We start from the raw sequence: 130,750 nt of genomic DNA on the forward strand, positions 1-130,750 counted from the left end.
CCCATCCACTTTGTAACACCCAATGAGAAGTTCAACATTCCCTCCCAGAGCAAGAGTTCTAATCTAGGACCTCACATGGGTGTTATGAGCAGTCCCTAAAAAGCTGAACTATTTTGACTTGGCTTGGCATGGTCCCTGTGTAGTCTGGGGGGAGTAGGATGTATCATGTCCTTAAGACCTAAATGCCCCAGGGAGGCTGGATCCAATTTAATTGAGTTGAATGTAGCCCATCCCTTGACCTGCCTTAGGCTTGACCAGAATTACCTATATTCTATTAAGCCGTTGAGTCATCCAGGTTTCTTTTGCCTTCTTTTTTGACTCATAAATAGATAGAGATTAGGAGGCTGACCAAAGATTACCTAGGATGAGGCAGTGATTAAAATTCTCATGCTCTGGAATTTTCTTTGACTCAGTATACTCCTATTGACCCAAAAGGAGGGGGTGAAATAGTCTCTTATCAGGCATTCCTTATTCGTCTCATCATCCATCTGACAAACTCCTCAAAGTCATTAAACGTGTACTTTATCTCTGCAGTCCTAGCACCTAGCACAACGCCTGGCAAATAAACTGTAAACACTCAGCTAATGTTGAATGAAAACTTGAGAATACTCCAGGGATTTTTTGCATTTAGGGCTAAACCTGACTCCATGGCTGCTGCAGTCATCCAGGATCTCTCTCTCTAGGTAGCTTAGCACAGTGGTTAAGAGCATAGATTTGATAAGCAAGACTCCCTGAGTTCAAATCCTGATCCTGCCACTTAATAATACACTGTTCCATGGTCAGGTTACTTCAGTTTCCCCTTCTGTAAATTGGGATATCCCATAAGGCTGATAAGAGGACTACATGAATTAATATTTGTAAATAATTTAGCATAGAGGCTGGCACAAAGTTCAGAGCTATGTAAGTGTTGATAAGTAAATAAGACAGTTTCCTTAGTCTCACTAACATTTCCAATGATGGCAAACTGTGTGGGATATCTAGAATAACTCATGATGGTTCTACAGTACTTTAAGCCAGACAACCTTCCTGCCATTATCTTTTTAAAAATTCTTATGTCAATCCTACTGGAAGAAAGATATTGTTAAATGAAATTTATGGGAGGCCATTGTTTTGGACTGAGCTCCTGCACTAGGCTGAAGAGACCAGGCCAAACCAGAATGGAGTCACTCATGCTAGATTCTCCATAACAGACTGAACTTTAAAACAGGCCAGTTTTCAGAAAGCAGGAGATTCACAGCAACCAATCAGAAGGGGCCCAGTTTACCTGCCGTTTTAATCCTATTAAAAAAAGTGACTTTGAGATGACCAATTCGCTTTTTGTTTGCTGTTTCTTCTTCATCCCTTTTCTGCTTGTCAAGTCAACAGCTTCTGCTCAGCTCGTCAGAGTGCCTATTATCATAAGTGAGATGCTGCCCAATTCATGAATCACTAATAAGGCCAATTGGATCTGTAAACTAAATTTGCTGTAATTTTGTCTTTTGGCAATATTATTGTCCCCATCGTAGAGGAGAAACTGGAGTTCAAACTGTAGAACTGGCAGCTGATTCCTGTCGTACTGTGCTGGTATGACCCGAACTACATGAAACCCAACGGGAAAGGGTGGATGTGGGGGCTGGACCAAGGAGGGGAGAATTCTGAGTTTGGATGAACTGACTGTGTTCTGTGAAAGAAATTTCTTAGACATAGTTTACTTGTAAATTTTACATGCTGAAAAACAGGCTGCCCAGCAAACTCCAAAGATAGTGCAGATAACTTGGAATTTCACATAATTTACTTGGTGCAACTTGAAATTATTCCCCTCTCCAAAAAGACTCCATAGTTGATATCCATGATTTGAAGAGACATTTACACCAAGGCCTGCAACGTAAAGTGGATGAGCCCATTGCTTACATGTTCACAAGCCTCCATTGATGACTTCATGAGTTTTAATAAGAAATTTATGAACAGAACCCATAGCAAATCATTTAAAATTTTCCATTGGTAACTTTAAGTATATACATGTATTAGTGCGGTCCTGAGTCTAGCCCGTCTTTCTTTTTCATGAGCTCACTGAATAAACCAAAACACTGTTTTGGTGCAACTCTTTCAACCTTTCAGTTCTGCTCTATGCTTGAGGATGTATGAGGGGATGGGTTGGGATGGGGAGAGAACATGGATAAATCAGGTTCCAATTTAGTATGACTTTGTATTTATAGTAGAAATTCAAATAAAATATAAAGAATATTTGAGTGGAGAGAATATCAGAGAGATATGCCCTGAATGTTTATATTAAATTACTTACATATTTTATAACAAAATTTTTTTGAAAAAAAATTTTTCAGAAGGCTACCAAGTTAATCGATAGGGAGAAAGTAAAATAGAAAATTGGAATCTGTCCATTAAATTCAGATTTTTAATATTTAAATCATTTAATTTTTGCATCAGCCTGGGTTGGGGTAAAGCAGTGATGAGTAAGACCACAGGTGATATGCACACGCCAGACAAATCTGAGTTGCTTATCATTGCAAGTTTTGAAAGTTCATAGCACAGGATGGGGGTCATGGGGGACAAGCAGGAAGTCGGGAAGGCGGGTCACGACTGTGCAGGAGCACAGTGAGGTTTTGGTGTACAGGCTGCCTCCACCACTCACCTCAGTGTTAATGCAACTCATTCTTACACATACAGAAACTCTCAACAGAAGCCATTTGCAAATATGATTTCTCAGTCCATTCCACCTGATTCTGCATCAGCAACAATGGCTCTGGAGGCAATCGTTCAGAACAGACACAGTAGCATTGGCCGGAAACAGGGATCTATTATTTCTACAGGGTGCTTTTTTTTTTTTTTTTTTTTTTTTTTTTTTAAAAAGATGACCGGTAAGGGGATCTTAACCCTTGACTTGGTGTTGTCAGCACCACGCTCAGCCAGTGAGCGAACCGGCCATCCGTATATGGGATCCGAACCCAGGGCCTTGGTGTTATCAGCACCGCACTCTCCCGAGTGAGCCACGGGCCGGCCCTACAGGGTGCTTTTGACTACATTACATTTTAAGGTTTTGAGCAGAATCACCAGTTATTTTTGTAAGCTTTGAAAATTAGCAAGGGCTTTGGAGAACTTGAAAGTCAAGTTAAATACTATTAATGAACAGAGGATATGGAAATATAATAAGTCCACTTAGAATACTGTTAGGTAATACTGGATGTAGACATTTTACAGAATATTGTTTTGTCTCCTTCCTGGCATCTCCTCTGCACCATCTTCTGTCTGCAGATCGGGATCACTTCCACCATCTTCCACATGGATTCCTCCTTCCTCTGTCCTTTGCCTTCACCAAGATGCTTCTACTCTGGCCTGTTCTTTCCTGCTACTAAAAATAATCACTGTATACACTGCCTACAGGTACAGAGATGAGTTCTTAGTTACAGGGCTTTGATATATATCTGTGGTATAATAAAACGTACGTTTGGCCTTTGTTCTGGTTTCTGACACAGAACTTCTAAAACTTGGAATTTCCTGAGCGATAGGAGTGACTTCTTATTCATAACAGGCCCCTTTAAATTGCACCAGCTTATGCTAATAAGGTGATGGTGGGGGCAGGGGAGCAAGCACGGAGGCACCAGACAATCTCAGGATGCGGCTGGTCACCAGAAAGACCAAATGATTAGAAAGCTGGAACTTTCCACCTCACCCCCAGTCCCCCAGGATGAGACGGGAGCTGGAGCTCTATGAAAACATCTGAACAACCAGACTCAGAGAACTTCCAGGTTGGTGAACACATCAAAGTGTTGGGAGGTTGGTGCACTTGGAGAGAGCACGGAAGGTCTGCACCCGTTCCGTATACCTGCTTTATGCATCTCTGCCATTCTGCAGTTCCTTCGTTGTGTTATTTATAACAAATCGGTAAATGTAAGCAAAGTGTGGTCCTGAGTTCCATGAGGGGTCGTGGTTTGCAGATGATTTCTAGCCGGTTGGTCAGATTTCTATATGGGTGGACAGAACTTGCAACTGGCATCTGAAGTGGGGGTGGCCTTATGAAAATGAGCCCTTAACCTGGGGGGTCTGTGCTAACTCCAGGTAGATAATGTCAGAATTGAGTTGAATTGTAGGACACCCAGTTGGTGTCTGGTGAATCAGAGAGCTGGTTGTTGGTATTGAAAAATGCCACTTTTTTCTCATTTGGTTCATAGGTTAAGACTGAAAGGACCATTAAACAGATGTCCAACAGTGCTTCTCCAGGTGTGATCCTAGGAACAATGACATGGGGATCACTTGAAGTGCTTGTTAAACACTGACAAAGATTCTCTCTCTGACCAATCTCTAGTCAGGCTCCTCTGAACTCTCTTCTCAACTGGGCCCTGACTTTTGGACTGTGTTCACCTGTGCACGGTTCAATTTTAGTAAGAATCCTGCTAAGCTGGTACAGCCAGAATCCCCCACCCTCAATATGTGATCACCCTACATGTCTAATTGGGTTCCTCACCCTCCGTCTCCCCCAGGTGGTGTCTGATCACCCCGGCTTGCCTTCAGCAAGAATCCTGTCGGGTAGATTTGGCCAAAATACCCCTTACCCCTGATGCTACCTCTTAGTAATTTTTCATCTGCTGGTGCCCCCCCCTCCTCCCCCAACTCCTTGGCTTGTGAATTCTCACTTTTGCTTGTATTTGGAGTGGAGCCCAACCTCTCCCCACTACTGCAAAACCCCACTGTGGTGGTACAAAAATGGTCTCTTTCATGCTAGTCCCAAAATGGTTTCTTTCACGCTACTTCATTCTTTGACTGAGTCCCATCTTTTTCATGATCAAATCGGCCAAATCCAATTCAGATGATCTGTTTCTGATCACAATCTCCCATCATTTGTCTTATTGTTCCACCACTCCCACTACAATGGATCTGCAAATTCATTAGGACCACAAGGCCATGGGCCTCTCCTTATTCCCGATAATCAGCCCCCTCGTTTTCATTTCCTTATCTGTCTAGCTTACATTCCACAGTTCATCAAAGCAGTAAGTCGTTTTGCACTACCCTGAAATCTGTGGCTCCTGTGTCTTTTTTAAATACATGTGGATAAAAGCTCAACACATGCAATATCCATGCCAATACCCAAGCAACTAAGTATTGCTAAATAAAGTCACACAAGGCAGGCTGGTACCACTTCACATTCATAATTGTTGGTTTGAACTGGGGCCCTAAACATTGCCCAGTGATTTTATTAATCTCTTCCACTCCTGACAATGATTGCTTCAAACCTTCCTTACTCTTCTAGCCCTCGATTCACTATCACCCCCCTCAAAGAAAATACAGAAGCTACGGGAACTTCCTACCACAAAAACTACAAATCTAGCCTCATCCACAGCTGTTCGTATTTTCCCCATTAAAAAAGAAACAAAAAAGGTTCTTCTCCTCTCCCCATGGCCCTCCCCACCCCAACTGTGCTCAGATTTACCCTTCTTAAGGTTCTTGGGAACCCTACACTGTCAGTTACTTTTCTTTTCTGTATTTTCAATCTTTCTCTTAACCGGATCCCAGCAGTTAATCATGCTTAAATCTCTCCCACTTAAAAACGAAAAAACAAAACAATTTCAACTCACTTTCCCCTCTAACTACTTTTCCCTGTTCTCCTGTGTGGATGTACCAGTGTATTTTAACCTGTCTTCCCTATAGCTGGGTTGCTGCCATTTTTTTTTTTACCATTAAAAGTGTTGTGATGAAAAGCTTGTATATAATTTTGTACATGTACAGTTTTATAAGTAGGCTGGATTTCAAGAAATGAGATTGCTACTTCAAAGAGTAAATAATTTGATATTTACTCTTGTCAGATTCCCCTCCAAAGGGAATTATACCACCATTTTGCACTCCTATTAATGGGAGATAATTTCCCCATAGTCTTGCCAATGGAATATATTATAAAACTTTGGGATTTCTGCCAATCTGAGAGATGACAGATAACACCTTAGTTTAATTACATCTCTCATTATGATGGAGATTAAGCTCTTTATCTGAGTTGAAGAGACATTTGGTCTTTTTCTGTGAAGTGTTCATGCCCCTGGCCCATTTTTCTGTTGGGTTGCTTGTCTTTTCTTTTTAATATCTGAGACCTCTTTATACAGGAGGAAGATGAGATGGGCTAGATTTTTCTCAATGCAGTATAGAACCACACCTTTAAAAGAGGTTTGGAGAAGTCATTCGTGCCACCCTCTGCTCCTTGGAAACAGGAGTCTCTAATACCTAATTAGGACAATTTTATTTTGTTTCTAATTTAAAGAAATATATGTTCATTATAGAAATATTGGAAGAAATTTAAAACCACCTAGTCCCACTTTGCTATATTCCTTTTCTAAGTATGTAAAGTAAAAAGAGCATCTTCCTCTGTCACAATCCTGTCTCCCAGAGGAAGCCAGGAGTAAATGTCAATGTATCCCCATTAGGTTTTTTCCCCCTGCAATGACCCAATTTAAAATTTATGTGGTGGAAAATGTTTAAAATTTTAAAATATGGCCATATTTAGGGACTAAGATCCTGAAGACCTAGTATCCTTTGTGGCATTATAGCCCTTTTAGGAACAGGACCTCCTGAGAGGACCTCAGCAGCCTAAGAGATCTGTTCCCTTTATTCAGTAATTTGCTACCACCTCAAAATATTAGATTACATTCTGTTGCATTCTCCTTGACTCTTCCTAATTAGGCTCTTAGTTAAAATATTTTAACTTCCGATTAGTAGCACAACATCAAAAACAACAATAACAAAGAACTTGAACCCGTTGGCAATTTTAAGTTTGAATTTTATTTTAAAATAAAAATGCAAAATAACAAATTTAAAAAAATTGTCACACAGGAGCACACCTTATGATACCATTACATGCTACATTTACTTAAGAAGAGTTACAAATCCAGTCAAAACAAATACCTGTCATCTGTAAATGTGAGTTCCTTTCCTTGAGTAAAAAGAAAGTTCATGTGAAATGTCACACTGAAAGCCAGTGACACGATGCTGCGGTGACAGCTCCACACCTCTGAGCGAGGAAGCCCGGAGCCTGACTTCCCTGAGTGCTGAGCTCTGGCCTTCAGTTTCCCCAGGTGCGGGGGAGAGGCTCTGACTCGATGACTTCTAAAGTCTGTGTGCCATGGTCCTTTTATTTCAGCAAGAGTATAAAAAGTTACCACTATTTTCCTTTGACTGTAAACAGAAAATGACATGCTTAAAAATTTTACTACAAAGAGTACTACGATTCTTATTGTGACTCTCACCACCTTGGGAAAATTCCCATTTCAGAAGCTTTAGACTTGGTTCACTCTTACTTGGCACTTCGTGCCTTGGGGGCATCTCCACGTGCACCAGTACCTATGAAGAAACCAGCTGGCAGTCCTTTTTTGAAGCCTTCATCGAACAGGCTGTGCCCTGTCTCTGCTCAGGCTCACACCATCTTCTCTCGAATGACAGAGTGCCCACCTGATTGATTTACAGTTCTTTCTTTCCATTCCACCTTTTCTAAGTTACATTTTAGTATGTTCCTATAGAATTTCTTCATATCATCTTGCTAATAATCAACAGTTTGAGGTTTTTACATAATAGCTCTTCAGATATTTTGCTGGTATGTAAAGCTCAACTGATTTGCATAGGAGCAAAGGAGAAGACACTTATGCTGGCAGCTCAGCTGCATTTCAGCCCCTTATGGTTTTAACTGTCCCTCTATGAATGCTGCAGCATTTCAGCCTTAAAAGAGTCAACTCCGTTTCTCACACTATCTCTTGAATAAAATATTTAGTTTCTTTTTCAATATTAAACATGATTTTTGACAACAAAGACATGCTTAGGACAAACATCATAAAACCATAAGCTCAGATAAATGAGTTAAAAATTCTGTGGACTCATTGTCCTATATCAGTTTTAAAATAAAGGTTATCAGGCCTTTGACCATGCCCACGGATTCCTGTTTTAGTATACATTATTCCATACCATCAGTCCTATAGTCTGGAAAAAAACTAGAATGCACAGTCTTAAAGGGTGGGGAGGAGATCATTAAAAGTCATTATTGCAATGTTTAACTTTTTCATAACGACTTGAAAATTCATAGCACAGCATCACTGAAACTTGCTAATTATGAAAGCTGTAAATTAACAATCAATTCTCTCATAACGATTCCACCATCATCCATTTCTATTTATTCCTAATTAAATTTAATTTTGACTACTAAATTCTGATTTTGAGTTTGAGGTAGATTCATGGTGGTTCTATTGCTAAGGAAATGGTATGTTTCAAAGTACCATCTGGAGCATTAAATTAGATTTAAATGAGAGAGGGGAATATAGTATCAATTATACTGTTTTCTTACTTGGCATACAAACTAAAAAACAAAACAAAACAACCATTTCCTTAGTGGTAAAAATACAGTTCTTTTGTGAGCATGGACACAATACAAGGAATTTGTTTTTTTGCATGATACTTAGAGCCCTCGCTAATGGACTGAAATTCTGTTGCTACCTTTCGGTTAACCCGGGTAAGAATGTGCACGAACTCAAGCTTGTGGGCATACATTTTCAGCAAAGCACAAAGTGCCTGGATGAACCAGGATCCATGTCTTGAATTTCGCCAGGAATAATAACCTACAAGGCAAAATATAACCAAAACACCATGGATATCTGATTTTAGCTGATTCTATAAATTATTATATAATCATAAAGGTAAAAATAAACATAAACTTCCACAGATCTTATTAGCCATAAAAAGAAAAAGACACCTTTGGTTTCAGGAGAAATGATGCTAGACGGGGAAAAAAAATGTGTGCTGTGCATACACTTCTGCTTTCAGCAAGGAAAGAGAATTGAGGTCTAATGTTACCAATGAGTTATTCAGAGTTTTACTTCCTGGGCTCCTTCCAATAGGGAAGAACAGGTAAACATGCAGAAGAAGACGTAAAAGCAAAGCTATTTATAAAAAGAATCATTAGAAGTAGCATGGTGTTTCCATCAGATTTCATCTTATTTTAATATTGGGTTAGCCAAGAAATAAATTGGTATGTATGCATATACATTTCAGTGTCCTTAGTTTGTTTACAGGACATTTAAATGAAGTATAATAAACACATTACAGAGTATTCAAAAGGTCTAAAAAGGAAAAATAGTGTATTGTATTTTCTTTCAGATTAACTATTGGACCCATTGTTTTTAATTTAGAAGTATTTTGCCTGGAAAGATGCCTGGAGGATAAAGGAAACCATATTGAGTAAATCTGAAAATTTAACACTATTTAAAAATACACTTCTCTCATGTGAGTTGTGTAAGTAAATAGCTGTACAATCAATAAATATTTTTAAGAAGACATGTGCAATACAACCACAAAAAAGTGGAGGTAATGCATATTCATATATATCATTTTTTATCTTCTTTATTTTCTCCCACTCTACATCTATCTTCTCTCCTATACTAATCATATTTATATTTTTAAATTCCTATCTTCCAAAGAATTCCTGGAAAACATACCTCTTCTGCTTTAAGAAGTGGGTGAAGTTCTGCCTTTGCCTCTGCTGCTGTGTAATATACTATCTAGTATTAAGTTCATGAATGGCATGGTGCTAGTCCACTCGCCTATATATATGTGTATGCATATTTTCTAGCCAAAACTTTGTCTAAAGACAACTTTTTGAGACTTCTCTGTGGTTAAGTTCCCCTAAAATACAGACAAATTAGCTATTCTTCAGGGATATCAAACACACTCTTCATTGTTTAATTCTACAGTTAGTCACAGTATAATTCATTTAAAATCTGCATATAACACTTATTTGTAACTTTCTTACCAGGTGCTGTGGAATATGCATACAAGAAGTCGGCCTCAACTGGTATTTTCTGACACATCATCTCATCATCAGTACCACTGTCTGTCTCGATGCCACAGTCCAGTTCTGTACCTCGGCAGGCCTGAATGTTAGAGAATAAATGTTTATTTAAAAAAAGCAGGGCTGGCTGGTTAGCTCAGTTGGTTAGAGCACGGTGCTGACCACACCAAGGTCCAGTGCTCAATCCCTATACTGGACCAGCTGCCAAAAAAAAAACAAACAAAAAAATAAAAATTAAAATTAAAAAAATGTGTGTATACACATAACATTTCTAAGAAATAGAAATGCTGTGTAAAAATTGACATTAAATATGCTGAGTCTTTTTGATGTGTCTAAAATTGAAATTTACTCCATATTTTCTAAGTGGTGGTTTAAATGAATAAAAAAGTAACATTAGTTCTGTAGCCTCAGGAAAAAAATAAATTCTTTGGATAATCCACTATTGAGTAAATTAATCTCTGATTAATCCTTAATGACCAAATTGTTCCGTTATACTTTACCTGGATAATGAAAAGTTTGGGTTTTCCAGTTAGACTTCTACAATAATCCCCTCTGAACAAAATTGTTAATTTTCTCAGGTCAATAGGTCCATTTGTTCCAAAAATTACTCCTTCTTCACCATGGCTTAGAATCACACAAATAAAACTGCTCCTTTTGCTATGATCTTCTTTAGAAACTGGAAAGACATTTACAAATAAAAGGAAAAAAACCCTGCAACTTTATTCAACAATCTCACATCTGCTGTATGGGAATAAGATAAAGAAATTGAGAACAGAACAAAGAGATCACCTTTGTGATCCCCCAATCTAGGGCAGAGCAACATACCTCAAAGCATTTTAGAGAGTTGGCATGAACAACTTTTTTTACTTCTTACTAAAATGTATAAGGTTAGGATTATGTACAGTATAATTCTGCTATTCTCATACTTCCTTATTTGTATAATTATAGATAGAACAATGAATGTCACTGTTGGACAAGGTCACAGCTTGGACAATGAAGGTCATCCTTCTAATTATTTCTTACCATTGCGCATCAATTCCAAAATTTCTTCACATGTAAGATCATTTTTATTCCTGACTTCATATTTCAAGTTCATGAATGTTTCCCTGAGGCTTGCTGCATCTACATCGGTCCCAATCCGAGGACTCATTCCTTGGAACAGAAAAAATTACTCTTAAATTCATTTTTAAAAAAAGAATAAGTGCTTTGAAATAAAATGAACTATACAACGATTCACAAAACCCACAATAAATGCTTCCTTTTAAATGCTAAGAAAATTCTAATTATTCTGATCATGGTAACACAAAGTCTCTTTAACTTCTTAGCATATAGGACTTATAATAGAAGCTGTATCAATATGATAGCCATAAGAATATCCTTCATAGCTGCTGAGCAGAAAAAAAAAAAACAGAAACAACTTTAAATACCTATCAGTAGGGGTTTGGCTAAATAAATTATGATTCATTTATATAATGGAATGCTATGCTGTCCTTTTTACAGACAAAATTTTGCCAAGGGAAAATTGTCATTGTTAAAAAAAAAAAAGACTAAAAAATCATATGATCCTACTTTTGTTTAAGAAAAAATTATATATACTTGCATATAACACACACTTAAAGGAACTGTATTTCTTTGATTCTAAGTTTCTAATATATATATATTAGAAATATATATATATTTGGCAGCTGCCCAATACAGGTATCTGAACCCTTGACCTTGGTATTACAAAGCTGTGCTCTAACCATCTGAGCTAACCAGACAGTCTCAGTTTCTAACAATTTTAAGATATATTACTAATTTCATAATTTTTTTTTAGAAAAAAAGAAAGAAAGGGCCGGCCCGTGGCTCACTCGGGAGAGTGCGGTGCTGAGAACACCAAGGCCCCGGGTTCGGATCCCATATACGGATGGCCGGTTCGCTCACTGGCTGAGCGTGGTGCTCACAACACCAAGTCAAGGGTTAAGATCCCCTTACCGGTCATCTTTAAAAAAAAAAAAAGAAAAAAAGAAAAAAAAAAAAAGAAAAAAAGAAAGAAAAACCACTACCACGTTAATACTGTTCATCGGGCTTTCTGCTATGGGCAATCTCTAACCCTTTCTAACACCATGAGATAGTATTACTAGCTTCATTTGTACAGATGTGGGGCATGTAGCACAGATGAGTTAAGAAACTTGTCTAAAGGGCCGAGCCTGTGGCGCACTCGGTAGAGTGCGGCGCTGGGAGCGCCGCAACGCTCCCGCCGCGGGTTCGGATCCTATATAGGAATGACCGGTGCACTCACTGGCTGAGTGCCTGTCACGAAAAACCAACACCAACAACAACAACAACAACAACAAAAAAAAAGAAACTTGTCTAAAGTGACAAAGCTAGTGCTAGCCTTTATCCAAAAGTCCTGGGCTTTTTTTTTTTTTTTTTTGATCAATAAGGGGATCACAACCCTCGGCACAGTGTGGTCCGCACCACGCTCAGCCAGTGAGCGCACCGGCCATCCCTATATAGGATCCGAACCCGTGGCCTCGGCGCTACCAGCGCTGCACTCTCCTGAGTAAGCCACGGGGCCAGCCCCAGAAGTCCTGGGCTTTTTACCACTTCTTTATAGTATTTTCCCCATAAATGTACAGATTCAAAATGTACAGACTGATTATACTTTGCTGTCAGATTTCAAAAATGCTAAAACACTGGGAGAAGCACACTCTTAGAACTGAATAAATTCAATATGCATGAAGACTAAATATAAAAAGTCTAAATATCTATATCTCTAAAATACTGTTGATTATCTCTGGGTAGTGTGATCAGGAGTGATTTATTTATTTCTTTTTGCTAATCTAAAATTTCTATTATGGGCATATATTATTTTCATAAAATTAAACTCATCAATATTTTGTCATCAGAAAGGGTGGGGACGCCATGCAGCCACTTAGCAGACAGAACAGAAAACACTGCCAGAGATCTTGTGTGAACCTGACCTTCAAATCTCAAGCCAGAAAAGGAGCTCACTCTAAGGCAAAAGCCAGACTACTGGTCTAAATTTTTGTGGGGGGAAAGAGTGGAATGACATGATTTAAAAAAAAAAAAAAAAAAAGAATAGGTTCAACAGTGTAAAAGTCTATCTACAGAAGAAGGCATCACAACCAGCAATATGAGACAAAATATCTGTAAAGTAAACTTTTAAAAATTCATAAAACAAAAAGAAACAAGATGTTTTGTCTTTTCTTTCTTTAATGGTTGAAGGTGGTATCTCGACTTACAGCCAAAAGCAAGAACACTGATGCCATTCAGGTTCAGGACCCATTTTCAACGATTCTCTCCTCACTACTTTTAACTAATCTAACATCAAATCCTGCTTATCTTTCCAATGTAGTCTGGCTTCCCTCCATTTTTTACCACCACTCTGGTACGTAGTCTCTTAAATTAGATCTACGGCATCTAGTGTCTCTAATTGAAAATTAATTCTAATTTGATTAATATGCCAATTCAAAGAATCAACACAGCACCAATTTAAAAATGAAAAATAAGGAAATAGACAAAAGGTTCATTCATATGGTAAATTATGCAAATTAAAGAAATGGTATGTTCAGGCAGTGCAGTATTATATAACCATTAAAATAACAGATATAAAAATTATGCAGCAACATGAAAAAATACATTAAATAGAAAAAGCAGGATACAATATTGCTTGCATGTTATTAACAGAATCAAGATTTTTAAAAAACTGTCAAAAAATATCAAGTAATAAACCAAAATATTAAATAGCCTTTTGGGATTGTGAGGATTTTATTCTCTATATTCTCTAAAAATATTCTAGAATGTTGTATTAGATTCAAACTATACACAGCACAGTGACTGAGAATGGGATTTGGTGATCAGGCCATGTGAATGGAAAGACAGCAGTTTCAGTAGCAGAGGCAGAAAACAGAAAACTAAGTTCCAGAAGGAATGGAAAGAAGTGAAGAGGACAAGCTTGAATAACACGTATTCAAAATCTAGGGAAGGAGATAAATAGAGGAATTACGAGGAAGCAGGGTAAAAGAAAGGCCTCCATGAGATGGGGCATCTCTGCCATCTTTGCAGGGCAAGAGTAAAAAGACAACAGAGCAGATGAAGACACAGGGAAGCAAAGCAGAACAGAAGATGGATTAAGAGCTCAGGCTTTGGAGTCAGACAGACCAAGGCCCAGATCCCAGCTCTGCTCCTATACTTGCTGTGTGGCTATGCAAGGATTTTAACCTTTCTGAATCTAACAATAGCTACTTTTCAGAGTTGTAAAAATTAAATGAGTCAGTACCTGTGATATGCCTTGCAGTTTCCAGAAAGGAAAAATACTACTACAGGTACTTACTATCTGTTGAGAAACTTCCATTGGTATAAAAGAGGCAGCAGGAGAATAAAGAAGCAAGGGTTACAGAGAAGTCAGGGCAGAAGATGCCAAGCACACAGATAGGAGGTTAGGTGATGGAAGAGGGAAGGGTTTTGAAGACAGGGAGAAGAGGTAGGAGTTCATATTGTATTGTAGAGGCTGTAGGGTCCTGCCTAGCTCTACTTCACAGCTATTCTGTGTCACAGTTACACATCAATACTGGCTTTTATATTACATCAAATATAAATGGCACAGATATTTGAAAGGGATTAAAAACTATGTAAGGTACCTACCAGTGCTTTGATCAAAGTTCTTATTATTAATTATTATACATAAACCCATTTCCGGATAATCCATTTTGTAGCTATCATCCAAGCATATTCCAGAGCCCATTGACTGGCTTCCATGTATGATCTCTCTGTTTGGAAATCAAACAACAGTTTACAAAGGTAGAAATGACCAATCCTTCTGTTTATACTAATTATGACTTTTATAACTGATAAGAACAGTTAACACTTATTGAGTGTTTTGTACCAAACTTTGTACTACAGGCCTTTCGTCATTTAAATTTCACAACAACCCATTTTTACAGATGAGAAAATGATGTGCCATGAGGATAAGTAATGTGCTGCAGGCTGTGTAGACACTGTGTCACAGCCACGGTGGAAGGAAAGCATCTGTTGGACTTTAGAGTTCAGGCTTTTAACTTCTATATTTTAATGTTTTCCTCTAAATCTAAGTAAAATCTCATCAAGTACATTTTGTAATTTAAAAATTTCTTATAACTTTGTGAAATATTTTATCCTTCAAGGTAAGAGTAAAATCTTAAAAATTACCCTGAAATAACAGGGAACCAACAAAATGCAAATATGACCCAAAGCACTGTATCAACCACAAGTCCTAAACTGCTCCTTAAACTCTATGAGTTGAATAAATTAAAAATTTATTAATACAAAGAAGCACCATTATAAATAATTGAAAATATCTTAGTTGGAAGTCACTTCTCCAAAAACCTCCACTACCTAGACTAGGGGACAGTAACCTTTTTCTTCAAGGGTCAAATATTAAGTATTTTAGGCCTGCAGGCTATCTAAATTCTGCTTGTAAAAACAGCCTGGGTTGATATGTAAATGATGTGTGTGGTTATGTTCCAATAAAATGTGACAAAAACAGCCCACAAGCATAACTCGTGATCTAGAACAAGAACGAGGAAATAATAGGTCTAGGAAAGTCAAACACCAATACCTAAAATTCATGTACTTAATCTTATGAGTACATGCACTTAACCTTACAGTATTTCACATAATACATAATTTCAAAAATATTGTTGGAAAAAATTAAAAGTAGTAAATTAAAGGAGTCAAGGTCAGAAAAGAACTATTATATTTAGCTAAAAGTGAAGAGTCACACGTTTTATGGAGAAAATTAAAACCCTGAAAGCTGACTTGAGCTTTGGGTCATACAGATAATGAATCATAGAACTGTAACTCCCATCTCCTGAAGTCTGTTCTCCCCTCTCTCCCTCTGCCTCCTTAGGAGGTAAGTAATCTACCAAGCAATATCATATCTAGACCAAGATGGGACACAGCTGAGAAAGAGCAGAGACTCAAAAGGTCTGGGAACGTGAGGGTTAATTTACCATAGCATCAAAACAATCCTAAACATGTTTGGGGGTCTCATGCAATTTGCTATTTAAATAATGCTCTGTATGATGTGAAAAGAAGGTAGGAAAACACGTAAATAACTTTAAAAGGCTTTAAACAACAATGATGACAATGAACAAAAACTCTCTAAAATAGGATATTTCAAAATTTTAATTTCTAGGAAAATTTCTTTGACAAAAAAATTGCTAAATCTTTATTGGTAACTTGTCAATAGCATTGCTGTAATGCTATTGTTTAGTAAAGGCTGAGCATCACTAACCCAAAAATCCTAAATCTGATATGCTCCAAAATCTGAAACTTTTTGAGTGCTGATATGAAACGGAAGAAATGTTCATTGGAGCATTTCAGATTTCAGATTTTCGAATTAGGGATGCTCAACCAGTATGTATTCTGCAAATATTCCAAAATCTGAAAAAATCCAACATATGAAACACTTCTGATCCCAAGCATTTCGGATAAGAGATACTCAACCTGTAATAAAATTAATTTGTAATTCCCAGGATGGTCCAGAATAGTAATACTACGTCTCAGAAATAAACTTTTAGAATTAAAAATATCATGAGATCCCAAACAGATAATAACAGACATGAGTTAAATGAAGAGTGTCTGAGTTTTATCTTTTGCCTTCTCCATCTGCTGGTTGTTGGAAGCATTAATAAGTAGAAAATTCCAAAAAGGAAGACAAGAGAAAAACAAAAAGTAAAAGATAATCCATACCTAGGCAATTCTTCCTCATACTGAAAACTGACACTGTATTTTAGTCTTAAAACTCAAACATCAGGTTAACCTTCTGCCCTCCCCAAACACAAAATCTCTAATCCTGCAGAGTTATCTGGGAAGGCACAGAGCACCCAGACTTGTGAGTGCTGCCTCTCCTGTGCTGTCCTTCTGATTTCAGGACTAGGTTCCCACTACGGGTCAGGCACCGTACTAGGTCTTTCTCCTCATCCTCTGTTCTGTGGAAGTTGTGTTACCTCCACTTTAAAGATGAGGTTCAGAGAGCATAAGAACTTATGCAAAGCCACACAGCTGTCCGAGGTAGGAAGTCAGCTTGGCCTCTCTGGTTGAAAGTCCACATTCTTTTCGCTTCCCCACTCCTCAGAGTCCGCTGTATTACGTGTACCCATCCTCCTCTGATTATACAGGATTCCATTAAAATACTCACGTTTCCAAATTTTTAATGGATTTTGAATCCACTGAGTTTTCAGTGTTCTCCATGGCTACTTTTATTAACTAGAATATAAAGAAAATAGAAGTTAATAAAAAAAAAAACAGTCATCACAAAACCACTGCTTTATATTAATTATCTCAGTGATTATTTCTCCAAATTAATATCCCAGTTTCACCTCAACTGTTAAAGGTTTCTGTGAGTCAGACCTGGGGACAACGTACCTTTGCAGTGGTACGTACAATGTGGCCCAACTCTCTCCCCCTTTTCTATCAATCACTTTAATTTTTAATCGACCTATGAATTACTTATGAGTGGTCTTCAAAATGTTCATGGAAAGATTTGTATTATCTTTTAATTCTATTTTTCCACCAACTTTTTGAAGTACCCTTGTACAGTGAGTAAGTTACCACAGACTACATAGATAGAATGCAACTTGATGAATTTTTACATTTGTAAACCCCCAACAGTTCAAGATAAGAGACTGCAGCTTGTTTCCTGTGTAGTACAACAGATCAGGTCATTTGTAGGAACTTGCCCTTCCAACTCGGCACAGTCAGAACAAAAAACAAAAACTTCCGACCACAATGGTATACCTCACATAATATTATTCTGCAGTGCTTAGATTTCCAAGAGATACAGTACCAAGAAGCTCCAAATCTCTCAGTCTTTATTCTGATCTGGGTTTGGAATCCCAACTTCTCATTTCAGGTGGTGGAATAGTCTAGGAAACCTAGAGGTAAAAACTAAAGTTTCTGCTTTCATTCCTCCATCAGTGAATTGTGTTATATCTCATACAGCGAACACATCCTCATAATCGAAGCAGCTACCCCTCACTGAGCACTTATCATATAACAGGTACTTTGCTAGGCACTCATCTTTAATCCTCCCAACAATTCTTAAAGTCAGGATACCCAGAGCTTCTAGTGATTAAGTGACTTTGTCCATAGTCACAGGCTAAGTGATAGGGGCCTTTCTCTGCCCACTCTGCTATGTCACTTCTGAAAAAGCCAGCTCCTTACTACTTGCTTTCTAGAATTCCATCTCGTATTCTCTGGCTTTCCAGAAGCAAAGGTACTTCCCATGGTAATCTACCTCCCTAAATAAAGAAGAGGGAGAAACAATGACAAAAACAAAACAAAAAACAATAAAAAACTTTTTTCTATTTTTTGGGGGCAGCTAGCCGGTGCACGGATCTGAACCCTTGACCTTGGTGTTATTAGCACTGTGAGAACAAAAAATCTTGAATGACTTTCTCCAGACTCTAGAAGCCCTGCCTGTGTCAAAAATTCCAATCAAAATAAAACTTTAATTTCATTCCTATGCTAAATCAGAACTACTAAAAGAATACAATCCCACCGAGAGGATGCACTCACCCACAGAAGCCTTTCTATAAAGTCCTAGTAAACACTCCCCCACAACTGCTTTTTAAATTTTAATCTTTAAAATTATGGTAAAATGTACAAAAATTTATCATTTTAACCATTTTTTTTTTTTTTTTTTACCGGTAAGGGGATTACAACCCTCGGCATGGTGTGGTCTGCACCAAGCTCAGCCAGTGAGCGCACAGGCCATCCCTATATAGGATCCAAACCCGCAGCCTCGGCACTACCCTATATAGGATCCAAACCCGCAGCCTCAGCACTACCAGCACCGCACTCTCCCGAGTGAGCCATGGAGCCGGCCCCCCATTTTAACCATTTTTAAGTGTACAGCTTAGTGGCATTATGTGCACACTGTTGCACAACCATCACTACCATCCAGCTCCAGAACTTTTAAAATTTTCCCAAGCTAAAACTCCATACCAAGTCCCCCTTTTCAAGTTCTTCTGGAAAACATTAATTTCCTCCCTTCTCCAAAGCTAAGTTCCTTCCTGCCCTCTCCCCCAGTTTTGTGTGCAACTATGGTAGGGAAAGGTGGAGAAAGAATACAGAGGAGAGGAAATGTCACCGTTTATATTTAACCACAGAAGAGGGTAGTGCTTCAATCTCTCCCACAGTGCAGTTTTCTTTCTTTTTTTTTAAAGATGACCAGTAAGTGATCTTAATCCTTGACTTGGTGTTGTCAGCACCATGCTCACCCACTGAGCTAACTGGCCATCCCTATATAGGGATCGAACCAGTGGCCTTGGTGTTATCAGCACCACACTCTCCTGAGTGAGCCATGGGCCGGCCCCATGTTTTGCATTTCTATGAAGTCTCTGCTTTTTTCTACCATCTTACTTCCTGAAGGCTTTCTAGAAAACCAAGGGAGGAAGTGAGCACAATTGGAGTTAGTAAATAAATTTGTGTGTGTGTGTGTGGCTGGCCAGTATGGGGATCCAACCAGTGACCTTGGTGTTATAAGGCTGTGCTCTAACCAACTGAACAAACCAGACAGCCCAATAAGCAAACATTGAACGAGCACAAACTTTGTGCCAGGTGTCATTCTAGGAACTAGGACAGAGTGGAAGACAAAACCAAGTTCCTACCATCAAGAAGTTTTCACTTGAGAGATGAAGAATAACTATACATCGATAATAAGATTTCCGATACTGGTAGGGGCTATGAAAAAAATAAAACAGGTAAAGTAATAAACTGGGAGTGTGAGCCACTTTAGCTAAGGTGATCAGGGACGTCATCTCTGAGGTGACATTTACACTGAGATCTAAATGACAAAGAGGCTGTCAACAGAGGCTATCTTTGCTGGGGGTAGGACCAGCAAGTACAGTGGCCTTGGAAGAGTTTGGCATATTCATGGCGCAGAAAGATGACCAGTTTGACCACGCATGGTAAAGGAACGAATGGACTGAAGGGAGATGACGTAGGAAAAGACAAGAACACGTAAGGCCTTAGGAGCCAAGAAGAACTTTGATTTTATTCGAATTACAAGGAGAAACCATTGGAGCATTTAAAGCAGAAGAGGGATAGCATGCTTTAAAAAGATCACTATGGCAGCTGAGTAGAGAATCAACTGCAGAAGGTCAGAGTGGAAGCATATAGGCCAGTGAGAAACTGGAATAGTCCAGGCAAGAGATGATGGTAGCTTGAACTAGACTGAACGGTGGACATGAGTAGATGAGAGTCTGGATCTCGGGGGAAGATCAGGGCTGAAGATACATACTGGGGCACCCTGATAATTAGAGGTTTATTAGAGGAAGCAAAGTCAGCAAGAGACTAAAGAGAAGTGGGTAAAACAGGAGAAATCAGGTGAACGTCGTGTACTAAAGTGTGTAAAAGTCTTTCAAGGAGAGTGTTCAACCTTTTCAAATCTTGCTAAGAGGTCAATTCAGATGAGGACGGAAGACCACGGGCTTTGTCAAGAATGTCATCGTTATAGTGGGACTGTCAGGAAAAATTGTCTAAGACCTGGAAATGGGCAAAAGTAATTACTGGATATCATTTCAGTGTGATGCTAGGCATTGTCTAGAGGGACTATCTTACTGAGTAGGCTACTTTACAACTCTGTAGGAAGTTAAGCCATAGGAAATGGATAGCTGTGCAAATGATTCTTGTCTACAGCAATGAAAATGAATTTTGTCTTGTAATGATGCAATTGGTTTCCACACTATAGAAAAGGTTGACCTTTCCAAATTACATTTATTGGCCTTAAGGATATTAACCACTTTTATATATATTAGCAAAATTCATTTCAGCATACCAATGTCTATATCCATGTTTGCTCCTCAAAATCTCCTTTGAAGTGGTCTTAACATCTTACTGGTCCCATTATTAATTAATTAATTGAATAAAATATTTGACACATGTTCATTTTATATTTGCACGATAGCCAAGTTTTTAACTTTTTGAAAATTATACTTTAAAAGGACCAATGGTGTTGCAGTGGGTTGAAGAGAGAATGGGAGAACAATAGTAAGTAAAGATTCTTCTTCCCAGTGAGCAGAAACTCTTTCCAGTTTTGCTGTGGAGAAAGAAGAAATAGGATAGTGGGTGTCAAAAGAAAAAATTACAACAGATTTAGTTTAAAGATCTAATTGGCTTTTATTTGAGATTCTAGAATTGGGCAACACCTCATTCTATAAAATAGAAAGTGTTCCCCATGAGCTGAGCAGAGGAACTTTACTTTATAGACAGAAAAGGGACAAAGAAAGCAGAAATAGAGAACAAAAAGCAGATTGGTCATTTCAAAGTTACTTCTTTTTAAAGGTTAAAGCAGAGAAGGACTTCCTTATGCCAGTTAAAGCTGGCCTTTTGGGGGATTTGGCTATTTTCTCTCTCTCCTGATTTTTTGGAAGGTAAGAGAAATAACTTAGTGTGGCTTGGTGGTGTGAAAATTCAGCACCAGTGACTTCATCTTGGTTTGGTCTGTTGGGCCTAGCACAGGATATCAGTCCAAACTAACAGTCTCCTATAACTTTTATTTAACATAGGAGACAAGGGGTACAGGACATTTCTTTTTCGTTTTGTTTTAAAGACAGGCCAGCTTTTGTGCTGATGAGAACGATCCAAGTGGAATGTAAGAAATTAATAAGGCAGGAGGAGAGAAAGAGTGAACTCCCTGAAGGGATGAAAGGGTTTGGGAATCCATCTTAGCTATGGAGAGGCATTCGCCTCCAATAAAAAAGGGACAGCTCCTCCACTGAAATGCGAAGGAAGACAAAGTATTCTGGCATAACATAGGAAGGCTGGTGAATTTGATGGAAGGAGGACGAGGTACTTCTCATATGATTGCACCTATCTCCCCTATATTTAGAACAAAAACTATGAGATAAGAATTCCAAAATGTCCTCTATCTACAGTTTCATGTGTACTTACCCATATATTTTACCAATACTCAAAAGTAATCATGTACAGTGCTAGCAAAGATGCATGAGATAGTCATTCTCATACACTATTGGAAGGAACATAAATTGGTAAGATGTCTTGAGAATATTTTAACAAGATGTCCTCCTACTCCCCGCAAAAAACCTTGAAGTCTGATGTAGTAAAATTACACTAATGCATCCTAAGGAAATAACTCCAGGGGTTGAGAGGTGTAAGGGTAGGGAGAGATGTGCATTATTCATAAAGAAATTGAGAATCTGAGAAGTTATGATAGCCATATGATGGTTACATACAGCTATAATGCAATGTAATGCAAATTAAAATGAGATACTACTTCACACCTACTAGATTAAGCCGGAATTCAGAACACCTGCAACACCAAATGCTGAGGAGTACGTGGAACAACAGGAACTCTCACTCATTGCTGGTGGAATGCAAGATGGTACAGCCACCTTGAAGACAGTTTGGCAGTTTCTTACAAAACCAAACATACTTTTACCAAAAGATCCAGCAATCCTGCTCTTTGGTTAAAACCCAAAGAAGCTCAAATTTATGTCCACACAAAAACGTGCACACAGATCTTTACAGTAGCTTTATTTGTAACTGTCAAAACTTAGAAGCAACCAAGATGTCCCTCAGTAGGTGAATGAATCTGGACAGTGGATTATCCAGCACTAAAAAGGAATGACCTTACTGGCCAGCCAATAATATAAACAAACAAACAAAAAACACCCCCAAAACTCCCAAAACAGAAAAAGAAATGAGCTATGAAGCCATGAAAAGATATGGAGGAAACTTAAAAGCATGACATTCTGGAAAAGGCAAAACCATGAAGGCAGTCAAAAGATTAGTGGCTGCCAGGGGTTAGGAGTGAAGGAGAGAGCACAGAGGATTTTTTAAAGCAGTGAAACTACTCTGAGTGATACTATAATAGTACATAGATGTCATCATAAATTTGTCCAAACCCATAGAATGTACAGCACCAAGAGAGAACTCTAACGTGAACTTCCAACTTTGGGTGATAATGACGTGTCAGCGTAGATTCATCAGCTGTAACAAATGTACCACTCTGGTGCAGGATGTTGACAATGGAGGAGGATATTCATATGCAGGGACAGGGGGGATATGAAATTGCGAATATATATTTGGTTTTGTCTCAGCCCCTTTCCTGGCATAGAACTCCTATAATCTGTAGAAATCTCCAAAGTGGTGTTTTTTTGTATGTATGCTCATGAGTTGACTGAGGGCTGGCAGTCCCTAGGCAGCTTCAGGTTGGGGACTGGTTGCCAGGGGAACCAACTTTGTGATTAGGGGGTTGGAACTTTCAGCCCCATCGACCAATGTCTGCAGAGGGGAAAGGGTTGAAGGTTAAGTTGATCACCAATAGCCAATGATTTAATCAATAGTGACTATGTAATAAAGCCTCCATAAAAACCGAAAGGGACTGGGTTCAAAGAACTTCTGGATAGCTGAACTCACAGAAGTTCCTGGCGGGTGGCACCTCTTCCCCCAATACCTTGTCCTATGTATCTATATTCATTTGTATCTTTTGTAGTACCTTTTATAATAAATGGGTAAATGTAAACTCCTGAGTTCTGCGAGCCACCCTAGCAAATCAACTGAACACAAGAGGAAGGGGTTGTGGGGACACTGATTTACAGCAGGTTGGTTAGAAGTTCCAGGAACCTGGACTCTGTGCTGGCATCTAAAGAGGGGACAGTCTTGGGGGCTGAGCCCTCAACCTGTGGCATATGATGCTACCTCCAGGCAGACAGTGTTAGAATAGATTTGAATTAGAGGACACCCAACTGGTGTTCACTGCAGATTGGTTGCTTGGTTGCTGGTGGGGAGAAATTCCCACACTTTTGGTCACAGAGGTCTTCTGTATTGTTGACAAATCAGAATATACGAAAAATACCTTCAGTTTGTTTATGAGAATATGGGATGTTTCTGTACTTTCTTCTCAATTTTGCTTTGAACTTAAAACTACTCTAAAAAAATAAGATCTATCAAAAAAACCCCAAAACATTGGGGGAGTGGCTGGTTAGCCCAGTTGGTTAGAGCACAGCCTTGGTAACACCAAGGTCAAGGGTTTGGATCCCCACACCAGCCAGTCTCAAAAAAACCCAAACAAACAAACAAACAAACAAACAAAAACAACACTGGAAATAAGACTCAACAAAGATAATTTCTGGAGTTGAACCTGGCACTCTTGACAGTGTCCTTTCTGGCCCCATGGTTTGCCTCAAATTGGTCCTTTGAGAGAATTTGCCAAAAACAAGGTTCTTAGTATGTGCTCAGGAACCCCCAAATGCAGATCAGTTCCCACCAACAATCGAGGCCCTAAAGATCTCTTTTCAAACATTGCAAACAGTGCTCTCCTCTTAGACTGAAATACTGACTTTGAATGCTGACTTTTGTCTCTTGCTAGCAATAAAACTGTGGGAAAAAACGATTTTCTCCTTCTAACTGATAATAGAAGTTTTAAACAGTGATCAGCTTTCCAGAGTTTTGCTTCTTGGCTCAGAGCAATGTAAGATTTCTTCTAAATATTAGGTGACTTTTAAATGGTCATTTCCTTTCCATTCCTAACCAATTATTAAAAGTTAAAAACAATTTCAGATAGATCAGTCTTAGTACAAATAATTATAATTCAATCATTTCTGAAAAGGCATGAGACAGATGATTTTGTTTTACTAAGGTAGTTGGTGGCCAAAAAGAAAAAAACATGAATTCTTTCAGAATAGGATTTAAAATAGTATCTTACTATTTGATAAGGATTTCTCAGGAAGGATTTCTCCTTCATTATTAGTATCTGATTAATATATATCACCACAGTTACCAGTTTATCTTGATATACTACTAAACATTTATATGATAGTAAATACAATCCTTCTAGCAACCAACATGAGCACATTTGTTGTCGACTTATCATCTGCTTTTCCACATAAAAGCACCATATCCACTCTTGGGAGCACAGCTTTACCAAGAGTGTGGATTACCTCACCTCCATTAGCTAATGCCTGGCTGAAATACAAATTATTCTGGGGATGGTGATCTCATCTTAGAAGGATGAAAAATTATCTCCTCAGGGAAAGATTTACTGCCCTAAATGATAACAGGAGTTTAGATTTTCAGACATTTTCATTTGGCAAAACATTAATAGGAAAAATAAACAATGAGGATTTAAAAACAATATTCTGGCACAGCAGTGGGACTAGCTGCTACTTGTTTCTTACTGTGCTGATGTGTGTTATTCTTTGCATCAATTCAGGATGCTGATTATAAGAAAGCAAACTTCTGAGCTTGTATTAGGTCATGGTGAAGTTCTAAGTATACCAATTGACAGTAGACAGACCTGGAACTCAGGTCTTCGAATCACTTTTCTAGTTCTTGGATCCCTGTAACACTTGTCTCCAAATTATAACACATCTTCAAAAGTTGAAAAATGTTGTCAGTACATATTTACTGTCACTCTGAAACAGATATTTAAACATTTCAAGCCGTGTTTTCCTAAAGAAGAGAAGAGTTAGAATGTTTTCCCTATTAACATGATGGTTAGGCAGTTATTCACTGCAATAATGAAGTAAAGCAGAATAAATTATCTACAAAATTAAGGCAGAGAAATTAATTTCTAAAATTGAAAATTTCTATACTAAGCTATAAAGGATTCACAAAAAAAAAAAAAAAACCTGTTATTAAAGAATGAATAGTTTGAAAGTGTGCCTATGGTAGAGATTTCAAAATGAGATATTAAATTAGTGTAACAAGTTTTAAAGATTCTTAATCAGCTAATCTGTCACCCATCATTAGGCTATTCTTGGTGCCTGTCCTGCAGGGAAACTCTTGAGGTAAGAAATAAAACCTGGTCTCTGCCCTAGGGTTTTTAAATTTCAAAATGCGACATAAGAACCAACACTTCATTTCTGAATCATCTCCACGAATATGATTAAAAACAACTTACAAGGTACATATGTATTTCAAGTTAGTCTTCCCAATGACACTTTGAAGCATAATGATCCCAATTTTACAGTTCAATTGAGTGAGACTTAGAGAAATAACTTTTAAGTGGCAGAGTCAGGATTCAAACAAGGATCTCTCTGAGTCAGGAGGGCAGAGTCTTACTATTCTATAGACCGCTTCATACCATATAGGAGTGATAATACTATAGTTAATTTCAAGAAAGGGAGCAAAAATCCATAGCCTCAGAAGCTCTTATTAAGATGAGACAAAGAGCATAAATAACATGATAGAAACTGACTGAAGAGACACCAAAATAATAATACCATTAAGTGGATTGAACTATGTCCCCCCAAAATTCCCTGAAGCTTGAATTGTGTCCCCCAAGTTTTATGTATTAGAAACTTAGCCCCCACTGTGACTGTTATGAGAGTGGGAAATCCTATTATGGTAATTGAAAGGTGAAGCCTTAAGAGGTGATTGGATTGTAGGATCATACAGTATTGAATGGATTAAAAATGGTGGTCAGGGGCATGGTTCTGAGGGCTTTAAAAAGAGGAGAGTCTGCCTCTCTCTGCTTCCACCAGCTTGTAATGTGAGACTCCTGGGTCACTGTCACCACCACCAGATGGACTTTGGACTTCCCAGCCTCAGAAACTGTAAGCAATAAATTTCATTTTCTTTGTAAGTCACCCAGTTCAGTGCACTTTGTTATACGCAACAAAAATGGACTAATACAACCATACAGTATACTTACTCTAATTAAAAAAAAAAAAAAAAAAGGAAATGATGATTATGGTGTTTCTGATGCCACTGGAAAATATACCTCTAAAAGTAAAATAACTGGTTTCATGTTAAGCATTCAGTGTAAGTCATTAAGACACATTTTCTATATCTCTATCTAAAGGAAAGGTGAAGGCTTTCGAGTATGACTTCTGCGGAGACTACACTTCCATCAAACAATTTGGAAAACACCAGGATAATATTACTTATCAGAGAGGATGAAGTCTCAAAAGCAGTCATATTTCCAGATATAGTACATGAAACAGAAAGAACTATTTCACAATAGTCTGGATAAGAAGAGCTGTAAAGTAAAAGAGGTTTTATCAAAATCTTTTCCCATCTGGTATCTGAACTCCTTTGGGGACGTGTAAGAATTACCAAACTGGCTACTGTCATTGGGCCTGGTGAAGTCAATCTTTTAGTATTTATTATGTAATTAATAAGATGAAAACAGGTGAAGGGAAAGTAAAATTAAATACAGAATAAACTAAAAATAAGTCAATCGCATCACATGTACAAATAAAACCATCCTTTTCTTTTCTCTGGCATGGGCCCCAAGACCAGGAAGACAGATTAGTGGTCCCCACTATTCAGAGCCTCTCAGTTTATGCCAAAGTCAGAAAGAACATGGTACTTACCAGATGAAAGGGCTCTCTTCCCCTCGCCCAAATGAAGTCCTAAGATGATATTTTTGGAGGAGCAAAAGGAGAAAATGGGAAAGTCCTTGCAGATCTAAATATTTTGTATGAAATAAATGTATAATGGAGGACCTTGGATGTCTTTTATAAAAATTACAGATAAGCTATAATGCCTCCCCACTCCCACTGCTTTGTAGAATCCGATTCAAGTTTAAAACCACTTGATTAAAGAAATCCTGCTTGCCAGAGGTTTGAAACGGATGAAAGTCAGTCAGTAGCATTTATTTATTCGATATCAACTGTGTGCAGAGTACTGTATTAAAACCTGAGTGTATGAAGTAGTGGAAGAGACAAAGGCCCTGTCCCTATGGGGGGTTTTATACCAATGTTCACTGGTATTCAAAAGTGGCTCAAAGCAGATGCCAGACAATGTTCAGTACATATCAGGTAACTTTATCTTACTCCACCCTAATGCAGAAGCTCTGTAGGTAATATTTGAAGGCAAGAAAAAACATGCAGAGAAATAACTAATATCATAGAGAACATTACATTTACAAAGCATTGTCACATACACTATTTCATTTCATCTTCACAACAACCCTGAGAGATAAGTATATTATGCCTAATTTACGGATGAGCTAGTAAGTGGGCCCTAGAGACATGGCTTCAGGTCTTCTGGTAAGAACACCCTTCTTCCTCCAATACATTTGTATTTGTTAAATGGGTACAAAACGATAATTAAGAATCTAAGAATTCCCACATCATTTTTTTTTTTTCAGGTCCAAAGATAGGAACCAGTGCTTCCTATCTTTGGGGCAGAGCTTAAAGAACTATCTAATACTAAACTCCAGAATCAATGTAATGTAATTCATGAAGATAAAGATTGCTTTGTAACATCAGAAGGGGGATGAAGCAATAGGAAACTCTGTTAAAGTAGGTTTGAAAGAAAACAGTAAAGAAGCATTGTAATTGTCTATATCAGATAAGATTCCAGTCTCTTAAAATGGCAGGAGGCAAGGCCTTTTTTCAGGATAGCAAAAGCAAATCTAACGTAACTAGTGCAATGTTTCATTTCTTTTACTTTGAAGAGGTTTTATCACCACAATCCAATAAATTGCTCATCCATTCTCACTTTCAAAAGTCTTCTTTTACAAAAGAGCAAAAGTAAAACTAAAGCTCAAACATCAGGTTGTCATAGGGATGATTTAAGCTTTACATTTCATTTTTAGAGATCATGTAACCCCAGCATATTCAGAGTGGCTGAGCACCTGCTTAGCACCTTCTGCTGTCCTGCATAGCCATATTGTCACAGTGACCCCATATTTCACCACACCATTCTTTTCTAAACCACATGTTTTAATTATAATTTGCTAAGTAATCCTACAACAGATTTACTTCTTCTTGATAGAACATACTTATTAAAAAGCATAATACTGTAATAAAAACACAAATGGATGGGCATTCATTTGTGCCAGGCCCTGGACTGGTGGAAAGAGAATAAAGAACACCATGGTAAAGTCAGTCCTTCAAGGAGTTTGCTTATGATCGATCTAGCAGCAAAGACAGTAAACAAGCAACTCCTCTCAGAAATGCCAGATGCAAAAGGAACAATAATAGGAAATGTAACGTCAGCTGTGCAGAAATGGTATTATGGCAAAACAAGGCAGGGGAGGGTACTCAGGACCCAACTTGTGCTTGGGACTGGGTTTACCCTAAAGGCAAAAGAACAGCTTTTTTTTTGTACACATCCCTCTACCTGTGCTGTAAAGAATGAACTGGAGACAGGTAGGGTAGGAGGGTCTCCAGTGAGGAGGCTGCTGTGGTCAGGTGAGAGCCTAGGGTGGCTGAAAACAGAGATGGAGAGACACGGACAGATCTGGCAGACATTTAGGAGGTCGACAAAGTTTGGTGACTAACTGGGGGATGAGTAAGGTGGGCGGGTTGTGGTTCCTGGTTTCCTGCTTGGGTGCCACTTAGTGAGAAGGGGGAAAGAGGCAGCTGCTCAAGTAAGGTTTGAGAGCAGACCCACCAAAATAAAAGTGGCAAGTGTGAGAAATACCTGAGGGCATTTCAAAGCAGCTGCCAAGGGACTTTGGCCATAGATACATAACCACAAGTATGAGCTGGAAGAATTCACCTAAGACTTCAGGTCTGAAAAGGAATCGGAGTTTAGTGCTTGGAATGAGCTCTCTGGAAGAGCTACATCGCACAGCCAACCCAAGAAAATCTAGGCCCCACATACAGAAAAGACCAGACCCTCACCCACTACTGGGAGAATCAGCCCCGAGGGCCAGCGCCACTCCGGCAGCGCCAGGCCCGCCTGCAGCCTCGGGGCACAGTTTCCCGGAGCCCTCCTCCCTTCCCAGTCCAGGACTCACTTCTCCACAGGCGTCACTTCTCCAGCATCCGGCTGCCTCCCGCCTCCCGGTCCAGTTTCCTGCGATCCCGCCTCGGAGGCCCCTGCCCGGCCGCCAGGTTTCCCACCCCGATCCCCCCGCTTCCGGCCCGACCTCCCGCCCCTCCATCGGTGCCTCCCGCCCGGCCTCCCGTCCCTCGCGGTCGGTGCCCCGGTCCCGGCCTCTACGTTCTCGGCCCGGCCTCCCGCCCTTTGAGCCGGCCTCCTGTTCCCCGGAATCGGTGCCCCACGCCAGGCCTCCCGCCCCTCGAACCGGCCTCCTGTTCCCCGGAGTCGGTGCCCCACGCCCGGCCTCCTGGTCCTCGCGGTCGGTGCCCCGGGCCCGGCCTCCCGCCGCCTGGCCTCCACTCTCTCGGTCCGGCCTCCCATCTCCCAGGTCTCGGCCTCCCGCCCAGCCTCCGACCCCCAGCCGGGTCCCTTGCTCCGCCGGCTTCAGTGCTCGTCCCTGCACCCGTCGTTTGGCAAAACAAAGGATCTGCTGCCCAGTCCATGCCCATCTCCTCCGGCTCCCGCAGCAGCTGCAGCCCGGGCAGGGTCCCAGGGCAGGCGCTGGGCTTGAGGAGAGGCAGGGAGCGGGCCCGGGGCTGCGGCACCTCGAGAAGGGACGGTGGTGGCACTCACCGTACGGCCTCCGCACACGGGGCACCAACCGCTCCACGCCACGCCGCGCCGCACCACCCCAGCTTCTGCGGGCCGCCTCCGGGAGAGGCAAGCTAGATAGCTGGGCTCGCCCCGCCCCCGGCCCGCCCTCCGCAGCGACCCGTCCCCCGCCCCAGCGCGCCCCGCCCCCGGCCCGCCCCAGCGCGCCCCGCCCCCGGCCCGCCCCAGAACGCCGCTCCGCCCTCTCCCGCTATCCGCTGAGGACCCGCCGCCTTTCGTCCCCCCGCGCGGGTTTCTGGAGGTAAATTGAGGGCAACGAGGAGGCCGCGCCTGGCACAAGGGGCACAAGAAGGGAGACAAGGCCGGGCCTGCCGCCCAGTCTGAGCTGCAGGAGGAAGGGGAGCAGGCCGGGGCCCGCGCTGGTAATCTCTGCTTCCTCTCTGATGACCCGAGGCCTTTCCTTACGTTACCGCCATTTCCTCCCCCTAAATCAAAAGCCTCCACTACCCTGCTGGTTCCCCGCCTATTTTGGGTTACAAACTTATTTCAGACCCTGATGCAAACTGTGAATCGTTTTCGCAGAAAAATATGCCACCACACACGAGCACGAGATTCTGCGTCAAATTTCAACAGATTCGTTACATTCTGCTCAAATCAGGGCTCCATGATAGAAACAGCATGTCCCCAACTCTTTTGCCCATTCAGGTATAAGTCAAGGACTACATTCTGAACATAAATATACATAGTTATACATATGGCTCCCATTTATTGAGTACTTACATCCTTTCAACAATCCCTCGAGGTTTCCTACCAGCCCGCGGCTTAAAGAGGTCAGATAGCTTTTGCTCTTGCTAAAAGGACAGTCACAGGAGTTAAACTCAGATCTCAGAAATAAGCTTAGGCCTTTCTTTATTCCTCTCAAATTGAGTAAGTACCAGTATTTGGAAGTCCTTATTCTGCTGCAATAAAACTGAGGAATAGGATGCCCCTAATAGTGGTTCGGCGAGGGGGTAATTTGCAAGGAGGGGACTAAGATGGTTGAACAAGTACTTCTTATCCCATTGTGATGCCCAGACCCCTTCCTGTGCTAAATAAACTTTCTTACCAAAATAATGCTTCAGATAATGCAGCAGCAGCAGCAGCAGCAGTTATCTGTTTTCCTGTAAGTTACACTCATTTACTTAGTCTAGAGAACTTTAGTTATAGTTAAATAGTAGGCTGGAGGCAATGTCTTCTGACTGAGCTTCGTAATTTCTCTTTACAGAGGAGTCCCAGAGGTGGCAGAACTTGAACTGGGCCTTGAAGGGAAAGGATTTGGGGAAAGGCGACACGGGGCATTCCGGAGGAGAGAATCATATGCCAGAGGGCTCCAGGAGTGGTCATTGTCGTTCACTTGGCGAACAATCAGAAATGAAATAGGTAAGTGATTCAATGTCGGATTCCGGAGGGGAGTTTAGACTTCATGAAGTAGACTATAGGGTGAATTGAGTGATGCTGTGGGTCACTAATGAGTATCCCTATGAGAAGTTATGGAAATGTTTTTAAGAGTGATTAGTCTGGCAGTTAACACTGTTTGGATGGGAGATCCTGGGGGGAGGATAGAAAGGAAGAAGTGGAAAAGAACAATATATTGCCATATTTTTCTTATCCCTTCCAGCAGGTTTTTGGGAAATTTAAATATGAGTTACTTCTGGTCAAGCATAGGCAGGCAAAGAGACTGAAGTAGGAAAAAAAAGCAATTCTCTCAGTTATTATATTTAATTTCTTAAGGTGTTGTGCATCTGGGAAGCAAACTTATATAATAACAGAGCTGTAAATGAATTTTAATCACATACTTTATGATGAATACTTTAGCAGTGGGAGAAGTTGTATTCATGTATTCCAAGAGACCAGAAAAGGGAATATATTAAGAAAAACATTACTAAATACTACAACTAGAATATTGCCAGAAAACACAAAATACTGATGCATTTAATCTTAGGGGAGAGGGAAGAGTTGGAGTTGGGGAATAATAATTGACGAGTGATTAGACAAAGAAAGGAAACTGGGAGAATTGGGCTAGGGAGAACCATGTCAAGGCGGGCTTCAGGTCTCTGGAAGCCAGTGAATATGAAGCAGGTTCCCCCAATCCAGCTGTTCCTGGGAAGCAAGCCATCAAGTGTCACAGCTGGGCAAGCCTGGGCATAAACCGAGGGAAATCAGGGCTACTTCAGTCTGAGTCATTTCTCTGCTTTCATCCCCGTTTTCCCTTCTGCCACAACAGTTGCTCTAAAAGAACTAACCCAACCTTTTTTCTAGTTCGATCACCTTTAGTTGTAAAATCAATATCAAACATGGTTAAATAAGCATTCTGGTGCAATGTTAAGAAATAAATAATAGAACTCTTTAAGCCTACTCTTTTAAAATACAATAAATGTGTGCTTTTTGGAACTTAGAAACTGTTACCAAAAATAGTTAGGTTCCCTGGGTGGAAAGGAGCTTTGATATATAATTACATAAAAGAAAGACAGCACTATTTCCTCACCAGGAATTAAAAGCATTTCTAATATGGTGACATTCTCCCAGACAGTAGGAGTGAGGAATATGATAGTCCCAGACCAGAATGCCACATGCTTCCTTTTGTTATTCAACCTTCCTTCTCAAATAGCCCAAGCCCCAGTTGTCTTCGGATCTCACCCAGGCTGTGAAATTTTCAAGCTGGGCAAAGAACATGAAGGCATGCTATATACTTAACTTCTTTTTTTGCCTCTGTTGACACTCATGGTTTCCCCAAATCCAGTGAATGTTAAGATGGTTTTCCATTGTGACTCTATGACTTCCATGTATGACACACTCCCATGATCCTACCAAAATTTTTACAAAATCAAAAACATTTTCCTTAATGAGGTTTCAGTGCCACTGTGTGAACATCCACATAGTCATTCCTAGTCAGTGATTGGTTAGATGCTAGCTGTGATTAAGATATGATTGCGTTCTGTGTTTATTTTCTTCATTAAGTAATCAGTGGACTGCTAAAAATTAATAAATTTCATAGAAGAAAGTCAGTGTCTTAATTAATTTTTTCTAAATATAGTGGATTTTTATCTGTATGTAAAGCAGATTAAAATAAACTGAATACTCAGAATCTACCAAGCAATAAGGAGCCCAATCAATCACTTTATACTGACAAGTTAAAGCAGTTTTTAGAAAAATTGCCCCATCTCTTAGTTCAATGAATTGATATTCCTTTCCCAGGCATATCAGTTATGAAATTTATATTGATACCTAGAATTATATTTCTGTTTCTTGGTTTATAATTTTCACGTGGGTTGAGCATAACTCTGAGAGAATAATCTTTCTTAAGTCTGTTATGGTTGATGTCAAATTTGAAATCTATGGAAAATATGCCTTTTTTTCTAAGAAGGTCTTGATATTTCTACCCTCTCTTAATCTTTTAGGGTGATTCTGTTTTTCCTTTCAGGGAATATATCATTTGCCAATGAATTTGTGTTGCCTCAAAAATTTCTGCTAAAATTCAAGACAATATTTATCAACTCAATAAGTGTACAGGCATTGCCTAAGGAAATTAGGAACTTACTGTTAAATGCTTTAGTATATATTATTATTTCACTTAAAAAAACTAATGTACATATCTGTTTTCCACATAGGTAAGTTATGGCATAGATAATATTAATGAAAAGGGAAACTTTATCAGTTATCTATTTCTGTGTAAAAAACCAGCTGAAAACTTACTGGTTAAAAAAAAAATTTTTTTTCTTACAGTTCTGTGGGTTGGTTGGGAATTCAGTGGGTCTGTCCTAAACTCACTTGGGCTTACTCATGTGCTGAATTCAGATAATGGTGGGATGACCCAAAATGGACCACCTCACACATGTGACCGTTAGAGCTGGTTCTTGGCTGGGATGCCTTAGTTCTCCACATGGCCTGTTAGCCTCTATGAGGCTAGAGTTATAGCATAACAATTTCAGGGCAGGACTCCAGATATGGTGCAAAACACTTATGAAACCTCTGTTTCCTTCACATTTGTGAATGCGGCATTGGTCTAAGCAAGTCAAATGGCCAAGCCCAGAGGCCATATGAGAGTGAGCTCAGATGGCACTCTTGATGGGAAAAATGGCAAGGAATTTGTGGCTGTTTTTAATCTACAGTGGAAATTTTCCCCCTCTTCTAAAAACCTACTCTTTTTCTTTTGTAAATAGCTCATAATCCCAAATTTTGAAAGTATTGACTGGCCCTCTTACCTTGTCACGGTTTACATGGAGGTATTGTATGGAAACAAAAATCACCCATTACCGTCACCATCCCAAACTAGCCAATATCATAACTCCCATTCATACACTGAGTTAACCTCTGAAATAAAAGTTGTGTTGGGAGAGAAGAGGAAAAATGGACAGAAGGAGAGGAAAAGGGAACTAAGAGCTGCACATTGGTGCCTAGAAATGAACTCTACACTAAAAAAAAAAAATCAACACAAGAATGGTGGCCAAGGTAGTAGCACCAGCTGGGCCAGGTAGGCAGCACTCGATGCAAAAGAATAGTTATAATAAAAACCATAATGATACAAAAAGCACTTATGTTTACATGAGGCTTTGTAATTTACAAAACATTTTTATGTATCTTATTATATTTATCTTCGAGGTAACTACATAAAGTTCTCAAGATGATATTGATCCCCATTTTGCAATTGATTAAACTAAGATTCAGGGAGCTTCATGAACCTGCCCAAGGTCATAACACTATTAGGTAGATGAGCCAAAATCTAAGGATTTCCCCTGACCAACCCTGCTCTTGTTCTATGGTAAAACTTCATGCAAAGAATAAAACATAAAGCAAACAAGGAATTAAGTGTCAGGAAATTCGTTTTGAAACTTTATCAAATAAAGTATATTCTAAACAAAAAAACTGATGGCCTTTTTGTTTGTTTTGGTAGTAATTGATAGAAATCTTATGTGGGATAGGATTTATTCTGCCCATACTGCTGAACCAATGAAGAGAAAATGGGAAGCAAAACTAAAGCAAATTGAAGAACGAGCATCTTATTATGAGAGGAAACCGTTGTCCTCACTTTATAAACCAAGATTGTCCAAGCCAGAAGAACCACCCTCCGTTTGGAAGCTATTTCATCGACAAACTCAAGCTTTTAATTTTGCTAAAAGCTGTAAAGAGGTAATTGCCTTGTCCTCTTTTTTTTTTTTTTTAAGAGCTACTATATTTGTCTTCATTTCAGGCCATGTACACTACCAAGACAATTCAATGGCAGTCTAAATATCACATGATTTAGGAAAAACATCCCTATGAATTATTAACCATTTAGTTAATATGAGTAATGAAAAAGAATGACATATCTAGTACCAATTAGTTTAAAAACTTTGTAAGCAAAAAATTTTTTAAAAAATTAAAAATTTGTAATGACATTAAAGTGAAGTTATGCTTAGATGAAGAGTGACGATATTTATTGGCAACACATTAAGTAAGTGGGAGAAAGAAGTGCTTGCTACATGCCAGCCTTGCAAAGAGCATGGTGCGCAAAAAAAAAAAAAAGCCAATCAATCAACAGATATGTACTGCACATCCTTTTTTGTTGTCACTGTGAGGAATATAAAGAAATATAAATGAAAAGATAAGATGCATATATGAAATCTAACATAAATGTGTTGTGATTCTGATTATTAATATGTAAAAGCTAAATGTGCTGTAAGTTTTAGGAGAGAGACTGCTCTTATAAAAGCCCACCTCAGTGAGTAGTTGTAAGATAATTAGCCTTGAAAGAGCTATCGAGTAAAGTGCAGCTTGGAGCAGAATGCTAGCTATAAAAAGTTTCTTTTTGTAACCTTAACGGACAACATACCTCATGAAAGATGCCGCAGACCTTTGTGCTTAGAAGGAAAAAGATAATAAAAAGTTAATCAGTAGCTTACAAAGCTAACCCTTAATCCCTTTGAAGTCAAGCTGTCTGGGAGCTAGATAACACCTATCCAGCTTGTGGGAGCCAGACAACACTTACACTCAAGGATGGATGAAAGAATTCAAACCAAAGAGTTATAAAACCAGCCCCCAAGAGAAAGAAAACCCAGAATCAGCAAGATCTCATGTAGCTGCTTTCTGTTGGGACTAAACTCCCCCTTTTGTTTCCCACACTATTCCCTTTAAAAACCCTTGCTGAGACTGTCTGAGCAGGAGCCAAAGTGAGCATCCTGTGCTGCACCACTGGGGGTCCAGTCTGAAGACCTGGGCAGGCCCTCCCACCACCTCAGCAGGAGCCAAAGTGAGCATCACATGTGAGTGTCACAAACATTGTTTCTGTACAGGTGATCCACCATAGCCACTGCCACACCTACTGCCACTGCAAGGATGGCTCACCACCACAGTAGTAGCAAGAGCCTCCCTACAGGCAGCCCACTGCACACTCAACTGTATTGATGCAAGAAGAATCACCAGTGGAGCCTGCAATTAGAGGAGGAAGTCTTTCACCTCATGGCCCACTCCAGAGTAGTATAAGAAAAAAGTGTTCTACCAGATGTCCAGACATCAATGAAAAGATACTAGAACTACAAATAAACAAAAAGATATGACACCACCAAAGGAATACAGTAATTCTCAAGTACCAGACCACACAGAGCAGGAAATGCTTGAAATGTCTGAAAAGGAATTCGGAGCAATGATCTTAAGAAACTTCAAAGAGATAAGAGAAGACTGAATTGGAGAACACAATGAAACGAGAAAAAATATCCAGGACATGAAGGAGGAAATTTTCAGAGATTAATACCTTATAAAAGAATGTAGCAGAACTCCTGGAATGAAGGATTCACTCAGTGAAATAAAAAACACAACAGAGAGCTTGAGCAGCAGGCTAGAGCAGCAGAAGAAATAACTTCAGACCTCAAAGATGGTCTTTTCAAAATAACCCAGGTGGACTGAAAAAAGGAAAAAAGAATTTTAAAAAATGAAGAAAATCTAAGAGAGCTAGCAGACAGCCTTAAGCACTTAAACATCTGAATCATGGGTATTCCAGAGGGGGAAGTGAAAGGAAAAGGCATCAAAAACCTATTCAAGGAAATAACAGGAAACTTCCCAGGCATAGGGAGAGACACAGACCTTCAGATCCTGGAAGCCCAAAGATCCTCTAACAGATTCAATCCAAAAAGATCCTCTCCAAAACACATTATACTCAAAATGGCAAAGCTCAAAAACAGAGAATTCTAAAAGCAGCAAAAGAAGTGTCAAGTCACCTATAAGGGAGCCTCCATCAGGCTAACAGCAGACTTGTCAACTGAAGCCCTACAGGCCAGAAGAAAATGGGATGATATATTCAAAATACTAGAAGAAAAAAGTTGCCAGCCAAGAATTCTATTCCCAGCAAGGCTATCCTTCAGAAATGAGGGAGAAATAGTGCATTTCCCAGATAGACAAAAATTGTGGGAGTTCACTACCACATGACCAACCCTGCAAGAAATTCTCAAAGGAGTTCTGTATCTAGAATCCAAAAACTAATAATCACTATCACAGATACACAAGAAAGAGCAAAACCTGCTGTTAAAACAAAATGCAGACAAGAAAGAGAAAGACACTAATTCATGCCACCTCGAAAATCCAACTAACATTGAAGACAAATAATGAAAGGAGAAAAAAGGAACAAAAGATATTTAAAAACATCTAAACAAAAAGCAATAAAAAGGAGTAAAACAATACCTGTCAATAACAATCCTAAATGTAAATGGATTAAACTCCCCATTCAAAAGACACAGACTGACTGACTGGATTAAAAAAGCTAGACCCAACTATATGCTGTTTTCAAGAGACTCACCTCACCTGTAAGACACACAAAGACTAAAAGTGAAAGGATAGAAAAAGATATATCATGCAAATGGAAGCCAAAAACGAGCAAGAGTAACTATTCTTATATCAGATAAAAACCATAAAAAGAGACAAAGAAGGCCACTCTATAATGATAAAGGGATCGATCCAGCAGTAGGACATAACAATCATAAACATGTATGCACCCAACCCTGGAGCACCCAGATATATAAAGCAAACACTCTTAGGCCTAAAGAAAGAGATAGACCCCAATACAATAATAGTGGGTAACCTGAACACCCCTCTCTTAGCATTGGACAGATCTTCCAGGCAACATATCAACAAAGAAACACAGGATTTAAACTATACCTTAGACAGAGTGGATCTGGCAGATATCTATAGAACATTTCATTCAGTAGCTACAGAATATACATTCTTCTCATCAGAACATGGAACATTTTCCAGGATAGACCACATGTTAGGTCACAAATCAAGTCTCAGCAAATTTAAAAAACTGAAATAATTTCACATATCTTTTCAGACCAAAATGGATTAAAACTGGAAATCCAGAACAAGTGAAACTCTGAAACTCTACAAATACATGGAAACTAAACAACAGGCTCCTGAATGAGCTATGGGTCCAAGAAAAAATTAAAGAGGAAATCAAAAAATTTCTTGAATCATATGAAAATAAAGACACATCACACCAAAATCTGTGGGATACTGCAAAAGCAGTAGTGAGAGGGAAGTTTATTGCAGTAAACACATCAAAAGAATAGAAAGTCTTCGAATAAATGACCTAACACTGCACCTCAAAGAACTAGAAAACAACAATCCAATCCTAAAAGTAGTAGATGGAAAAAAATAAAGATCAGAGCAGAACTAAATGAAATAGAGACCCCCCCCAAAATGATACAAAGGATCAATGAAACAAAAAGTTGGGTTTTTTTGAAGATAAGTAAAATAGACAAACCATTAGTTAGGTTAACAAAAAAAAAAAAAAAAAGAGAAGACCCAAATAACAAAAACCAAAAATGAAAAGGGAGACATTACAACTGATACCACAGAAATACAAAGAATCATTGGAGACTACTATAAACAACTATATACCAACAAATATGAAAACCTGGAGGAAATGAATAAATTTCTGGACACATGCAAACTACCAAGACTGAACCAAGAAGAAACAGAAAACCTGAGACCAATAACAAACAATGAGATTAAAGCAGTAATCAGCAGCCTTCCAACAAAGAAAAGCCCAGGACTGGATGCCTTTACTGCTGAATTCTATCAAACCTTTAAAGAGGAATTAATAGCAATTCTCTTCAAACTACTGAAAAAATTGAAACAGAAGCCATTCTTCCAAACTCATTCTATGAGGTGAGGATCACTCTGATACCAAAACCAGACAAATATACAACAACAAAAAAAGAAAATTACAGGCCAGTAACCTTGAACATAGATAGAGAAATCCTCAACAAAATATTAACAATCAGAATACAGCAATACATGAAAAAAAATATACACCATTATCAAGTGGGATTCATCCCAGGGAGGCAGGGATGGTTCAACACACTCAAGTCAATAAATGTGATACACCACATCAACCAAGGACAAAAACCATATGATTATCTCAATAGATGTGGAAAAAGCACTTGACAAAATTCAACATCACTTCACAATAAAGACCAGCAAGTTAGGTATAGAAGGAAATTATCTCAACACAATAAAAGCCCTGTATGACAGACCAGTCACCAATATCATCCTGGAATAGGAACAAGACAAGGATGCCAACTCTCACGACTCCTCTTTAACATATTATTGGAAGTACGAGCCAGAGCAATCAGGCAAGAGAAAGAAAGAAAGGGCATCCAGATTGGAAGGAAAGAAGTCAGTCAAACTGTCCCTGTTTGCAGATGACATGATCTCAAATATAGAAAAACCTAAAGACTCCTCCAGAAAACTCTTAGAGCTGATTAACAATTTCAGTAATGTTGCAGGATACAAAATTAACACCCAAAAATCAGTAGTGTTTTTATACTCCAAAAATGAACTAACAGAAAAAGAAATCAAGAAAGCAAGCCCATTTACAATAGTTACCAAAAAATAAAATATCTAGGAATCAATTTAACCAAGGAGGTGAAAGATCTCTACAATGAGAACTACAGAACACTACTGAAAGAAATTAAAGGACACAAAATGGTGGAAAGACATACTGTGCTCTTGGATTGGAAGAATTAACATTGTGAAAATATCCATTCTACACAAAGCAATCTACAGGTTTAATGTGATCCCTACCAAAATACCAATGATATTCTTCACAGAAATAGAAAAAACAGTCCTAACATTCATATGGAACAACAAAGACCCCTAATAGCCAAAGCAATCCTGGGCAAAAAAAAAAAAAAAAAGAAGAAGCCAGAGGCATAACACTACCTGACTTCAAATTATATTACAAAGCTATTGTAACAACCAAAACAGCATGGTACTGGCATAAAAACAGACACTTGGATCAATGGAACAGAATAGAAAACCTGGGAATCAACCCACATACTTACAGCCAACTGATCTTTGACAAAGACAAGAACATACATTCATTATTACAAATTATTCTTTATGCCCCTTACCCAACCAATCCCTCCCCAACCCCCTTCCTCTCCACCACCAACTCTGGTATCTTTAGGGGAAAAGACTGCCTCTTCAATAAATGGTGCTGGGAAAATTGGACATCCATATGCATAAGAATGAAACTGGACCTGTACATCTCACCATATACCAAAATCAACTCAAAAAGGATTAAAGATGTAAATATAAGACCCAAAACCATAAAATTACTAATAGAAAACATAGGGGAAACATTTCAGGAAGTAGGAATGGGGAAAGACTTTATGAATAAGAGCCCCAAAAGCACAAGCAACAAAAGAAAAAATTAAAAAATGGGATTATGTCAAACTAAGAAGTTTCTGCACAGCAAAGGAAACAATCAATGTGGTGAAAGGGGATGTGGTGAAAGGAGAACTCTTCTACACTGTTGGTGGGACTGTAAATTAGTGCAGCCATTATGGAAAATAGTACGGAGGTTCTCAAATAACTACAGATACAACTGCCGTATGATCCAACAATCTCATTACTGGATAAAACCCAAAGGAATGGAAAACATCACATTGAAGGGATACCTGCTCTCCCATGTTTACTGCAGCTCTATTTACAATAGCCAAGATATGGAATCAACCTAAATGTCCATCGATGGATGAGTGGATAAGGAAAATGTGGTATATATACACAATGGAATACTACTCAGCTATAAAAAAGAATGAAATTCTGCCATTCGTAGCAATATGGATGAACCTGGAGAAAATTATGTTAAGTGAAATAAGCCAGACACAGAAAGAGAAATACTACATGTCCTCACTCATAACTGGATGCTAAGAAAGAACAAAAAGGGAGGGGAGGAGAAGGGTAGGGAGTGGAGGGAAGGGAAGAAGGAAGGACCACAATATACATTGAACTTTCAGAGGAGAGAACAAACCTAAAGATACTAGAGTTGGTGGTGGGGAGGAAGGGGGTTGGGGAGGGACTGGTCGGGTAAGGGGCATAAAGAATAATTTGTAATAATGAATATGCCAAGAAGACATAAATAAAATAATTCAAATATATATATATATAAACCCTTGCTGAGGCTCTCTAGACTCTGAGACACTTTGCAGCTGAAACTCTGCAGGTTGCTCTTCCTGGTTATAAAGCCTCCAAACCTTACATCAGTATCAGATTCTCAAGTCCTTTATTTCCAGGCAAAGCAGCAGCCGTTCTTGGTTACCAGTTACACTCTTTTTCTAGTAAAGAGACACTCACTCAAATCTTATCAGAGTGGTTTAGAAAATATAAGAAAATCCTTTCTTACTTATATTGTGTAAACTTAATTCAGACATCAGAAATTAAAATATTGACAAATTCATTTGAACTTGAATTTTAATAAAGATATAGGGGTATGCTTGCCAGACGTGCCAATCACCATAAAATTTATTTCAAAAAGATTTTTAATAGGTCAGGCACCTGAGTCCTCTGATTTTTCACTCATGAAAATGAAAATAGTCTCAATAACCACCTTTAACTAAGTGGAAACAAAATAACTGTGTATGTATTCCTTTATTGGAAGAAACTCTGTAGTAGCAGTTATGGACAGTTATATTTAATCCAGTACCACAGTAATTAGCCTTTTAAAACATTGGTTCCCACATACATTTTATATGTACTAGAAAATTTATTAATTTTAGTCCAAATCATTTATAACAATGTTTTGGTAGTTTTGAAAAATAAATTTAATTTTATAAATTTAAGAAATAAAACTATCATAGAAGTCAAACTAGAGTAACGGAATTAAGTGATTTTTCTCCTTTTTTTCTCTCTTTAGTATGGATATTCTGTTTCCACCTTTACATGTATTATATAAATGATAAAAATACGTTAATATAAATAATTAGATTTTGAGTGGCATAGATCTAGTAGGACTATTTGTCTTGTTTTTAATAATATAAATATTCAAATTCCAGTTTCTGAAATCTTGAATGGTAAAATTCTTTACGGACATTCAGTAGCTACAGTTGAATTTAGATTTACATTTTCTTAATTTTTTTGAATATTATTTTTGATTGTATTTAGGACGTTCATGTATTTGCTTTAGAATGCGAAGTGGGAGATGGACAACGTATTTATCTTGTAACAACGTATTCTCAACTTTGGTTTTACTATAAATCCAGGTAAGTAATTTGTAATAGAATACCAATTTAAGATAAAGTTAACATTTGGTGAAATTAATCCAGGCTGAATTAGCTTTCACAGTTCTTGACCACACAATTAGTTACTACTTTACTATTAGAATTGAGTTCTGGAGTTCCCTTCCCATAGGTACACTCAATTATCTCACAAGGTGTTGAGAGAAAAAAAATCATACCCACAACACACACACACACACACACACACAAAGGGAATATGGAAATGTCTCTTTTGCATGCAAGTATTAAATTGTACTATTAATCACAAATGAATACTTATATTATTAATTAATAATAAAGAAATATCTGCTTTATCTCAGTGATCTATTCAAGTACTTCTCAGACTTGAGCAATATATGGAAAAGGGGAGTAAATGGATATGGATGCCTGGTATTGGTTTATATGTAAATATGGTACTGACTGCTACAGGGTGTGTGTGTGTGTTGAATTCCCATACAACCTGTGCCAGTGCCATATGATGATACAATTTCTCCATCACTTTTCCTTCTTCAACTTACTACAGACCTTTTATTTATATAGGATGCCATCTGAACTTCACTTAGTCCAAATTATCATTTGCATATTGTCAGCATTTATTCTTTTCAGCCCATGAAAAGTCATTACTGTTCATGCCAGCAAGAATGTAACTGCAAACATAAGCATTGAAAGCTGTTGAAGTCAGGTGATTCAGAGTTTTTTTTACCAATTTTTTTTTTAACCAAAGATGATTTTTAAATATCATTTTCCTAGTGAAAATACAAAATTTAAAAATTTTCATGGAAAATTTATGGACTCCCAAGAATATTTTATCCTGGGTTCCCAGTTTGAGAAAGAACATTCTCTTCTCAAACAAAATTTGTGTCATGGTGACACAGAAAATAAATATAGAGGCATTATACAATATCAGAATCATCTGTGAATAAAAAACACTATAAGATTGACCATATTTTCCAGTTAAGGTTACAGAACATGATGGTTACATCTTGTTTGATGGAAACTATTGATACTATGAGCCATAAACCTATAGTGAACATGTTCCCTTTATCATGTCATTATTTCATAGTCTTATGTAGTTAAAGCACAGTTAACACAGTGCCTAAGATGTAAGATCAACTTCCATGATTTAAAAAGTATAAACTATAAATGTAACAATCTCAAATTATTCAATTTAGAAGAAATCTCTTGCACTGCTATGAAGTCATTCCTGAAAATGCTGTGTGCAAGCTTTATTTTGATTTGGAATTTAACAAACCTGCCAATCCAGGAGCAGATGGGAAAAAGATGGTTGCATTACTCATTGAGGTAAATGACAGACTCAAGTTTTTCTCCAGTGTCTATCCATTTATCTCTTTATTCACTTATTCATTCATTCAGTGAATTCAGCCTATCTAATATGCAGGTTACGTATTTCTCCACCTTTTTCTTGCTATTCTTCCTTTTGACTTTCATTTTTTAGTATTCTATGAATAAATTGTGAAAAGGAAAGTTCAGTTTATGTCCATATATTTTGTAAGATTACTATATCTAGTAAAAAAAAAAAAGAAAGAAAAGAAAAAAGCTTTGAAAAAGATGGCAGTTTGGGAATTTTCTGTGTTTTTAAATTATATATTAATTCTCTGATTTCCGTAACAAATAGCTGACTCTGGTAAAGGCCAGGCAAAGCAATTTTTACTGCAAAAATTGGGTACTGAGATGAACTTCAGGGAAACTGACTAAAAATAGTACCAGAATTTTTGAGCTGGCGGAAATTTTGGAAATCATTTTATCTTGTACCCTTATAAATGAAGAAATTAAGACCTGGAAGAGAGTAATTCCTACTCAAGGCCCTACAGCTGGTTGTTGGTAAAACCTTGTCTAGAGAAGTTATTACTGTTTTCAACTAAGAAAAGAGTGTAATTCTAGTATTTATTTTTGATTTAGCTGTGCCTACCAGGAAGTTACTAAAAAAAGAATAATATTAGCTTGTGTAGCTAAGTTTTATTAGTATTGTCTCAAAAAATTTTTAAGATTTTATCACATAAAGTTGTATTAAAATTGTATCAGCTATTATTTGACATCAGAGTAGGTATTACATTTACTGATTACTATTCAGTTAACAACAAAAAGACAAAATAGTTAATTTTGTAGATGATCCATTTTATAACTTTTAAAATGTATCCAAATTAAAGTGTTTTTTATAAAGGATTTCTGCTAATTATGTTGGACCTCTGCATGTTTGATTTTAAATTTATTTGAAAAATGTATGCAAATACTTTCAAAAAATATACAGAATGTTAGCTTTCTCCTGGCCTTGAAGCAAAGGAAATACCACCCCCCTCCCAAAAAAGGTTTTTGTTTTTTAAATAGCCACTGAACCCTTAAAAATAAATTTAAACACTACATTTTATTATAGCTGGTAACTTGTGTTTCATTTTTAACCTTAATTATGTTTTTAATAATTCATAAGTATTGACTTTTTTCTGGTGTGTGATATACCTCTATAGTCTAAAGTAGGATTTATTGAGTAAGTTCTCTGGGGCCTACAAGTTTTAGAGGTTTTCACTGGCACTTAAATATGGTGATACCACTAACAAAGAAGTACCACATTGTATTAGAAACTACAAATATTCCAAATGAAGTCAACACCAGTGTAATGCAGATTAATCAACACTGGTGTTGCAAAGATCATGTAGGTGCTTAAAATTTTTTTCCTCATAATTTTTTGTACCCCTTATCCAAATGAGTGTTGAACAACTAATCTTCTGCATCAGTAAAAGCTGGAAAAAATTGTAGAAATTAAAGTTCAAAATTATACAGCATTTTTATTTAACATGTTTAGCATATTGAGAGAGTAGTTCTTATTAGGATTATTTTACTTAATATAATAATGCCTTTATAAACTATTAGATTGAAATTAACTGTATTTATTGGTTACTTTGTATGCAACAATTTTATAATCCAGTAAGCACTGTTTCTTTTGACTCTGTATGAGGAGGTATAAACTAGGTTAGCACTTATCTTAATTTAACAAATGATTAATAAATAACTGGTTAAAAATAACTGGTAATAATACATAATATCCTTTGATTCAGTGACACCTGACAAATTTCAATAAGCCACTTCTGCCAATTAGGATTAATTCTGGTGCTAATTCATTTTATGGAACCATGTTGACAAGTAACATTGCTCAAACGACTGTATATTTTTAACTTCTGGATTTTATAGCTTGATTATTTAACTCTTTCTTTCTTTGGCAGCTGGATGATGTGGAGATCCAAACCCTTGACCTTGGTGTTACAACACCATGCTCTAACCAACTGAGCTAACTGGCCAGCCGTATAGCTTAATTATTTAAATAACTTAAAATTTTATTTGAAGTTTACCTTGGGAAGAGAATTTAGGAGAGTATGATTACTTACATTATCTAAAGAGTCACTAAATTTATTCTCTGTAGCTCCAAAGTGCGGAACTAGACTTTATTTATCCAAAAATGTTCCGTCTCTGCTAAGTGTCAGGCACTGTGCCTAGGCACTAGGAATACAATGGTGAGCCCAAAGAGACATAGTTTCTGACTTCGTAGAATTTGTAGTCTAATAGAGGATAATAAAATAGGATAAATTTAGCTGCCATAATAAAGAACCAAAATTTAAGTGGCTTAAACAAGATAGAAATTTCTCTCTCTCTCATGTAGTATCTGATGTGGCTCCATCATGTTAGGGACTAGGCTTGTTGCTTTGCTATTCCTAAAATTTTACCTTGTTCACATTGTCCAAGATGACTCACACCACTATGTCTGCACTGCAGTCAGTAAAAAACGGGGAAGGGAAGGGCATGCCCCTATCATTTAAGAACATGAGTGGGTTGGCCAGTTAGCTTCATACCAGCCAGCTGCCAAAAACCAAAAAAAGAAGGATGAAAAGAGTGTAACTTAGAACTGGCGTACTTTCCTTCTCACATCCCATGGGCCAGAATTGGTCACATGGCTGCTCCTTGGCTATAAAGGAGTTTGGGTAATGTAGTCTTCATTCTGGATGGCCTGTCAAGCTAAAAATTGGAATTCTGTTTCTACAGAAAAAGGAGGAGAACAGATATTGAAGGATGGTCTCTGTAACACAGAGGAAACATGTCACAATAATTACATAAATTAATGTAAAATTATAGCCATATAAATACTTCAAAGAAAGATAGAGCATATAGGGGAATTCGATGTAGACAGGGAAATTGAGGAAGCCTCCCCTGAGAAAGTGAGAATTTACTGAAGAATAGTAAACTCAGCATGAGGGGGATAATGGGGCTGTAATAATGCCAAAATAACATTAACAAATACCATTTATTGAATAACTATTAGGTATCTAAGTGTTTGGGAGCTTGCAAAAATTTTTGCCAAACTGAAGATAACTCTTCATGGTAGTTCTTAATAGCTTCATTTTGCAAATGAGAAGACTGAGGCCTAGGGAGACGTGACTTGTCTTAGGGTTGCACAGCCAGTACTTTTCAAGAAGTTACATGTGCCAGGCCCTGTGCTAACTCCTTAATCTAATTTTCTTGTTTGCTCTTTACAGCGACTCCAAAAGTTAGGTGCTGTTATTATTCTCATTTAGCAATTGAGGAATATAGGGTTTAGATTTAACCAAAGTCACAGAGCTGGTAAATGATGAAGCCGGAACTCAAACTTAGATCTATCTGATTCCAAATCTTGTGCCTCTGAGCACATGCTGGCTACAATGCATGACTGCTTTCGATATCAGTGTCATCTAACCCCACAGGTTGTATTCTTAGAGGTGAATTTGGACTTAATATGAATGAGAAACTTTCTAATGTTGAAACTATTAAAAAAAAGAATTATTGACTTTTTAACTCATAGGTGATATTTAAAGAGATGCTTAAGAGAAATATTTTTATTGTGATTTTAGAGAAGGTTAACATATAAATTGTTTGACTTCTAAGAGGCCTCTTTACTCCTGAGAGCCTATAAAATTTTGAACATAAACATGTATAGTAATTTAAATATAGTATATATTTAGATATAGTATATATTTCTAAGTAAATTGGTAAGATTGTTATTTTGTAAATATTCTAACAGTAAATCAAAAATTTTTTTACATTAGTTAGACTTATATGAAGATACTTGAATTTTGCTTGTAGGAAAATTTTAAAACAAAAATATATTTACAATTTACTTGTGTTTTTAGCATGTTTGTAAAGCACTTAAAGAGTTATACAGTGTTAATTGTTCAGCTGAAGATGTTTTCAACTTGGATTCTAGCACTGATGAAAAATTTAGCCGCCATTTAATATTTCAACTTCATGATGTGGCATTTAAAGATAACATTCATGTAGGTAAGTACACTGTTTTCTAAAACATCATGGAGTTACATTAAAAACTCTTATTTTCCTATTCCTCTTAAAATTTTGTACGTACTTACCAGGTTTTGTGGTCATTAACCTATCCTAAAAAATAAAGCATGATTTTTCACATTTTCAGGATTTGCCCTTAGCTCTAGATCTATCTTCCTGTTCCTGGCATATTAGCCTGCTCAGGTTATCTTTGGCATTAGTTCCTCTCATCATAGATATTGAAATGACTGTGCGTGTCCTGGTACTGATTTCTGCTCCAGCAGGATTCATCATAGTTTTCTGGATAATTGGTTAGAGGCCTTTCCATTTCAAGCCTTATCAATGATGGCTTATATCATGATTTCTGACCTTTGCTTCAGCCTTGCCTTGGCCTTAGCTTTGGGGCTTGGGTCAGGTCACATCAAGGAAGGTTTGTTTATTGTTCCAGGAAGAACTTCAGGGTTGGGATAAAGTCTTTATGTGTAAGCCTGAAAGTGTAACCAGAGTATTTGTCCCAAGACTGGGCATTTAGATACAAGCCCAGGTATAAAATGAAGTTAGTCCAGAGGAAAAACAAACAGGCAGAATGGAAACACCAGAAACCAAGGTCTAAATAGAAGCCAAAATCTTGAGTGTTTATCAAAGCAGGGATAGGGCAAGTATTCTTAGGTCCAAACAGCAGATGATTGAAGTTCAGGTAGTCTGTTTCAGAGCTGCAAGTGTCTTACAGTGTTGGGGTAAAAGGCATGAACATAGTCACTAAAGGACTGGCATAAAAGTCAGGAACCTAATTGCTGGGTTAGGGAGACACTAGGTCATGGTGACCTACTGTGCTGTCTACACAGGGCTCTTTTTTTCTAATTTGATTAAATTTTAATTTAATTTAATTAAAATTTTTTTGATGGCTGGCGGGTACAGGGATCCTAACCTGTGACGTTGGTGTTATAAGGCTGCACTGTAACACGAGGCTCCTTATTATCTCCGTGTTTTCTGTTAGCTTAGGTGGACATTCCTTCTCCGGATCTTTCCCTTAGATATTAGCAATCGTACAGTCTGTTCTTGAGCCTCTTCTCACTCTGTCCTTACCCTTGATAATCATCCACTATCATGGCTTTGATTATCACCTGTGTAGATGACTCTCAGATCTTATCTTCAGCCCAGTTTGTTCTCCTAGATGCCAGACCCATACCGCCAACTGCCCACTAAACACCCCCTGAACACACATCAAATTCAGCATGTCCTACCCTGCACTCCTCACCTTTTCCCCAAAACTTGTTCCTTCTCCTTTGCTGTGCGTATCAGTGAGTGGTGTCACCATCCACCGAGTTACCCAAGTAGAAATGTTGGTGTTTTTGACTCCGTGTATCTTTCAGCCTACTTGTTTAGTCAGCTAGCTAGGGTGAGCTGGTTATACCACTGGGTGCCTCAGAGCTTTCGGTGATTACTCATCGCCTTCAGGAAAAAGTGCAAGTCTTTGCTTGCCAAGGAGGCCCATCGTGCCCCAGCCTCGTCCTGCACCACTCTGCCCTTCTGCCTTAGCCCCCACCACTGGCCACCTTTTCTCTAGCCCTTAGCCCTTTGCACTTTTTGGTGCTGCTGTCTGAACAGAGACACCTCTAATTTACCCAGTCTGTTACAACTCAGCATAGACAGCAGGTCATCTGAGAAGCTGTCTCTGTCACATCCCAAACCCTAATATTTAGGTTAGAGTTCTTCTGGTTTGTAGAGAGTGTCCAGTGCTTATGTGTCAAATCCACTTCCGGAGGTAATTTTCTGTTTTCTTTGTCTTCTGTATTCTACTTAATGTTTCTTTAGGGCAAGGACTGTTTCTTATTCACTATTGTGTTTCCAGAGCTTAGCACATAATATTGCTATCAATAATATTAACAATATTAATATAACAACCACAGCAGCAATAATAAATACAAGTGGGCATTTAATAAATATTTGCTGAATGAATGCATGATTGTTAAGCAGGCGCTACTGTCAGGGTGTCAAGGCAGAGTCCTACGCAAGCTTTCTTTGATGCCTGTGTGCTCCCCATAGTCTGCTCTATGACTACTAGCTACAAGGCTAAAAATTGAGATTTTGTTGCTAGGGAAGAGGGGAGAATAGAAATTTGTCGGATAACTAGCAGTCTCTGCTACACATATCTTCTGAGAGCAAATGACATTTAATCTGGGCTTTGAACAAATTTCCACCATATAAACAAAGGTAAGAAAGCTTTACTGTCAGAGAGAACAGCATATGCAAAAGTACAGAGAAAGGAGTTTGTGGCTAATTTGGGGAACGATGGATAGCCTAGTGAGGCTACGGTGAGAGACATAATCAGACCTGGTAAATGGGGTGTCATCTGAGGCACGTTCCTCTAGAATTAGAACTGCCAGAATTAGAGATGCTGAGAATATGAAGGAGTCCAAAATTTTCCCTTCAGTTTCCCTCCCGCAGTGTGATATTTCCAGTTCCTACTGTCAGCCTTTCAGAAAGGGGAATTAAGTTAAATGTAAGAGATCATAGAATTTAATCTTCCTAAAAATACTCTTCTGCCAGTCTGCCATAGTATAGTTGTGTGTTGCATAATGACATTTTGGTCAAAAATAGACCGACAGCATGTATGATGATGGCCCCATAAGATTATAATGGAGCTGAAATGTTCCTCTTGCCTAGTGACGTAACGTTATAGCGACACACTACTCATCTAGGAGCCATAGGCTATACCATACAGCCTAGGTGTGTAGTAAGCCATACCATCTAGGTTTGTGTAAGTACACCCTATGTTGGTCACACGACAACGCAATCGCCTGATGATGCATTTCTCAGAACACATATTTGTCCTTAAGCACACATGACTATATCTGAAATTTCTATTACCGATTAGTTCTTTTGAGTTATTCTCAGCCAATGAAGTAGTCCTTGTCTTAATGAGGTTGAGGGTGATAAGATTAGAGAAGGGAAGTAGAAGGCAGAGTGTTAGTGTTTATGCTGGACACTGTCCTCATTTTCTGGGCATGTTAGCTGCTTGCGACAGTTCAAAGGCCCACCTGACCTCTTACCATAGCAACCATGCAACATCGGCAAGCATGGACTCACTTCTCTTATTGCCTGCTGTCAAGTAGATGCATTCCAAGTTTCCAGGAAAATTAGCCTTATTGATATATGTTTGTATTGCTTTATTGTCCTGTGATATGCTATGATTTCTTTTCACTTAGTGTTTGCCTTCTCTCCCTCATTCCAGGAATAATCATATCTGTTTATCATCGCAGGGATCAAATGCTTTTGCTTTCATTTTGATGTTTAGTGTTTTATAAGAAATTGGATGTTTCTTTGAGTAGGGAAGATTTAGAGAAAGAGAATTTTGAATTTAGAGCATGTGTGTGTTATGATTGAAGGGTCTAAGCTTTTCTGGTAAATAAGGTGACAAATAAAACCAGATTATACAGTTCTGGAGATTAAAATAAAATTAAGTTTTTCTTACAATATTGCATTTCTCCAGTATTGTTATACATGAAGCAGCTCAACAGCCAAATTAGTACTTGGTTTCATGGATAAATAACATACGTGAGTTTAAAGACATTTCAGATTGTCTTACCAACTTTTTAGGGTACAGATAGGGCCACTGTTATTCAGACTTATTAGGATAAATGTTGAAATACAAGATGCATTTAGTTGCTTTAGTTCTGTGCTTTAGCCCTGAGGCCACAGTCCATCCTGTGACCAGTTCCAGGGAGAGCTTAGAGTAGCAACAACCTTGCAGCTGATGGCTGTGAAATTCAGGGTGCTTAGGGCATGTCATGGCAGGTAAGGGAGAGAGAATAAGCTCCTGAGAAATTTGCCAACATCCTGACTCCAGGAGAGTATGGCAGAGATTCTGTCAGTGTTTCTATCCATTATCTTGGCAGCATAGTTTCCTCATATAAACCTTTCTTTATTCACTGATGGTGAAGATAATTCTACTCAATTTGTATTAATAAAAAGTAGGGCTTTTTTAGTGACAGCTTGTTATGCCTCAGGCCTGTTGTAGCAACATGGACACACCTTCTCACATTAACCTTCCCTTCTGAAATGATTTGTTTACAGCTGACACCAAGCTCCCACATCAATGGCAATTGCAAAAGTAAAATACTGAACAAGAGGAAGGAAGTAGCCGGAGAGGCAAGTTATAGGTTGTAACAACTCAGCTTTAAAACTAGAAACCAAAAAAAGTAGCCTTATTGTTTAAAATTGTCTCTTGTGGGTTTGTGCCTAGATCTCAAGTTATAATTTGCAGAGGAGAAGAATTAGGTTAATCATAATACCTCTTTCCCTAGGTAATTTTGTAAGAAAAATTTTGCAGCCTGCCCTTCACCTAATTGCCAAAGAAGATGATGATAGGATTCCAGAGAAAACAGGCCGTGAATTTTCCCATTTTTCTGAAACACCTGTAAAAGAAGAAACTTCCTTTAACAAAATGTCCACAGATAAGGATACAGGAGAAAGCTGGGCATCAGATTCAAGGAAACTGGAGAGGCTGGGGTCAGCTGAGCAAAGAAGTCCTGGTCTTTCATTTTTAGTTGTGAAGAATAACATGGGAGAAAAGCATCTTTTTGTGGATCTAGGTAAGTAAAATTGACAGCTGACTTTATTAGACTGTCCTGTGTGCTTTTGTGCCCACTTGTCACTATGCTTAGGAATCTTGCCAACACCAGTGCTCCAAAATTATGGTACATGTCACTAGCAAAATGTGTCAGTGAGCTAGGAATCTCCTGGGTTTCTGCTCAGAGAACTTAGAGAGGTCCCTGAGGAACATAAGCAACAGGCTGGCCTGAGCTCCAAAGAGAATGCTGTGGCTGGTTCTGCTGTCATCGTCCCAAGGAGTCCTGTTAAGGGAGTTTTGACAGGAGACCATTAGACCAGCACTCTCCAACGTTGCTGAGAGGATAAATTTAGATTACGTAAATTTATTTATTTATTTTATTTTAAATTTATTTTAAACTTTAATTTATTTTTTTGTTTATTTTTTGCGGCTGGCCAGTGCAGGGATCTAACCCTGGACCTTGGTGTTATCAACACCACGCTGTAACCAACTGAGCTAACCAGCCAGACCTCAGATCACATAAATTTAAAAAACAGATACCATATAAAAACAGTACTCATACAGCAGAGTAAGGCTGAGAGTTTTCTTCACTGAAGAGCTTTGTGGTAGTGGCAGGCTTGTTGGAAGTGGCAGGGGCCATTTCACCAGTTTTCTTGCTCTGATCAAATTGGTGACTTCTTCAACTCAGCTGTTCTGTCTTTGGCTCTGCTTGGTTCTGGTCTCTGTACCTGATTATGTAGAACATACTGGAGTGACGAGACCTCACCCCGATTCAGCACCCAGGCTGATCAAGACCTAGGGCTTCAATTCAGTGAACTAAACCTCATTTTTATATTGAGATTCTAGCTTGTGATTTGAAAAGCCATAAAAGCAGCATTTTTGTTATTGACTATTTGAGCACCTCAGAGTGCTTCAATGTCTCAAGGTTGAGGGAGAGTAGGTTTAAATTATAGCCAAGATTCCCAGGCCAACAGAGGTAGCAAGATTAGGGAGTATTCCTGCTGTATTGTATGTCTTTCTAATACCCCTGACAATCAGGTACTAGAATTTTGAAATAGAGACAGATGAATGCAATGTACAGATTTGGATATGAACAATCATGAGTTATAAGTAGAGGTGCATTCTTCCAAATGACAAGTTTTGTTTTATTAGCAGAACATCGTCTCGATGTTGGGTTAGCCTGCAATAAGCTAGGGAAAATGCATAACAGGAAGTTGATACAGGGAGAGCAGCATTGGCCAGTAAATATGCCCTACCTGTACCCCAAACAAAATACCCTAAGTCATGACCATTAGATGCTTGAAAGTTAGGTTACTGGACTAGTAAGGAAATTTCCCTCATATTCCTGAAAGAAATATTTCAGCAGTATACTCAGACTTATGAATGTACCAAAAGAGGATGGAGAAATTATTCCCTAAACTATCCTTCGAAAAGTTCAGGGATTTAATAGCACATGCAAAGTTTTTTAAAGAAATTTTTTTATTGAAGTATAGCATTCATACATAAAGGTACATAATTCATGAGTGCCTAGGTCAGTGAATTATTACAAAATGAACACCCCTTGTCACCACACCACCCAAGACAAGGAATAGATTACCAGGGCCCCATAACCTCCTCCATGCCGCTTCCAGTCAGGCCCTCCACCCCCATTCTCCTCCCCAGAGGTAACCGCTGTTCTGTCCATTAACACTGAGTCTCAGTTTTGCCTATTTTTGAACTTCTTGTCATTGGAATCATAAGGTATGTGCTTGTGGCTTGCCTTTTCACCTCTTAAGGGTGTCTTTGATGAATAAAAGTTAACTTTAAGTAGTAGTAGTAGTCTGCTTTATCAGCGTTTTCCTCTGTGGTTAGTGTTTCTTGTATCTCGTTAAAGAAATTTAACTCCTACTCCTTCATGAACTCCTACTCAAGTTCATGAAGATATTCTACTTATCTTGCTTATTTTCTAGAAGCCTTATTGTTTTACCTTTTATATTTAGGTCTACAAGCCACTTGGAATGAATTTTTGCTTATTGGGTGAAGAGAAGTCAAGATTCATTTTTTCTTTTTTATTGAAACATAATTGATTATACGTATTTGTGGGGTACAGAGTTGAATATCAGTACCTGTGTACAATATGTGATGATCACATCAGGATAGTTAGTATCTTCATCTTTACAAAACATCCTCTGTGAGCTTTAACCAATTTCTTGCTTAACCCCCCTTCCCACTTCTAATAACCACAGTACTGTTCTCTCCTTTTGAAAGTTCAATGTACTTTTGTGATTTCTTTCTTTTGTTTTCTTTCTTTCCTTCCTACTTTCCTTTCTTATTTATTTATTCATTAGCTCCCACTTATGAGTGATGACAGGCTGTATTTCTCTTTCTGTGCGTGGCTTATTTCACTTAACATCTTCTCCAACATGGATGAACCTGGAGAAGATTCATTTTTTCCAATGTGGATATCTGGTTGTGTCAGCACCATTGAAATAATTGTCTCTTCCTGCTGCTCAGCACTGCCACCGTTGCCATACACGATGTGTCCGTCTATGTTTCGGTCTGCTTCTGGACTCTGTCCTGTTACAGCATTCTATCGATCTTTTCATGTGCCAATACCACACAGTCTTAATTAATGTAGTTTTGTTGTAAGTCTTCATATTCAGTAAAATGAGTCCTCCAACTTTGTTCTTTGAAATTTCTTGGCTATTCTTGACCTTTTGTACTTCCATTTAAATTTTAGGATCAATTTTCCAGTTTACACAAACACATAAATCTTGCTCGAGTTTCAGTTTGGATTACATTGAATCTATAGATCAACTTGGGGAGAATTAACATTTTTATAGTATTGAGTTTTCCAATCCATGCACATGGTATGTCCCTCCATTTACTTAGGTGTTCTCTAATTTCTCTCAATAATGTTTATAATTTTCTGAATAGAAATCTTGGACATCTTTGGGTAGATACATTCTAGCTATTTGGAGGGTTTTCTTGATGCTTTCCTTTTCTTTGGGATATTTCACCACAAATTCTCACTGCCTTAGAAGCTCTCCAATAGTCTCAAACTTTTTATTTCTAATACTTTTGTCCCGGCCTTTCTATTTGTTTTCAATTGGAGAATTGCTCCAATTGCTCCAGTGCTATTTCTGGATGTGGCAATCTTTCATGTCAGCTCCAATTAACTTTAATTTATCTATTGCTTTAATTTTGTTTAACAGCTATATGTAGAATATAATTGTTTCTTACAGTAATATTATAAAACAATGGTTGCTAAATGTAAACTTATCACTGAAAACATGCATTCATATGTATTAATTTTTGATGTAGGAGTTTATACAAGAAATAGAAATTTTCGGCTGTATAAATCATCAAAAAGAGGAAAGAGCGTGGCTTTGGAGGTTGCTGAAGATAACAAATTTTTTCCTACAGAGCCAAAAAATATTTCTGAAGAAAACCAATATTTTCTCTCTTCTTTGGTCAGCAATGTCAGGTGTGTAGTACAGAATTAAACCATTGTGTATTCATAAATATTTATTAAACCGTGAATGGTATTGTATATTATTAAAATGTGAATTGTGTAAATTTATTCTACTTTAAGGAAAAGAAAGGCAGTTCTTAAAATTCTAGGTTAATTGTTCTCTTTTCTCCATTAACTGAAAAATAATAGTAAAAGACATTTTTTAACTACTTAGTTGTCACTTTATTTTTTTATGATTGTAGTTTATGTATTTCAAAGTTTTTCTAAAATGATTATCACTTCTATAAAGAAGAAAATACTACTACTTATATATTGTGCTTGGAAATATAATTACTGTTAATGTCTTATTTTCATATATGCACATATGTACATATATTCATATAATTTACATAGCTTCTTTACTCAAAAAATATTTTTGAGGTCATTATATGGTTATGTTACCTGTTCTTTCTACTTAACATTATGTCATGAATATTTTCCAAGTTAATAGTAACTTGCCAATAGTTAATTGCAAATAAAACTTATAATGCCTGTATAATTTTCCATTATATTGAAATATTCTAATTTATTGTCAGTTCTTTTGAACCTTTACATTTCCATATTTTGGTCATTTCTGAAAAGAGTGAAAGTCATCTTTTAGCAGAAATATTTGTCTTCATTCTGCTTTTTTCTGGGCTGACAAAATTGTTCACCCAAAACATGTTAAGGATTAGACTAAATTGCCATCAACTTGTTATCATTCTTTTCTCTTTGCCTTCCCTAAATATAATTTCAAGGAAAAATTCCATAGAAATTAATTTTAATAATAAATATTAAAAACATATTACTGTAGGAAGTGGTGTCAGGACAGACAGTTAACGGCCATTCCCCAGAGGGTGGGAAGATGGATTGGTTTTCTTCATGTGTCTCTATGCTCTTTGAGTTCCTCTAATAACATATCTCAGAAATAAGGTCAAAGTCTTAGTTTCTTTACTTCTAAAATGGAAATAATAAAAACACCTTTCTTATGGAGTTGTTGGGAAGATTAAGAAGTTAGAACTTTACACATAAAACATTTACAGTGGTGCCCAGCACATGGCATCTGCTCAGTAGATGTTACTTGGGATTACTTGGGAGTAGTAGTATTACCTGAGATTGCAGCAGTAGTATATATAGTAGGAGTGTAAAAATCGTGCAGCTTGCTGCCTGCTGTTGTTGGCACCACAATAAAGTCACATTCTTTTTACCATGCCTGGGAAAAGCTACATAGTTAGCCTTTAATATAGCCTGAGGGGCAGGTAATCTCCTGATACCAGATCCCATTTCTTTTGCAGTTTCAGTATTAATCTTACAGAAGTGGAGGCTCTTCTACTGAATAGGGTTACCTTAATTGTCTTTTGTGTATCCAAGTAAATACCAGGTATTTGACTTCCTGAAATAAATGCTAAATTCTTTCTGATTATGAATGTACCTTTTCTTTCAGTTAATTTTAATCAGTTTTTCCCTTTGCTTTCATCTCTCTTCTTTATTTCTATTATTTACACTTTTTAAGTTACTGTAACAAGGGCTGGCTCTTAGCTTAGTTGGTGATAGCATGGTGTTACAACACCGAGGTTTGGATCCCCATACCAACCAGCCACCAAATGAAATAATAAGTAAACAAACAAATCAATAAATAATTGTAGCAAAATTTCCAAAGGCTCTGTATGTTTGGGCAGTAGAATTATACTTCATTCTATTGCTTCAGCAGTCCTAGAGTCCTCTGATTCACTCTAATTGAGGGAAATATTTCAAATGATCACCAGCCTACTCTTTTTAAAACATTTTTATTTTCTTTAATTGACAAATCATACTCTTTTGTACATGGGTATGATTGGTGCTTTTGTGGGCAAATGTGGCATAAATGTCCTAGAACAATGATCTGTTCAACAAAGGATTTTAATATGGAACTATTTGGAATTCAGTTTCCTTTCTGTAGCCATGTCTCTTTACTTCTAATATAATGTTACTTTCTTTTATATATTTTCTTCTTCAGATTCTCAGATACTTTACGAATTCTTACATGTGACATATCTCAGAATAAAGGAAAGCGAGTTGAGAGCTTTAATAGTACCAGTTCTTCAGGTAATTTTAATAAAACAATTTGCTATCAAAATTTAAGGATACAGAATATATTTTGCCTTTAAAATCTTACATCTTAAGTATTCATATTCACTGATCATTGAAAACTTCTTCTGTGTTTCTATCCAAAATGGAAAAAAGTGCAAAAAAGATGTTTATTAAAGTAGTATTCACTACTTTTCATTTTATGGTGTTTTTCAAAAAAATACAAAATAATGTTGAGGTTTTTTGTATAAAATAACCACATATAAAAACTAAAAGTCCTCTTTCACCTTTGTGTCCACAATCAAAGACAGATAACCACTAAAATCGTTTCCTATTTAACCCAGCCGAGCTTCTCCCAGTGTAGGGAGACCTTCCTCGTTCTCTTCCTGTTTGCACTGGTTTTTCATGGTATGGCTCTATCATAATTCCTGAACCAAAGAACATGTAGTTTTCTTCTAAGATTTCTTACATAAACACTCCAGAAAACATTTTTATACACATATTTTGGTATATTGTTATTTGTAATAGTGAGAAGCTGAAAATGATCTAAATGTACAACAAAGTTGGATTGGTTATATACTATGAAATACTCTGTAACCATTAAATTTAAATTTATAAAGCCTATATAACATGGAAAATACCCATTTAGGATGTTAAGAGAAAAAGTAGGCTCTAAAATTATATGTCTGGGATGATCATAAACTTATTAAAAAATATGGATAACATTTTCTTATATGTTTATTTTCTTCTGGTTGGTTAATATGTTTTCATAGATATTAATTTGGAGTTTATTTCTCTCATTTTTACATTAATACATTTTGCAAAAATTCTCCATTTTTATATGTTACTTTTGTAGGTGAAATATAGACTTTCTTTTAAGAAAACTAGATTTTTCTGTCTTTAAAAATTAAATGAGATTTTAAATAAGGTCATTCTAAATTATTACAGTAGATTCTCAGATACAAAATGTAGTTGGATTGTCCGTGCCCTCCAGCGGACGACCATGGGGAACACACGTGTGTGAGCAGGCAGCGTTTATTGCTTGTTGAAGCGATGGAGGATACGCACCATGAGAAGATGTTAGAAAGGACGTACAGGATTTGGGCTTGGATTAGGTGATTTGGGGGAGTATTCAAGGAAGTGTGGGTTTGTTCTGAAATGGGTGTATTCAGGGACAATTCTATGATTAGTTATCTTCATAAATCTTATCTAGAAGGAAGGCAGACTAGAGGGAGACTGAGGCAGCGATTGCAGCCGCAGCTACTTATATTAGCCAGGATAGTGGGGTGTTCAGTTATTTTTTGATTTGGAAAATGTTCATGTTTTGTCTGTGTTCAGACATGATTATAGAGTGGTCTTATTTTTGTCTTGAATCTTCGTGATCACATAGTTGCCTTATCTGATGTTGAAAGTTCTGTGAAATCGTTTATGTTCCGTAGGAGAATGCCAAGGCTGAGGTATGCGTGCCAGGACAGCTCCTAGCAACACCAAGGCCTCGCTGATAGAGTGAGGCCAACTCATGGACATGAGGGGCTGCTTTTCATTTTGCAAAATGAAGAAAGCAGTTGAAATTATTTCAAATGCTTTTTATGGAAATTAGTTAACATTTGACCTAATGGAGAGGTTCTCATTTTATCTGCTTCCTTGTAGGGTAACAAAAACCCATGAACAGATGGAAAGGTAAATTGCAAAAAAAGAAAAGAAAAAAATGCTGGGGGGGGGTTAGAACTCATAGTTGTACTAAACACTTAATCAAACTTTAATTTCTCAATTTTTAGCTATTATAACTTTTCTCTCTATTGTAGTAGAAATGACTGACGGTTTTCAGTGTTCTCCCTACCCTGAAGTTGATCGTTTTGTTCTTTCTTTGGTGAATAGAAACGGCATTAAAGGAGGTAAAGCTAATCTTACTCTTTATTAACTGTCACATGATAGAGTAATAGTACCTTTAGAAGCATTGTTTGCATTTTAGGAATTCGGCGTTGGAACTACTTTTTCCTAGAAGAACTACTGGTTTATGATATTTCTAAATATCGCTGGTGTGAAAACATTGGAAGAGCCCACAAAAGTAATAATATCATGTAAGTAATGTTGTTTAACAATGATTCATATGTATTTAATCAATATTATATTTTAAATATTTACAATTTTTAAATGAAGTTGAGAATATAAAAATTATTTTGTTTTTGTAATAAATTTAATTGTAATTACATTTGTATTTGTTGTATTTGGTTAGTGTTTTATAATATTTGAATATCTAAATTATTACATTGCTTCTAGCACATCAGCTTCATTTGTACTTTATTTGATAAAATAACCCTTCGCTGATGGTGAGGAGTCTAAGCGAGAATTGAGTGGGGCTGGAAGGAAGAAGGCGGAAGGCAGGTGAACAGATGATGATGATGGAAACGTGTTCCTCCTGTTCTGTTGCCATTGGCCCTTGACACCTTGTGGGATCTACATTGAAACTGGGCACGTTTTGGCAAGAAGGAAACTCTTGTTAGTGTTAGGAGTTGGAGGTTATATTAACTTGTTCAAAACAAAGCATGTTATTGAAGGGAACTGATTTATTGAATGCTTGCTGTATATGTCAGGCCCTGCTTTAGAAATTTTCTTTAAAATGCCCCTGACAAAAGGAGAGGAAGTAAAGGATGAAGTAAAACCAAAAATAGAATTTTAAATAATAAAGGGATATGGTTAGACTAGGGATAAAATAGAAACCCAGTGGTTATCAGTTATGATATGAGAGATATTTTTGTTTCATATATTTTGTTTGCTTGTTTCTGGCAGCTGGGCAGTATGGGGATCTGAACCTGTGACCTTGGTGTTATTCACACTGTGCTTGTTTGATATTTAATGTCAAAGCTGAGACTCCTATATAACCAAGCATGTACATCACGTGTGTTAGATATGGGAAAATGATCATGAACTTTTGCTGAAAAGCTGGGAAATGTGTTGGGTAATGTGATTTAATGCTATACTTGATTTACTTAGATTAATTCATTAAAAAAAAACCTTCAAAAATTATATGCTCAATACACACATCTGTAACATAAAACAAAACAAAAAAACACAAAGGACATGCTCACCCGTAGTCTCACAACCCAGTGAGAAATATAGTTATCATTTTGGCATATCATTCTAATTTTTTTTCTATGTGTATAAATTTACCAAAAAATTATTATCAGTGATGATCATACCAAGTTGTATTATGTATGCATAATCTATTCTGTTTTTTAACTGTGAAATATCTAATACATATAGAGACTAACACTAAAATGACCACTTGTCATAACCACCACCCACCTTAAGAAACAGAACTTGACCAAACCTTAAGAAGCACCTTGTGGGCTCAACCCCAATTTCTTCCTCTTCTCTTTCCCTCAGAGATAACAGCCATAATCCTGGATTTTGTGTTCACCTTTCCCTTGCTTTCTTCATGATTTTTTTCCATGTATGTTTGTATCCCTAAACAATGTACTGTTTTGTTTACATGTTTTTGAATTGCACCATTTCACTTGGTCTTTGGTTAGCATTGTATTTGTGAGGTTCATCCATGATGTAGCATGAAGCTATTGATTTTTTTTTTCATTACTGTACAGTATGCCATTATATAAACAGGAATATTCTACAGTTTATCTGTTGTCATACGATGGACATTTGGGTTGCCATTGTGAACCATGAAGCTATGAACCTTCTTGTACATATCACCTAGTACACATGTGCAAGAGTTCCTCAAAGTATATATCCAAAAGTGGAATTCTTGTGTCATAGAATATGTACATATTTAATCTTACTAGATAATAAATTTTCCCAAATGGCTAATTGAGACCTTCTACAGCTCCATTTTTCTCACCAATGCTTTAGTATTGCTAGGTTTTAAAAATTTGTTTTGCTAATCTGGTAGGTACAAAATGATATTTTGGGTTTCATCAGAATTTTCCTGATGACTGATGAAGTTGAGGATTGGACTGTCAAATCACACTCACAGGAATCAGAGATTTTACCCAACATCAAGCTTTACTAATAATATTAAGGATACAAGGAATGAAAAGGGACAGGTAAATCAGAGCAAGGCAGGGGATATCTGGCATGGCTCCCCAGGTCCTTCCTGTACTAGGTGCTCTCTTGAGTCTGATTGAAACCCAAGGCAGAAGTGAGCAATCACCACACACAGCAGGAAGCACTGAGGTTATGAAACGTGTGCATTTTGTACTCATGTAGTTGCATAGCATGGGTGACAGATCTCATAGGGAGCCATACCTCATAAATCCATAGAGTCTAGATTTATTTACCATCTGCAATCCTAAAATCAGAAGCATCCTGAAAAGTGCATTCTTTAGATAAGGACTGTTCTAGCTTTTGGTCCAGTGGTTCCCAGATTTTCTTGGTTTATGGTGCCCCTAGGGTCTTAGTACATTTTTTACATTTTCTCCGAGGCCAAAAGTTACCTTCAAACAACTTGCTAAGTATTTATGTCCTAACAATTTAGTAGCTGTTTGAAAAATAATATTCATAAATTGAAAGAAAATAGTATGTTTATTTCATTCTTAAATACTATTACTTATTAATGGGATTTATGCCCTTTTGGGTACTGCATAACCTCTAAAACGTTGGAATGAGATTGGACACCACCACCCCCAGCTTATATCTTGTTCCGCATTGATGTTGACCATAATTTTTAACACAATCACCACCAAAAATCCCCCAGCTCTACAAAGACAGGACATCATTGAAAGGAATGAAATGCGATGTAATAAATTGAAGATGTGAACTGTAAGCAAGTTGTTTCCCGGGTGCTTGACAAATGTCAAGTATTACTGTGTTTCCTAGAAAGATATAAATATCCTACAGTGTGCCCTGGGGCACTTTAGTGTACAGTTTGGGAACTACAGCATTAGTCTGTTTATGAGGAAGTCTATTATTGGAATGTTTATGAGAAGATTAGTCCAACCCACCTGCCTTTTTCTCTTTGGGTACACCTTCCTACACTGCACCCCACTCCCCACAACTACCACAAGGAATGTTACCATTTTATGTTTCCTTTTCTGTGAAATGTGGGAAGATTTTAAACCACTTAATCAAATTTTTAAGGATTTTTTTTTTTAGTGATTATAGGGTTGTTTACGTTTGTTACTTTTTTTTGGCCATTGGCCAGTACAGGGATCAAACCCTGGACTTTGGTGTTCTCAGCACCACGCTCTAACCAATGGAGCTAACCGGCTAGCCCCAGTTTTCTGTTACTTTTTAAGTTTACTTAGTTTGGTATATTTTTATCTAGTACTTTGTCAATTTTACCAAGGTTTTCAAAATTAATGGCTAAAGTTCTTCATAATATTCTTATATTTTTAGTACATGCTGCATTTCTAATTACATTTATGTCTTTGCTTTATTTTTTAATCTATCTTGCAATAACTTCACTAGATATTAAATTTTGGCATTGTTGATTATTTTTAGTTTTTGTTCTTTATGTCTTTATTTTTGGTGGCTGGTCGGTATGGGGATCTGAACCCTTGACATTGGTTTTAACAGCAACATGCTCTTAACCAACTGAGCTAACTGGCCAGCCCCTATGCCTTTTATTTTGTTAGGGTTTATTCTTTTGTTCATTTACCAGTTTAGTTACTAATTCATTTATCTTCAGCCATTCTTCTATTGGAATATAAGCTAAAGTTTGGAATTAAGACTAAATTTCCCTCTAACGATCATGTTAGCTGCATTTCACTTATTTTAATATGTAGTATTTTCAGTTCCATTCAGGTCTAAGCATTTATAATTTCCATTTTTCCTCGAGCCATTGGTTATTTAGAAATGTTTTTAATTTTCAAATTATGGGTTTCTATTAGCTATCTTTTTATTTCTAAAATTTGCTTTGTAGTCAGAGAATGTGTTCTGTGTGAACTCATACTTCTAAATCTGATGAGATTCACATTATAGTTAGCATGGAGTCAATTTTTACTGTTTTCTATGATTATAAAGAGCTTCTTCATATATACCTATTAGGTCAAACTTGTTACTTGCTTTTTGTCATTCATATTTTCTTATTCTTACTGAATTTGTGGTGGTTATTTGATCTATAAAATACCGAGAGAATACATTTTTAAAAATAATGATTTATGGCAGATTTGTTTATCCTTGTAGTTCTGTCAATTTTTGCTCACATAAGAATATCTTAAAGTTATATTATTTGGTGGATTCACATTGAGTTATTATGTCTTTGGCAGGGGTCGGGGCTTTTGTCAATATCTACTTTTTTGCCCTGAAGTTCATTTTGTGTGATATTTTTGGCAATCAGTTTTCTTTTGGTTGGTGTGTATCTATTTTTATCCTTTTACTTTTTAACTTTTTTCCATCCTTGTCTTAGGCCTGTCTCTTGTCAACAGCATATAGTTGGATTTTGCTTCCTCCCGTCTGTGTACTTATATATATATATATATATTTTTTTTGCATAAAGGATTCTGGTTGATCTGAAAAATGAAGTTTGGTATCAAAAATGTCATGATCCTGTATGTAAAGCAGAAAACTTCAAATCTGAGTGTGAGTTATTAATTTTTATATTTGACACAAAATAAAAATTAGATATCTGTATAAAATAGTTTTATTATTTTTCTGACTCAGGTTTTCCATTACCTGCTGAAGTATGTCTTCTGTTTCTTTTCAAAGAGGTAAGTGCAGTTTTTAGTGTCTTTCTCATTACTAATTAGTTCTTGAATAGCATGAATGAGATATGAGCAGTATCCAAATGAGCCCAGACAGCTTTCAAACACAATGCTTGGGACCCTGTTTTCACTCGGGAATATATTGTAGCAATTTTCCCATCTCAGCGCATAGCTGATAATATGCACTTCATTCTTTTTCACTGCTGCATAAGATATTGTATAATCAATTTACTTAACCAGTCCCAGACATTTAAGAAGTTTCTCATTTTTTGCTCTACAAGGTAAACCAAAATACCCAGATTTGTGTTTCTTTGAACAACTGTATCTGTATGATGAATTTCTGGAAGTAGAACTGTGTCAAAGGGTCTATGCAGTTTTAATTTGGGGGCAGGTGGTGCTGGCGGCAGGGAGCCAAAGTTCATCATAGGCAGCTGTGCATCTACCATGGGTAGAAGCATCTGCTGGGCAGGGGCCCCTGAAGGGAGAAGCGGCTTTGGCCACCAGGCCACAGAAGAGGAGAATAAAAATCCCAAGGGGATGGCAGATCCTGGCATACCTAAAGCAAGGGTGGCCAGGCAAAGGGCTGGGGCAGAAAGCTGGAGAGTAGAGGAAGGAAGGTGGAGGGTAGAGAATCCTCCAGGCAGCAACTTCCCCAGCTCTGTTGCTCACGGTGCTGAGAAATCCAGGTATTTCAGTTATAATGTGTATTTATTAATGAAGTTGAACTTTTTTAAGATTTAGTTTGTATTTCTGTTATGAATTGACTGTGCCTGTCCTCTATCCGTTTTTCTATAATGTCTTAATATTTTGCAAGAACTTGAAGTACTTTTTGTCATTTTGCATTTTTTCACTTTTTTGGTCTCATTGATCAGCCTTTTCCTTATAGCATTATGGTTAGAATAAAAGTTACCTGCTACAAGCTGAACAACAGCTTGAGTTCATATTCTAGAAAAACTCAACGTGGTATGTTCAATCTGACTTAAAAATGTCTTCTAAAAAAACTTATACATCCAAGTTTGAAATGGTAGAAATCACATTTTAGATCTATAGGAGCTGGACATAATAAAATGATAGCCATATTCTATAAATATTCAGACTACAAGGTAAAAAGGTGTTTTGAAATAACCAAGAACAAATTAGATTTTTAAAAACAATCTCTAAGAGGAGGAGGAATGTATTACCCTTGTCAGTTTGGAGTGTTTTGATGTTTGTGGTTTCAGTGGATTTTTTTCTGTTTACCCAGTAATACCTCACATGCCAAAATGCCATGTACTTCTAATGTCAGTATTACCACTACTTGGATATAATTTTGATTGTTTAAAATAATAAAAGATAAAAACAGTATAATGAACACTCATGAAACTGTCACTTAAGTTTTAACACAACATTTTATCATTTTGTTTCATTTTTTTCTTAGCATTTTAAACTAAATTACCAGTGTTATTTAACTGCTTTTCTATTGTATTGATCATCTTACTGACTGAAAATTTTTCTTTTAAAATTTCTAACTTATACAAATGTGGCACAGGAATAAGGCACTCTCCTGTCATTCAGCTAGGTTTACTGTTTGTTAACACTTGGCCACATTTGTCTTCTCCCCCTTCTGTGCACATACGCATTGTTATTTTTGATGAATCTCTTGAGAATAAGTTGCCGACATCAAAACCCTTCATCTCTTAATATTTAAGCCTATAGCTGAAGAATAATAAGGACATTCTTATGTAGCTATGGCAAAATTACTAAATTCAGGAAACTTAATACTGATATACTATATTATCTAATATACCATCTATAGTCATATTTTGACAGTTGTCCCAAAACTGTTTTTCAATCCACATTAAGTTTTTAAATACTTTATAAACCAGGGAAATAAATCTGTTGTCAAGATAACAGATGTATTTTCCAATTTGTCTTCAGCTGGACCATCTATTTGTTAAAAAATTAAGTCTACCCTTGCTCTAGCCCTGTACAGGGCTACTGCAAAGCATGTGCCACAGAACTGCAAGCACTTCCAAATATGGAGTCTCAAGAGTGCCTGAGCTGCAATGGCAGCAACATTTGAATTAATGTATTTATTCCCATGGTGACTATATTGAAGACAGTATTCATCCAGCATATTCATTTTAATATCTGATGAAGAACTGGTCATTAACTTATTACCGTAATTCAACATAGATTAAGTATATGGTGAACTCATCACACATTCTGACTAAATAACCTTTATTTTCCTATCTCACTCTCTCCCTCACCCTTCACCAATGAAATAAAGGAAGAAGAGCTTACAACAGATGAAGCAGATGAAACTAGCAACAACGAAACCAAGAATCCTCATAAACTGTCACCTAGTATGTTGTCAACAGGTGTATCTTCTGATGCTGACTGGGATAACGGCATTGACGACGCTTATTTTTTAGAAGCTAGTGAAGATGCTGAATTAGCTGAAGCTGCAGAGAACAGTCTTCTCAGTTACAATAGTGCAGCAGATGAAATTCCTGATGAACTAATTATAGAAGTGTTACAAGAGTAGCTAATTAACTATGAACACTTACATAACCAGGCTGTAATTTGCCCGGTCTGTAAGATTTGATAACATTAAGTTATAGTAACTTATTAATAAGCCAGTTTACATCAACTTAGTCTTATCACTTTGTTTTCCAATTTGTGTTTTTTTACTTAAGTAAACCAGTTTTATTGAAAATAACTTTGGAGTAACTTTGGTTAAATTCAGTAGAAATCTCCTAATTAACCAAAATTAGTCTGTTCACATCAACTTTACTTTTCAAGTTTATTTATAGGCTGAAACATAATATCCGTAGCTGATTAACATAAGGTGTCACCATTTTAAAACTATTATTTTTTTAGCAGCTGGTTGATATGGGATCTGAACCCTTGACCATGGTGTTATCAACACCACACTCTAACCAAGTGAGCTAGCCAGCCAGCCCTAAAATTTATTACTTAAGACACTAACCAGAAAAGATGATTATAGACAATCAAACTGCTGCCATTTAACACTGTTCAGTCATTTAATTTGAATGACAAAATATATTAAATTCTGGTGAATTTTGACAATACTTTTTGTGAAAAGATTTTTATTTACAAAAGTACAGTTTCAGAAGATAACAGACTAGATAGGCACATTTTAGTAGGCTGGTCTTCTCATTCCTGGTCAAGGAGCTTTTCTAATTGATGGTTGATGTTTTGCAGATGGTTTTCAGCTCCCAAAAGGGTTCTTGCTTTAAATAACAGAGCTGGAAGGCTGGATGAATCATACTGTTGAAAGAAAATTTATTTAAAATATCAAAAATCAAATATCAAAAACTTTTATAATCTGTCTTTACATATCTCAATCTTATGACCAATGCCAATTTTGACAGAGCTTTCTATTAGCCACTCCGTTCATTTTTAAAAGAGGACAATTAAAATATTGGTTTAAATTCATTTCCTGAGGACATAATTGATCATATAAAGTTGCAAGGGAACTGCTCTGCAAAACATGAACTGTTCTCTCATCCCAGAAGACCACCTGGTTCAAAGAATGGTGGCATGTAAGTTATTAAAACAGAAAATTATGCCTGGGACAGGTCAAGATTTGGTTTGGGCAAGTCTGCTAGTGCTGTGTGGGGGTCTGCTTGATCTCACGTCTACTTTAAAACACAAAAAACTGTAAGGCAGGCTTACTTTTACTGCAAGAACTGATGGAATAGAACACCAGGCCCATAAAAATTCACAAAAAAACCCTGCCAAAATCTGCATGTAGAAAAATTATCTATTGGGAGGATCAATTAAGTGTCTTAAAGGTTGCCAATCCAAATGTACTTACTGATTAAAGACAAAATTAGAATACAAGCCTAACATAAGATAGAACACAAAATCCAACTTAAAATTTTGAAAAAACTAGCAAAGCTAAACTTCCTTTTGCAAATTGTATCTATGAGTAAGTGATTAAATGACTCTTACAAAACTTTATCATACTTTTGATAATTTGCTGTTTAATAACATGTTTTCAAGTTTATTTCCTTAGTAATGAAAACTGAGCAGAAAAGGTCTCAGGCTATGATTACCACATTATAATGGAAAAATTTCCAGCATACAATTTAACGTATTACTAGAGAATTCAATTTAACAAATATTTGAGAGCCTAATGTGTTCAAGACACCATGGGCACCTGCCTTCAGGGAGGGGTGAAGGGGAAGAACTCCCATTTGCTGCTAGATGTTTAGTTTAGAAAAAGAGGTGAAGACATACTCAAACATCTACATACTACAAGGCAAAAAGGACAGATGCTACAATATGAGTACAAAAAGGCACTGAGGGCACACAAAGAACAGGACATTCATAAGAGTGATGTATTCCACACAAGGCAGAGTCGCAAAATCTCAGTGAATTTTGTGAATTAAAAGTGAATGTTACTATTAGTATCTCCAAATTTAGCAACCAAATCCCCAACGCCAAATAATAAGCTTTAGACTAGTAGTTAGGTACATTAAAAAAAAAAAAACTTTAAAAAATATTCTATTTCCAGATTCCTTAATGTATAAACAAACCTTAGGCTCAGGAGAATTAACTCAGCTCAGTATCAAAACCTTAAAATTGAATTTAGAAGTGAAAAATACAAATCTGATCATAAGATTTATGTATACCTTATATATGAAATCGTATTAGGGTATACAAATATGTAAATTTTTTTCTATAATTTAAACATTTCTATTAATCTGAGCTGGATGTCATACCAGTAGCAAAGTTTGCAGTAAAAATCCAGAAGCAACCATAAAGTTTATTAAAACAATAACATACCATATTTTTTCTTACTATATGCCTTTTTTATGTTTCTCAACTTCTAAAATCACAGCTACCATTTTACATGGGATAATGAAAGGGCTGGCTGGTTAGCTCAGTTGACTAGAGTATGGCGCTCACATACGGGATAATGGCTTGTTTTTCAGATACAAGATATTATGAACATGGGCTAGACAAAGAACAAAAGAGGAGCTGGTCTTATAACATGTCTGAGTGGTCTAATATTGGTTAAAATTACAATAAAGTAGAGCATGCTTGCTTAATTAAGATTTGTACACAGAATATACACTTCTCTTGAAGAAATTCGGTTCTCTGAAGTGTAAATACCTTTAAAAAAAAATCAGTGACTCTGGATTTTTCTCTATACCTCTAACCTTCATTAAGTAGCTAAAAACAGTGATGACACAATAAATATTCACTGATTTTCAGTGACGCTGTCTTGGGACTTTATAATGTATCTACATTTATTTTTCCTCAAAGCTTCTGGAACTCTAGCATACAAATGCCCTCTATCATCTTATGAAGCACAGTAAAGAGTAAAAATCAAAGTTACCTTTTCCTTTACGTTTGGTTCTTTCTTGCGAACATCTGAGTAATCTTGATAAAGCTGTTTTAAATTAGATAAGAAATATGCTGTATTCCTAAGGGAAGACTTTCTCTCCTGAAGTTCATCATACTTTGTTTGCAGTTGTTTCAGCTGTGGTTCTAACCTAAAACAAAAATAAATATGTTGGGAAAATATTAGAACCTAAAACAAAAACAAATATTTTCCCAAAAGTAAATGACATAATAAAGTGTAACAGCCCATAGTGTATTAGACTTAATATGTAAGTATACTGAATGAAGTATTAAAAACCAGGGGGTATATGCTAAAATTCATCAAGTCATTCAAGTCTTGGGAACTACTGAATTAGAATGTATACTGGCTAACATTTTAGAACCTCAGGCAGGAGAAGCCAGAAACTGCAGTTTAACAGGAAAACCATTAACAAAAAGCTTTCCCGTTGCCCCGACTCTTATCAAAATCTTGTCCACTTTCCAAGGTCTACTAAAACCAGTGGAAAAACTATAACAGTGACTAGATAAAAAGTACGTGACCTTGGGCAATAATAAAAAGGAGGCGGAAAGGCTAATTTTTAAATTTTGCCTTATAAAGATTAAAAAAACTATCCTGTAATATAATTTTATAAAAGTCCTTTTTAACAGCTCTTTACATTGGACAAATACAGCATTCTGGAAAACTCACTAATGAGCTTGCAGGATGGTGGTCAGCAGTGCAGGTTTGGGAGTCTGTTGACAGCAGATCCTGGCTCCTCCACTTCCTAGTGGGTACGTTACCTCCCTGTGCCTTAGGTTTCTCATATGTAAAGTTAAAATAATGATATATCACACTTTTTTCTTACTATGCCTTTCAAAATATACTTTGCAACTTATAAAAAAAGGAACAAAAGAAGGCAGTCATGTCTGAGTGGTCTCACATTGATGAGAAGTATAACAAAGCAGAGCCTTACTATATAGTTACAATAACCTACCTCACAGGATTATGATGGCGATTAGTGAGTTAATATACAAGTGTTGAGGAAGGTGACCTGCTACATACGAAGGTTTTACATGTTAGCTATCATTAATTTTCGTTTGTTTTTGGTACAGGTATCGAACCCTGGATCTTGGTGTTAGCAGCAGCACACTAACCAACTGAGCTAACCAGCCAGCCCTGTTAGCTATCATTATTGTATTACCTTCAATTTTCTTATTTTGGCCTGGACCAACGAAAACTTGACCATGGGCCAGAACCTGTCCATAGACTAGATTTGCAAACCAATCGACTAGACAACCAATTTCTCCTTTTAAATTCCTCTGCCAGTCTCTTCTTTAAAACTTAGTACTTAATTATAGACTGTCGTTTCTGATAATATCACTTTCTTTCTCAAGCTATTTTAAAGCTCCTTAAAAGCAGAGAGCATATCTGATACTGCTTCACTACCAAGCTTCCAGCACACACAACAGTCCTGGCCTCAAAAAGCACCAAAAAAATACTTTTGGGCTGATGTGTGCTCCAGTCTTCCTAACCAGACGATGGGGATGGCCCTGACCTCAAAGCATGGTTAGTTATCTTGGCCCAACACTTGGGAATGGATTCATATGAGTGCCACTCCAATAACAATAACAACATAAATAAACCCATTAACACTTACACAGCACTAACTGTATGCCAGGCACTGTGAAGCACTTTCTGTATATTTACAATTCCCACAATACACTATGAGGTGTAGGTATCATTATTATGCCTGTATACAGAAGAGGGAACTAAGTAACTTGCCCAAGGTTGCAAAGCCAGTAAGTGGCAGAGCCTGGATTCAAACCCAGGCAGTCTAATTTTAGAATCTATGCATTAAATCTCTAGTTAGGCTAAGAGATCTGTTGAGAGATCAGTGGTGAATTCTCCTTTGCTACAGGGTTCTGCAACTAGGCAGCATAACCTACTTTCACTAAGCATCCAAGCTCAAAGATAACCTGGAGTTTTAATATGACACAGAAGCAAATATGACTCCCCCAATGACACACCATAATTATATCCTAGGTAAATTCTCAAACGCGATTTTATCTTACCGAAGCAGTTCACCTTGGACTTCAATTAAACGCTGCCTTTTCTTTTCAATGTCTGAAATCATCTAAATACAATAATTTCTTTGTTAAATTAATTTTGTAAATATTTGAGTACTGCCACATATGCTGTGCCAGGTATTGGAGTACAGTGAGAAACAAGACAGACCCAATTCTTGTCATCATGGAACTCTGGTCTAATAGGGAAGACAGACATTATGTATAAACAATATGTAATTGTAACCTGTGATATGTGCTATAAAGGAAAAGAACAGAGAACATGAAAAAGAATAGTGATGCTATCTACTTCAGGATGACTCTGAAGAGGAAGGTGGGATCAGATCATTACTAGACCCTATGATCTATCAAATAAGGACTTTTAGGTTTTATCTAGGTGTACTAGGAAAATATTGAGGCAGGGGACTGTTGTGATCCACTTTGCATTTTAAGAAGAGTATTTCAATATAATAAATTTTACTATCTCAGCCATCACTTTTAGTGACTACCTAATATTCCACTGTTCCACATTCATAATGTTCCTACTTCCACGCAATGCAGAAATTACGAATAAGAGATTGAAACTGAAAGAAAAACAAAACCAAAAAATCCCAAAGGCTTGAAATACATTTTCCTTCCAGTGATCACAAGTCCATTTTTATACTAAATGTAGAAGTGGAGGCTGGCCTTCCACTCCTGGGTTAACACAAGTTTAGAGCTAGAACTGCTGAGGTCATTTGGTCCAACCATTTACAGATGCGGAAAGAAGGTCTGATGTTTACTGGCTTGTTTCCCATTGCTTGCCTAGTGGTTTACAGTTTTCAAGGTGGTACAACACTGAAGTAGGAGAACAACACTGAAGTAGGAGAATCAGGACTAGAAAATGAGGTCTCGTGACCCCTAACCCCAGTATTATTCCCAGGCTTTTTACCTGGGACAATTCTTTGTTCTAAAAAGTTTTGTTTTTTGGCATCCACAAAAGCAATAAATATACATTACTTAAAACTTATCCACATAAATGGTCATTTTAGACTTGATAGCCATTTTTAGGCTAACTTTGGGACATTAAAAAAAGCTTTACATTTCTTAGATCACAGAAACGATTTTTTTGACACTTGGACAGGTTTAGGAAACAAGGTTACTAGGATCCCCATTCCTGAGCTTGCATTAACAGTAGTTTCCAAATCAGCCACAAGATCAACCAAATAAAAGCCTGACTAAAAAGATAAAAAAATATTATGCAAATTCTAAAGGTTACAGAACCTAGAGTCAAGTCCTTACTTAACTCTACATATGTTAATATATGTATGACTACATTACTCTAATCACGTAAGTGATTTACCTTAGCATTCTTCCTTTTCAGATTTTTCAACATCTGGACTTCTTTAAGCTACACAAAATAAAAAATAAATATTTGCATGCATTTTCTAAAATTAAATGTTAATTAGTTTCACATATATCACATTTAGTTTAAAAACAGTATGTGAAATATGGGTAATTCTAATGAGTTTATTACCATATTGCCAGCAAATGAAAACTTTCCTAAGACAACAGTGTGCCGCCTCAGGGTTAAAAAAAATTTAGACCAACATATTTATGTCAGAGAACATACCATTTTGATGAGTTCTTTTTTAATATCAAAGTAAAATTTGTTGACAGCTTCCTTACAAATTCTAGATTCTATTCTTTGCCTGTAGAAGAGTTAAAAAAGACAAAAGATCAAACTAGGTACCATAACGGATTTTGAAAAGTGTGTTTCATTTGCTTAGCCCATAAACATACATAGACACACAATTTGGCATATACCATTTTAAATATCTAATATGTCAATGTTCAGCCTGCAGTCCTTTCTCAGGCTTTAAATACTGGAAACATGTCTCAACATCAACAAACAAAAAGAATTGAAATATTTTTCCTTAAGCCCACTGGTATAAGGTCATCTTAAATCCTTGACACTGGCCAAGATCAAAGGTGGTTCCAAGTGATAATGGAAATGCTCATAGCCAATCCCAGTCTTTTCCTACCACCTGATTTGAAGACCAGCAGTCTTTATCTCCTCCCTCCTTGCCTATTAGCAACTGGAGGAATACCTGTGTAACATGTGGACTAACCAATGAGTAGACAGACATATCAGCTATCCGGTTCTTCAGAAACTATAAAGCTGACCCAAACCGGTTCAGTCCCTGACATCAGGGAGAAGTGATCTGGTGGCCAAGATCACCCCATAAGAACTACAAGGGGAACCCCCCCCAAAGAAAAAGAAGAAAGCTGTGAAACACCCCTCCGAGGGAGGGTCTGTCTAAAAGGGTGAATTGGTGTGAGGAGTGGTGGCTGTGGCCCAGGACAGAAATGGAGCTGCTGGAGGCTGACTCCTGCTTCTTCCCCACCACTGACACCTGCAGTAGCTCAGACCTCATTCCTGTGTCATCAAGAGTAAAACCAGCACTGTGCTTGTGTAACCTGGAGAAAAACAGGTGGAGACTGACTGACTTTGAGCAGCTGTTTCCTCACCCTTCCCCTGCCAAACCCCCAGGATGAAGAATGATAATCCAAAGAGTATATCTACTCTCAATGCTACTTCTCTGTGAAAGCACAGGGTGAAGTCCTGACCTGAAAGGTTATTTTGTGAGATGAGTGACAGAGGCCTCCCACCCTAGGGCTCACCCACTCCCATCCCGTGCACTCACAGGAGCTGACAAGGACTACGCTGTGGCCTTCCTCTATATACACTGTTTGACAGAGAAGATGACAGCCCCAGGGGAAAAAAGCTCATGGGTTAGAATAATAAGACACTGGAGGAACACAGCTAATACATTTCAAAAGGAAAATACATATCAGAGATGCCATCAGAAGCAGATATTTTAGAATAGATGATCCAGTAATTTGAAACTAGCCTAACAACTATGAGAGGTCTTCAAAAAGTCCATGGAAAGATTTATGTTATCATTTAATTCTATTTTTTTCATCAACTTTTTGTAGTACTCTCGCTAAGAAAGATATTAGCAATATAAAACATGAATACAAGACACAAAAAAGAACCAAGCAGAAATATTAGATATAAAGACTAAAATAGCTAAAGAATTCAACAGATGGGATAAATGGCAAAATTGGATATATGTGAGAAATAAGCAAAATTTCCAGTTTCTAGATTTAGGTAATCTCCCAGTGAATGAAGGACAATGATATAGCAAACAATAATGAAAATTAGGAGAAAAATATTTTTAATCTTGGAATTAAAAAAAAGAACCTTACAATGAAAATGTCAGACCCAATATAGTGAAATTTAAGAATATCAAAGAAAAAGATGTTCTAAAAGTTTACAGAGAAAACAGAATATATAAACAAGCAAGAATCAGACAGGGAGATTTTCCAAAAGCAGTATCAGATGTAAAGGAGTAGTGCTTCCAAAGTATTTAAGAAAATAATTTAGAATCTAGAATATTATTCTATCCAATTAAATTGTCATTCAAATTCAAGGATATAATCAAAATAATCAGAAGGGTTTAGAGGCTTTGCAACAAAGAGCCACAGTGAAGTGTTGGATAAAGTACTTAAATGAAAAAAGACATACCTACAGGATGTTGCAAGAAAATACATGAAGATAATCAAATACCTTAGCAAATTTTGTTGTTTTAAAAAGAGACACAGACACAGACACACACGCACGCACACAAGACAAAAAGGGGATTTTTTTTCTATTTTATTCCAGTATTAAAAGTCTCCAGGTATTACAAACATGATAGGGTTTGGAGTGGGGAAAATGGAGAGAAGAGGAAGGGACAGAGCGTGCCAAAGTTCTAATATTAAAAGTTGGGTGTTATAAATACCATTTTTTAAGTTAAAAAGGATTAAAAATATCGAAAAGTAGAACAAAAAAATTAAAGAAGTAAAAACAATATATTGTTCCAAATATACTGATAACTACAGTAAATGTTAATGGATCGATGCATTGGATTTAAAAAAGATTTACCAGAAACATTAAAGTTTAAGGTCACGCAAGGGTTGGAAGTAAAAGAAATTAAATAGTCTCTAAATATAATAGCACAAATTGATAGAAGTACCAAAAAAAATGGAATAATTATGGATTCCACATAGATCTGATAGAGAGTCTACCTAGATCCAATAATTAGAAATCCCACATAGATCATGTGCTAAGTCATAAAAGCCTCAAATTTTAAAAAAATAGGTATCACTAGACCATAAACTTTGACTACAACGTATTTAAGATATAAGATTAATATAAAAAGTCACATATTTGGACATATAAAAATATACTGTTAATAATTCAAAGGATTAAGACAAAAATTATAATGAAAAAATATCTAAAATATAGTAATGATGAAAATACAAAATATCAAAAACTGTGGACTGAGCAAAAGTGGCCTTTGAGGGAAATTTATTAGGTACATATATCACAACATACAAAGACTTACTTATAGTCCAGGACGGTTTTCTCAAATGCAGACAGAACAACATCTAACTCCATGATGTCACTGATTTTCTTTTCTTTTAGACACCAAAGATGCACACTGTTGGAAAAATCTAGAATATTAAGAGAAGTTAATTTAAAATACTGATTATTCAAAATTGGCTCTACATCCAGTTTTCTGAAAGCCTGAAACAAAAATAGTCCCACCCAACTGCCACAGATAGCTATAGCTGAAGAATCACATGGAGGAGACGTACTCACTTCTTCCTATCCCAGTGCAGTCTCACAAACCCCTATCTATACTGTCACTCTTTAACTGCTTTCTTGTTGATTCTTCCATTTCTGCTGGAGTAACCAAAAGCATTGCTGCCTTTTAATTTCCTTGCTGTGCCTTTATTTAATAGTCTATTACTTTCTTAAAAAAATTTATTTTTTTTTTACATTGTAAGATGTTGTTGTGGAGCAGTTGGGTGGGGGGAGAGGTTGGGGGGGTATGGTTGAGGCTCATGGCTCCCTCCTCATTCCAGCAGGGAGCCCTTCCTTCTGGCAGCTCAGTGGTCATCATGGGCTGGATGCAGATGTCAGAGGGCATGGCTGAGGCCCTCGGCCCCAAACTGCCCCAGCTTGGGAGTCCAGGGCACTTCTGGCAGCAGCCTGGTGGTAGTTGCTGGGCTGGATGCAGATGTTGTGGGGGCATGCCCCCTAGCCCAGCTTGGAGCTTGGGGGGCTTCCAGTCTTTCTAGGTTTTATAGGTGTCCTTTGGCGGTGTTAAGACCTTTACTGGTTAATATCTGAACTTCGTTCCGTGGGTTTTTTGTTTTTTTCTTTCAGTTCTGTGTTGGATTATTTGCTGTTCCCACCACTTAAACTCTGCACTGGAACTAATTTGTTGTCTTTTGCTTACATCTAAAATGGGGGAACTTCCTGTAGGGACCAGCACTTGAGCTGTGTGGTTGAGCTAAATTGCTACATTGTTGCTGATTCTCTGGAGAAGGCTTTTTGTGCAGCTCACATTTTAACTGTTGACCTTGTAAGCACTTCTGGGTCTTGTGAGGTCCAGTACATCTGGGTTGTGTGGAAACTCTGGTCTGGGCCTGAGTCTTATCAACAAACTGCACCCCCTGCAGTTCTGTATTCCTGACAAGTCTCCACTGAGTGGGCCTGTGCTGACTGGAAGGCAGATCAGCTGTCCTTGCTGTGCCCCAGTGTTCCCCCGGTGGCCTGTCTCCCCCCACCCCCGCTTCCCACGAGATGGGCTGTACGCCAGTCCCTTGTGATGACTCACTAGCCTCTGAGTGGCTTTTTTCAGTTATTGTGGTTCCTCGCTCCTATGTGGGTCCATGAGAACCCTGTCAGTGGTCTTGATGGTCTGGGGGCCACCAAGGCCCTCTTCTCCCCTGCAGCATCCAGGCAACTTCATATGAAGGACAGAGCCGTGGCTTTTGCCACCTATTGTTCCGTATGCTCACCAGGGCCAGCCTTGAAGTGATCGGGGCTTCAAACAGTCGGAACAATCCTTTCTCTCTCTCATCTTGGCTTCTCCTGCCTTCATGAATTCCATAAGTCTCTCCTCCTCTTCCCCTGAGCTCTAGTGGCCCCGGCTTGGCAGTCATTGCTCTTTAATAGTTGTAAATTGGTTGATTGTGGGAGAGGGTGACACTGGGAACTGTCTATTCTACCATCTTGATTGGAAGTCCAATAGTTTCCTATTATCCAGCACTACCATAGATAAAACTCCTCTGTTAGCTGTTTCTTGAATTTTAGTCTATCTGATAGGCCACTTGTAAAATACATCAAGATTATGCAGTGTTTTCATTTAAATAGTTGTTGTAATACACTGGACTAGGAATCTGAAGGCTTAGATTCTGGTATGAACTTCTTTCTAACTAGTCATGAGATCTTAGGCCAGTCATTTAACCTTCCAGAAGCCCGATTTCCTCAACAGTAAATGAAAGAAATAAAATATATCATGGCTTTTATTTTGCTGTGGGACTCAACTCAGAAAATATCTATAGTTTTGCATTTGCAAAAACTATAAACTAATATACATTTGTAAAGTGTTATTACTAGTAAATTCCTAATGAATATCCAAATCTTCTGTATAATATTAATATCAGCCATAAGCAGAACAGTCCACTCTTCCTCCATAATTAATTCCTTATTTAATCCTGCAAAACCAATAAGTATACTGACTGAGAGATCATCTCCAGATTCACACTGACCTGAGCTCAACTCTTGATTGTGATGGATTAATGACAGCCACAAATTCTTTGCCACTCTTCCTTATTCCCCTTCCCCTTGAATCTGGGATAGCTCTATGACTGACTTGATCAATGGAACACAATGGAATGTTAGCACACAACTTCTAAGGCCAGGTCTTAAGAAAGCTGCAGCTTCTGCTTTCACCTCCAGAAACACTCTCTATTGGAAGTCAACTGTCACATGAAATTCTGACTACAAACAACAAGAAAGCCCCAGCTAGCCACCAGAAAAGAAAAGAGGTCACATGCAGGAGCAGCTAGGCCCCAGACATATGAGCGAAGCCTTCTCAGACCTTCCGCCCTAACCCAGCCACTAGCAGAATGCAGCCAAATGAGCAGAACTGCCCAAAGCAAAATTGTGAGAAAATAGTTGTTGTTGTAAATCAGAGGTTGGTGAACTTCTATAAAATGCCAGAGAGTAAATATTGTTGTCTTTGTGGGCCAACCACTCAACTCTGCTATTGAAAAAAAATACACATATGGGAACAAAATCAGTCTGGCTTGTTCTAATAAAAGTTTATTTTCAAAAACAGGTAATGGGCCAAATTTGGACTGTAGACTACAGCTTTCTGACCACTGTTTTAAATCACTAAATTATGGGGTAGTTTGTTATGTGTTAATACATACCCCAAATACTGGCTGAGCCCACTTACAGCTGTGAAAGCTCCAGCCAAGTTTTTTGATGTTAAGTCTCAATTTTCTCATCTGTAAAAATGGGAAAAATAGTAGTCCTATACCTCATAGTTTTATCATAAAGATTAAAGAGAGGAAGATATTAACTGCTCCATATAATGACTGCACATAGTTAACATTCCATTGTTTTAATTGCTATTAATTTATAAAATAGATATTGGTAGGGTCAGAAGTTAGTAAAAGGTACTCTCATAATGTTTCCAGGCCAGACCCACAACACTGCTGACCCCAATTCAGCCACCATCCACTCTACTCCCAAATACCTACTCACCTAAGCTCAGCTCACCAGGATATTTAGAAAAACCAGTAATCTGTAAAAAGTAGTTCTGTTTTGTAAAAAATACAACATCTGAAGATCTTATTAGGCTAAACAAAATCTTAAACTCTCAGGGATAAAAGAAACTTTTTAAAAAATGTTTAATTAAGAACAATTAAATCCAATGTGTCAACTCTTATTTAACTTAACATTTTTTATTTTGGCATCAGAATTGATTTATTATGAGTTATTTTATATACACAAGAATATTTAGGTGTGTTTAATACAAAAGATGAAAAACAAAAGAGATGCCCATGGGACCACAATGTAGCTTAAGAAAACATCAACAAGACACTTGAAGCACCCCGTGAACCCTCCACTCAAATTCATCCCTCTGCCAACCTTGTAGGTAACCACCATTCTGAATTTTGTGTTTATCGTTACTGTATATCATTCCATTCATCAGTATAATTTTACTGCACACGAATATACCTAAGCAATGCAGAGTTTCAGTTTTGCATGTTTTTGACCTTTTTATATATATGTGGATGCACCAGCAAAAGTTTTACTTTTGTATTCTATAGCACTGCATAAATATACCACAATTTATCTACCAACTTTACTGTGATAGGTTGTTTTCAGCATTTTGCTAGCATGAAAAATAATGCTAGGAACACTCATATACACGTTTCACAGGCATGTGCAAGACTTTCTCTAGTAAATATACACACCATCGACTGCTAAGTTTCAAAGTTTGCATATTTTCAACTTTACCAGAGTTGCCAAAATCTTTTTTAAAATGGCTCTATCTCTTTATATCTCAAATGGTTAAGGATTCCTACTGACATCTTCATTAAATATGAACTTGAGAGACTAAAATATTTGGCAATCTAGTAGGTGCAAAGGGGTATCTCATTGTAACTAATTCAAATTTCTGTGATTAGTAATGGACTCCTTTCAAATGTTTGTTTTACTATTTCTTCTGTGAAAATCGGTGTCATCTGCCAGTTTTTTTCTTTTTTTAATTGAAATGTATTGATTATACATATTTGTGGGGTACAGAGTTATATTTCAATACATGTATAGAATTACAAATCAGGGTAATTAGCATATTCATCATTGCAAAACTTAATCATGCCTTTGTGATGTGGACATTTGCTCTCTCCTCTCTTCTAGCCATTTGATAACATGCAGTAAATTGTTGATAATTATAAATGCCTAGCTTGACTATACACCAATAAAAATTTTCCTATTTACCTGTTATGTGTCCATTAATGAATCTCTCACTATCCCCCTCCTACCTCTAGTAACCACAGTTCTATACTCTCCTTCCGAAAGTTCAATTTATTATTATTATTAACTTATTTTTACTTTTTTAGCTCCCACATATGAGTGAGAACATACAGTATTTCTCTTTCTATGCCTGGCTTATTTCACTTAACATAATTTTCTCCAAGCTCATCCATGCTGCTGTGAATGGGAGAATTTCATTCTGTTTTATAGCTGAGTAGTATTCCATTGTGTATATATATATAGATCTTCTTTATCCAATCATCCGTTGATAGACATTTAGACTGGTTCCATATCTTGGATGCTGTGAATAGAGCTGCGATAAACATGGGAGTACACATATCCCTTTGACATTATGATTTCCATTCCTTTGGGTATATACTCAGTAGTGCATCTGCCCATTTTTTCCTCTAGGTTGTCTTTTTATTCATTTTTAGGAGTTTGCTAATCACTTACATGTGTTACACTATATTCTTTCAGTTTGTTTCTTATCCTGTGCCTTTCCTTATGGTCTCTTTTGATACGCATAAGTCCTTGATTTTAATGAAATCAGACTTATTGGTCATTTCCATTATGGTTTATGTGTCTTAAGAAATCCTTCCCAATTCACAGTCATGTATATACTCTGTATATACTCTTATATTTTTTCTAAAAATTGTCAAGTTTTACCCTCAGCATTTAAGTCGTTAATTTATCTAAAACTTTGTTGTGTGTGTTGTGAGTCAGGGGAGGTCTCATCTCATTTTTTCTATAAGGGAAACATTGTCACAGCATCACCTTTCCCACTGACCAGCAACACCATCTCTGCCATGCATTCACCAAGTTTCCATATATGCATGGTCGCTTTGTTTGTTTTGGTGTCACTTTCGAAAAGGTTAGAATAAACTGTTCTTTAAATGTCTGTTAGACCCACCTGTAAAACTATCTGGAACTGAGGTCTTTTTGTTTGTTTTTATAAGAAGATTTCTAATTACCAGTTTAATTTCTTTGACAGTTGTAGGGTTATTCTAAGTTTTTCTTCGCTCTTTTGTATTAACCCAAAGAGAAATGAAAACATATGTTTGCAAAAAAAAAAAGTTCATAGCAGCTTTATTCATAATGGCAAAAACCTGAAAACAACACAGTTGTCCATCAGTAAGAGACTGGATAAACTGTGGTATGGTAACATAATGAAATACTACTCAGCAATAAAAATGATGCAAAATGACATGCTGAATCTCAGAAAAATTATGCTGAGTAAAAGAAGCCTTCTACGAAAGAATACATACTACGTGATTCCCTCTATTTGAATTTGTAGAACAGGCAAAACTAATTTATAACATCCCAAAAAAAGAGTTCCAAAAGCAATTGCCTCTGAGGATTTGGGGGTGGGGCTTGACATTTGACATTAAAGAGGCATGGGGGAATTTTCTGGAGTTATGATAAGCATTTATAGGTTGACAGTGGTTTGAGTTACACAGGTGTCGTATTTCTCAAAACTCAGCAATTATACACTTAAGATCTGGGCATTTCATTGTATGTACACTTTACATTAAAAGAAAAACTAAACAAACACTGAAATCTAGTTAATGATGTACATGCTGAAGTCTCTCAGGAGAATACTAGTATCAGTAATTTATTTTTAAATGCATTAAAAATTAAAGTGGATTAACGGATGGATAGGTGATAAAGCAAGTATAATAAAAATGTTAATTGTAAAACCTAGGTGGTGGGTGTGTGAATATATACTATAAAATTCTTTCACCTTTGTTTTATCTTGAAAATTCTCATTACAAAATGTTAGAGAAAACATTACTCCAAAGTCACATTTTTACTTTTTAAATGTGGCAATTTTATGTACTTATAATTTACTTCTTTAACAAATTAAGAATAGGAGTTAGTTTGTTCATGAAATTCTTGAGTGAGTGACAAAGCAGAAAACACCATCCTGTACCTGAGTCTACAGCTTCACTTCTTGATTTCTTCTTTTTGCCACAAGACATCTTCCCTTTTTTCTGAGTTTTCTACAAAAACCAAAAAAAAAAAAAAAAAAAAGAGGCATGGGTTTTTATTTAAGAAAAGTTTGTTTTCTTAAAACTTGAAGATTACAAAAGCAGTATTAACAAACACTGTCATTCACTACTTTAGCTACAACTCTCATCTAGTTCTAAATTAATATATTAGTTATATACATTATCTAAGTTAATATAAGGAAACATTATAAAAATTTTTTAAAAAGTGTCACAAAATAAGAAAAAATAAAACTTCCAGTTGACTTGTAAGATCGTTGGCTTGGATGGAGCTGAACTGTTTTATTTAAAATAACAATCTGTGGAATCAGCTCAGAATTCTGCTCCCAGCAGTGATGAGGAACAGCTACTGAATTAGCTCTCTTGCCACAAACAACCTGACTTCGGGGGAAAAGGGTGGCAACTTTATTCATGTGTCGGTCATTAGGTAACACAAGACTGAGCCCACTGATAAAAGGAAAGCTCAGGTGAACCCACCTACATCTGGGGACAATTTCTAGACAGCAGCATAACAAGCTGCAATCCAAGCACAGCACGGTGACCCTACTCTGCTAAGAAGGCAGAGCTCAGAGTATGGGGCAGCTGAAGCACTTGGAATAAGCAACTAAAAGGTGAAGACCAGGAGTCTGTGTGGGGATTCCTCAAAAGTCTCACCCTACACATGTGCAGGATGAGACTACATAAAGTTTAGCAGAAGGAGGCTCTCATAGGATTAAGAACCTAACAAGAGAGTGACATCAGTAAGACGGTGGGGTAGATAATCCCCCTGTTGCCGGCTCCTCCCTCCATAAGAAATCAACTAGCAGCGATTAAAGAACAACTAGAACTAAATAACTAGAACGATAAATCACCATAATTCAAGGGAAAAGGCTAAGAGGCATGCATGCTGAGCCCAGGAACGTATAGAAAGTCACAGCAAGAGGGCAGAAAGATCACATCAAACCACTCCATCCCCACCCCTAAGCCAGTGTGGCACAGAACACAGAGAAGATCCCCAGAGATAGCAAAGCCGATGGCATGGCACTGTTCATGAGAAGCTACTCATAGCCCAAAGTGGAGAAAACTACCACAACTGCTGGGAAAAAAGATCACTTAAGAACACTCCACCCCATCCCTCAAGCAGGTGGAGCTGCTCCTCTGAATTTCCTCCTGAAGTTCCACTGGACCCCAATGGGTGAAAGTAGCCGCAACCTGCAGAGGAAAGGAGCACTTCAATCGCTCCATCCCCTTTCCCAGGCTGCCACCGCACTGTTCACAGAGAAGGCCACCAGATTTGTGATCTCAGAAGTAAGTGGAGAGAGTAGAGGTGGGTGTTTGATTTGCCCAGTGGTCTGAGAGTCTGCACAGGGGAAACACCCAGGGCCAGATCCACAAGAGCCATTTGGAGTAGGAGGGCAGGCTGATACACCAGGAGTGCACTGAGGTACCACACTGGCAGCTGATCTGTGTTCTATCAGCATGAAGTCCCAGAGTGGAGAAGGGATGGCGCCACAGTTCTGTAGTGGACATAATCTGTGGAACAGACTCTGTCCTGAGCCACATTTTCCATACAGTGCAGTTGCTCCTGCGGAGTCTTCCCATGACCTGGAAGTGACTAACAGGCCAACATTTAAATTCTGGTCCACACAATAAGTCCTCTCCAGACTGTGAAACAACACCAAGGCAGCAATTTAGCTCAGGCACAGTATTCAAATTCTGATCCCACAATAAATCTTCCCCACACTGGGAATCAACAGCAGGACAGCAAGTTAGTACCAGTGCAGCCGTTAAGCAGTGGTGGTTGCTATAAACTCTCCACAGAATGGAAACAACTGCAGGCCAAAGATAAAGTTCTAATATTGAGCAGTAAAGGTCTGACACCACCAAAGAACACCTGCAAAAGATGGAAAAATCAGTTGTCTCCTCAAATGCACAGGTATCAGTGTAAAGACACAAAGATTGAGACGGAACAGAGAAATATGACACCACCAAAAGAAACCAATAAAACTCCAGCAACGGACCAGAAGAATAGCAGATTTATGAAATGTCTGACAGAGAATTGAGAATAATCCTCTTAAAGAAGTTCAGAAGGTCACAAGAAAATACGGACATAAAATTAAATGACTTTTAGACAAAAATCCAGAATGAGAAACTAGACATAGAATAAAAAAAATTCTAGAAATAAAAAATACATTATCTGAACTGAAAAACTTGACAGAAAGCTCCAAACAGCACACTTGATCAAACAGAAAGAACCAACTGAGCTCAAAGACAGAACATACAAAATTACCCAAAGGAGCAAAAATAAAATAAAAAATAAAGCATTCCTACAGGAATTATGGGACATGACAAAGCAAAACAATCTATGCATAAATGGAGTATCCAAAGGAGACAACAGAGGAAAAAGACCTAGAAAGCATATTTAAAGAAATGATGGCTGAAAATTTCCCAAGGATGGAGAAAGATTACAGCATCCAGGTACAGGAAGCTCAGAGGTCACTAATCAAATTCAACCCAAAGAGGAATTCCCCAAGGAACATCATAATCAAATTATCAAAATCCAAAGATAAATACTGAAAGCAGCAAGAGAAAAAAAACACATAACATTAAATGGAGTCCCAACACCACCAGTATTATACCATATTGTAGTATAATCATGGTACAATTCAGTTTACTGTAGAACAGATCAGTAAGAATTACAAAGGTATTTGCTTTGCCTTCCCAACAAAAATCTACCCTCACCTACATGCCAGCTATTAAAGGCAGGTGTCATTACGATTGACCATGCCTCAGGTATTTCTGGGTTCCAAGTTAACTGGGGACAAAGCCAATCACTCTGTCTCACCTCGCAGGCTTGTACTGAGACTGATTTCCACTCTGTGTTATTATACAGCAGGACTCACGTCCATCCTACAGGGAAGACAGTAGTGGTACTTAGAATAGTTCCTATCCCTACTAACTGTATGGAAGGATGTTTTATTTTGCACTATTCTGGGGGTGAGGGCAGCCATAGTACATTAATGTAAATTACAAATGCCCCCAGAGAATTCCCATAAGTTTGGGGGGGCCATAAAATTCCCATGGGTATGTCCCTTGAGCCTCAGCAGCCAGGACAGGGGGCCACTGCCCCATGGCCATTTTAGCCTCCATTTGTAGTGAAACAGTCAAGAGGCCCTGATGGGTCTGAGTACAAGTGCTTTCCCAAAGGTGGGTTTTAGCATTATCCAGCATTATTTGTTGAGTCTGCCTTGCCTACGCTAAAGCTTCATTATCTTTCCAGGCTGACTCCTATCCTTTGCCTTCCACCTGGAAGAGAACCGCCTCTAATCTGCCTATCCTAGTTAATCTTTTTCCTCTGAATGTTGCTCCTCATCAAAAGTGAATTCAGCTTGTCCCAGGATACCTAAATGGGCACCTATCTCCCTACGGCCCTTTTCTGTCTTGAGGGCCAGCATTATTTAATCCACCACGCATGTTGTTGCCACTGTGTACTAATGGCCATTGAATACAGTTTGAATACATGTTTTGTACCCAGAAATGTTGCATTTCCCCATACTAAGGTTAGATGTGCGGTCACACCCAGGTGTAATTTAATGAGAGTGTGCCATAAGGCCTTCCACACCTTTCTTTGTCTCGTGGGGCCATTCCCCAGGGGAACTTGGATCCACCAAGTGATGCCAATCACTTTAATCCTATCAGGAACCCACTGCTTTTTCTGTATTCTATTGGATAGCTTTTCATCCACAAAAACAAGGGTAATACACGTTTCTGCACAGCACAATGTGGCATGTTGAGCATACTGCCATTATATTTTGTCCTTTATAACCAGGGACCTTTCTAAGCATATGATCATCAAGGTTTACAGTTACATAGTGATCAGTCTGCTGGGAGTCATACAGCAAATGGTTTGAAGTTCCACTAGGAAGCAGTTCTCAGAAATTCTTCTCCAAATGATATGTTTTATGGTAAATGTAACCTGAAAAATAGTAGTCAAAAGATACCAGCACATTACTAAAGTTCCATTTAGTCATTAACATTTGGTCCAGTTCAACAACATACTGCATGACCAGAATGTCTTCCAGAGAGATGTCACTCAGGTTTGCAGGCTGCCATCCAACCTTGTCAGGTTCCAAAAGCAGGGTAGGTCTTGGCAAACATATAGTTTCAGCCTTCCAGGCATCTGGTATAATTGTGCTAAGAAATACTATTCTCTTGCTCTGAGCTTTCTCTAAGTATTAATACAATGTTGAATTTCCCTTGCTGTATACCCCGCTTATTCCTTCCTTTACCCTCAACAATTTCTCCTTCTCTCCATTTGTCATTTATTTTTACCCAAGCTTTTCCATCTTTGGAAGAAACATTAGGTTTAGCCACTGTGCTGGTCAAGAGTGCTGGCAGCTACTAGTCTAACAAGTGCCTCCTCAGTACACTCCCATTCATACAGGTACAGGCCTAGTGGGCTATCCCAACCACGAGGCAACACAGGTAGCATATACTGTCAGTCCTAATTTGATAGACGAGTGAAGGCACAACCCACCCCCATCAGGACCTTAGAAATTTTGACATAAAGTTTAAAAACACATTACAGTTTTTTGTTTAGGAATCATCCCTGCTTCTAGCACTCCTACTTGCAGCTCTGGTCCTGTGACCACTACATCAGGTAGGGGGGGAAAATTGAGGTGATATGGGGAAGAAAAAAAAAAAGTATAGTTAAAGTGATACCAGTATCCTTCCCCATTCCCTCTTCCCCAGATCCACCAGGAACAGAGGAATATCTAGTGGGGACACTGCTTTAGTGCCACTCATGCTGAGTATGAGCACACCCTTGTGATGAAGGGCGTGTAAGCAAGCCCTTCATCCTTTTATGTCCCTGTTTTAGACAACCTATGTTTTAATTGCCCATCTCACTTCTCTATCAAATTGTTATTCTGAGGAAGATATTTCTCTACCCATTGCTGGATGTTGTGGGCTATACAATGTGTTCCTTGGTCTGAAATCCATATAATATCTTCTGTTCTGTCTTTTTAAAATAGCACTCTGAGCATTTGCATCTGTCACCAGGTGTGCAAATCCCAGTCCAGAGTTAGGGTCTATTTCTGTGAAGACTCATTTGTAGCCCCTCAGGGCTACCAGCATCGGTCTCCCTCAGCAGCTATGTTCAGGGCAATCTACCATATAGCCATCAGCAGTCTGTTTCTTTTGCTTGGAAACAGTTCTTGTACCCTCTGAGGCACAGAATGCCAACGAGAGAAACATGTCTAGACTCAGCCCATCTCTGCGCTGCTGCAGCCCCCCATATCCACCATTTCATGGACCCCGATGGCCACCTTAAATGAGCACATGGGACATCTGCCTGTCAATTCCAAATCTGAAAGGGGGCTCTTCTGACAGGCACTGACATGTCCTACTTTAGTGCACTCCTCAAATTTCCATACTAATCTACATAGTGCTATGACTCATACGGGCATCCCTTTGATAGGCCAGGTTTGCACTGTCCTCTGGCCTGACTGTATGGCCAAGCCATTGGGTTATGTCAGTAAAAACACAAGCACAGGAGTTATTACCACTGTTTAAATTTTTTAGCACTGCTAGGAAAACAGCATACGACTCAGCCCACCACGCTGATTTGTTTTTACCTTTTTCAATCAGAGTAGCATCCTTCCAAACAGGATGTTGTCCGTTCACCTTGGAACTGCCATCCACAAACCCAGCAGCTCTTGGTCAGTCAGTTGAGAGCTGTTTACAGGGCACTGTAGAATCTAGCAGCTCCTCACATAGTTCCAGAGTCAGTCCTAGGGGAAAAGAGGCTCCCTACTTATGAGTTTTTCTTCCTTGTATTCCCCAGGTAGCATGATCCTGAATAAATACTTCTATTTTTATTAAGGTAGTAAATGCACCTCAGTGGAAATTCTCTAGTCTGAAGTCCCAGCAATTGCTGCTGGGAGGCACTTACAGGCTTCTGCCATAAGCTCCAATAAATGCTCCACAACGGGCTATTACATAGAGAATTTGTCCCTAGCAGCACTCCAGCTTCTATTCTACACTGTGTGGGCATAGGCAATCTTACCCATTTAGCATATCCAATTAAACTGCTAGTGAGACAGAACAGGGCTAGGCCTGTGAACCAAACTGACTCCATTTTCCCCGCAGAGGACACTTTGTTAATTTTCCACTCCTCAGTCATGAGACTCCCCATGGTGCATGATTACCCCATGACCTGCCCTGATAAAATAAACTGAGATAAGAGGGGAACAGATATTCACTGAGTTGCAAAACCCTTCCCCATGGCTTGTTTCCCATAATTGTAAAAATTAAGTTACAGATTAACCTTAAGACCCCTTTAGGAACTCCAGCATGGCATAAAGCTTCAAGTTGACTGCTACAACAAACCTCTTGGAGTGACAATAATGAGCACCATCACCATCTTGGACCTAATGAGCAGGCACAAGGACCAAAGCCCTAACTGAGCATATGCCCATGATGCAACCAGGAACAGAATGGACCACCTCCAGAGGCACAGAATGATGAAACTGGCCTGCACCCCTCAACCCCTTTCCCTATAAAAGACCCTGAATAGCTTCCGTCAGGGGACTAGATTTCCCATTGCTACCCCCACTTATGCATAAGTCTATATCTTCTTTTAATAAAGTGTTGCTTGTTTTACTGCTGGGTACATTGTTCATTTTCTACGACTTTGAGACTCAAGAGCCTAATCTGGTAACAGTAGAAGGACAGACTTACATATCTTCTGTTTTATGTACTAGGTAGGGCAAACATTCCCTAATCAGATATAGTACCTTTTACCTCATAATACAATCAGATAAAAGAGATGCAACCACTTCACATGAAACCTGTTCAAATATACCAACTCTCCTATAAACTTCTGCCTTAATTCCATCAACCTTTACTTTCTTAACTGTAGCCTCCATTAGATCAACAAGGTTTGGTTTTACAATACTAGGTAGAGGAAGTGTTCCCCATCCAGACATAATACCCATTCCCATAAAATGTCTAGGTAAAGGCGATGAAACTTCTTTACATAAAGCCTGTTTAAACATTCCGACTTTTATAATCCTATGAACCCTTACACTTTTATGTTCTCTTAATCTAACCACAGCCCAAGTTATGGCTTCAATGGATTTTGGTTCCAGTGTGTGGGGCTCCTGTATCAAAAGTACCGGGACATTCTCTTCACCCCTGACCATTTTACCCACTTGTGTACATAAGGCTTTGGGTCCCCAGAAGGAGACTCAGCCAAGAGACACTGGCCCATTTGTCAATCTTTATACTGTTTAATCTGCCTGACTACTGCTCCAGGAAATTTCAAATCAGATTTCTCATTGCAATCTGCCCTCTGACTTTTTAAAATTTCTCCAAACTGGGGTAAATACACCAAACTTGCTTGTAAGACTTAATGTTGGGGGACCAGCAGGTGCTCCCTTTAATTCATCTAACCTCTCCTAGTATTGTATTAAGACCTTTATTATAACCCCATCAATTCCCATTTTATTCATTCCATTTCTTAATAACCACCTAAAGATTTCCACCCTGCTGGGATAAATCCCATGACTCTACCCTTTCTTTTTCCTCTTAGTTTTACCCCTATCAATGTTTGCTTTATTTACCTTATTTGTTTTATTTACCTGGTCAGTATGGGGACCTGTACCCTTGACCTTGGTGTTATCAGCACCACGCTCTACCAACTGAGCAACCAGCCAGCTGATTTACCTTATTTTTTAATAACCACTTAAAAATTTCCACCTTCCTGGAATGGGTCCTTTAACTCTGCCCTCTGCTGTTCACCATTCTCTTGTTAATTAGCATCTATAAGATCCATGAGGGAAAGCTGAGACAGCAAATCTGAAAAGGCTTCTATGATAATGCTGTTCAGTTTTGCTAGAGTAATGTAACATGGGGTGCCCCTTATCCACAGCATTCAGCATGACCTGGATAACAGGCATGTTCAGTGGGTGAATAACCTGGTCATCGTAAAACCAGTCCCACATGGTTTGCATATGAAGCACATGAGTTGCTTCACCAGGGGTGCTCCACTCAGCATTTATAGGTGGAGACTGACAGTTCCCTTTGTCAGGGTAAACAGACCTTATAGTGCATTTATCCAGTCTACCATAAAAGGGACCTCAGCCAGAGAATGGCCATCTTTGGGGTAACCAAGACCAAACAGAAAATTTCAGTTAACCATTAAGTTAGGAACTGATAATCATTAATTCCTTGAGGTTAGCAGAGGAAATGAGAAACCAAATGGCTGACTGACACTGCCCGGGAATGAAATCATACCCCAAAAGGACCCTTCCTCTTATGCTGATTTACTTTAGATGTTGAGCACCTAAAATTAAGAATCGAAACTAAGTTTTCTTGCTTTTCTTACCTTTCCTAAGCAAACACAGGAATTCTAAGAGAAAGGCAAAGCACCCTAGCTGATTATTAACTCACCTTCTTGCTAAAAGGAAAATTGCATCCACATCAGTTAGAGGTACAAGTCAGGTATTTTTATGTTCCAGTGATGTTTGACTGAGGTTATTGTCTTTGAGCTCTCCCCAAGAGATAAGGACTCCAATCTCAAAATAACATAAGAGTTTGAAGCTGACCAGTCCACCAACTGCAGATTCCATGATCTGCAGTCCCTCGTGGGACCCTGACATTTGACTCAGACCCTCTGCTGATCCTGTGACCAGCCAGCCTCCCCCTTTGCCTGCAGGATAAAACCCTTATCTCACCTTCCTGCCTCTGCCCCTTTATTAAACGCCAGAACAGGCATCAGAAGGTGGGATGATTTTAGCCTGGTCATCCCCCAGGTGCTGGTTATCTAACTAAAGCTTCCAGACCTTGCACCAAACTTTTGGACTTTCATGTCATTTGTTTAGTGTGAGAGGGCTACCTGAGCCCATTGATGGTAACAATCAGGCTGGCTTTTCCCTTGGGAATAACCTCCTGTGTGCCTGGATCATGTACAGTCATCTGTGATCGTTCCATAGCAAGCTGTGAGTTCTGTATCAACCCAAACATGCTCTTCCCTCTGTAGCATTTAAAACTAAAGATACTGCTCCTAAATTAGTTACTCTCAAATTCATTTTAGTAAAGGCTCCTCAGGAAGCTGATGATGCCGATCTACAAAATGAAACAACTCCTTCGTACTATACCCTCTAGTTTCAATAGTTTCTTGGTTTTGCCCTTCCCCCACATTGACTGCCTTCTTGGTAACCACAGATCTTAGAAGTACCTTCTGTTGTCTCTGAATATTTTTTCCCATGGGGGTGTGGCTTTGAGGACGATGGACTGTAATCTGAGCTTGGTAGCTTGTTAGCATCAAAGTCCAACCTAGCACTCTCTTTTACTTTCATTTAAGCTATTAAAGATAATAATAACCAATGGATTGTATATTTTGCCTTTTTTTCTTATTATTTTGTATTTCCTTATGCATCCAGTGAAACAACTCCTTGGGAGTTGAATCCATTTCTAAATTCCAGTGGTAACATTTACCTTTAGTAACTGACTGCAGTCTAGCTGCTGCTCCAAACCATGGTTGACCATGCTGCCACCCAGGAATCAAAAGTCCCTCACCACCCAATCTTTTATCCTTTTTCTTCCTAAACCACTGTTTCCATAAGCCAGGACCATTCTAGCAAATCCCAATTCTGATACCATTCTGAGAATCAGAAAAAAAAAAACAGTTTTTTATATACTCTCCCTCAAAAATCAACACAGAAGAGTTCTGTGACCTCAGCTCACCAAGAAGAGTGTGGGTACTTCTTCCCGCCCACGATCAATTAATCCTGTGGTGAACACCAGCTGGGTGTCCTCCAATTCAATTCAATTCTGACACTATCTACCTGGAGATAGTATCAGATCCCACAGGTTGAGGGCTCAGTCCAACAAGACTGCCCACCTCTTCCACTGCCAATTGCAAGCCTCAGGTGGTTTTAACCTGTGTTTCTAACAGGCTACAAATTGGGGTTACCATGACCCCATCCTTGGGTTCAATTAAGTTGCTAGAACAGCTCACAGACAGGCAAAAACTGGGGTTACCATGACCCCCCTCCTTGAGTTCAATTAATTTGCTAGAACAGCTCACAGGTTTTCCCTATCGTTATATTTACTGGTTTATTATAAAGGAGAACCCTGTTATCATATTTACTGGCTTATTATAAAGGATATTAAAAAGGATACCGATGAACACCAGATGAAGAGATGAACAGGGCAAGGTATGGGAGAAAGGGTGTGAAGCTTTCATGCTCTCTGGGAACACCACTCTCTAGGAAGCTCCACATGTTTGGCTATCCAGAAGCTCTCTGAATCCTGTACATTTGGGTTTTTATGGAGGCTTCATTATTTGGCATGATTGATTACATTACTGGTCATTGGTAATCAATTCAATTTTCAGCCCCTCTCCTCTCCTGGGAGGTTGGGGGTAAGGCTGAAAGTCCCAACCCTCTAATCCCACCTTGGTCTTTCCAGTGACCAGTCTCCATCTTGAAGCTACCTAGAGGAAAAGACACTTACTTTGAAGATTCCAAGGACTTTAGGAGTTGTACACCAGGAAACAGGGAAGAAGACCAAACATATATAGCAAACCCTTGAACGGGGGTTTGAACTGTGTGGGTCCACTTATATGCAAATTCTTTTCAACAAATATATTAGAAAACTTTCAGTTAAGTATGTCATAAATGCATGACATACCTGACTACTACCTAACTACTAGTAGCCTACTAATAGCATAATACTGTTAGGTAAAACTGTTTGGTTAAGTAGTTATTTAATTACTACTTAAGAGGGCTGGCCAGTTAGCTGAGATGGTTAGAGCACAGCCTTGTAACACCAAGGTCGTGGGTTTGGATCCCTGTCTGGACAGCCCCAAATACAAACAAAAAACCACATGTGTGTTAATTATTATTTAAGTAATGATGTGGTGACCCCCTCCACCCAGGGGGGTGTCTCAGAACACGCAGTGTAGCGTTGCTAAGATTGAGGGGGAAGCATAAGACAAATTTTGGGGGAGTCAAGTTATACTAAGATTTTCACCCCTAACCCCTGCATTGTTCAAGGGTCAACTGTATTTCACAATACAATATATAATGAGTTCAAAAAGAACAGGGTAGCAAAATTATATTTGAAGAAATAACATTGGTATTTTCCTGACTTGAAGATCTGAGAAGCTCAGCCAACACTAAGAAAGGTAATACAAACAAAAACATACCTAGTCATTTCATAGTTAAAATGCGGAAACCCAAAATAAAGAGAAAATCTTGATAGCCAGAAAAGAGGGATATAGTAAATATAAATAGCAACAATGACAAATCTCACTGATTTCTTATCAAAAACAATGGAGACCACACTATGACATATTTAAAGAGCTGGGAGAAAAAACTTGTCAACTCAGAATTCTATATCCAGTGAATATACTTTTAAAACAGGATTAAAATAAAGACACCTTCAGATAAAATCTGAGAGAATTTGCCACCAGCAGACATACAATAAAAGAAACGCTAGAAGATATTCTGTAGGCTACAGGGAAAAGAATCAGATAGAAATAAGAGAACTGGAAAAGACAAATAAATGGGTAAAAATAAAAGAGTACATATTTTTTTCTCCTCATAATTCCCTTAAAAGACAAAAACTAAAAGTTTCAAGCAAAAAAGACAACAATATAAGGTTTAATTTATAACATATAGAAGTAAAACATAGGACAAAAACAGCACAAAGAATGGATAAACGGAATTATAACAGTATTTTATAATTACATTTATTTAGTGGGCAGTAGTTAATTGTCACGTGTGAACTAAAAAGTAGGATGTGTGAAGTGGTAACATACTGATTCTAAACAGACTTTGCTAATTTAAGGATGTATATGTTTAACCCAGGAGCAACGACTAAAAAAAAATTAAAAGAGATATAACTAAGAAGCCAACAGAGAAAATAAAAGGGAACACCAAAAAAATATTCAATTAATCCAAAATTAGCAGAGGGGCAAAAAACCGGAAGGGCAAATGGAAAACAAATAGTTAGATGACAGAGTCGAACTTAATTATACTTAAAATTTTATCAAAAGTAAGTGGACTTTTATTTATTTATTTTTTCTGACTGGTAAGGGGATTGCGACCCTCAGCACGGTGTGGTCCGCACCATGCTTAGCCAGTGAGCGAACCGGCCATCCCTATATAGGATCCAAACCCACAGCCTCAGCACTCCCAGTGCCGCACTCTCCCAAGTGAGCTACGGGGCCGGCCCTAAAGTAAGTGGACTTTTAGAGCAGCAACAAAAACAGAAGAGATGAATGGAAAATAAATAGCAAGACGGTAGACTTAAACTTAACCATATTGATAATTACAACAAAAGTAAATGAACTACTTCCAGTCAAGATGGCGGAGTAGACGGTTCCTGGCGTCATTCTCTCCCACAAATCAACCAATTTACAACTATAAAAAAGCAATGACAGCCAAGCTGGGGCCTCTAGAGCTCAGGGGAAGAGGAGGAGAGACCTACAGAGTGCATGAAGGTGGGAGGAGCCACAATGAGAGAAAGAAAAAACCTCTCTGACCATTTCAAATCACAACTGCTTCCCGGCTGGAGCTGCTAAGCACACGGAGCAGGAGCTAGCAAAAGCCACAGCTGTGCCCTTTGGATGAAGTTGCTTGGAGACAACAGGGGAGAAGAGGTCCTTGTTGGCCCCCAGGCCATCAAGACCACTAATAAGGTTCCCGTGGACCCACACAGGACTGAGGAGCCACAACAACTGAAAAAAAGGAGCCACTCAGAGGCTGGTGAGTCACTGCAAGGGAATAGAGCATGGCCCGTCCCATGGGAACTGTTTGGAGCACGGGCAGTGGGGGAGACAGGCCCACTGGGGGAACCCTGGGGCACAGCAAGGACAGCTAATCTGTCCCCTAGTCAGCACAGGACCACTCTGGTCAGAAATATAGAATTGTATGGGGTGCAGGCCGCTGAAAAGATGCAGGCCCAGACCAGTTTCTACACAACCCAGGTGCACTGGATCTCACAAGAGCCCGAAGTACCTATAAAGCCAACCATTAAAACTTGAGCTGCACAAAAAGCCTTCCCCAGGGAATCAGCAGCAAAGCAGCAATTTAGCTCAACCACAGGGCTCAAGTGCTGGTCCCCACAGGAAGTTCCCCCATTTTAGAAGTAAGCAAATGACAACAAAGTAGTTCTAGTGCAGAGTTTAAACGGTGGGAACAGCAAATAATCCAACACAGAACTGAAAGAAAAAAAGTACCCACAACCAGAGACAAAGTCTGATATTAACTAGTAAAGGTCTCATTTCACCAAAGAACACCTATAACACCTACAAGGGCCAGAAGTCCTCTGAGCTACCAAGTCAGAAAGAGGGGAGGGCCGGGGGCCTCAGCCATGCCCCCTGACACCCACAACCAGTCCTGAGGGTGGGGGCTGAGGGTCTCAGCCACACACCCCCAACACGCACAACCACCCCACTGACGACCACCAAGCCTCCACAGGAAGCGTCCTGTGCTCTCCCAAGCTGGGGCAGTGGGGGGCTGATTCCCTCGGTCACCCCCCTCCCAACACACACAACCAACCAGCCCAGTAACAACCACTGAGCCACTGCAGGAAGCACCCCAGGCTCTCCCAAGCCAGGGAGGGAGGGGACCTTGGGCCTCAGCCACTCGCCCCCAACATGTGTAACCAGCCCAGCGATGACCACCAAACTGCAGCAAGAAGCCTGGGTTCCTGAGCTGGGATAGTGGGGGGTGAGGGCTTTTGCCACACCCCCCTGACATCTGCACCCAGCCTGGCAATGACCAAGGCACCACTGGAAGCCCCCTGATCTCCCCTGTGGGAATGATGGGGTGCCACAGGCCTCAATCCCACCCTTCCTCCTTCCTCCTTCTTCCATCTCATTTCCTTCTCCTTGCCCCTCTCCCCCTCCCTCCCAACTGCTCCACAACACCACTATAGAATGTAAAAAAAAAAAAATAGTATTAATAAAAAGAAAAGTAAATGAACTAAACAATCCAATTAAAAGGCAGAGATTTGTCAAACTTGGTAAGTATATGTTGTCTACAAGAGATACAATTTAAGTTTATAAAGACAAAAACGGGTTGAAAAATGGATAAAGATTTGCCATTCAAAGTAAGCATAAGAAAGCTGCTGTGGCTATATTAACATCAGACAATATAGAGTTCAAGATAAAAAAAGTTACAAGAAATTAAAGGGGGCCATTTCATAATAACAGAAGCCATTCATTAAGAAAACATAACAACCTTACATAAGTATGCAATTAAAAATAACTTCAGAGAAAATAGAATGGTAGTTACCATAAGCTGAGGGATGGGGAGATGTTGGTCAAAGGACACAGTTTCAGACAGGAGGAATACATTTTTCAGATCTATTGCACAGACTTATGACTACAATTAATAATAATGTACTGTATATTCCAAAATAGCCGAGAGTAAATTCCAAATGTCTCACCACAGAAAACGATTAAGTGAGGTGATGGATATGTTAATTAGCTTAATCATTCCACATTGTATACATATTTCAAAATGTCACACTGTACCCTATAAATGTACACAATTATGATTTGTCAATTAAAAATAACATTAATTTTTAAAAAATCTTTGGGAGGAGAACACATAGCTTTGAAATTCATGACACAAAACTTCAAAGTAGGGATATTAAAAAACACAAGCAGACCACTGCCCCCACTATCAAAAACAAACAAACAAAAACCAGAAAGAAGACATATTTGAACTACACCAATCAATCAACTTGACCTCTACTGACATTTACAAAACACTATATCCAACAACTGCAAATTCAAGTGCACATGGGATGCTCACCAAGACAGACTAAAAAGCAGAACAACATTTATAAGATGCTTCTATTTGTGTAAAAAAGGGAAATAAGAAATATATTCATATTTCTTTATATGTGCAGAAGGAAACTGGAAGAATATATAAGAAACTAATCAAACTTATCTGTGTGTATGTTTAGTGGGTGGGAAGGTGGAAAGTGGAAGACGGGGTAGCAGGGACACCTTATTACACTTTAAATTTTCAAACATGAGAATGAATTATTTAATTCAAAGTGTTAAACTAAAAAAATTAATAAAATGACATATTAAGGACTTTATCAGAAGATAATGTACATCAAAGATTTCAAAACAGAACAAATATGATACAAAAATCATAGCAATTTTTTTCTAAGGAAATGACCAAGGGAGTACACAAAGATTTAGCTGCAAAGAAATCCATCAAAGCACTTATAATTTTTTAAACTGCAATTGTTCATTAGTAAGAGGTTAACTAAACTATGGCATATCCATGAATTGAATGTTATGTATTCATTAAAATGGTATTGTAGAATACTTAATGACAAGTATACGATCCTAGTTAGGGTAAGAAAAGTTCAGTAAAGGGATTGAAGAGTATAGACCAAAATATAATGGTAATTTTTGAGTTACAGAATTGTAGGTAATTTTATCTTTCTGCCATACCTTCTAGATTTTCTATAAACATTACTTATAATAAGAAAAATATAAAATTTATCTTTTAGAAGATCTGCAGGAAAGAGGAAAAAATGCTTTATTTTCCTCCCAAACATTTCCCAATAAACTTTTCTTTCTCTCCAAGGGATAGCAGACACTCACCAGATGATTGTCTGTTGCCAGGGTCTCTTTTCCAACAGAGGACTGGGCAATAGTAATGACCGATTCAACTCTTTTTTCTGAAAGTTCTGAAGATGCTGTAGTTGGAATAGCTTCATGTTGTTGTGTACTTATTCTCTCTGCTGATTTAACTTTTCTTCTGATATTACCTTTTTCACTGCTTTCAGATTCATCACTAATGGGTTTCAGTTTTCCTGCTGGCTGTGAAGAAAACAGCATTATTGTTTTAGAAAATATGAATGCTTATAATTTTTATTATAATAGCGGAAAACCGTAAAGTCCACATTTCTCATTTCTAAACTTCAAAACTGAACATAGCAGGAAAACAGCAACATGATTAGTGGATAGGACAGGAAACCTAGATTAAAGAGTCCCAACAATTCACTCTGCCTGCCTTTGTGAATTACAACCTAAGCATATTACATGAATGCTAAGAAAACTGACAAGGTACATAGATATTTGAGACTTCCTAAATCAAACACTTGAAATATAAAACTATTTTGCTTTTTACTGTAGAAGTATCTTCTAAAACATAATATTTTATGAAAAATGCTGCTACAGAATACTTTCTCTATTTGCATCCAATCTAAACAGGAAATGAAATATTTTATAGAACATTTTCTCTGTTTGCATCCAATCTAAATACAATATGAAATACCTTACAAATTAAGATAGAGAGAACACGCCTACATACCTTTTTTGCACGGATTTCTACAGATTCATTTTCATTTGCTTCATTTTCAGAAGTGTTCACACTATTCCAGAGAACAAGCCATCAATATCTTGCACACATTACACTTTTATTCACATGTCTTCTATAAGTTGCTCATCCAACATAAAAACAGGCTCAATTTAATGAGGAGATAGCCTATACTTGTCATGGGCAAGCCTGTCACCTTCCCAGATTTACTGGCCATCTCCCACACCTTCCCACACTCAGGCCATATCAGTTTATCCTAGTCTGGCAAGTAAAAGTGTTCCATTACTGCAGCACCTTGTGGTCATGTCTGAGAATTGCATATTCCTCCACATTAGGCTGTCATTTGTACTAAAAGCTAATCTGCTAGGTCCACCAATAGGTGATAGAAAAAGGAATATACTTTCTCTTCATTTTTGAAAAATAAAAAATAACCCTAACTTCTGGGAGGAGATGAGAATTATTTCATCTTTTCATTCAATTCAATATAACAAACACCAATCTCAAAATACAAAGTGAAGTGAATAAAATTGCTTTAAAAATTAGGGGGCTGGGGCTGGCCCGTGGCTCACTCGGGAGAGTGCAGTGCTGATAACACCAAGGCCCCGGGTTCGGATCCCATATACGGATGGCCGGTTCGCTCACTGGCTGAGTGTGGTGCTGACAACACCAAGTCAAGGGTTAAGATCCCCTTACCGGTCATCTTTAAAAAAAAAAAAAAAAAAAAAAAAATTAGGGGGCTGGACTGTTAGCTCAGTTGGTTAGAGCACGGTGTTGTAACAAGGTCAAAGGTCTAGATCCCCAGCCACCAAAAAAAAAAAAAAAAGTGACAGGCATTCATTTAAAGCATCCACTGTCCAGTAGGAAGGCCAGAGATGGTGCAGAGTGATGACTTAGCAAGCACCTGACAGAGGAGATGTGGATACATGGCTAGGGGGATTAGAAAAGGCATCATGGTTACGACATGAGTTGATTTTTGAAAATACTTTCCTAGGAAAACAAGTACAGGGAAGGGTATTTAAAGTAGAAGGAAAGGTTAATATAAAAGCATGATGGTATAAGCCTGTCATGTTCAAGAAACTTGAACAAGGAACAGACAAGAATGTACAATTTAAGGGAAAATAATGCTAGGGAAGAAGTCAAAGGATGTAACCAGGGGCAGCGGGGAGGCAGCCATAGAGGTATGCTGCTCAGACCTCCTACAGTTAGCTGACAGCCTCCAGCTACAGTGCCATCAGGATCCACTGCAGCATCTGAGCAAAGGCTACACTCTGTGGGCAGTCTCCAGCCAGTAACTGAGCATGGTCAGATTACTAGGACCTGGCCATTTCTACCTAATACTGGACTCATTTAATAGGCAATTTTTCTTCCAGAGCTCTCCAGTAGATTGGTCAGAACCATAGGAGCTGCAGTGCAGTTTGAGATCATCTCTGCTCAATCCTGATTCTTCCAACTTTCACAGATGTTACCAATAAACCCTATCCATTCCTAATTTTGACTCAGTGTCTACTTACCCAAGAATCCAAACTGGCACAGGGGCCTTCTATGCCATCCACACAGGCAATGGGGAGCCCCTAAAAGGCAGTAGGCTTAGGAATAAGATAAGACTTGTACTTTAGAAAGATCACTCTGGAAGTTGTACGGGTGGGTGGACCAGAGGAGAGAGGGTAATTCAGGAGACAAGGAAACAGGTTGGAAACTACTGCAGGAATGCTGGTAAGAGTGACAAAACTATGACAGCCACAGCGAGGTGGCAGGAGTGTAGAGAGGTTAAAAAACGAATTCTTGAGATAGTCACAGGCCAGAACTAATAGGACTGGTCACACAAAAGAAGACACCAAGAATGATTCCCAGATTGCTGGATGGTGACTGGGTGGACAGCAGGACCACTGACCTAAAGAATACCAAATGAGTTTGTTGACACTAGGTGAGGAACAGAAGGACTGAGCTCGGTTTTGCCTTTGTTGAGTCCAAGGTGCCTGTGGGCATCTAGGGAAATATGACCAATATGCAGGACATCTTGGGACTCAAAAGAAAGTCCTGACAAGAAAGACAGACTTGGGAAACAGTGGCATATAGACAGTTAAAACCATGAAAGTAAACTAGGGGTGGGTGGAGGAGAGAGGGCTAACAGCAGAATCACCTACACATAAAGAGAAGAGAGGGAGAAGATCCAGGAACACAAAATCTGAACACTTCTGGTGAGGATTTTGGGGCCTGGTGGCTGATGCCTCCATGAATCCTGGGAAATACTGTGATCTCTCTCTCTCAAGATCCCTTCTATCCTGACTTCCTTTTGTATTAATATACAAACCCTTTATAACTTGCCAAAATGATGTCTTTCATTAGGACTCATTGCACCACCAAAACCAAGGTTACCAAGAACATCCTTATCATTGAATGCAATGGATATGTTCAGTCTGTGCCTTACTTGCTTCTCAGATGCATTTGACTCTCCTGACCCCCCCTCCACACACACACACACACACACACACACAGGACTTCTGTGAACAAAGACTCTCCTGGTTTTCTTCTTTCTAAGCTCCCTCTCCTCTACACAGACAGTAGATGTCAGATTTTCTTAAGGGTTGGTCCCAGGTCCTTGTATTCTCTCAGGCTCACCTCATACCACCTATACGAAAATAACTTCAAGTTTTACTACAGCTCACCCTCTCCCCTGAGCTCCAGACTCAAATACACAACAGTCTCTTTGACATCTCCACATCAAACTCATGATCTCCCCACAAAACTCAATCTCCTAGCAACCCCTGTCTTGGTCACTGGCACCAGCATCAATCCATTTGTTTATTTTTTAGTTTTTAATATTTTATTAGCATATTCATTGTTATAAATCATATTCTTTATGCCCCTAATTCAATCTCTCCCCTTCCCCCTTTTCCTCCCCCTCCCTCCTTCTCCCCCCCCTCCAATAACCCTAGATTTGTTCTCTCCATCTGATAGGTTAACTGCTCCTCTATGGCTTTGTTGCCTAGATGATCTGTCCAGTACTGATACAGGTGTTATCAAGTCCTACCGTTATCATAAATCAAATGCTTCTTCTATTACTCTGGAGTGTGCTTTGTGGAGAGAGGACCTCTTTTTTCTTTTTTTTTTTTGGTCTCTGCTGGTGCCTCTCCTTGTGTCAATGCAGTTGAGAGTCTGGTGGCTGTGACTGCTGCTATAGAGACTAGCTGCTTTTGCAGCAGCCATGGCAACTGCAGTGGCTATGGAGGGCTACCTATGTGAAAATGGTGTTTTGGGTGTGCTCTTTACCTGGTTGCAGATGGATTCGGCTTCCTCCCGCTCCAAGCCTCAGGACCCAGGGGCAGTGGCGGCAGCTTACTTAATTGTGGCTATGTTTGGCTTTCCCCTGATCCACGCCTCATTCTAAGATGTTGTTGCGGAGCAGTTGCCGGGAGAAGGGAAGGGGGAGGGGAAATAGGGTGGGAAGAGGGGGAAGGTGGGGGAGTGTGATCGAAGCTCAATCCATTTATACAAGCCAGAAATATAGGACTCTTCTCTGACAGCAATTTTTCCCTACCCTCCTAAGCCAACCCATCACCAAGCCCTGCTGATCTGCTGCCTAACTATTTCTTGAACCTACCCACTTCTCTCCTCCTCTGCCACAATTACCTGAATCTTTTCCCCAGTCTACTAAAACAGCTTGCAAACTAGTCTCATCTCCCCATTTCACTCTTGCCCCTCTCAAATTCATTCTCCACACAGCAGCCAGAGTGATAATTTTTAAATGCACATCTGACCATACCATCCATGCTTAAAATTCTTCATCCGCTCTTAGGATAATGACAAAACCCTTTACCAAGTTTATTAGACAGGATTAGGTATGGCCATAAATGACAGAAAATACACCCCAAAATAGCTTAAACATGATACTTTCTTTCCCTCTCAGCACAACTCCAGAGGCAATTCAGGGCTGGTATAACAGCCCCATCATCATCAGGAGACCCAGGTTCCTTCTACCTTATTGCTTCAGTTTCTTAATGTGCAGATTCATGGTTCAAGAAATACATTCTTTATTCTGATAGCCATGTGCACAGCTAAAATCGAACATTCTATTACTAAGGAATAAGGGGTACCTGACACACACACACACGTATTCCTAAAGAAGGGGAAAATACATTAGACAACCAGCAATTTCTACCAATCATGCCATTCAAAGTAATTACCATCTTGCAGTTCGTTCTCTCTCTATTTCAGTCCCGCACACTCACCAAGCTCCATCCCACCACAGGGCCTTTACACATCTATTCACCTTGCAGAGAATGTTCCTCACTCTATCCTCACCAATCTCATTCCTACTCATAGCACCACACCCTTCCCCATATATGATTTGCCGGTATGATTCTTCATTAATATCTACTGTTCCATTAGCTCCATGAGGACAGGACTATGTCAATTTTGAGTTATTATTGTAAACCAAGAGCCTAAATGCAGTGCCTGGTACCTAGTCTGTGCTCAATAAATGCTTGCTGAAAAAATAACAATAATAAAAAGCTAACATTTGAAAGTCTACTATGTACCAATCTAAGAGCTTAGGGGATTAACTCATCTTAAAACAATCACATAAAGTAGGTTGTATTATAATCCCACTTTCCAGATGAAGGGACCCAGAAATTAAATGTCTTGCCCAAAGTCAAATACTTAGTAGTGACAGAACAAGGATTTGAACCCAGCACGATGGGTCCAAAGTCAGTCACCTTAACCATGATACTACACTGCATGAATAAAGAATGAAGTCAAATATTCACTGATTGTCTACTATGTGCCAGGTAATGTTCTAAGATCCTGAGGTACAGTAGTAAATAGAACAAAGTCCTGTTCTTTTTAACACTACTTGTACTAGGGAGAGACAGCCTATGAACAAATTTTAAAATGAATATAAAATACCAGTTCAGTAGAGATAAAGACTATGAGAAAAACAATACAGGAAAAATATTGAAGAAGAAAAGTGGTATTTTTTAGGTATCTGAGTAGACTGCTGTGATAAGGTGCCATTTGAAATCTAAAAGGCAGCATGGGAACAAGTCATGCAAATATAGGGAGGAAGACAATCTAGGCACAGGGAATGGTAAATGCAAAGGCCCAGACACAGCACATATTTAGGAATTTGAAGATCAGCAAATATTATCAAACAGTGAAAATATATTACAAAACCTGAGTAATTAAAAGGAATGACACTGGAGCATGGCTAGATAGAAAGATCACCAAAATAGAACAGCAAGTCTAGAAACAGACCCTAATAGAGATGGAATTTAATATGTAATATAGGTGACATCTTAAACCCGCAGAGGAAAGAAGGGTCATTTGAGACAATCAAGTAGCCATCTAGAAAAAAGAAAAGTCAGGATCTGTACCTCACACCTTACAAAGGATAGAAAGGATCAAGGATTTCAATATAAAAATAAACCCTAAAAGTTATAGAAGAAAACATGAAGGGAAATGCCCTCCTGACTATGACACAAAATCTCTAAACCCTAAAAGAGTGATAAATGTACAATGCACCTACATGAAAATAAAAATTTTCTGTGTGGTAAAAAAACATTATTAGGTGTTTTATCCAAAGACAGATGAACAAACCAATAAAATAAGAATCTGTAACTAATTAATTCTAATTAATCTGTAATTAATCTTTAGAATTAATCTCACTAAAGTTTAAATGAAGTCATAGAAGTCAAGAAGAAAATTACTGACACCTACTAGAAAAAAGGAAAAAGGATATATAGAGATTGCGGAGAGAGAAATTCAAGATCTTTTAAATATATGAACAGATGTTGTTCAATCATTCATAAGAAAAATACAAATTGGAACTAGACAGACTGCATTTTTGACCTACTACACTGGCAAAAATCCTAGTCTGATAACCACTCTGGTGGCGATGTAGCAATAACTATAAAAATTACTAACAGGATCTCATTTTACAAATATACCCTATATACATGAATGAAACAGCATATGTGCCAGGTTACTGACTACAGCACAGTGAGTGACAGCAGATTAGAAACAACCATCGATACAAGACTGGGTAAACAAACTATGAAATATCCATACCATGGAATACCCGCAACTGTGAAATGAAGGAAAAAGCCCCATTTGTACTGATATGTAAAGATCTCCAAGATATACTAAGTGAAAAAGCTAAGTAGCAAGGTATGCTGCCTTTTCTATATAAAAAAGGTTAAAAATCTGTATTCTTATTTACTTTTATATGTACAGAGAAACTCTGGAAGGAATATAAGAAATTAATAACGGGAGAGGAAAGAAGTGGGTGCCAGGAGCTGAGCGGACGGTAGACATGAGATGAAGACTTACTATAAACCTTTCTATATTTTTAAACCATGTGAACATTTTACCTATTCAAAAAATTCCTCGTTAAAAATTACATCCACTGTTTAAAGTGCAGCACATGCTTTCCCAAATACTTGGCCTTTATTCGTTTTTAGTAACATAAAAAACTGAAGTCTTCAGAACCACCAAGTACTATAAAACTTCCCTAATGCAGATAATCTCAAAGTGATTTCCTAATTCAGATTTCTGCCTGAGATATTTGTTTTAAAGCAGTTGCTCTAATATTTATAATTAGTACTATAGTTATCAAAGACTTCATTATATACTTTGTTCTCAAGTTGTCTCTATAAAATCATTTTTATAGAGATCTACCAGACCCATGCCTTCATATAAATTTGCAGAAATTAATCTCCTTAGGGACAACACATCTGAAACAGACTTTGTATTTCCTTTGTAATTATCACCCACCTTGTACTAGAGAACATCTCTTTTGTGATAATTAGGAAATTTGTAAATTAAAGGGATCTCTCAAAATCACCTAAAATTCTATGCTCATAAAATCTTTCCCTCATTTGTTTAATGTCAAAACCAAACTACTTTCACAGGCATGTTTCCTAGGATAATCAGGTGTGAATTATGTCAATTATTGTAAGTAATGTCAATTATTGAAAAATTAAGTTTTATGTCCTAGTTCTCTTGAGGAAAAACCTAAGTTGGCTGAAAGCTGTACCTTTATTAGCTTCTATCTTAAAGGGTTTCTCAACAGTCCCACTAACCATGAATAAACAATTGCTTGAAATATAACTGTACCTTCTTTTTGCTTCTTTTCCTTGAGAGATCGAAGGGATAGATGATCCACAATGTTTGGAGAATTCTTCTTCATCAGCATATATAGCAGTGCTGTGTAAAGGAGGATCTACAAAAGACAAAAAAAAGTGCAACTTTAAGGTCTGGCTGTTTGGACAGTATTTAAGTTTGTTTCTTACAAACGGAACACAAAACAATCTTGGTTTAAATGGCTAACAAAATCAAAATCAATTATGCAGGCCACTTCCCAAAGGTTTTTGATCTTGCATCTCAACAATAAAAAATGTAAACCATATCACCCATAAACACATGAATATTTATAAATGATGAACCTACTATATTATTGTACTTACATGGAATTTTTTTTTGGCAGTTGTACAGGGATCTGAACTCTTGACCTTGGTGTTATCAGCACCACACTCTAAACAAGTAAGCTAACTGGCCAGCCTTGGAAATTTTTTAATGAATAAAAGAATAAATACAAGTAAGATGTCTAACATTTTCTTTCCTCACCCCTATGGAGTGCCATATACTCTACTTGGGAGACCACTGCATTAATCATAAACTCTGTAGGCTTAGGGTGCTTTGCCCACTCCCGTGTCTCTATTACCTCACAAAGTGCCTAGCACACAGTGGGTACTCAATATTTGTCAATGAATGGCCCTCTGGAGAGAGAATCCAGTCCTCCCTCACCTCCCTTCCTCTGGATTGCTAGAGCCTTTAGATAGCATAAAAAGTTAACCTGAATGAAGAAGATGATAAAAGAGAAGGAGACCAAATGGCTTTGGTAGAAAGGTGTAGAAAAGAGATGCTAAGAGAAGGAGGATGCTCCTACCCTCTTGGGGAAGAGGGGAAACAGACCTCAGTACACTGGGTTAAGCTTATGGCACAGGTGGAGAACCTGAGGAAGGAAGACGGCCAGTAGCCACAGAGCTGAATGCTAAATTGCTGGGGAGAGGGAGGGAGTGGGCTATTAAGAGCCAAGCAACCATTTCTTCATGCTCAAATTTCAGCATGACAGTGCAAATTGAAACATTTTTTCAAATGAACAGCCGTTTAAATAATGAACATATAAACTGCACAGTTTTATTTTATTTTAATTTTTTTTGGTGGCTGGCCAGTATGGGGATCCAAACCCATGACCTTTGTGTTATAAGGCCGCATTCTATCCAACTGGGCTAACCAGCCAACCCCAACTGCACAATTTTAAAGTTAGTAGTATACAATACTCTGTATTAGCCTTCACTAGGCAAAGAGATTTATTTATTCTACTACTGTGAATAAGAAAAAAAGGAGAAATCTATCAATCCTGAATCTCTATATGTAAACAGTCACACAAGCTGGATTCTTACAACTTAGCAACAAAAAGACAAACAACCTAATTTAAAAATGGGCAAAGGGTTTGAGTAGACACTTTTTCAGAGAACATATTACCATGGCCAATAAACACACTGGAAAGATACTTAACATCATTAGTTATTAAAGAAAGGCAAATTGAAACCACGAGATACCACTTCGCACCCCTTACAATGACTACTATAAAACAAAAACAAAAAACCTAGAAAATAATAAGTGTAGGGAAGGATGTGGAGAAATTGGGACCCTTGTGCATTGCTAGTGGGAATGTAAACTGGTACATCCACTTTGGAAATGGCGATTCCTGAAAAAATTAAACACAGAACTACCATACGATCCAGCAATCCCGCTGCTGGGTGTATACCCGAAAGAGGGGAAAGCAGGTTCTTGAACAGATATTTGTACACCCATGTTCATAGCAGCGTTATTCACAATGGTCAAAAGGTGGAAGCAACCCAAGTGTCCACAACAGATGAATGGATAAAACAAAATGTGGTATATACCTACAATGGAGTATTATTCTGCTTTAAAGGAAATTCTGATGCATGCTATAACATGGATGAACCCTGAAAACATTATGCTGAGCAAAGTAAGCCTGTTACAAAAGGACAAATACTGTAAGATTCCTCTTAGATGAGATTTCTAAAGAAGTCATTCATAGAGACAGAAAGTAGAATGGTGGTTGCCAGGGGTTGGGCCTGGGGGGTAAATGGGGAGTTGTTGTTTAATGGGTATAGAGTTTCAGTGAGGAAAGATAAAGTTCCGGAGACGGCTGGTGATGATGGTTGCAAAACAACATAAATGCATTTATCTGCCACATGACTGTGCACTTAAAAATGGTTAATATAAAAACCACAATGAGATACTGTTTCATACTCACTAGGATGGCTAGAATCAAAAAGTTAGATAAAAACAAGTTTTGGCAAAGATGTGGAAAAACTAGAACCCTCACATTGCTGTGGAAATATAAAGTGGTATAACTGCTTTGCAAAACCGTTCCTCAAAAAGTTAAAAATAGAATTACCATATGATTCAGCAATTCTACTTCTAAGTATATGACGGAGAAGTGAAAACATATGTGCACACAAAAGCCTGTACATGAATGTTCACAGCAGCACTATTCATAATGGCCAAAAAGTAGAAACAACTCAAATGTATGTCAACTGATGAATGGATGACAAGCTAGTATACCCAAACGATGAAATATTGTTGAGCTATAAAAATTGTTAGGAATGAAATAGATATATGATACAACACGGATAAGCCTTGAAAACACTACACGAAGTGAAAGAAGCCAGTCGACAAAGGACCACCCAGTATATGATTCCACTTACGTAAAATGTCCGGAAATGGCAAATACATAGACAGGAAGTAGGTTTATGATTGCCAGGGGCTCAAAAGAAGGGGGACTAGGGAGTGACTGCTGATGGGTCTGGGATTTCTTTTCAGGATGATAAAAATGTTCTGAATTAGATAATGGAAACAGTTGTATAACTTTATGCGTATACTAAAAACCAAGGAATTATACAGTTGAAAAGAGTGAATTTTATGGTATGTGAATTACAACTCAATTTTGAAAATTATAGGATTTCTTTTATCTTTAGATAAGAAATTAAAACATTTTTATCAAATCACAATAAAATATATATTCTGGTGATGATTATTTCTCAGTCTTATTTTATCTTAAAACATAATATTTTCTTTTATGAACAAAAAACTAGACTTAAAAATTTTAGAAACCAACTAAAAAATATGAGAGGGTATATATGTTTTCAAAATTCTCTTAAAACTTATTCCAGCAAAAATATCAGATCACTATTGTTCTAGATGTTGATGCACTGGCACTTTCTGTATGATTTTAGGCCTCTGGAGTGGCCAGTGACACACAGCGACAGAAGCAGTCCATTTGGAAAACTCATGTACTCCAAGTGAGCCAGGTACCAAACCTATTTACCTCATACGCCAAGGAACACAGATGAAGCTCTCTCACTGGCTCTCCTGAAGCATCCCCTGCCTCCATGAGTTTAAGAGAAGGGAAAATTATCTATACTTTTCGCCCCACTATATTAATGGCTCTACCAAATGGAGATATGAAGTGAGAAATATATTTTATCTTCCTCTTGTTACAGAGTACTATAGTTAACTGTCCACGTATGACTGGATTGTTAACAAATGCTACTAGTTCTACTTCAATAATGCTCTTAGTTTCAATGTACCTAGAAGTGAAAAAAATTAATTCAAATTACCGAATACTCCCCAGAACATTATATTTATATGCAGACCTCTGATATCACATTTGAAGATACTTCTTTATTTTTATTATATGTAGCCTAAATGTTGCTTTAAAGTCATGTTAGGATAAAGATTTAAAATACTAACCAAAGGTTTCAAAAAGTTCTTCATCTTCCTCATTTTCACCCAGTCTGCCAATGCTTGAGGTATCAGAATTATCAGGAAAATCAAACACATCAGTATGCTTGTGCTTTTGACCAGCTTTCTAAAAGTCAATAAAGTCAGTCACTGAATTGGCTCCAACAAACAAAGAACATTACAAAGCTGATTTATTTAGCAAGGATACTCTTGCTGTCACCGTTGACTAAAAAAGCAATCCTTAACACTTTTTCGGAGAAATAAACTCCTTTGATAATCTAAGGCAGAGATTGGCAAACTTTTTCTACAAAGTACCAGAGAGTAAATTATTTTAGGCTTTGCAGGCCATGAGGTTTCTGTTGCAACAAGGCAACTCAGCCACTGCAGTGTGAAAGCAGATAGTGACAATGCAGATAAAAATGAGCATGGCTGTGTTCCAACAAAACTTTACTTATGTACTGTGAAATTTGGATTTCATATAATTTTCACATGTCATAAGATACTCTTTATTTTATTTCAACCATTTAAAAATGTAAAAACCATTCTTAGCTCAAAGGGCTGTACCAAAATAGGTAGCAGGCTAGATTTGGCCCACAAGCCATAGTTTGTCTACACCTCTGACTTAGGGAAAGCTACAGACCCTCTACCCAGACATATGCCAATATACCTGAAAGTTTATAAGGAGATTTGAGGGTACACAGGGGTAAAAATTCATGACTAAAGGGCAGAAACTAGGGATTATTGTTCAACACACTGATAAGCCCATGAAGTATGCTACCCCAAATCTTAATAAAAGAGCAAAACATATATGTAAAATGAAAAAAACTTCCATAGTAGCTCTGGAAAATGTAGAAGGGAAATATTAACAGATAAGAAAATAAGATAATCTTGGAAGTTATAAAGGAGATGGAAAAAAATTGGCGAAAAATACTTTACCACTCACAGACCCTCACTGAGAGAATCATTCATGGAGTGCTTGGGGGTAGAATACCAAAAATACTGACAAATCTCCCACCCTCTCTGAGGCAAAAGGGACCTCTACCACATGCAAGACAGCTGCCCTACAGAGGGAAAAGGACAGGAAAACTGAAGAAATCTATTTCAGGCACTCTGGACTTTCAGCTAAGGGAGGCTGGGAACAGGGCTAAATAGCTGAGAGAAAACCCTCCAAGGCAGATCAGGCTTTAGCTACCAAGGGCAGGGGGTAGGGTAGGAGAGCTGAGAGAAATCCATCCAAAGAACAAGTGAGCTAAGGCTGGGGAGGGAGTGGAGAACTGAGCAAAATCTTGTACAGGTATCTCAGGGTTTCACAGTGAGTAAAAGGGCCGACCTCTGGAGTGTGGGGCTTAGGGCTAAAGGGTAGAGAGAGACCACCTAGGGACAGAGAAACCCGGGGCAGAATAGAGAGCAAAAAGAATTCTCAACTACCTGGAAACCTGAAAAGCTGGCACTATCATACACAGCTAATGTGAAATTCCAATGCCAACTAGACAAGTCATTAGAAAATAATTTGGAATCAACTATCAAGACTGTTAAAATGTACCTCTCTTTAACATACATTTATTCTGACTCTATCCTAAAGAAAAGTAAAACTGTAACGTGGACTAATGGAATATCATGAATTCGTAAACAATTGTTGAAAATTATAACACAGACAAATGCCTATAAGCAAAAAAAAAGCAAAATACAGAAAGCCATACAGTTTTTACATGATGTTAATTATCCAAATAAAAATAAGACCAACCTAGGCACAGAAAAAAGAAAGGAGGTTCTAAAAAGTTAGAAAGGGTCATTTTCTCCATTATGATGGAAAAAGTGGGAGAAAAAGGAATACACTTTTTCTCTGCAATAAAACACTGAGCATACAAAGTGAAGTCTACAAAACTCTGAGATTCCCACACAATGTTATTTTGTATTGTCAATTATGAGAAAATTATACTAAGATATAAAAAGATAACTTACATCTTTCACGGAATGTGTTCTTCCTAAAGCGTTCTTTGAATATCTTGCACTATTAAATAGTAAAAAAAAAAAAAAAAAAAAAAAAAAACCACACAAGGTTGAGTTAGAAAATATTTAAAATAACTGGGGAAAACATGTAACTTATGACCCTTTCCAAGCATTTTCTTTCCAAATTATATTCGTCATTACTTGCACTAATAGTGTACATCCAGTGAAATTTAGGTTATAGCAAAATCCTTTTAGAAAATAGAAATCCACAAATTTAATTACATTTTTATAGGTTAAATTATATCACCAGTGTATAAAATAACATTCATCTCTCCCTCAGGGACATGGAAAACTCCTAATCCTGCTGTTATCCTTTTCCCTGAGGTCCTAATCAATAAGCAATGATTGTCTGTCTCTGCAAAACTGAGCAAAGGGGAGGTACACTAACTTCCCGTGCCCGGCTCTTGTACATCCATTTTCTCACTTAACCCTAACAGGCCTGTAAGATAGAAGTGAATTCCATGTTATAAATGTACACTTACCTAAAGCAACACACAGCCAGGAAGGAGGGAAGCCTGAATCAAAATCTACATGAGCTGAAATCCAAAGCCTGCCCTCTTTCCACCCCTTTATACTCCCTCCATTGGGCATTAGGGTAAAAAGATAAAGTTGCATAACTTTAAGGAGCTTAAAGTAAACCAATATAACAATACTAACTAGAATAAAAACCGACAATAACAGTGGCAGGAAAAATATATCATTAATAATAATATTGTCAGTAACCAATGAATATGTATTGCATATCCTCCATGCACCAGGCACTGTACAAGGGAACTGGGGATACTCTGGTATTAATACTGCACATAATCCCTGCCTTTAAAATATGCCATGCAGATTACAGGAGTATTTTTCAAATACTCACTTGTAGATAGCAAAATCAGTTTAGTATCTCTGAACTAATACTTCTATGAATCACTTTTTATTTGATATAACTTCAAACTTGCAAAAAAGTTGCAAAAACAGTACAAGGACCTTCTGTATACCCTTTACGCATGTTCACCAATTGTTTACACTTTGTCTCATTTGCTTTCTGTGTATGGTAAACAGGAGTCACCGTGCACCCCTACCTAAGTACTTATGTATGGCTTTCCTAAGAAAGGGCATTATCTTGCACAGTCATAGTACAATTTTTAAAATCAAGAAATTTAACACTGATATAATTATCTAGTCTACAGTCCGTACCCAAATTTCCTCAATTGCCCTATAATGTTCTTTCAGATTTCAACCCCAGCACTTAAAATAAAAGAAAATACAGGAGAATACAAAATATAAGATTGTACTGGATATAGAGTTCTCAAAAACCTTTTGTTATATGTGTGTGTGCACATGTGTATACTAATTGTGATGTAAAACATCATTACTGTGAATCCCAGTTAAAAAACAACAAAAAAACTTGAAAAACTATTTCGAGCCATGGTTCCCAAATTTCAGCCGGCATCAGAATCCTCAGCAGGGCTTGTTAAAACAGATTGCTTAGAACCACCCCCAGAGTGTGTGACTCAGTAAATCTGGGATGGGATCGGAGATTTTCCATTTCTAACAAGTTCCCAGGCTTTATTTGATTCTCAAAACCTAAGAAGACAGAACAACTATTCGTTTTATGGTGCAGGACTACGGCTAATCATAACTAATGCCAAAATGTTTCATTATTTTCGTTATTATTTTAGTTATACTAAGTTTCCATTTATATTGTCAGAGCTAGGGCTCAGACCGTTCAAACCCATTGTACAGACTGTGTCCCCAGACCTCTCACACGCAGGTCCATGCTAGGTAATTGGGAAATTCCGGGAGCCGATGGCAGAGGACAGAGGCTGTCCTCAGCTTCCTCAGCAGCAGTAGTTTACAGGCCCCGTAGCTTCAGGGGCACTAGCACCAGCAACAGCCTCCAGCGGCCCGTAGTGGCTGCCCCGTGCCCCACCCCACCCCCAGGCGGGACGCGCCCTGGATCAGAGCCACTCGTCCTTATACTTAAGTCCATAACTCAGGTCACCTGGATGCACATGTTCAATTACACTAGACGATAACCAAGGAACACCTGAGCGCAAGTGCCTATTTACATCAAGTGCTCAGAAAGATTCTGAACATCTGAGGGGCCCTGACCATTTTCCTATACTTTCCCAACATATGGCAATTTTATAGATTGTGATTGAGGGCTTCAGGAAAGTTGTGACTTAGGGCCGGCCCGTGGCTCACTTGGGAGAGTGTGGTGTTGACAACACCAAGTCAAGGGTTAAGATCCCCTTACCGGTCATCTTTAAAAAAAAAAAAGAAAAGAAAAGTTGTGACTTATAGATGGTCACACAACCAAGTAACAAATAAGACTAGAAGTCAAATGGAGTAAACTTGACCTAAACTTTCAGCTGTTTCATGCCTTATCTGTGCTAAAAAAAAAAAAAAAAAGTCAAGGCTCCTCTTTGCCTTAGGTGAAGCTTCTACAAGACGGAAAATTTTTGTTGTATGTGCACCAGTGCGTTTTGAGATTTCATGAGTCTCGAACCCCAAAATGTTGGGGATGGGGAGAGACAACAAAAACCACTGGCCAATCAGATAAAATTTGACTCTTTTCAGCTGACATTCACGCTACTATATTCTTTTCTAATCCTCTTCTCCATTAGAAGAATCGTCACTTCCCCATTGGCCACAAAAGTGTCGTCTCGGCTTTCCCACCTCCCTGCTGTGCCCCGCTCCAGCCTTCCACCCTATCCCCGCACCCACAAACGCCACTTTCCCCAGTCTTCCCAGGTCCAGCCCAGGCCTGGGGTGCACTCTGCAACAAATCCAAGGGGACTAGCATTTCAGAGCACAGTTCTGCAACCTATTTTAAAATGCGTGCCCTTGCTGATAAAAGTAAATTGCTCGACCCACCCTGGATTTGTTTCAGTTTACGGTCTGTGGTTTGTATTACAAAACCGGTAGGGTCCTGAAAATACCAACAGTGACTACTAGCCAGGGTGTAAACTTCACTGGAATGTAACGTCTGGCAAATAGTAAACGCTCGATATTGTTTTAAACTACTTTGAGACTCACCACTTTAGGTTACACTTACCCACACAAAGTAACACTATCTAACGTTCTCTCCTACCCGCAGGGCACAGTTTTAAACCGTAACCCCGTTAACTCTCAGGATAATCCTATGAGGTTGGGGCTGTTATTTCCCTTTCGCGGTCTTGGAACCGAGGCTCTGAGAGATCAGTAACTCGGACAAGTTCCACAGAGGCTGCACGAACAGCTCCGAGAGGCACAAGCCGCGGCAGGAGAGGAAGAAGATGAAGCCGGTCTCCGGCCCCGCGCTCCCAGGGTCGGCAGCACTTACCCCGCACGCCCAGGGGACCGCACCCGCCACCGCTGGGCCATGGCGCCGCCCTCGGCGCCCACCTTGTCCACGAAACTCCCGCCAAGACCTGCGCCGCTCGGAGCACCAATCCGAGCAGAGCACGCGCGCGTACGCACACAGTACCTCGGGCCTTTGACCCGCGGGGGCCCAGGGCTCCGCCCCTGCCTGGAGCGTGAGGGAAAACCCGGCCTGGTATAATAGCTCAACGGAGCTAGAGTCTACGCCTTACAAGTTGTTGCTGACGGTCCATGAGACCCGCCCTGAAGAGTTTTCCCGGCTTTCCCTCCCACCCCGCACCGCCAGTTTTCCAGCTCACCAAGGCCCAGGAGCAGCTTGGACCCGCCCCTCATGGGCGGGGAAAGGGGAGGAGCTAGTGCCCAAGAGTCCCTGGGCCGTAGCCAGTAAAGGATGGTTCCAAAGCCCGGCTGGAGCTGCAGCTGCTGAGGCCAATGCGCGGTTGTACAGCGTAGCCAAATGGACAGGATTTGGCTTCCACCCTCCTGCTGCCTTTAATCAACTGTGTGAGCTGGGCATATTATTTTATCTCTATCCCCTCTGGAGATAATATTCTGTCGTTCTTTCTCTTTAAAATTTATTATAATGCAAAAGAATAAAGCAGGACCCTTACCTTACACCATACATAAAAATTAACTCAAAATGGATCAAAGACCTAAACGTAAGAGCTAAAACTGTAAAGCTCATAGAAGAAAACAGGGGGAAAGCTTCATGACATTGAACTTGGCAATGATTTCTTGGATATGACACCAAAAGCACAGTTTGGGATGATGAAAAAGTTCTGGAGATGGATAAAAGTGGATGGTTGTGCAACAGAGCGAATGTACTTAATGCCACAGAACTGTACACTTAAAAATGGCTAAAATACTAAATTTGGTGTGTGTTTTACCACAGTAAAAATATTACAACGTTTCATGCATACAAAAGAATATAACATACAATGTAAAAATAAAAACGAACACCCATGTAACCACCACTGGATTAGGACATAAATCATCATACAGAACTCTAGGGCACCCCTCTGAATAGCACCCTCTAACTCCCAAGAATAACCACTCTTCTGATTTTATGTTTATCATTCCTGTTTTTCTACCTTGATATGTTGCTAAATAATGTATTAATTATTGTATGTTTATAACCTTTATATAAATGATATTGGGAGGTATTCTGCAAGTGTTCTTTCTTACTCAAAGTTATGTAGATTTATCCACATTGTATTCACATCTGCATTAAGTAAATATATCACATTTTATTTATCCGTTATCTTGTATATGGATACGTTAGTTGTTTTCAGTCTTTTGATATTACCAACAATGCAGCACTAAACATTCCTATATGTGCTTTGCAGGGCACATGTCTAAGAGTTTCTCTGGAGATAGACTTAGTAATGATATTATTGCTACATAGGATATAGACATTTTCAGCTTTATATGATAACGCCAATTTTTACACATTGTCTTGAAGACTGTACAATTTACACTCCCATCAGCAGTGTATAAGAGTCCCCTTGGCTCCACATACTATCAATACTTAAATTTTCAAGACTTACATTTTTACCTATCTAGTGAGTTGAATTGATATGTGTTTTAGTCTGTTTTGTGTTGCTATAACAGAATACCTGAAACTGGGTAATTTGTAAAGGAAAGAGGTTTATTTGGCTTATGGATCTGGGACAGCTGCATCTGGCACAGGCCTCAGGCTGCTTCTACTCATGGCGGAAAGTGGCAGACAGCCGGCGGGTGAGATCAAATGGTGAGAAGAAGCAAGCAGATCAAATGGTGAGAAGAAGCAAGAGAGAGGAAGCAAGAGAGAGAGAGAGAGAAGGTGCCAGGTCTTTTTAAGCAACGAGCTCTCACGGGAACTAATAGAGTGAGAACTCACTCATTAATCCCCCTTCCCCCAGGGAGAGCATTAATCCATTCATGAGGGATCCGCCCCCATGACTCAATCAGTTTCCAACACTGCCACATTGGAGATCAAATTTCCACATGAGTTTTGAAGGGAACAACACATCCAAATTCCATCAATATCCTATTGTGTTTTTGACTTGCATTTCCCTTAAGTTGATCATCTTTTCATTTATAGGTCATTCCTGTTTCCTCTTCAGCGAAATGCTTGTTCACCCTACCCAGAAATCATTTGGGCAATTGCCATAGAAAAGTAAAACACCTTTGAGCTATTGCAGGTAGTTCCCACTGAGAGCTAGAAATAGGATTCCTGGAGCCACTGAAAGTTGTTACCCTTAGGAGAATGGGTAGGTAGCTCCATTTTCAGGGAAAGCGAATGTAGTCAAACCATTTGTGCTTGAGGATCTGAAAAAAACTACCCGACTGTTAAGACAGGAAGGAGTTCAGCACTCTGGATGGAAATAACAAAAACAGGTTTAAATAATAAAAGGAATCTATGAGCACATGTCACTGAAAGGTCCAGAGGAAGGATGGGTGCCAACCACAGTTTGACCAAGAGGTTGGAGAAGCCATCAGGGCTCTGAGTCCATTTTCTTGCCCTCCTCGTATATCAACTTTTTCCTTTGACTGGGTCGTCTCATCATCATCATCACTTGGAACTATTGAGCCTATCCTATGAGTCAGACAATGTTCTGAGTGTTTAGTATCTATTAACTATTTAATCCTCTCAATAACTCTCTATGATTCCATTCCACATATGAGGATTCTAAGGAGCAGCAGTCTCACCAATAGGAAGTGGTGGTGCCTGCGTTAGATCCTCGGAGTCTGGCCCAGAGCACGCACCTGACAGCTATTCCAAGTCTCACGTCTGGATTCTACTATCCAGAGAAAGGAACTAGCTACATCCCAGCATTCCCAGAAAAAGGTCTGACATACCTACATATGTATTAGTTCTCCAGAGAAACAAAACCAGTATGCACAAGAGTACTTCACAGAGTTCATGGAAAGATTCTTCCTGTCTTTTAATTCTACTTTTCCATGAACTTTTTAAAGGACCCTCCTATGTGGGGAAGGGGAGTGGGGGGTGGAGGCTGAGAGAGAGGCTGGCAAGTCTGAGATCTGTAGGCAGGCCTGCAGGCTGGAAATTCAGGTAAAAGTTGATGTTGCTGTGTTGAGAATTTCTTCTTCAGGGAACCTGTCTTTCTCTCAACGTCTCCAACTGCTTGGCTGAGGCCCATGCACACTGTGAAGAATAATCTGCTTTACTTAAAGTCTACTCATTTCAATATTACTCACATCTAAAAAAGACCTTCACAGCAATAGCTAGCCTGGTTTTTGACCAAACAACTGGGCACTACAGTCTAGCCGAGTTGACACATAACGTTAACCATCACACTACCCCTGAGCCAATCTCTTGGCGAGGGAAACAGAATTCACTCATTAGCTTCCTGGAACCACAAGGATTCCTGCTGGAACTGGGGTTGTGGGTTGGAAATTGGAAAAGGGAGATAAACACTGTGGGGACAGACAATTCAAGTCCACTACAGAAACTTACCCAAGGGCTGGCTGGTTAGCTCTACTGGTTAGAGTACAGTGTTATTACAACAAGGTCAAGGGTTAAAAGAGAAAGAAAGGAAGAAAGAAAGAAACTTGCCCAAGGTTGTAGAGCTAGTCATAAGGAAGCCAGAATTCCAACTCAGGTATTCTGACACCAAAACGCACCTTTGTTCCACTCCATCATGCTTTCTCAGTGAAACCACAGGTCTTAGCTTAGAGCAGTGATTCTCCATATGGGTGAGGGGAGGGTAGAGAGAAGGGGGTATTCCAGGATCACTGGAGTGGGTGTAGCACAATAAAGCAAGTCAATATATAACACAAAGAAGATTCCCAGTTTGCTCTGGGCAGCGTTGTGTGCAAGCCACACCTAAGAATTTGATCCTGGATAGCAATTTCAAATTTTAGTTGGTTATTTGCATTATTAAGGATGGAGACCAGAGCACTTTCATGAGCTGCCAATAGGTGAAGTCAGATGTAGAGCCTAGTTTGGGGTCAGAGAAGAGAACAAAAAGCCTCATCCTAAGGCATTAATGGAAATGTGGGGGCAAGAGGCTGGCCAAAAGGGAGAAGGATCAGTACAGGGAAGAGGGGGGCCCAGAAGATGGGAGAAGCTATGGCCAATGGAAGATCCAGCCAACGAGAAACTCCCCATGAGGAGACTGGTGGGTTACTTTTTCGGGAAGCCGTGGTCAATATTTTTCAATTATTTTTATGTTTATTGTTTATTTATTTTTGTGTGTGTGTGGCTAGCTGGTACAGAGACCTGAACCCTTACCTTGATATTATCAACACCACAGGCTAACCGATTGAGCTAACTGGCCAGCCCTCCATAATTTTTATTTTAAGATGGTGCCTGTATTGTGCTGTCCTCTAACCACCACTTTTAATTTTTTGTAAATGTTTGCTAAACTCAACAACAGTCTCGTGTTGGTGTATCTAGGTGGGTGGTGAAGAATGAAGGACAGTGTTCAGGAAGGGGTGCAACAGGGGTGTTGGCAGGAGTCTGAAAACACAGGATTGAAGACAGTGGGGTCAGGAGCCCTCGTGGTAACCTGCAGCAACCTGAGCAACCTCTCGGGAGCCTTGGAGATACCACAGAGCAGGTGACTTCAGGACGCTGGAGGACACCGAGGTGGCGGGTCCTTAAATTATATAAGATACTTTCATATTTGGGAAATGGACAAAAAAAACACCTATTGCTTTTATAATACGAACTATAGAAAATAACAAACTAAATTTCTTGGATGCCTGTGATAAATTGAGTGGTTGGGTATGGCCAGTTCTCTATGGAAATATGTCTTTCTTGTGGAGTGGGTTGATGTATATATTAGTTCCATATTTTGGAATTATTATTTTGATTAATTTTTTTTTTTTAAAGATGACCAGTGAGGGGATCTTAACTCTTGGCTTGGTGTTGTCAGCACCATGCTCTCCCAAGTGAGCCGCGGGCTGGCCCTTATTATTTTGATTTTAAATGATAATATTATTATTTATCTTACAAGATTATCATGAAGAGAAGAGGTAAAGAATTTGAAATTCCCTAGATTCATACATGGGCTTATTATAACTTATCGTGCTTCATTGCTTTTTTCTAGCAAGCTTTTCTGCTGAATTTTCTGTTCAGCACTGTGTCCACCAGAGGGCAGATAAAGAAGGGGGCTGGAGATTTGAAAATGTAACTAGAGAACAGACTACTCATTTCCAGGCATTGTAAATACTTGTAACTTGTTCAAAGTCAGCTCAATAAGATTAATAAGAGTGGATACTTTAATGATTAGATGCTTAACTCACATCCCCTTCACGTGAATTATATTCTTCCATAATTTATCAAATCCATTCCTGTAAATTTCCCGTAAGGCAAAAGTATACTTTTCTATTTTGGAAAGGAAAATAATTTATTTCTCAAATTTTCCTACTTATTGAACTTTCCACAGCACCTACTGATTATTGGGTACACAGGAATATCTCTCTAAACTTGGCAGTTTAATCAACTAAAGTCATTGCCTGTTTTAAACACACTAACTGCTCAACATCTGTAACTGTAACACTGCAAAACAAACTTGAACTGTCCCAGGAGGGCAAGGGTGGGGTGCAGGGAAGGAGGACACTTTCTCTTGGATGTTCCCTTTAAAAAGAAGAGGAAATAAAATCCAGTAAGGAAATCCTATTTAATGTCTTTTAAAGCTGGAGGGCAGAAAGATTTTTCCATTGCGGTAAATTACAATGACATTAAATCCTTCATATGTCACATGCTTTTCAACATTTCCCTGGCTCTTTTACCCAATTACTAAACTAACTTGCTCCGTAACTAATGTTCTACTTTTTCCAGATGTAACTGGCTGTGCTCCAACCCAGGCTGAGGTCACATGGCTAAATAGGTCTGACTGGTCTATCATGACCATGCAGTATCACATGTTTCAGATCCCATTCCTAGCTCCCTGGAGGGGTAGGAGAGTCTAGTGCTGGAATCCTGACAGGAACACTCTAGAAAACTCCAGAATTTCTCTAGCTAACGAATAACAGTCTTCCAACCTGCACAGGAAATAATTTTATAACCCAAACTTATATATAATGAACACATGAGCAGAGGAAGAGATAAGAACATAAAAGGACATCCCAAAGAAAAAGATTTTCTTAAGAAAATAAGGGAAGAAAAATAAGGAAGTAAAATTTCTACAGTAAAGATTTGTCTCCATAACTCTCCCCCAAGCTCTGATGGGAAAAGAACTTTCTGAAAAAAGTTTGCATCTTTTTAATGACTTTGCTCCATCTGCTACTCGTGGTCGCCCTGAGTCTACACACGGTTGTGAAGCAGACCTTGTCCTATGGTTCCCAGCTGCTAGTGTCCTTAGCTCAGGAACCTTTCAGCTCAGGCAAGAGCGGCGTCAGGACTGTTTCCCAGGGTCGGGCGGGCCTGGGGGCTGTCGCTGGCTGTGCTGCGGGGCTGGCGGCGGGTCCAGCTGCCCGGCCCCAGCATCCCCAGCTCGTGCAGGGTCCTCGGAGGGTGAGGGCGGTGCCGGTCTTCCCTCTAGGCCCCCTCATGCCCTGTCCCTGGCTTTTGACAGGAGGGCTTCCGAGGCTGTGCTGTGGACAGTCTGCAACGAGGTGGCCTGCAGACATCGTTCCCACGGTGAGGTGGAGCAGGGAGCAGAGCCCCAGGCCTGGGCCTCCAGACGCCGTGGAGAGGGATCCCGGGCTGCTTCTCTGCACAGCCATCAGGTGGCAGCCAGGCTGCCGAGCAGGCAGCTCAGAGCACAGGGTTGACCCTCCAAATCAGGAGCCTGCAGAAGGAGAATGCCATGGAGGGGCCGTGCCAGGCTGTCTGGGGGCCTCCCTGGTCACTGGGGTGTCTTGACCTTTGTGAAGATGAGGAAGCTGGGGAGAGGCCCAGGGGGGACCCTCAGGGACCCGTCATCTATGAGAAAACTGGAAGACAGAATGGCTGTGAGAATGGTGTGTCTGGTCAGATGCCACTGTGAACACAGGCTCCATGACAGATCTGAGAGGCCACCAGAAAGGGCAGCCTTATCAATGCAAGGCTGGCAGCTGGAGCTTCAGGTGCTGTTCAGACGTGGCGAAACATCAGAACATCCATTCTGGGGAGAAGCCCCACGTGTGCGGTGACTGTGGGAAAGTCTTCATCATGCACAGTGCATTTCCTGGTCAGGCACCAGAGGATCGAAAACAGGGAGAAACCCTGTGTGTGTAAGGAGTGTGGGAAAGTCTTCAGCCAGAGCTTCCCCTTATTAGACATCAGAGAATCCACATGGGAGAAAAATCTTACCAATGTACTGAATGTGGCAAGTCCTTCAGCCAGATGGCCAACACTATCAAGCATCAGAGAATTCGCACTGAAGAGACCGTATGAATGCAGTAAATCTGGGAAGATCTTCATTCACAGTCCAAATGTTGTTTGGCACCAGAGAAATCACCATGGAGAGTCCCTGTGAATGTAAAGAATGTGAGAAGGCTTTCAGCCATAGCTCCAGCCTCAACCAGCACGAGAATCCAGATCCAGCACCAGCAGGTGCAGGGTGCAGAGTGAGCCTGTGATGGGGTGAACGTGGAGCAGAAACAAATGTAAACAAGACTGGAGGGGGTGGGCACAGCACCTGTTAAAATTTGCCCAAAGGTAGAGGTTTGTATCCTCACTTCATGTGCAGTAAGGAAAATAATAAAGCTGTCTTGGTGATTTAAAAAAAAAAAGAATGGATTCAGCAGATGGTTTTCATCAGACAGGCTTCCCAGGTGACACAAAAGCCTTCTTCACAGAACCTTCTCTAGAGGGAAACAGCTACCCCCACCCTCTGGCTGCTGCCCTGTACATCATGGGCAAGCTCCCCCACTCCTTTGACCTTGTCACTTAGCATAAAAGATCATTACCACCCTACAATTCCACCTCACACTACTGCCAGGCCACAAACATACTTGACTTTTTATTTCCCGGGCTTGGAGGATTAGGAAGGCTTCCTAGAGGAAGTGACACCTACAATCCCGCTGAACTAAAGGAGCAGGAGCCAGCCAGGCCAGAGAGCTCTCTAGGGAGAGAGAACAGCACATGCAAAGGTGTTGCCATGAGCAAGAACATGATGCATTTGGGGAACTGGAATAAGCACAGTGTGGCTGGAACAGAGTTGGGAGGTAGCAGAAGACAAGGCTAGGGAAACAAGCAGAGGTCCTTCAGTTTTTGCTCCTTAAAGTGTAGTGCATACACCAGCAGCATTGGCATTACCAGGGCGCTTGTTGGAAATGCAGAATTGCAGGCCTCATTCCAGATTTATTGAATCAGAATCTGCATTTTAAGATCCTCAGGGGATTTGATGCACAGCTAAGATTGACAAGCTTCTGAAAGATTAAGCAGGAATTACATAGGACTTGTGATTTCGAAAAATCATTCTTACTGTGAAGTGGGTAAGTTAGCAGAGAGCAATATAGGACTGAAGGAGGCCAACTTGAGGCTGGTGCAACTGTCCTGGCAAGAGATGACATCCACCCTGACTGGGTAGTGGGGATGAGGAGTGGAGGGAAGAGGCCAGATTTGATAGGCAACAGGAAAAAGCTTTGGAGGAACCTGGCAGCTAAGGCTGCCTGGGGCAGCCCTGGAATTTCTCCCGAGTGCAGGGCCTCTGGCGACTGAGACTGGGTGGGGCTGTGGAGCTGGCAGCGAGTGCAGCAGGGTGAGGGAAGGCAGTATCAGTGGGTGTGGGAAAGCAAGAGCCTCAAAAATGAGAGTCCCTCTGTGTCTGCACATGTTGCCTAATGCAGAATGTGAGCAAACTGGTTTCTTCACATGCTTAACATGTGTACCACTGGGACATGATGCTCCACTACCCCTGCAGCAGGGCGCTGGTGTCGCTGTTACTCCCATTACTCACCCTCCAGTTTTAACAAGCCACATGCAAATCAGGAAGTCTGCCTAGAGTTCTTGGGGGGAAATCCAGCAGCCTTAGTACTGAGCAAAGCCAATTTCAGTCAGAGAAATTTGAGAGCCAAAACCATATCCCTTCCCTTATCAAAAATCTCAACAAGAAAGAGTGGCTAAGAACTTAAATGCAAAATATATTTGTGGGGGAAACAAAAAGCAAACAAACCCTTCTTCTGGCCAAGAACACTGCTTAGAAGCCAATTTCATCTAGCAAGGCTTCCACAATTTGAACAAGTCAACAGTGCAAAGGAGTTAAGAATCCAGAGGAAAAATCTGGGTTTTTTTCTATACCAAACATATGATAATAAGTAAGGTGGGTCAATTTCCCAATTACCCATGCTGAGTGAAGTACGTTTAATATGAACCGACACATATTTCAGGATCTACTCTAGGATACAGTCGTGAAAGACCGGCCAGGGCTGGGGTGGATGTGGGGGTTACCTTTGCCAATCTCATATTCCACAGGCTCCAGGCTAACCTGGAGCAGAGGTTTCCGAGCACTGGGCTCCTATATTGCTTTGCTGATTAGACCTAGAACTGTCTCTGTGCTGGGAACCTTAGGAGAGTCCTCTCTAGTCAGATCACAGCTGCAGCCACTCTCCACAAATAAGGAGGGGGCTGGAGGCTGAGGAATGGGCAGGGTGCTCTGGGCCTGACCAAGCTAACAGGCCCATGGCCCTCATCTGCCAAGGTGCTGCCAGATTCTGCCCTCTATCCACTTGTTCTGCACCAGCAACTAGGAACAGACTGGCAGGCTTCTCTTCCATTTATGCTGCTGCAAAAAGAAACAGCAACTGGAAATATGGATGAAAACATTAAAAGGAAATTCCAGAGTCTCTGGCATTTAACTTCCTTCCTCTGTTAAAATTGCAAACAGGTATCTTTACAATGGAAAGTTTAGCTGCACTGAGGATTGGCTAATTAAGAAAACTTTCTTTTTTATTTATTTTTAAAAGATGACTGGTAAGGGGATCTTAACCCTTGACTTGGGGTTGTCAGCACCGTGCTCTCCCAAGTGAGCCAACCGGCCACCCCTATACAGGGATCCGAACCCGTGGCCCTGGTGTCGTCAGCACCACACTCTCCCAAGTGAGCCACGGGCCAGCCCTCTAATTAAGAAAACTTTCAACAGTGACTGAGCTCTCAGGATGCTCAAGGCATGGGGCATCTCACACCATGGAGGGGTAGGGACAGCAAAAAAGATGACCCAGGCACAGAGAGGCCCTGGAGTCAGAAAATCTGGCTCAGCCACTTACTAGGTGATGGTGTTTTGGATGTGTTGTCCCCTCCAAAACTCATGTGGAAATTTGATCTCCAGGGTGGCAGTGTTGGAAACTGATTGAGTCATGGGGGTGGATCCCTCATGAATGGATTAATGCTCTCTCTGGGGGAGGGGGGATTAATGAGTGAGTTCTTGCTCTGTTAGTTCCCACGAGAGCTCGTTGTTTAGAAGACCCTGACACCTTCTCTCTCTCTTGCTTCCTCTCACCATGTGATCTGCTTGTACCTGCCAGCTGCCTGCCACTTTTCCACCATGAGTAGAAACTGCCTGAGGCCTATGCCAGATGCAGCTGTCCCAGAATCATAAGCCAAATAAACCTCTCTTCTTTATAAATTACCCAGTCTCAGGTATTTCTGTTATAGCAACACAAAATGGACTAATACACTAGGCATCTGACCTTGGACAAGTTAGCTGATCTCTCCAAGCCTTGATTTTCTCATCCATAACAAGGAGATAATACTTAACTGAAAAGGGGAAGTAATCAGAAGCTCCCTGAGCTTTCCATGCCAATCACCACAGATCTACCTACATCTAACCCACCTTCTCCATCTCCTCTCCTGTTGCAATGGACGTGTCCTACTGACGGCTGGCCTCTCCACTTAACTTGTGTTCTAACCCTCTCCGAAGAGAGTCTTCTCCTCTTTCCTAAATCACCATTCTCTCTTGACAGGATCAGTCTCATCAGCATGTCATTATGCTCTAGTATCTTCCATCTTAAACAACCACTACCTGCAAGCAAAAAAAAAAATACAACCTCTCAACCTCATATCTTTCTCCAGTTACAATCTGTTCATCTGATTTCCCTCATGGCAAAGAAAAGTGGTCTACCCTTCTTTCTGACTTCCTGGGAGTTCATGCCTCAACTCCAAATAAGCTTCTGTCCTCCCGACTCTGCTGGGATGGTAATTGTCAAGGATGCCATCACGCTGAATTCAGCAGACTTTCTTTTGTCCCTGCCTATTCCACCTTTCAAAAGCATATGACGTAATTGATGCCCCTTCCCTCCTTCCTGAAACACTTTTCTCTACTGACTTCAGGGATGCCACACTCTTGGTTTTCTGCCTTCCTCGAAGGCAAGTAATTCTCGATCACTGTTGCTGACTCCTTAACTGCCATTTAAATATCAGAGCACCCCCAGACCTTTTGGGGGCACTACTCTATTTCCTACCCACATGTCTTCCCCAGGTTACATGATAAAGTCCCACAGCTTTAAACACCTTCTCTGAGGATTCTCCTGTTCTCTCCAGCTTGCTGTCTTCTGAGCTGCAGATTCAATATGTGTCTTCACTTGGTTGTCTAACAGGAACCTCAAATGAAAACTCTTCAGATCAAAGCTCTTGATTCCCTCCTTCTAAATCTATGTGCCTGAGTCTTCCCTATCTACAGCTCCATGATCTACCCGCTATGCTTACCAAACCCTCCCTTTTCCTGATTCCCCACAGGCAGTAGTTCTACATCCAAATTGCTTTCAAATTCACTTTCTACCTCCACTGCCACCAACCTGGTTCCAGCTGCCGTCATATGCTATACTGTCCTTATCTGGTCTCCATGCTTCAACCTTTATCCCTCTGCAACTGCTTCCAGAGCAGCCAGGAGCTGTCTTCCAAAAGGGTAATTCAGAGAATGTTGCTCGCCTCAAAAACCCTTCAGTGGTTTCCTCCTGAGCCTAGAGTAAAATTAAGATTGCTTTCAGGGATACAAGGCCTGGTAATCTGGTCCTACTTCTCTAACTTCTTTTGATTCTGCTCTTTCCCTTGCTTACAGTGCTTTAGCCACATTGGCCTCCTTCCAGTTTATTGAATATATCGAGCTCTTTCTCACCCCAGGACATTTGCACTCACTATTTGTTCTATTTGAAAACTTTCCCCAAAGTTTTGCAAGACTGGTTCCTGTTCATTCTTCAGGTTATCACCCCAAATGTCACCTCCTCAAACAGACCTTCTCTGACCACAACACATAAAAACGGGCACTATCATTGTTGACCTGCTCAATTATCCAGCTCTGAAAGCACTCATTATTGGCCTTCTTGCCTTGAGAGGTAATAAATTTTCTGTCTTGTACAAAGCCAAAAAAAAAAAAAAAAAGGCACTATCAATACAATTGTTTTCTCCAAAGCATCCATTACAATCTGTAATTGTTCATTTGCTTTCTTATTTACTGTCTATCTCTCTCCATTAGAAAGTGAGCTTCTTGGGGGCAAGGATCTTGATCTGCTGTGCTCACTGCAGTATCCCCATAGCATAGAGAAGAGCCTGGCACTTAGCTGACAGTAAACAGATAATTGTGGATTGATCACCGGCCTAACAGCGGTTTTGTGAGAAATTTAAATGAAAACATAAAGAATGCACCATAGTGTACTGCCCATAGCAAATCCACAATGCCTGTAGCTATTATTATCTCCTGGATAATAGGTTATGTCCATTCCTGGAAGTTCTAAGGGATCTCATGAACCTGCAAAATACCTGTGACCTAGCTTTGGCAAATATTCCTAACATATAATATAAGGGTACTTCAAAAAGTTCATGGAAAAACAGAATTAAAAGATAATACGCATCTTTCCATGAACTTTCTGAAGACCCCTCATAGTGGCTGGTTCCACCGAGCTTTTGGTCTTTGATGGATGTGGGGTTGCTAGCATCTTCTTTAATTTTTGATAAGTCATTAAACCAGAATAAAACTCTCTGAAGTGGTATTAGCCACTGCTATGATAAAAAAAAGCCGTTAGATGGAATCCAAACAATTTGTATGGAAGCTCAGAGACAGAACGCCTGGCACCAAGCAGTCCACGGTTTGTCAGGAAGTTCATCAAAAGTACACAAGAAGGAAGAGTGATCTATAGAACAAGGTTGAGAATTCAGTCTCTGGAACCAGATGGCTAGCCATGGTTCTGTCCAGGTGTGTGACATTGATCTAATTATTTGTGTGCTTTGATTTCCTCTATGAACTGGGGATAAAAGCAGCATTTGGCTTAAAAGGCTGTAAATACCAAATGGGTTAATCTATATAAAATGTGCCTGGCATGCAGCAACATTCCATACATTATAGTTATATTATTCCAAGTAGCCTAAAAATGGAGAGTAGGGCAAAAATATTTATCTACCAAATGCCAAATATACTTAAAAGAAAACTGCTTTTCCAAGTTTAGATATAAAATGAGGGTGTGTCATGGCCGGGACCAGGAGGGAGGGGCCCAACTGAGCTCTGAGGGCAGTAAGGCTACTGCTTAGATGGGGCTCCCCTGAGGCCTCCAAGCTCAGGCTCTACTGGGAGACTTCGGCTCTCAGGGCAGTTACTGAAAGAAGCTTAATATGCAGAGGGCCTGGATGGAAGAAAGGACTGCTTCACAGTCTGGCAAACAACCGTCTTATAGTTTGTTTTCTATTTTGGCTGGAGAGCAGGGTTTGAGACAGAGACCAATGGGCTTTTGAGGAGCCATTCTGATTTGTGGGAAGAAGCATCATAGTATATCTAGCGCTGTTGAGCAGGCGCTGACCCCAAACAGTGCAAATGAAAGTTAAGAATTAAAAACAGTATTTAGGAATTAATATACAGAATATATAAAGAGCTTCTTCAGCTCAATAACACAAAAACCCCAAACAACCCAATTTAATAATGGGCAAAAGATGTGAATAGACATTTCTCCAAAGAAGATATACAAATGGCCATCAAGCATATGAAAAGATGCTCAATATCACTTATCATCAAGGAAATGTAAAACAAAACCACAACGGGACACCACTTCACACTCACTAGGATGGCTATTATAAAAAAGACAGAAAACAAGTGCTAGTGTGGATGTGGAGAATTCGGAACCCCTGTGCATTGCTGGTGGAAATGTAAAGTGGTGTAGTCACTGTGGAAAACAGTATGGCATTTCCTAAAAAAAAAAAAAAAAATTAAACATAGAATTACTATACAATACAGCAATTCCACTTCTGGGGATATACCCAAAAGAACTGAAAGCAGGGATATTTGCACATCAATGTTTGTAGTAGCATTATTCACAATAACCAAAAAGTAGGAACTCAAGTGTCTGTCAATGGATGAATGGATAAACAAAATGTGGCACATAAATACAATGAAATATTATTCAGCCCTACAAATGAAGGAAATTACGATACATGCTACAACATGGATAAACAATGAGGACTTTATGTTAAATAAAATAGGCCAGTCACAATAGAACAAACACTGTATGATTCCACTTACATGAGGTACCTAGAGTAGAGAAATTCATAGAGACAGAGTAGAATGATGGTTGTCAGGGGGTGAGGGAAGGGGAGAATGGACAGTTATTGTTTAATGGGTACAGAGTTTCTGTTTTGCAAGATGAAAAGAGTTTTGTGGATGGATGGTAGTAATGACAATGTGAGTGTACTTAATGCTACTGAACTGTACATTTTAAAATGGTTAAGAAGGTAACTTTATGTGTATTTCAACATAATTTTTATTGTTTTTGGTGACTGGCAGGTATGGGATCCAAACTCTTGACCTTGGTGTTATAACACTGTGCTCTAATCAACAGAGCTAACTGGCTAGTCCCCTTCAAAATAATTTTTTTAAAAACTCAGTATTCACTATCAACCTTATTGCAAGAGAAGCTTTCTTAAAATTTCAAGTATTTGTTCAAAAGGTTTATTTAATGAACATCTACTAGTTTTGAAGCCCTGTGTTCAGTGCCAAGGAAGGGAAAAGAAAGATAATGCCTACTCTGGAGAACCTCACACTTCAGTCAGGGAGAAGAGGAAAAGGGAGGAAAAATGAGATGAGATAAGGACTAGGAGCCTTTATCAGAGATACTTGCACAGGGCTGGGGCTTTAGAGGAAGAAAGCAAACATCACCACACTAAACATAATATTTAAAGCGGGAGGAAGATGGATTTAAACACAAC

At 38.8% G+C, this 130,750-nt stretch overlaps 3 protein-coding genes across 7 annotated transcripts; 1 reads left to right on the plus strand and 2 right to left on the minus strand.

Annotated features, from left to right (window-relative positions):
* Window positions 1-6,736: 6,736 nt before the first annotated feature.
* CASP3 (caspase 3) lies at window positions 6,737-30,259 on the minus strand. Its single transcript, XM_063076827.1, has 7 exons — window positions 30,179-30,259; window positions 16,995-17,062; window positions 14,459-14,583; window positions 10,832-10,960; window positions 10,309-10,484; window positions 9,770-9,890; window positions 6,737-8,579 (listed from the first exon to the last, which is right to left on the minus strand). The coding sequence occupies exons 2-7, from the start codon at window positions 17,045-17,047 to the stop codon at window positions 8,350-8,352; spliced, it is 834 nt and encodes a 277-aa protein (XP_062932897.1). The 5' UTR covers window positions 17,048-17,062; window positions 30,179-30,259; the 3' UTR covers window positions 6,737-8,349.
* Window positions 30,260-30,406: 147 nt separating this feature from the next.
* PRIMPOL (primase and DNA directed polymerase) lies at window positions 30,407-67,495 on the plus strand. 5 transcript variants are annotated; one of them, XM_063077199.1, is made up of 14 exons: window positions 30,407-30,458; window positions 31,422-31,576; window positions 35,088-35,323; window positions 42,611-42,708; window positions 43,896-44,025; window positions 47,895-48,042; window positions 52,347-52,634; window positions 55,916-56,078; window positions 58,081-58,169; window positions 59,957-60,046; window positions 60,124-60,232; window positions 64,606-64,688; window positions 64,770-64,816; window positions 67,080-67,495. In XM_063077199.1, exons 3-14 carry the CDS (start codon window positions 35,105-35,107, stop codon window positions 67,335-67,337), a joined length of 1,722 nt encoding a protein of 573 aa, XP_062933269.1. In that variant the 5' UTR covers window positions 30,407-30,458; window positions 31,422-31,576; window positions 35,088-35,104; the 3' UTR covers window positions 67,338-67,495. The 5 variants fall into 5 exon arrangements, with proteins under 5 accessions (XP_062933269.1, XP_062933268.1, XP_062933270.1 ...); XM_063077198.1 differs by having other exon boundaries at window positions 30,423-30,579; XM_063077200.1 differs by having other exon boundaries at window positions 30,423-30,579; window positions 59,960-60,046.
* A 378-nt stretch (window positions 67,496-67,873) lies between these two features.
* CENPU (centromere protein U) lies at window positions 67,874-115,742 on the minus strand. Its single transcript, XM_063077204.1, has 13 exons — window positions 115,652-115,742; window positions 112,291-112,339; window positions 110,338-110,455; window positions 106,606-106,711; window positions 99,487-99,547; window positions 98,775-98,993; window positions 83,074-83,143; window positions 76,645-76,753; window positions 73,824-73,902; window positions 73,554-73,601; window positions 72,221-72,282; window positions 70,164-70,320; window positions 67,874-68,083 (listed from the first exon to the last, which is right to left on the minus strand). The coding sequence occupies exons 1-13, from the start codon at window positions 115,690-115,692 to the stop codon at window positions 67,970-67,972; spliced, it is 1,233 nt and encodes a 410-aa protein (XP_062933274.1). The 5' UTR covers window positions 115,693-115,742; the 3' UTR covers window positions 67,874-67,969.
* Window positions 115,743-130,750: the final 15,008 nt, after the last annotated feature.

Source organism: Cynocephalus volans, chromosome 13, assembly GCF_027409185.1.
Source record: "Cynocephalus volans isolate mCynVol1 chromosome 13, mCynVol1.pri, whole genome shotgun sequence".
NCBI classification, from domain to species: domain Eukaryota; kingdom Metazoa; phylum Chordata; class Mammalia; order Dermoptera; family Cynocephalidae; genus Cynocephalus; species Cynocephalus volans.

What these genes read in the sequence shown, in the direction of transcription:
- PRIMPOL (XM_063077199.1), top strand. Translation starts at nt 35,105, where the DNA reads ATGTGGGATAGGATTTATTCTGCCCATACTGCTGAACCAATGAAGAGA. An exon ending in GCATCTTTTTGTGGATCTAG is followed by an intron (nt 52,635 to 55,915) that starts GTAAGTAAAATT and finishes TTTTTGATGTAG; the next exon opens with GAGTTTATACAAGAAATAGA. An exon ending in TTCTGTTTCTTTTCAAAGAG is followed by an intron (nt 64,817 to 67,079) that starts GTAAGTGCAGTT and finishes AATGAAATAAAG; the next exon opens with GAAGAAGAGCTTACAACAGA.
- CASP3 (XM_063076827.1), bottom strand. Translation starts at nt 17,047, where the DNA reads ATGGAGAACACTGAAAACTCAGTGGATTCAAAATCCATTAAAAATTTG. An exon ending in TTTGGAATTGATGCGCAATG is followed by an intron (nt 10,485 to 10,831) that starts GTAAGAAATAAT and finishes ATGTCTTTCCAG; the next exon opens with TTTCTAAAGAAGATCATAGC. An exon ending in TGCATATTCCACAGCACCTG is followed by an intron (nt 8,580 to 9,769) that starts GTAAGAAAGTTA and finishes TTTGCCTTGTAG; the next exon opens with GTTATTATTCCTGGCGAAAT.
- CENPU (XM_063077204.1), bottom strand. Translation starts at nt 115,692, where the DNA reads ATGGCCCAGCGGTGGCGGGTGCGGTCCCCTGGGCGTGCGGG. An exon ending in CGGTCCCCTGGGCGTGCGGG is followed by an intron (nt 112,340 to 115,651) that starts GTAAGTGCTGCC and finishes ACTATTTAATAG; the next exon opens with TGCAAGATATTCAAAGAACG. An exon ending in GGAAAAGAAGCAAAAAGAAG is followed by an intron (nt 99,548 to 106,605) that starts GTACAGTTATAT and finishes TCTCTGGAATAG; the next exon opens with TGTGAACACTTCTGAAAATG.